The sequence below is a fragment of the Notamacropus eugenii genome, chromosome 1 (assembly GCF_028372415.1).
Source record: "Notamacropus eugenii isolate mMacEug1 chromosome 1, mMacEug1.pri_v2, whole genome shotgun sequence".
Lineage (NCBI taxonomy): Eukaryota > Metazoa > Chordata > Mammalia > Diprotodontia > Macropodidae > Notamacropus > Notamacropus eugenii.
In genome coordinates this window covers 511,557,047-511,701,225 of record NC_092872.1, presented here as the reverse complement: position 1 = coordinate 511,701,225, position 144,179 = coordinate 511,557,047, and the positions used below count along the sequence as shown (strand labels likewise).

General features: G+C 36.4%; 2 long non-coding RNA genes across 3 annotated transcripts; both read right to left on the bottom strand.

The window, feature by feature from the left end:
- Positions 1 to 28,245: 28,245 nt before the first annotated feature.
- Positions 28,246 to 44,033, bottom strand: LOC140527186 (uncharacterized). The gene is made up of 3 exons (XR_011974714.1): positions 43,947 to 44,033; positions 41,490 to 41,565; positions 28,246 to 28,329 (listed from the first exon to the last, which is right to left on the bottom strand). It is a non-coding gene; the product is annotated as an uncharacterized lncRNA (long non-coding RNA).
- Positions 44,034 to 80,630: 36,597 nt separating this feature from the next.
- On the bottom strand, positions 80,631 to 110,753 carry LOC140519950 (uncharacterized). Of its 2 annotated transcripts, none has more exons than XR_011972334.1 (3): positions 110,575 to 110,753; positions 83,086 to 83,141; positions 80,631 to 81,431 (listed from the first exon to the last, which is right to left on the bottom strand). It is a non-coding gene; the product is annotated as an uncharacterized lncRNA (long non-coding RNA). The 2 variants fall into 2 exon arrangements; XR_011972333.1 differs by lacking the exon at positions 110,575 to 110,753 and adding an exon at positions 100,505 to 103,713.
- Between the last annotated feature and the right edge of the window lie 33,426 nt (positions 110,754 to 144,179).

Here is a 144,179-nt window from a genome sequence, read left to right as displayed (position 1 = left end):
CATTGTATATGAATTGCAGTTTACACACACATTCACACAATGATGCCTTTCTCAATATATAATTTAAGGAAATTATAGAAATAATTTGTTATATAAGTTGATATTTACTAAAATATAAACTCACATGATTGTATATATGACAGCTGGGTGGTACAGTAGATAGAGCTATGAGTTTAGAGTCAGGAAGACCTGAGTTCAAATGTTGCTTCAGGAACATGTTTCTAAGCAAGTCACTTACCTTGCTTGTCTCAGCTTCCTCATCTGTAAAATGAGATGGAGAAAGAAATGGCCAACTACTCCAGCGTCTTTGCAAAGATAATTTCAAATGGGGTCACAGAGGATCGGATATGACTGAAATGACTAAGCCTCCCCCAATTATATGTGTGTGTGTGTATATATGTGTACACATATACATATATACACACACACATATATACACATATACTCTAGAGAGAGAGAGGCAGCATTGAAATAACTATAGCTAGCCTCCCAGTCAAAAAGACCTAGGTTCAAGTTTCATCTTTGACACTTTGACACTTGTCATGTGTGATCATGGACAATTCACCCAGTCTCTCAGTTTCCGCAGGAAGGTCTAGAGAAATAGAGAAAAAAAAGGTTCAGAACAAGTAGTTGCTGTTTTCACTGGTGAAGGAAGTTTCTTCTTGGGGAGTTGTACTCATTGATAAAATCATAGGCTCAAGCCTCTACCTCATGAATATGTACAAACATATTTGAATGTCTATGAAAATATATGCATCATGTATACAGAATTACACACTATATCTTTTATATGATGATATATATTTTATATCCATATATTATTTACTCTGCACACAAGAAGCTTGCAGATATACACACATATGTTTGTGTATTGCATTCACAAGTTTAGGAGGACTCTTTTAAGTATATGTCTACTTAAATAAACTTAATATAGGCATATCTAATGTGTACTTGATATTACATGAATGATACAGAATACTGGACTTGGAGTAAAATTTCCTAAATGGGAATTCTACATCCAGCACTGACTAGCTCTATTACCCTGGACAACTGTCAAAACGTTGATTTCATCATATGCAAAACTATAGGTGATATTACTTCCAGTATCTGTTACAAAGATTATCATGAAGAAAGCAGTTTATAAGTCATAAAACACTTTGAGTTATTATTATACCTTATTAACTGAATCCATTAAAAATGCAATATTCAATAAAATAATATTACAATAACAGTTCTTTTTCTTTCCCTAAGAACAATATTATTCATACTATAAATGATGTATCAAACGTTCTATGGCCTAATGGGGTTTTGAAACTTAATTTTCATATATTAATGATACTGTAAAATTTTGCACAACAATCTTTTAGAGAGCATATGCCTATAGATTTATGAAACATAAAGGAAGAAATTGATTACTTGCTTTTTCCATGAAAATTCTCCTCCAAAACCTTTCCTTGATGTGGACATAACCTCAGAACTTAAAAGTTATGATAGAGTGAAAGTTTAGGTAGGTCTTACTAAACTGTAAAGCCTTTTCATACAGGACCAGCAGCAGACTATCAACTGAGGACCAGCTCAGTGCTACAATGTACAGTTTTTAGAACTCTCTCCTGTCTGGGTTTTCATGACACCACTGTCCCTTGTTTCTTCTACCTGTCCAGCATTCCTTCATAATCTAATTTACTAGATGTACATCTATGTTAACTGTGGTGTCCCCTAAGTCTATGTTTTGTTCCCTCTTTTCTTTTATTTCTGTTACCTCACTTGGTATTCTCATTAGCTCCCATAATTTCAATGACCCTGTCTATGCTAATGATTTCCAGATCTTTATATCCAGTTCTCTTCTGAGTTCTAGCCCCACATCACCCACTCCACTGTCTATTATGCATTTCAAACCAAAATGTAGGCAAGGATATGCTGGACCCAGTTCTGACTGATTATTAAATTTCAGTAACTAAATGTTGCTTGGTTTATTATTAGTGATAAAAATCACTACAAGGGTAATGAGAATAAGTTTGACAAAATTGTGGGTTTGAGAAAATGACTTCTGTTTTGGACACATTGAGTTTAAAATACCTACAGCCAGGGTCCAACATTCTGGAGAACAATTTGGAACTATATCTAAAGGACTATAAAACTGTGTGTAATTTTTGACCCAGCAATACCACTTACTGAGTGTGCATCTCAAAGAGATGAAAGAAAAGAGAAAATGACCTATTTGTATAAAAAAAATATTTATGACAGCTCTTTGGGTGGTGACAAAGAATTGGAAAATTGAGAAGATGCCTGTCAATTGCAGAATGGTTGAACAAGTTGTAGTATATGAGTATGATGAAATACTATTGTTCTATAAGAAATAATGAGCAGGATGCTATCATAAAAAAAAAAAAAAAACCTGGGAAGTCCTATATGAACTGATGCAAAGTTAAGTGAGATCACCAAGAGAACAATGTACAGGTAATACCTATATTGTAGAAATGAACAACTGTGAAAAACATAGTCTGATCTAAACAATGATTCAAGACAATTCCAAAGGACCCATATTGAAAAATCCTATGTACCTCCACAGAGAGAACTGATGAACTCTGAGTGCAGATTAAAGCATTTTTCTTTTTCTTTCTTTTTCTTGTTTTGTGTTTCTTTCAACATGTCTAACACAGAAATGTTTTGCATGATTACACAGGTATAATCAGTATCACTTTTCTTCCCTGCTCAAAGGATAGGGAGGAGTGAGAGAAAGGTAATTAGGAACTCAATTTAAAAGAAATGAATATTTAAAAAAATTAAAATGTATTTGGGAAACATTTGATTATATATGCAAATACACACATATACATACACACACATATATTCATACACATATATTCACATACATTACATACATGTATACACGTAACACATACTGTATATAATACACAAACCGTATATAATAGAGACCTGTAATTTCATGTTTGATACTAATTTCCTGTTCTGCCATTTATATGAAAATGATTATTTTATTTAAATTGTTAAGTTAAGAATATTTCTTGTTAGAAATAAAAAGAGAGGGAACTGTCCACTCCAAAGCAGTGAATTGAAGGCAAATCATGAGCTAAAGGACAAGGACTGGCATATACTGTTAGTTTCTATGACGTCAGTCAAGCAGTGCCTAGCTAGCCATTAGGTTGTACAAGATTTCTGTTCCCAGTACTTTGCACAGTATGTGGAACAGACGAAGCATTTAATAAATGCTTGTTGATTGAATGATTGATTTATGTCGTTAGACAGACCATATAAAGCTTCTTTAAGAATTTCAAGCTTTAGCAAAAGACCCATTACAGAGTTCCTTGAGGACCTTGATTGAATCAATGGATGGATGAATAGATGACAAAAATGAAAGGATGGTCAAAACATCCTTAGTGCATTTCATGTATAATTTGATGGGGTTTTTTGTTAATGTGTTGGTTACCCTCATTGTGATGAGTAGAACCTCTCTGGGTTCTCAAAGTCTCTGCCAATAGAGCAGTAGTTATGTAAGGTTGAAGAGCTTGAGGAGACTTAGATCCTTACCCATAGGACTGAGGTTAAATGAATTGCCTGGAGTCATACAGGCAATGGAGAAATATATAATAGATCCTTTAGAATGTAAACTCCTTAAGAGTGGAGATCACTTGGAAATTAAAACTGACTTTTGAGACTAGGAATAGTTTTAATCAAATTATATTTGTATGCAAAGCTGCTAGCATAGAGTCTGGCACACAGTAGGTGGTTAATAAATGCCTGCTGATTGAACAGCAATAAATATTTGTTGATTGAATAATATCTGATTCTCTTTTTTTGTGGGTGCAGGACTTCTCAGTTTCAGCCCTTGATTTTAGTGTTAGATTAATTTTCCTCTTCACTCACTGCTGAGTTTTGATCAGGATTCCTAGATCACTAACTCTTTGAATGAAAAATTTCTAGCTACAATCAGGAATCTCTAAACCTATTTCAGTTAATGTGACTTAAGAGGTAAAAATCTGTGGCACCTTTTTTTTTTTTATAATTTAGCATATGCTTTTCTGATTCAACTTTAATTTCCCTTCTTTGCTTGGATGATAGCATATATATCTGAGAACAGAATGTTTAAACTTCATTTTTATTTCTTCATTCTTCCTGGTTGCTTCATGTTATGCATTTCTCAAATGCATACATGTCATTGTAATGAAACTAACTTAAGACTGTTCAAAAACATTTACATTTTCTTCAAAATGTTCTGCTATGTGGATAAAGGGTCCTTCAGAAACTAGTTAGTGCAGAAAACAAATTTATTTCAGAAAGTCTGTAAAAGTTGCAGGTTGCTTTTTCTCCCTCGGATAACTTGTTGGAGAGTCTGTTAATTAAATAAGCATTGTATGCAAATTAATTGGAGCAAGTCTCACTTCAGTGGATAGCTGAACAAAGAGATCTTATTCCAGTTTACATAGTACGAAATTATTTTATGGCAAGAGTTTCTTACCTGGAGTCCAGGAACCCCTAAAATTTTAGACTGTTAATGAACTTGGGTGGAGAAAAATAACATTTATTTTCACTAACCATTTGGTTTCTTTTTTAACTTCATGTATTTTATTCATTTACAAATATTATTCTGAGAAGTGCTAACAGACTTCACTAGACTGACAATGGGGCTCATGACATTAAAAGAAAAAAAAGGTGGAAAATCTCTACTTCTGAGACTCAGAAAGCCCCTTTCCAGGGTTACTCTTCTCCCTAGGTTTAGGTTGAACTGGGGGTGGGGAACATTACCTTCATTGTTTTTATATTCAGAGTGGGACTCCTATTGTTCTGCCAGTTCCCCTTGATTCCCTACTGAATTTATTTTAGGCACAGCTACAGTATTTTGCTCGACAGAAAGAGGAAAAATAAACAGGACGTGTAATGATGAAGATGATGATGATGATGATGATGATGATGATGATGATGATGACGATGATGATGATGATATTGGGGATGGTGGTGATGATAACTGAGACTGCAGTTGTTCATAAAACACTTTCCTCATGACAACCCTTTGGGGTTATGAGATGTAAGTATTATAAAATGAGAGAGTGAGTGAATAAAAAACAATCATAAATCACTTAATAATGTTACCATTTATACAGTGTTTTAAAATTTGCAAAGCACTTTGCATATAGTATCTTATTTGATCCTCATACAATTATGTGAAGCAGGTGCTCTTCTATAAGTGAGGAAACTGAGGCAGACAAGTTAAAAGTTTTGCCTAGGATAATGTAGCTACTGTCTGAGACAGAATTTGAACTCACATCTCCCCAACTTTAAATCCAGCACTTTTCTACATTGTATCACGTAGTTTAGGACTGACAAGCATTGAACTCAGTGTTATGGATATAAATAAAAATGAAGACACTTCCTGAATTCAAAAAACTTAGAGTGTAATGGAGGAAATAACACTTATAGGGGAGTAGCGTCCAGGGAAGGGAGTTATAGTCTGACAAGTCTCAAACACATTGAGCTGAATAACAGTGCAATTCCATTAAAATATATCTTCCAGAGATAATAGCAGTTGTGATTTAATCATAATTCTTGATGGGTAAGGTCAGGGAACTGGGAAAGGAGGTTTCAAATGGCAGCATTTTGTAGAATATGAAACTGAGGCTCAGATAAGGAATTCTTCAAGATCACAAAAGCTCTAATGCAGGCCTTCTGACCCTAAATGCAACACTTCCCCTCTCCTTCCACCCGTAGGTTATCAAAATAAGAAGGGAGTTTTAGAAAGGAATATTTTATTCCGTGTGTATATAAATTAAGTGTTGAAGAAATAAATAAGGGAAAGTTAATGAGAAAGCTATCTTGAAATTTTGTTTATAATCTTTTAAAAGTATCATCTTTACTTATTTAGGTAAATATTTACTCATTGTCTAAGTTTAATAGTTTTTTTTTTTTTAAGTTGTATTTTGGGAAGAAGCCCTTGTGGTAAATTTGTGGGAGTACACAGACAAAAGTTCTACAGGACAGGCAAGCATAGCTAGGTTCAATTTGCATCATAGGGCAGAATTCTCATGTCAATGAAATCAGAAATCCATTTGGGTATATATTTTTTCCTCAAGAAAAAAATCCATTCTTATGCAGAGGTATAGTATAGTGCAAAGAATACCTTGCAGAAGAACCTGGTCTTAAGTCCTTCTGTTAATTTATGTGTGCTGGGACCCCGAAAGAGCAACATGTGGGTCTTGCCTGAATGAGTTCGATCCAAGTCTTCTTTCAGTCAAAGAAAAACAAAGTTTATTAAAGATCAGTCATATTGGGTAGACAGAGATATGGGCACAGAAGGCTTACGACCTCAAGAGGATGCCAGATCAAGTGGGGAAATCCAAGGAGATTTCAAAGTGGGGTTTTCCAGGGTCCTTAGACAAATAGGAACCAAACTCTTTTGGGGTAAGGGGCAAAGGTCTCCACTTTGGCTCGTACCCTGTCACTTCCTCTGCCATTTAGCAACTTTATGACATGACCATGGCCAAGTAGCTGAAGCTTTCTTCATTTATAAAATAAGGATAACAATACTAGAGCTGATGCTAGAAAAATACTTTAGAAACCTTAAACCATTTAGAGATGAAAATCATTACTATTCTGATCATTATGGCATATTTTGATAAACAATCTTGATCCCATAGTGATATTTCATGCAATATTTCCTGCATTGGCTGGGTGAAGGGCAGGGTCGGGAGAATAAGAATTCCTACATTACAGAACCATCCTCATAATTGGAAGACTTTTTTCTGTAGGTCTCTACATTTGTCAGCTTCCATTTGCTCAAGAGGTAACTTTCTGGTCTTCTGACAGGATCTTTTGCTCAGTATGACTCATTAAATTACCATTCCAGTACAAACTAGTCTTGTATGTGTTTGGTGTGGGTGAGCCAAACTTTCCTATTTATTTATTTTTTTAATCATTAAAAATCTTTCTTCTTTCCTTTTCATCTATCTCCCAACTGAAAAAGACAAGTAAATTTACTGGTACACACGTTGTATAATTAAGCAAAATAAATCTTTGTATTGGCAGTATCCAGTGTCACACCCATCTTTCTGGATTCTCAATCCTTCCCTCTCCATCAGGAGGTAAGTAGTCCTCTGGAATGAGATTTCCTAAGTCTTTCAAAGTTTTTGTTGTTTTATTTTATTTTTTGGTCTTTTGAACATGGTTGTCATTATATAAGTATTCTGATTTTTCTCATTTCATTGTGCACCACTCCATACAAGTCTTCCCAATTTTCTCTGAAATCATCTATCCATTTCTTATACTACAACAGCATTCCATATACCATCGCACTTATATACAGTAACTTGTGCAGCCATATCCTAATTGATAGCCAGCCCTTCAGTTTTGGAGTACTAAAAGAAATATTTATCAATATATATATTTGTGAATCATTATTTAGAGAGTTTTTGTTTGTGTTTTTTTTTTTGCTTAGAAATAATCTTTTTCTTAACCTACTCATCTATTCTTTCTCTAATTGCCTAATTTTTACTCTTTCCCTCCTCTTTCTCTGCTGAGTAAAATGTATTTTTGTACTCAGCTCTGTATAAGTATATTCTTCCCTCCTTTCCCAATTAAGATAAGAGCAATTTTCAAGTGTCAGTCACTCCCCTCTACCAGAACTACTTATATAATGATAACCATGTACTCTTTTTTTTTTTTGCTTTTTATGTTTCTTTTCACTCTTGTGTTTGAACTTTAAAGTTTCTATGAAGCTCTGGTCTTTTCATCCTGAATGCTTGCAATTCTCCTGTTTCATTAAAAATCCATTTTTTTCCTCCTAAATGGGGAAATATTCAATTTTGCTGGGTAAGTTATTCTTTGCTATAAGTCTATACCCTTTGACTTTTGAAAAAACAAAAACAAAACAACATACTCTAAGCTCCCTGCTCCTCTGAAGTGGTGATTGCTAAATCATAAGAAATCTTGACTGTGGCTCCTTTTATCTTTCCTGGTTGATTGTAGAATTGACAATGTCCAATATATATCATTTGGAAACTCTAAATCTTGGCTATCCTATACTTAGGAGTTTTAATTTTGAAATTTCTCTCTGAAGGTCATGAGTGGATTCTTTCTATTTCCACTTTGTCCTATCTTTCTGAGTTCTGGGCAGTTTTCTTTTAAGATGTTTCAGAATATAATGTCTAGGCTGTATCTGATTTCCAAGTCTGTTGTTTTTGCTAAAAGATATCTTATACTTTCTTCTATTTTTATTTTAATTTTTCTTATTGCCTCATAGAGTCATTGGTTTTTATTTGGTCCATTCTAATTTCCATATGGTTTATTAGCTAAGCAAGGTTTTGTATCTTGTGTGCCAAGCTGTTAATTCTCTTTCTAATTCTTCCTTCCATAGATCTCATTTCTTTTCTAATTTTCCTTTTACTGCTCTCATTTCATTTGTGTTTTTTTTAATTAAAAGAATCATTTATTTTCAGTTTTCAACATTCACTTCCACAAAAGTTTGGATCTCAAATGTTTTCCCCATCTTCCCCCTTCCTCCAGGCCAGGACATTATGTATTCTGATTACCCTTTCCTCCAATCTGCCTTCCCTTCTATTACTGCCTCCCCCGTCCACCACCCCCATCACCTTCCCTTCTATTTTCCTGTAGGACAAGATAGATTTCTATACCCCATTGCCTATATATCTTTTCCTATTTGCAAGTAAAAGCAATTTTTAACAGTACTTTTTAAAGCTTTGAGTTTTACATTCTCTCACATCCCCCCTCCCCAACTGTCCTCATTGAGAAGGCAAGCAATTCAATAAAGGTAATAAATGTGTAGTCATGCAAAATACTTCCATAAGAGTTATGTTGTGAAAGACTAAGCATATTTTCCTCTTCCCTGTCCTGCCCTTCATTTATTCTGTTCTCTCCTTTGACCTGTCCTTCTACAGAAGGGTTTGCTTCCAATTAAACCTTCCCCCAATCTACCATCTCTTCTATTATCCCCCCTCTCTTATCCCCTTCCCCCATGCTTTGCTGTACAGTAAGATAAACTTCCATACCCAATTGAGTGTGTATGTTATTCCATCATGAAGCCAAATTCATTGAAAGGAAGGCTCATTTATTCCCTCTCACCTTCCCCATCTTTCCCTCCATTGTAAAAGCTCTTTCTTACCTTTCATGAGATGATTTACTACATTCTACTTCTCCCTTTCTCTTTCTTCTAGTACATTCTTCTCAACACTTAATTTTCTTTTTTACACATCATCGCTTCATATTCAGCTCACCCTGTGCCCTCTGTCTCTTTCTGTCTCTCTGTCCCTCTCTATATATACATACACATATACGTACACATTGTGTGTACGTATATGTGTATTCCTTTCAACTATCCTAATACTGAGACAGCTCTCATGAGTTACAAATATCATCTTTCAATGTAGGAATGTGGAAAGTTAAACTTTAATAAGTCCCTTATGGTTTCTCTTTCCTGTTTACTTTTTCATTCTATTCCTGATTTTTGTATTTGAAAGTCTAGTTTTCTATTCAGCTTTGGTATTTTCAACAAGAATGCTTGGAAGTCCTCCATTTCACTGAAGTTCCATTTTTCCCTCTGAAGTATTGTACTCAGTTTTGCTGGGTTAAGTGATTCTTGGTTTTAATCCTATGTCCCTTAACTTCTGGAATATCATATTCCAATCCCTCCTATTCTTTAAGGTAGAAACTACTAAATCTTTTGTTGTCCTGATTGCGTTTCCACAGTGCTTGAATGGTTTATCTCTGGCTGCTTGTAATATTTTCTCCTTGATTTGGCAATTCTGGAATTTGACTGTATTAATGCTAAGAGTTTTCCTTTTGGGATCTCTTTCAGCAGATGATCAGTGGACTATTTGCATTTCTATTTTAACATCTGGTTCTAGAATATCAGGGAAGTTTTCCTAGATAATTTCTTGAAAGATGGTATCTAGCCTTTTTTTTTTTTTTTTTTTTTTTTTGGATCATGGCTTTCAGGTAGTCCAATGATTTTATAAATTATCTCTGCTGGATCTATTTTCCAGGTCAGTTTGTCAGTTGTTCTTTCAATGAGATATTTCACATTGTCTGATATTTTTTCAATCCTTTTTTTAAAATATAATTTCTTGATTTTTCATAATGTCGTTAGCTTCCATCTGCTCCATTTTAATATTTAAGGAATTATTTTCTTTAGTGAGCTTTTGGACCTCTCTTTCCATCTGGTCAATTCTGATTTTTAGGGCTCTTCGTTGGCTTTTTGAATTTCTTTTGTCATTTGAGTTAGTCTATTTTTTACAGTGTTATTTTCTTCAGCATTTTTTGGGGGGGTCTCCTTTAGTAAATAGTTGACTTATTTTTCATAATTCTTTTGCATCACTTTAATTTCTCTTCCCAATTTTTGCTCTATTTCTCTTACTTAATTTTCAAAATTCTTTTTGAGCTCTTCCATGGCCTGAGACCAATTCATATTTTTCTTGAAGGTTTTAAATGGAGGAACTTTGACTTTGTTATTTTCTGTTTGCATTTTCTGGTCTTCCTTGTCAGGGTAAAATTCTACAGTCTGATTCTTTTTTTCAGTTTTTGGTCATTTCCTTAGCCATTTACTTGAGTTTTGAGCTCTTTGCTAAGATAGATCTCTGCTTCCAGTGATGGTGGGGGGTGTACTGTCAGCTGCTCAGTTCCCCCACAGTCTGTGGGCCTAGCACTCAAGAAACACTTGCTGTCTCTGTCCCTGCTGCTGCTGTGGGTTCCTCTGCCCCTTTCTTCCTCTGGTGCCCTGGGGCTGGGTCTGGACCACTCAACTCTCCCACACTCGTCCCACAGGCTTTTCCCACTTGCTTTCCAATTTGTACTTGGCATTTTGGGGTCCTGAAGTCTGGGAACTGCCAGAAATGTGAGAGATTCAGTCTCCTCAAGACCTGCTCAGGTCCTGTCTGTGCTGTTGTGGCCCATAATGCACTGCCCCCTGCCTAGTGCATGGTATGATAGACAATTCCCCAGTGAACTTCCAGGCTGTCTTAGACTGGAGATTTGCTTCACTCTGTCATTCTGTGGGTTCTTCATCTCCAGAATTTGTTTAGAGTCATTTTTACAGGTATTTGGCTGGACTTGGGGGCAGCGCTCTAGAAAGTGTATGCTGTTACTCTACCATCTAGGAATTACCTTCTTCACTGAACTTTAGGACCTCATTTTCCATTTGGCCCATTTTTCTTTTTAAGATATTCTTCTCCTCATTGACTTTTTTGTACCTCTTTTGTTATTTTAGTTAGTCTAATTTTAAAGTTTTTATTTCCTTCGGTATTTTTTTAGGTTTCCTTTAGCAAGCTGTTGACTCAGTTTTCATGATTTTCTTGCATCACTCTCATTTCTCTTCCCAATTTTTGCTCTATTTCTCTTACTTGATTTTCAAAATCCTTTTAGAACTCTTCCATGGCCTGAGACAAATTCATATTTTTCTTAGAGACTTTGTTTACAGGAACTTTGGTGTTGTCTTCTTCTGTTGTATGTTTTCATCTTCCTTGTTACCAATGACGTAAGAAAATACCTCTTCAATGAGAAAGTGTCTGTATTCTGTTTCTTTTTCCCCTATTTTCTCATTTTCCCAGCCAATTACTTGACTTTTGAGTTCTTTGTTAAGTGGAGGACTCCAGAAGCAGACTCTGATTTATTATTGTCTGCTGCTGCCCCGGAGCTGGGACCTGGGCTGGAGCTGGAGTCTGGGGCCAGACCAAGCTTCTCTCTCAGTCAAGTGAAAGACCCTTCCCACTGGCCTTTGAAGAGGTCTTTGGCCTTTTGGACTGACATTCTGGGAACCACAGCATACACCAGCGATTGAGTCTTCTAAGTCCAGCCTTAGCTCTATCTGTGCCAGCACAGCCCATGCCAAACTATGCTCCATTCCCAGGCCAGTGTGATAGACTCTTTCTGTCAATCTTCCAGATTATCTTCATATGGAAATTTGCTTCAGTCTGTCATTTTGTGCCTTCTGCTGCTCTAGAATTTGTTTAGAGTCATTTTTACAGGGTTTTTGAGGGGTTTGACTGGAGAGTTCTAGCAGGTCCCTGTTTTTAATCCTCCTTCTTGGCTCTACCCCTTCATTTGTTAAAATACATAAACAAACAAATAACTTTATCTTTTCCCAGAATTTTAATATAAGGTGGTTCTTGACTGTACATTCCTTTGAGGTTTTGCTGATGTATGTTTTGGTGCTTTTATGTTTGTTTTATGTCTTTGTGTCTCTGTCCCTCAAATAGCTTTTTTCTTGAGATTCTTATTTTGTTTGCTCATTGTTGAAATATGTACTAGTTGACGTTGGAGTGTTAGGACTGGGCTCTGTGTACTTCTGAAGGTAATGTCTGGGCTGGTCCTGTTGCTACTTTCTTTAGGAAATGAGTATTGTGTGATTTGGGGATCTTAGGAGCTCTGGTAACACTGGAGACCTGCAAGCTTCTAGTCCTCCAAAAGCGGTCTAATCCTGGGCAAATTCTAATTATTCCTCCCTTGTTCTGAGCTCAGCATGTTTCTGATACAGATTTAGGTCTGAGCAATAGACTTGTGCATTTGTCCATTTGACATTCCAGTAGACTACTGCTAGATTCAGCTACTATCAACTAACCAGAAAGTTCTACTGGTTCAGAGTGACAGAACTTCATGTTCCTTTTTGGTCTGGGATCCCAACCATCATTTTTTCTATTACATGTATCAGATTGGTTTAGAGGCAAGAAGACCCTGTTTTGCTCCTGGGGTCAGAACCATGTAGTTGCTACTTGCTATTAAACATATTCCTCTCTTACTTCACAGTTTGGGGCCTGCAATCACTATTCACTCTGGATTGTAACCCCTAGGCACAGGTCTTCTCTGTATGCCTCAGATCTGTGACCTAGAACTATGTAACGAGTCACAAACCTGTCTCTTGGCACTTGCTCTCATATTATTGTCATCTTTAAGCCCCTCTGTACTGGATCTAGGTGATTCAGTAGATAGAGTGCCAAATCTGGAGTCAAGAAGACTCATTTTCCTGAGTTCAAACCTGGTCTCAGACTCTTAGTAGCTATGTGACCCTGGGCAAGTCACTTAATCACATGTGCCTCAATTTCTTCACCTATAAAATGAGCTTGGGAAAAAAATGGCAAACCACTCCAATATCTTTGCCAAGAAAATCCCAAATGGCAAACTTCAGAGTCAGATACCAGTGAAAAATTACTGAACAACAGCACTGGATCTTGGATCTGCTCTTGCCATGATGCAAAACCTCTCTCTGCATTTGAGTGGTTCATGGGGCACTCTTCTGGCCTGACTCTGTCTCCAGTTTCTGTATGCTTCTCTGTCTGTCTTCTCATACTCATTTGGGCTTGAAAAATAAAACAGTGATTTTTTTCTTGATTTTTTTTAAAATCAGGATTTGGTCCAATGCATTTTCTATGTTTCGAATTCCTTTGTGCTGTTGATGTTGGATAAGGAGCTTACTGTATTTCTTCCTTTTCCTCTGCTATCTTGACTCTACCTTCCAATTTTTCTTATTTTTCCAAGAGTCTGATGGTTTCAGAACTGCAAAGATTGAAATGAACAGTAATATATCTAGTACCTGACATTTTCATCAATGCAGGAACTCCCCTTAATCACATACTAAATCCATCTATTATTTGTAATTTAGAGAGTTAATGAAACTCAGAGATTCATACGGTGAGATATGAACACCATTTTTCCAACACCAGGTCTAGTAATCTACGTATGCCATGCTGTCTCTTGGACATCAAACCTTGGCATAAGGAATATTAATAGTTTCAGTAATAATAGTTTATGTTTATGTAACTTTTGAAGCCTTATTGTTATGACTGAAGGTTATATGCTTGAATAGAAGGGAGATCAAACTGGAGCGTGAAGGTAGGAAATAGAAATCTTGAGTCCTTTCTTATTTAATCTATGTCCCTTAAAACTACAGTATGAATCATACATTTTATTCTCTAGTTCTTTGGGGTGATCCTTCTAATCTATTTTAAGAACATTTTTACAGGGATGAAATACATCAGCTCCCTATTCCTTTGCTTTAGGATTTATAATTTTAAACAGAGAACAAAAGTTAGTTTTACTTTGTTCTTTTTTTGTTTTTTTTTTTGTTTCTTTTTTGCCAGCAATGTTCTCAACATCCCACATGGTAGATAAACCATGAGCACTTAAGATGCAAGAAGATGAGATTAGAAAAAAAAAAGACTGAGGAAAATCTCAGGTCAAAATTCAACTCAACTAGTTAACTGCTTCCTGTTCCACAATGAAGGGAGATGAAAATTTAGAGAGAGAAGTACATGGCTTGTTACTCAATACATAACGTTGGAGAAATGTGGAACTCAGAAGCCAATGTATTTCAGCTTCTCAGCTTTGCTTCTGAGTCTGAGACTTCACCACCATTAATTACTTGCCCTTTTACCCTTAGTACCTGTGACCTTCCCTCCATATAACAGCACCATCACATACTGTCCTTCTTCCAACAATATGTTCTTTCAGGGGCTTCCATTTGGGGAAAGGCTCAAGCAAGACATGCTTCATTTCACTTCTGGCTGTGTTGACTCTATGGGCTTGACACCATTGCCCTCATCCTACCTCAAGGGTATCTTCTCTTCCCTCCAATGTTTTCCCCTTTCCCTCCTTATCTGCTTTTTAGCTGTCTTTTATATATCCTCCTCCACTACTAGACAGTAAACTCCTAGAGGGCAGGGACTGTATTTTTTTGTTTGTTTATATTTTTATCTTTAATACAATGCTTGATACATAGTGCTTAATAAATTCTTGTTGCCTACCTGACTACCTATATTGATTTCTTGAAAGTGAGAAAGTACAACCCAAGATCAAACTGTGAAAATTAACATGAATCCAGGAGCACTCAATGATATTCTTTTCCATGATTATTGCCTTAGCAATTACAGCATTGACTGAGAACTTAGCTTAATTTAGATCATTTGTACTGAAATTATTTTAATCTTTCTTCTCTGGTTTCCTTGACCAAAAAATGGCAGGATTTTTTTCTAATTTCTCTCTGTGTCTTGGAGCTTCTTGTGTATTGTGTCCACTAAATTAGTTAGAAACAGAATATCCAAATTTGAGAACCCCAAATTAATCCTGGGATTATGATTATTTTGGTGCCCATATCAAAGAGCTATTCACAAGATGTTTGTTGTCTATGTTTACCACAGAGTAGGAATCTATTTTTCGTTGAAATCAATTGAACTAAAAGGAGAATATAAATTAGGAGATACACATAGGCTACTAGCTGGAGAGTTGGCTCAGAGTCAAGATTACCTGGATCCAAGTTCCATCTCTGATAGTTGTCATTAGATTCTAAACTCCTTGAGGACAGGGACTGCCTTTTGTCTTTTTTAATATACCCAGTGCCTAGTACAGAGTCTGGCATATAGTAGGAGATTAATATATATTTACTGTCTGACTTAATGATTGACTGTGACTCTGGGAAAGCCATTTAACCATTGCCCTACGCAATTCTTTAAGAATTTGTTTCTTTTTTTAAAAAAAGTAGTTTTAGATTACAATATTCAGTTCCACAAGCTTTTGAGTATTAAACTTTCTCTCCCTCCCTCCCCTTCTCGCCTCCCCACTATGGCATGCAATCTAATACATTTATATGAGACATTTTTTTCACATTAGTCATGTTGTAAAGAAAAAAATATAGCCAATGGAATGAACCATGAGAAAGAAGAAACAAAACAAAACAAAAAAGAGAGAGCAAATAGTATGTTTTGATCTGCACTCAGACTCTGTAGTTCTTTCTCTGGATGTGAATAGCACTTTCCATCAGGATGCCCTTAGAGTTCTATCCTTGGAGTTCTATCTAATACAAGTAATACCTTGTATTACTGGGAAGAGCCAAATCTGTCCAAGTTAGTCATCACATAATATGACTGTAACTCTGTACAATGTTCTCCTGGTTCTGGTTTCCTTACTCAACATCAATTCATACAAGTCTTTTTTTATTTTATTTTTTTAATTTTTAAAAATTTTATATATATATATATATAAATGCAAACTATTTTTATTATTCATTTATTAGTCATTTTGTTGCACATGTGTGGTTATTAATTCAATAATTATTTACTGGTCTGAAGAACACAGCACTCGGATTCAGAAGACTGAGATGCCAATCATAACTATACAAAGGTGCTGCAGTGCTTGCAATGTGCTGGTCTTACCATGAGGAAAGCTTGAAGTCCAATACTGCCCAAGACACTAGCTGTATGTCTTGGGCAAGTCACTTAACCTCAACCCGCCTTAGTTTCCTCATCTATAAAATGGGGATGATACTAGCACCTACCTCCTAAGGTTTTTGTGAGGATCAAATGAGCTACAACAGGTACACAAAGCATGCTGCAAACCTCAGAGCCCTCTAAGTCATGACTTGGTAACTGTAGGATGACATTCATCTTTTCACTTCCCTAAAGGTAACTTTTCTCATCTGCAAAGTGAATAGGTTACATTATATGAGCTTCTTGGTTTCTTCCTGTTGTAAATAAAATAGATAATCCTAAATCTTAAAAATCCTAAAAAAACTGGGATCCCCAGTTTTTCTTTTGTGAAACAGGTGTGGAAAACCTAACTCCTTCCTTTTAGGACTGTTAGGAGAATCAAGCACTAAATCAGGAACGTAAAGAACTTTTTGTTTTTTTATTTATACTTTTTATTTAAAATTCCATTACAAAAGTCTTATTCCTTTGCCTCATTGTGGTGTGGAAGTGAATCTATGTTATTGAGATCCTAACCAGCAGAACTGCAAGCTTGGGCAATTTCTAATGTTTTCTAAGTTTAATAATTTCCAAATTTCTTTGAGTATGGTCCTGGACACAGACTGTGTTGATCATCTGAGAACTGTGCTAGTACAGAGAGGCACATTGCAAGTAGGTTGATAATTTGGTGAGGAAGCCGCTGTCCAACTTAACCTGTGAAACAAAGGAAAATATAGATGGATTCTCAACGCCTTTCTTTGGTTGGAGTGGTGGTAGAAATGGCACTTAAAAGAATGAAGTTGATGACACTGGGAAGAGTAACTGGATTAGACCAAGTGCACACTGAAGAAATACATTTTGGAAGCAAACCAGTCTCAAAAACATCAAGAGGCCTAAGTCCAAGTTGCAGTCTGCAAAGGGGAAAATACTGAAGGAAAAGAAAAAAAAAATCACTTGTAGTTATTATTATTAAAAAGGTGATGAGAGGAACATTGGTAACTATTGACCCTCATACCTAATTTCTCATTTTCCCAAAATCTATGTGAATTAGCAAGGATTTTATGAGAAAAAGACAGGCAGATTTTTGAAAATGACTTTATATAGCATCTTCTGTCATGTAATTTCTTAAAAGACATAGTGAATACAAGATCTTACTCTGCTGTTTGTTGATTTGAAAAAAATAGTAGAGTAAAATGTAACCTGAAAGGTTCTCCTCTAAGATGTCTTACATATGCATCTTAAGATAACACAAACTTCCTTAATAGGTACAGTCACAGAGATGATTTTGTTCATCCATCTTTTTATTAACATCAAATTGGGCATAAGATGGATAAATGCTTGCCAAAGTCCTCACCAACATCAGAGGCTGTCTTATAAAGTGTTAGAATGGAAGAGGGATTCCCTATAAATGGTGAGATCCTGTGAACTCTCCTGTTTGCAGATGATACTGTATGAAGCTCTTTTCATGCTTCTCTTGGTGCTTGTGTTTGGAAATTGAATTTTCTTTTCAATTCAGGTCTTTTCATCAAGAACACTTGAAAATCCTCTATTTCACTGAATGGCCATTTTCCGCCTGAAGTATTATACTAGTTTTGCTGGGTAAGCGATTCTTGGTTTTAATCCTACCTCCTTTGACTTCTGGAATATTATATTCCTCGTCCTTCGATTCCTTAATATAGAAGATGCTAGATATTGTGTTATCCTGATTGTATTTCCACAATACTCAAATTGTTTCTTTCTAGCTGCTTGCAATATTTTCTCTTTGACCTGGGAATTCTGAAATTTGGCCACAATATTCCTAGGAATTTCTCTTTTTGGATCTCTTTCAGGAGGTGATCAGTAGATTTTTTCAATATTTATTTTGCCCTCTGATTCTAGAATATCAGGGCAGTTTTCCTTGATAATTTCATGAAAGATGATGTCTAGGCTCTTTTTTTGATCATGGCTTTAAGGTAGTCCCATAATTTTTAATTTGTCTCTCCTGGATCTGTTTTCCAGGTCAGTTGTTTTTCTAATGAGATATTTCAGGTTATCTTCTATTTTTTCATTCTTTTGGTTTTGTTTTGTAATTTCTTGATTTTTCATCAAGTTCTTAGGTTCTGTCTGCTCCATTCTAATTTTGAAAGAACTATTTTCTTCAGTGAGCTTTTGAACCTCCTTTTCCATTTGGCTAATTCTGCTTTTTAAAGCATTCTTCTCCCCTCTGGCTTTTTGAACCTGTTTTTCCAATTGAGTTAGCCTATTTTTAAAGATGTTATTTTCTTCAGCATTTTTTTAGGTCTCCTTTAGCAAGTTGTTGACTCACTTTTGATGATTTTCTTGAATTGCTTTCATTTATCTTCCCAAGTTTTTCTCTGCCTCTCTTATTTGATTTTCAAAATCCTTTTTAAGCTCTTCTATGACCTGAGACCATTGCATATTTATTCTGGAGGCCTCTGATGGTAAGCATTGTTCTTCCTCATTCGAAAGGATGGAAGGAAATACCTGTTCACCAAGCAAGTAACCTTCTATGGTCTTATTTTATACATTTTTTGGGTATTTTCACAGCCAGTTAGTTGACATTTGAATCCTTTGCCAAGAGTAGGGTATATTCTGGGGATCTGTAAGTTCTCTTTTCTTCCAGGATGGCGCAATCAAGGGAGAAGAGTTCCACAAATGGATGCTGCTGTGCTACTGCTGCCACCATCAGTGCTGCTGCTGCTGCTGCTGCCTCCACTGCTGCCACCTTGGGGCAGGGTTAGGGGAGGACCCTCCTCCCTTCTCACCCAGTTGTAAAAGCTCTTTCACTGCCCTTTGACCTTGTCCTTGGCATTTGTGAGTTGAGGGATCTGAGAAACACTGCTGCTGCTGACGATTCTGCCCCTGAGGCCTGTTCCAGTCCTCTTCCTCCCAGTGCCCCGTGGCCAAGGCTGGACTGTGCTCTGCTCCACTCCCTGTGTGATAGACCCTTCCTGTGGGCCTTCCAGGTTACCCTGGGCTGGAAATCTCTTTCACTCTGTTGTTCTGTGGCTTCTGCTGCTCTAGATGTTGAATGTCATTTTTTACAAGTATTTTATGGTCTGTGAGGGAAGAGCTCAAATATATGCATCCTTATACTCCATTATCTTGGCTCCACCTTAATTCATATAAGTCTTTCCAGATTTCTCTGAAGTCTCCCTACTTATCATTTCTTATAGCACAATAATATTCTATTACATTTATGTACCACAACTTGTTCAGCCATTCCCCAGTTGATGGACATTCCCTCAATTTCCAATTCTTTGCTACCTCAAAAATGACCTGTTACATTTTTGTACGTGTAAGTCCTTCTCCCATTTGTATAATCTCTTTGGCATGCAGCTCTAGAAGTGGTATTGCTGGGTGAAAGGGTATGGGCATTTTTATAGCTCTTTGGGTCTAGTTCCAAATTGCTCTCCAAAATGATTGGATCAGTTCACAACTCCACCAAGAATGCATTAGTGTTCCAATTTTCCTACATCTTCTCAAGCATTTATGGTTTTCTTATTTTATCATGTTAGCCAATCTGACAGGTGTGATGTGGTAACTAAGAGATGTTTCAATGTACATTTCTCTAATCAATAGTGATTTAGAGCATTTTTTTATATCACTAGATATACCTTTAATTTCTTCCTCTGGAAACTGCCTTTTTGTATTCTTTGACCATTTATCAATTGGGGAATGATTTGTAATGAATTTAAGTTTAAATTTACAATCACATATCATAGGTTTAGTACCAATAATGAAGTTCTAATCATCTGAAATTTGGTCAGCAGGGAATCAATTGTTTTGTCCACAATAAATCATTTAGTTTATTTACTAAGGTATGCAGAAGTTATGATTTGCAATGGCAGAAGTAGTACTTAGAACATAACCTCACATGGATCTTTTGAAATTCAGTAGATTGCATCTTTGGACGTTTGAAGTATATCTCCTTCTAGAATGTAATAAGTGGAATTAGAATGTAAGTCAATTTAAAAAAAAAGTGAATCACTTTCCAACTCCAAGTCCTTGACATTTTTTCTTGTAATACTTTAAGCTGCAAAATTCTGCAGGAAAACATCATACAAGTCTTATGGCATTGTTGGGGTACAGGACTATCACTCAATTTATAATACTGTGCCTCACTGCTGACTTAGAAAGGTTCAGAATAGCAAAGTCCTATACAAAGGAGTATGAAGCCCATGATAAAACAGTAAAGTAAGGCAGATTTACTGAGGAAACATACAGTATGAAGGCCAGTAACGAAGTACGATCAAAACAGAGCAGATCAGGTATGACCTAAGTGGAACTGTGCACACCTTTCTGGCATCCCAGAGGGAATGGGGCACAGTACCACATTAAAGTATGATGGGCTTTTATAGGGTTCTTATCTGAGTCTAGAAGGATCAGGGGTTGGAGGAAGGGATTGTTGGAGTCAGGACCTGAGTAGTGATACTGATTCATACTAGTGAATGATAGAAGGAGGGAGGGAGTAGACACCCTTGAGAAATTAATGGCTAGTTGACATTCAAATTTGCAACCAGCAAGAAAAAAGAAAAGAAAAAAAAGCTTTGGGTCCTTAGTGCTGCTGTTACTCTGATAGTAACTCAAGGATTTGGGTTTTCATGGGGCTTCTTTGGTTAGCCACATGTGGACGCAGCTAAGTTCATTAAACTATGTCACATGAAGATTTATTTTTTTCTATTCTTGTCTGTTTTATGCAACTATGCTTCAGGGACATAATTTGACTTAGATTGTTTCTATGCCATACAATAAAATCGACTGATCAAATTCCGTTTTATTTAAGATTTGAAACTGAGGTCCAGGAAGTTTGAAATTTATCTACTATCAGAAGCTAGTGACACCTGTAAATATTATTGAATAGCAGAACTAGAATTTGAACACTCTTCTCTGGTTCCAAATTGAATGCTCATTCCTGTTGCTTATCCAATATGGACAGGATGAAGGCCTGGATGAGTTATGCTCTGCACTGGTAGAGAGAGGACCAATGGCAATGAGACAATAGATATTTCAAAGAGAGGATATATGCAAAGATATAATAAAGCATCATGTTATAGCTGCTCTATTAACTTTTACCTCATTAGAATGGGAAAGATGAATTTCCTCTGTTGATATCAGGTCATTCTTTCATCAAAATTTTTTTCTGTTCTCTTTTGTGCTACATAGCTACAAATAGACTGTACTTTTTCAGTCTAAAGATGACTGCCTCTGAATGGCATCAGTTTCATTTTCCATGTGAATTATTCCATGTTTTTATGAGTATAACTCAAGCATAATGTTATTTGGGCATATATATTAGCTAATCCACAAAAATCCATTTTTTCTTTAAATGGGCATTTTATAATGATTAAAGGGAGATTAGGAGTTTCTCTGTTACCTCAGTATTGGATTTTTCTTTCTCATATCAATGTGATATCTGAGAAGGAAGGTCTGGGATAATAAAAGCTTATTTTTTGCAGCTAGCTTCCAAAAATGCAGCCTTGTAAGGCTAACAAAATACAAGTAGAGAATGATATTCAGCTTGAATTGTCAGTGACACTATAGATTCCTATAGGAAGCTCTTTGTTGGAATTTATTGACAGGGCGTCACACATACTTTTTACCAAATCCAAACACATACATTGTTTACATTGGTACATATAAATGAGGGCATGATAAATTAGTTACTCATTGCCATTTATTCTTTGTCACATAGCTAGTGGTGGCTCCAAAGTCAAATGTGTTTCCATCTCTTCTTTGGAAAGGGACTGCCGTGGTGGAGAACCTGTAGCCTCAAGGTCAGATGTGGCCCTCTAGGTCCTCAAGTGTGGCCCTTTTGGTTTTTGGTAGACAATAGATCCATTATCTTGTGTTTTGGCATTTATGTGAAAAGACTCAACAAAAGCATCTTCCTTTCCTGTGGCCTCCACTTTTCTTACATGAATACAAATTTTATTTGAAAGAGAAAGTGAAAGCAGATAACACAATAAGAAGTGATTCAGAAAGATAAATGCAGTACAAATTCAGCAGTACTTCTGTTTTAGTGAATCTAATCTCTGCTCTTCTTGGGGCAAAATGTCCATATGGCAAAACATTGAAATATTTATAAGATGTAAAAAAACATAATATTAACAAATATGGTTTAAAATCATGATATTTTTATAACAGATTTCCTAATGGCATAAATTAAATTCATTCTGGGAAAATCATTTAGATTATTTGATAAGTTTTATTAGCCATTTCATGCCATTAGAGTTTCCACAGATGAATCTATTATTTCTTCAATGTGGGAACTCTATTAATAGATACAGAGAGGAACGCATCTACTATGCTTTTTACAATTATTCATGTATTCCTATACACTGTGTCCATACCATCCTATAAATATTCTATAGGGAATTTATTCAATGCTCAAGAAACACAGGAATATACCACGGCTAGAGCTACAAAGTCCATCAGAGGCTGTCTAGTATAATTGCTTTATTTAACAAATAAGGATACCGAGGCCCAAGTTAATTAAATGACTTGTCCAAAGCCACATGGGTAGGATGTAACAGTGGCACTGTATTACATTGTAGCATTGAAAATTAAGAGACAAAAGCAAAAACATCTCTTGCCCTCAAGTACCTTACACTAGAGGTGAAGGAAAAAAACATGTGCATGTATTAGTGTATTCAAAATAGGTACAAAGAGATTTTTAAAGTAAGGTATTAGCAACTGTGTGCATTAGAAAAGTCTTCATGTGAAACTTTTCCTCCGCCCCTCCCTCCCTTCCTCCCTTCCTTTCTCCATTCCTCCCATCCTCTCTCCCTCCTAGTCTCCTTCTTCCTCTCCTCCTCTTCCTCCCCTCCCTCCCTTCCTTTCCCTTCCTTTCTTTTCCTTTCCCTTCCCTTCCCTTCCTTTCCCCTCCTTTGCTTTCCTTTCCTTTCCTTTCCTTTCCTTTCCTTTCCTTTCCTTTCCTTTCCTTTCCTTTCCTTTCCTTTCCTTTCCTTTCCTTTCCTTTCCTTTCCTTTCCTTTCCTTTCCTTTCCTTTCCTTTCCTTTCCTTTCCTTTCCTTTCTTTCCTGTCCTTCCTTCCTTCCTGTCCTTCCTTCCTTCCTGTCCTTCCTTCCTTCCTTCCTTCCTTCCTTCCTTCCTTCCTTCCTTCCTTCCTTCCTTCCTTCCTTCCTTCCTTCCTTCCTCCTCAGTTTCAAGGCTTTAAGCTGAGCCTTGAAGTAGATTATGTGTTCTGAAAGATGGAGATGGGGAGGCAGTACGTTCCAGGAACTGAAGACAGCCAGTACAAAGACACAGAGGCAGGAGAAGAAAGAGCAGGTATGAGGTACAGCAAGGAAACCAGTTTGACTGCTCTGCTACACGTGAAGGACAGTGATATGCAATAAGAAAGTTAAAAAACATTAGTTTGGGGCCAGGTGATAAAGGATTTTAAATGCCATAGAGAGGAATTTATACTTGATTATTTGGATATTACAGAGCCACTGGATTTTATTGGATATGGGAGTAACCTGGTCAGATTTGTGCTGAATGAAAAATCAGTTTGACAGGTATGAAGGATGGATGAAATTCAAGTTTTCTGACTCCAGAGCTATAGGATCATAGATTTTTGAACAAGAAAGGATCTGAAGGGTTAAGTCAAAATTCCTCATCTTACAAGTAAGGAAACTAAGTGTAGGAGAGGTAAAAAAGTCCTACATAGCCAGTGTTTTGGTTTTTTTTTTTATTTTTCTATTCTACTGGTACTCCTCAATCTTTTAATATTACCCCTAATTCTATGAACAGCTCAATTCCTTTTCCAGTTGAACATGTTCTTTATGTTCCTTCTCACATGAGTTCTTTTTGGTCACATGTCACAGTCCACCTATGTCCACTATAGTTTGAATCACATTTTGATTTTTCTGTGATCAGTGTTCCATGATCCATAGTACTTCTAAGGATCATTTATTAAGGGGCACACTGAAACATAATACAAAGCCCAACTTAAAACTATCAGTGAAGTTATATCAGAGGTTATTATCCTAGGTGTTCATTAAGGGTATATAATTTTAGGTAGGGAAAAAATTGCATCTTTATTTTCACTAACATGCTACTGAAATTTAGGTTTTCCTTCAGCTATTTAAAAAGCAAGACATCAGGTTCATCATCCTCCCAAAGAGTCTATGTACAAAAGTCTAAGAACCCATGGATTAGCTAAAACCAGGGCTGTGAATATATTTGCAACAAAACAACAAAACGATGCCTTCCTTCCAACTTCTCTATCCCTTCACCACTCCTTACTTACTCAATTTTAACCATGATTTTTCATATGAAATTATTATAAGATAAATCTTTATCAAATGCTGCAAATGTTTAAATCAATGGTATTGCTTTTCTGGGCAAGAGAATTTTGGAGCCAGGCAGGGGCAGTTGGAGAAGTTGTTTCCCTTTTCACTCATTTCTTTCCTTTCACTTTTCTTTTCTGATCTCAGTCTCATCATTTGTAAAACTAGGTGTTTGGAATAATCAGGACAAGCTTTATCTTCTGCATACTTCCTTTTAGGAAGGGTCTTGAGAAGCTACAGAATGTTCAGAGGAGACTGGTCAAGAGAATGAAGACGTGACAGATCCTATTGTATGAAGGCTATTTGAAGGAAATGGATGTTCCCATTTAGAAGAAAAGATTTAGAGGAACGTGTGATCACAGTCCTCGAGTATTTGTAGAGCTGTCATACAACAGAAGGATGAACTTGACCTCAGGAAGTAGAACCAGGAGCAAGGAATAGAAATGGAAAGAAATAGATTCAGTTTGAATGCAAGGATAAGCTCCTAATTATTAGAGATAGGTAGTCACATAGGTAGCCATAGGTAGTCATCAAGGTTTCCAGATTTGTTTTAACTAGATGGTCTCTGAAGTCTTCTCAAATTTTGTAATTTTGTCTTTTATTCTTTCCACAGATGGTGCAATGCATAGAATGCTTGCAGATAGTAAGTTAAATGACACAATTTGGAGTGCTGGACCAGTAGTTAGGAATCCTCAGACATTATTTACTACTTGTGTCATCCTGGGCAAGTCTTTTAATCACAGTTTGCTCTTTGTACACATCAATTTTCTATCTATAAAATAAGAGTTTTAATAGCACATAACTCCCAGCTTGTTGTTTGGATAAAATGAGATGAGATTTGTAAAACATTTTATACACTTAAAATATAAAGTGGTATGAATTATTATTATTATTATTATTATTATTATTATTATTATTATTATTATTATTCTTTCCCCCCTCCCTTTCCTTCCTTTCTTTTCTTCCTCCCCTCCTTCTGGACTGTCTCCCATCATTCCTTCCCACTTTCCTTACTTTCCTTACTTTCGTGATGCAGTATGTAAGACACTGAGCTAAGTGAAGGAAGATTAAAAGGGCAGAAGGCATAAATACCACCATTCAAATACATTAAAATATAAGAACAGAAAGGATGTGAAAAATAAGTCACCAGAATACAACATGATGTGTAATTTTTATAGTTACTAGTTCCCTTTACTAGAACTGTTCAGGAATGATTTGGTAACCTTTTAGTTTCATTGATGCTAAAGTATCAAACATGAGAGGAAAAAACAGAGAAGGAAAAACTAGACAAAGTGGTTTAGGTATGTTTTTTTAATTTGAAAACAGAATCTACTGTTTATAGTTGATTTTAGAACACATTTTGGACACTATAAAAGTACCATGATAAAGTAAATAGAGATTTACCCTTGAAATCAGAAAGACCTGAGTTCTGCCTGCTTTTGACACATTTTGATTTCAGAATGATAGACAAGTCTTGTAACCTCTCAGTTCCTAAGACAGTTCTCTAAAAACATAAGATATAGACAAGTTGTAGATGTTCATCAGTGGCGGGAATTTGTACACTAGAAGTTGCATATATCAATGAAATGACAGGTCTGGTCAAAAACAAAACAAATGCAAAACCCCAATATTGACTCCACTTTTTCCCACCTTACTTGCTTGGATTGCAATAAATATCTGCATTTTTAAATTGTATGCTGAAATCCTTCACTAATTCCACATTTTCCAGAAAAACTGTTTTTCTTGTTATTTTTGGTTTTTGTTGTTGTTTGGGGAATTTTTAAAATTTACACTGTTATATTCATTGTGTATATTGTTTTTCTGATGCTATTTACTTCAATTTGGATCAGTTCACATCAGTCTTCTTATGCTTCTTTGAATTCACTTTATTTATTATCTCTTACAGCATAATAATATTCCATTACTTTAATGTGATTACATTTATTTGGCCATATTCCCCCATCATTGGGAACCTACATGGTTTCCCTTTCTTTGCTGACAAAAAATAGTTTTGTTAAATATAATTTGGTATATATGGGACCTTTTTTTGGCACTGTCCTACTTGCATTAAAATTATGGTTAGGGAACTCTAGGTCAAAAGATGTGGGCATTTTAATCACCTTTCAAATAATTCCAACTTACTTTTTATACTGGATAATATCCATTCACACCTCTACCAAAATGCATTAATGTACTCATTTTCCACAGTCTCCACATTGTCTGTTCTTATCTTTGTCACTTTGCCAGTCAGTTGAGTGTAAAAATGAAGCTACAGAGATATTTTAAATTTCTTTTTTCTTATTATTACTGATTTGTAGAATTGGTTCTTATGTCATATTAATATTTTGCAAGCATTTTGAAAAATATTTCCTCATGTCTTTTGATGATTTATCTATTAGGAATTGGCTTTTAGGACTTATATGTCTGTTAGATGTTTATATTTCTTGGATAACAGACCCTTATCAAATATTTTCAAGGAAGGTTTTTTTTTTCTTTCTGCCTGTTCTTCTTTCTAGTTACAATAATTTTGATGGTGTGAAAGCTTTTTCAATTCTGTATAATCAGAATGATATATTTTATAATATTTTTAATTCTTGAATTCATTAAATAATTCATCCTTTACTCAAGGCTGTCAAAAATATGGTGATCTGATTGTCTTCTAATTTTAAAAAATGGACTCTAAAATTCAGTTCACATAAGAATTTTAAATTTATTATAGTATGTTGTAAAAGATGTTGGTTTAAGATCTAATTTCTGCCCAACTGCTTTCCAGTTTTTCTAGCAGTTCTTGTCAAAGAGTGATTTTTCTTATGTAATTCGTATTTTAATACTTCTAGAATCCAATGCTATTGAGTTCAGCTACTTCTGATTTTTCCATCTGTTTCACTAATTTACTTTTCAATTTGCTATCAATACCAAGTATTTCTGATGGAAATGTTGTTCCCTTGTCATTAGTACTTTTAAAAATCATTTCCCTTGCTGGTATATTCTAGCTCCTTGAGGGTAGGGATGGTTTTTGCCTTTTTTGTAATCCCAGCATCCAGCTTAATGCCCAGGAAATAGTAAGCACTTAATGAATGCTTGTTGAGTGATTAATCAATTGATCTAAATGAATTTGATATGGTTTGTCTAACTCTGTAAACTATCCTTTTGGTAATTTGAAAATAATTCTTTAAGGTCAAAATCTTTTTCTCATCTTCATCAAACTCCAAATCATAAATTAAATGACTGAATTAAAAAAAATAAGGTAAACTGAGATGAACTTGAAACATGGATAGAATTCCCAAAATGGGACTATTCATTTGAGGTTAATTGGAACCAGATGCTCAGATCCTGAGCAAGTCTCCATATTTAGCAGTTGTAAATGCTACTTGGCTGAGAGTTGATAAGGGAACTCACTCATTAAAAGGATCCTCTACTCTGGATTCATACATACTATGAATATAAGGGGAGACCTACCCTCTAATGTGTGTGAGTCTGTGCGTGTATGTGGGGGGAATGTATGGAGGAAATAAGCATTTGTTAAGCTCCTATTATGTGCTAGGCACTGTGGTAAACACTTTGCAAACACCATCTAAGTTAACCCTTACAATAACTGGGTGGATCAATACTCTACTGTTTGTGCTATTTTGGCCTAACAATTAACACCAAGAAAACAAAGGTGCTCCATTAGCCACCACCATACCATCCGTACATGGAACCTTCAGTTACAGCAAATGGAGAAGTTTTGAATACTGTAGTTAAATTCACTTACTTTGGTAATGTGCTTTCCAGGGATGTACACATTGACAATGAGGTTGACTCATGCATTGCCAGAGCTAGTTCAATGTTTGGGAGGCTCTGAAGGAAAGTATAAGAGAGAAGATGTATTAGACTGACTACTAAACAGAAGGTCTACAAAGCCGTGTACTGACCTCATTGTATGTCTGTGAAATCTGGACGATATGCCAGTGCTATTCCAGGAAACAGAATTGCTTTCATTTGAAGCTTTAGGAAGAGTCTGAAGATCACTTGTCAGAGTAACATACCAGACACTGAGATCCTTTCTCGAACTAACCTGCCAAACATTCAAACTCTGTTTCAGACAGCACAACTCAGATAGGCTGGCCACATTTTAAAGCAAAACATGTGTTTGCCAAAAAGACTTTTATAGAAAACACACATGGGGCAAGTATTCACATGGTTGTCAGAAGAAGTAACACGAGGACCCTCTCAAGATCTCTCTCAAGAACTTTGGAATTGATTGTGTGACTTGGGAGGCACTAGCACAGGACTGCTCAGCATGGTGTGCCTACATCAGAGAAGGTGCTATAAGCAAAGCAGAGCTGAAGTAGCTCAAAGGAAATGTAGGATGTGCAAATTCAGAGAATCCACCCCAAATGTTCACACTGACAATTTGTGCCTAACCTATGGTAGAGGATTCCAAGCTTGTATTGGTTTGATTGGCCACAGTTAGACACATTGAAACTTGACTCTAGCATAGTGATATCATTTTGGTCCTCTTTGAGAAAGGACAATGATCAACCAACCAACAATTACCATGGGACATAGGTGATATAATTATTCCCATTTTACAGTTGAGGCAACTGAAGCCGACAAAAGCTAAGAGACTTTTACAGGGTCATGCTACCAGGAACTATCTGAAATGGGATTCAAGCTCAAGTCTTCTTGACTCCAATCTCAAGGTTAATTCTACTCCATCACCTAGCTGCCTGGTAACTTAGGATCCTTTTCTCACATTCTTTGACTCGTTACATATCTATCCCTGAGCCTGGTGGCAAAATTACATAACAGTTAGTTTGAGCTCTTTTGTGTATAGTGATAAAGGGTCAGTGAGTCAAATGAGGGGATTATTTCATTATATTTAAAATGCTCAGGGTTGAGCTAACACATAATCACCTAGAAGTAAGACCAAGAGCTACTCTTCATATATATGTATATAAATATGAATATAAATATATATGTATATATATGCTTCTGAACAAGTAGACTTGTCCACAAGTGGAATGTACACATGTATTTTCATGCAGCAGGAGTTCAGCCTTACTTTAAGAAGAGGTTATTTGATCTATCTATTGAGAATGCTATAGAGCAAACTTTCTTAGTTTGGGGCCCATGAACCTGTTCATTTGTTTGCATTTCATTTTTTTTTGATAACTCATTACAATTTCAACTTATTATAATTAATTATTTTTTGTTTTTTTATATATTTAATTTTACGCATTTTAAAACATTACTTTGAAAAGAGCCTCACAAGATTGTCAAGGAAGTGTATAACACACACAGAAAGCTTAAGAACCCCTGCTGTAGAAGATATTTCTGTTCAAAAGGAGATAGATTGGATATTCTTTGAAGTCCCTTTCAATTTTGAAATTCCATGATTCTCTAACCCTTTCTCGTCTTCCTATTTGTTCTCACCTCTCTTCTGTATAGTTAGGGTGGTTGGATAAATAACCTATGAGTAAGTTAGGCATCACAGTACTTGATGTTGGGTATAGTTTCCTTAAGGGAAATGAGAAGCAAATAGACATATTTTTCCCAAACTTTATTTATAAATGGACCTTATTTCAGGTTCCATTTTGGTTGGAAGAAGGCCTAGTAAATAAAAAACACTAAATTAGTAAAACTATTTCCAAATTAAAAATCCTATCCTGTAATTTCAGGAGAAATTCTCAATTCTTTCATTATTCTATATTTATATCTTCACACTTGACACAACTCTGCAGATTCTGCCCACCCCCACCAGTACTTAAACCACTTCATTTTCAGATTCATCTTAGGTTAGAGTTGTTTAAACAGAGGCTAGGCCCACACCCCTATGTTATATTCCATCCCAACCATTGCATCTAGCAGGTCACTAGGGCCTAGCCAATTTTTCCTCTGTTCTTGAAGACCATAACATTAGGAAGATGATGATATGACTTGCAATTGAATTGGATTTGAGTGAGGGAGTGCTGTGCAAGTCACCAGCCTCACTTTTACCTCCAGAGTAATCTTGGTCCAGTGGCCAGATATAGATCAGGACTACCAGAAATGGCCCAGAATGCAGTTCTCACTTTGAGTGACACAATGCCCATTCAGTGAATAGGCCTCTTTAAGAAGACCCAGTTCACTCTGGGTTGGAAAATAATAGGTCCCTGCCCAACCTTTAGCATCTTACAAACTGCCCTGTTCTCTGCTTCTCTCTGCCAGGACAAATGCGACTCTGACCTTCCTATACTGGCTAGGGTTTATATATTCAATTTGGGAAATCAGCCTGTGGTGGCTTGGCCTGAAGGAGAAGTTAAGTTAGTTAGGCTTCTGTAGCTAACTGACCCCAGACACAGACCATTTTTTCATTACAAGTGGCCATCCATTAAGACACTGCACAACTTGTAGCCAGGCTGTTTGCAGCACATCAAAGTGGGTAGGGGGTGGCCCAGAAGAGGTAGAGGCAATCCTTTGTATGTTGAGGAAATCTTTGGGCATGCAGCAAACAGCCTGAGGGCTGTAAGCTGTAGGCTACAAATTGTACAGGCCTACATTAGGGCCTAGCTAGCACAGGCATCCTGCTAACTACCTAACATTATACTTGAACCACCCCCACTTCTTGAGGGTACAATACTCAAATTAATACTTCCAGTGCTACTAGAAAAGACTTGATCATCTATTACCTTATGTCTCCATTCGTAATCTCTCTGACCAAATAGACAGATACACTTCTTTGGTCATTACTAGTCCATATATATTATATCCACATCATAGAATATAAATTCCTTGAAAGCAGAACTGTGTCATATTTAAAAAAAAATCATTCCCTAGTACTAAGCAACAATAAGTGCTTAACAAATGCTTATTAATGGATTGATTGGTATCACATACCCTTAATTTCAGTACTGTGAGTGTTATTTCTACTGGTGGAGTTGAAAGTTCTCCATGCCTTCTCATCTATGTTATTCTTGTATATTTTCTTCCCTCCATAAATCCAATATAATGGCCACACTAAACACTTTGATTCTTTCATTATCTTGAGGGTAATTATATTTTATTCTTGCTACATGGCTGACCCAAGTCCCTTTCAGACCATAAAGATCTTAAATTAAGTAAAAAGAACAAGAAAAAAAAAAACTGAAGTGACAACTGTCTAGACTGAAATGTTAGCACTGACTTATTTAGTTGGTAACAAATACTTATGATGTGACTAATAATAGTTATCAGGAAAGGAAGGGCATGGTAGGAAATACAGACTCCAGTCAGTAGGAAAAGACCCTTCCATATATTCCTGATGGACTCTAATCATAGTACCAGAACACAAAGGGACTCCTCAGTCAGACAAAGGATTAAAAGAATGTGTAATTATTTCTCATGAAAGTACAGGAAAGTTGATATTAAAGGCCTTTAGACGGATAAAACTCAGCATGTTTCACTTTTATCTATGAAAGTGATTCAAATACAGGTCTCAAGTCAGAAAAAGAAGTGAGATGTAAGGTCTGGACTTTCATGAGAAGAGGCATTAGAATCTAGTTATATATCTATTCCTTTTTTTTTCCACCTACTCCTCAAATATGATCAAGATCAGATCTGTTACCTGTTCCTCATCTACAAAAGACCAGGAAATGTTACTTTAACACAACCCATGGTCTTTAGTTACTGTGGATAAAGCATGAGAAGATCAAAGGCAGAACTGTAAGAAGCTATATTTTAATTCACAGATAAGGAAAGATATTTCATTCAAAATATACAATGACTGGGCCACTAAAAATGTATATATGTATGTATACATATATATGTACATGCATACATATGTATATATACAAATATACATGTGTATATATAGAAATATGTATGTTAATTGTAATGTACACACATGTAATACATACATTTCATACGTACGTACATATATACATGAACACACATATGTAATTCCAGGTGAGGGTAAAGAGGGGGTTAAAAGCAAGGGGAAAGTAGGCCCTTTTTATGTTCATAGCTAAGGGGTGGAAAAATGTGGAATAAAAGTGGAAAAGAAGTAGAATAAAACTCCACTTCTATTAAAAAAATAGAAACAAATTGAGAAATGGGAAAAAAGTGTAAAGTGTCAGAGATAGTGGTTGCCCTGGCGACAGTTGGTCCAGCTCCCAAACTGTGGTAATTCAAGTAAGAATAACTGAAAACAAAGACACAATATACTAGGCCCCCTATTCTAACTCAGCCATAACAAATTTGGGATGTAGAACTAAAGATCTCTTTTGGATAGCATGGAAGCCTCAACACAATTATACCTTGCTAAATTATGAGGAGATGAGAGAGTGCTTTGCTTAAATGCTTCTATGAGGAACAGGTCTTCTAAAGGAATCCCTTGCTGTTTGCAGACACAATGAGTACTTTAAAAAGAAATAACTTGAATTTCCATAAATACTTGTGTAACACTTGTCTCCCCTCTGTCCACACCTATCCCCAGTTATCATTCATGGGTCAGGGTAGGGGGTAGGGGAGCTTGATCCTAGTGCAATTTTAGAAGAGAATGCAAGCCAGAAGCCAGATTTAAGACTCTACGTGTGACTGTCCATAGTCATTTTTTGCAAGTAATTACCCATCTGTTTGAGAGGGAAGTGGTGTTTACAACATGATTTGAAAGAAATGCACCTGTCTAGGAGCAGAGTGAGCATAACCTACTTCATAGAGTGCTTCCAGCTCCCTGTAATGTCCTGTCCTTTCCTGAATCTATAATGTCCTAAAATCTTGGCTGGGTAACTCTGGGATTTCTCAGTCTGTCCTTTCACCTGTTAAATGTGATTCCTCTGAATAAGTATAGAAAGTGGTAATGTACTCTTCAAATAAATGAGGTGAGGTAGTATGGTAGGAAGTGTTGTAGTAAGAAAAATGTGCTATGATGCATTAGTTTTCTTCTCCTAACCCACCACCACAGTGACACAAGGAACAGAGCTGGAACTGGAAGACTGGTAATTAAGGTACAAATCCCAGCTCTTTTATTTGTGTCATCTTGGTGGGAAGTTAAGGGGAGAGGAGAGGGGAGAGAGAGAGAGAGACACACACACACACACACACACACACAGAGAGAGAGAGAGAGACAGACAGACAGACAGACAGAGAGACAGAGAGAGACAGAGAGAAACAAAGAAACAAAGAAGGAAAGAAAGGAAGGAAGGAAGAAAAGAAAAAAAGGAAGAAAGAAAGTAGAAAGGGGGAGAGAGACACAGAGACAGAAAGAGACAGAGAGAGACAGACAGAAAGACGGAGATTGATTTCTTAAGTGCCTACTATGTGCCTGGCACTATACTAAACACTTTACAAATATTATTTCACCTGACTTATGTCGGGTATGTCATATGCCCTATCATTTTCAGTTTTCTGAAAGCGTCAGTGTTCTCTTTTCTAAAATGAGGTTATCTCAAAGATCTTTTTCACCTCTAAATCCTAATTCCATTTCTGCCACTAATTTGAACAAGTATCTTTTCTTCTTTAGATTATTTTCTTATTCTCTAAATTAAGAGGCATTGATTAGAGGGATTCTTAGCCTTTTTGCATGTCATGGACCACTTCTGCAGACTGATGAAATCATTCAAATTTTTGAATGCAGAAAATAATGTAGAAAGAATTACAAAATAAACCAAACATTAGTGAAAAAAATCGGGGTGACAATTTAAAAACTTGGAACTCATTCAAGTTCACAGACCTATGTCATGGAAGCCAAGTTAAGAATTCCTACACTAGATGTCTTTTCTCCTAGCCTGAAATCTTATGAACTTAGCTCAGGGGTGAGTGGGCAATGAATTATATCATTTTATTTTCTGCCTGTACACGTTTTAGAGTGACTTCATCTTACATGGTTGGTGAGCAATTTTATATACACACAATGAGATGGACAAATGACCCCCACCCCAATGGTCAATAACAAGGGAAACTTAATGAACAGGTGTGATGGCTTGGTAACAACTTGCTTTTGATCTCTTCCCACACAACCCTAATGGGATCCATACACATACATAAACAGACTGTAATGCTCATTAGGCAGCATGTATAATTAGCTGGATATAAAAAGAACCCTTACCTTACTCTTCCAAGATAGCCTATCAAGGCTTTCTTTTTTTTCTTTCTCCCCCTATCTACCCCTGGCCCAAATCATCCCACCCAGCATTCTATCATTTCAGAACATTCATTTTCCCAAGCTTTGCTTAGCCCACTCCACCTCAGTGCTCTGTCATCACAGCTCTACTCCTCTTCCCAGTCCTGCCTCTTACTGAGTGCACCAGAAGTTTTGCCATTTTTGACAAGTTTGATAATACATGTGACCCATAGCGAGGAGATCAACAAAATCCTTGCATTCTGAAGAACTTGACTTCATTTTGAATTTCATAAAATGCTAAGAAAATACTGAGAATCAGCGACACAATAAGATAGAAAGGAAACCTTAGAGAGATTATAAATTGTCGAAATCATTTGGTCCCTCTTCCTTTGGATGTATTCCTTAAAGTTAGGTTAGGTCTTATGGGGAAGGTGGAAATGTACATTCTTGTTCCAGGGGGAGGAGAATTACATACACATACATATATGTGTGTATGTGTACAGCATAGGTATGTACATGTAGGTGTGTACTGTGTATACACACATATACATGGAGGTAGCTAAGTGACGCAGTGCTGAGCCTGCAGTAAGGAAGACCTGAGTTTGGTTCTGACCTCAGATACTTATTAGTTATGTGACCCTGGGCAAGTCACTTAACCTCTGTTTGCCTTAATCCATGGGAGAAAGAAATGACAGACTATTACAGTCTCTTTGCCAAGAAAGCCCCGTGGACATTATAGTCCATGGGTTCACAAAGAGTTGGAGACAACTGAAAGATTGAATAACAATGGCAACATATGTATGTATCCATATATGTTAATATATGTAGAGAGAAATATCTATATATACACATGATGCACAATTATACACATTGTATCCATATCTGTATCTATATGTATATATATATTCATACACAACAACTATGTGCCCATTTCTGTGTGCTACAAATGTCAAAGGAAAATGATTTGATCTCTTTCCCCTAATGATATATTATCTTAGAGACTGAAGAGACCTCAAAAATCATATCATATAACCCTCTCATTTTACAGATGACGAAAGTAAGGCTCAAAGAGATGATTTCATAATATGGTTAAAGTGACAATGGCTTGTATACTTATATCACTTTATCTGTAGATCTCTATTCTCCTCTAGATAATGTTTATACACACAGAGCATCTGTGTTATAAATCAGAATCAAAGAACCAATATGGTATCTTTATCAACTGACTTGGTGAGATATTCTCTAGTAAAGTAAAGTAAAAAGAAATGGAATGTGCATGTGTTTATATGGGGGCAAGAGAGGGAGGTTTTGAGGAGAGAATGTAATCTAGATATAACTTTTAACCAGAGAACAACTTCCCTGTCTGTTAGCAGAGACTTTCTCTGGTTCAGAGTAGTAACCCCCAACCCCTCTTTCAACTGACAGATGGCACTGAACTAAAAAGCCAAATTGCTTGATTAGTGGGAGAGAAACCTCAGTGACCAGCAGAGAGCTCCCCTCCTGGTTTTGTCATTGCTTATGAAAGTTTGCATAGAACTAAGCTTGAGATCACATGAAGGAGATATAAGGTGAAACAATAATATATTTTTGAAGCACTAAAATAAAAAAAATGTATTTTTGTATCCCTAGAATCTAGCACAGTTATTCACAACTTGCAGGTGCTAAATAATTGTTTGTTCTATTGCATGTTATCTGGAGAAACCAGGACAGTTATGTTAGTGTGGTATAGAAGAAATACTTGTGCACATGGTGGCAGGAGACCTGGATTTGAATGTCAACTTTGATATGGACTCCTTTCCTCAACATTTCTGATTCTCACTTTTTCCATCTGTCTAATGGGAATGCTACTAATCCCAATGCCTGCCTCATAGTATTTTATTTTAAGATAGATGTTTTGTTCATGTTAAAGCACGATAGAAATGTGAATTTTCATTGTATTCCTCCCCAAAGTTAATAATTTTCCAGTTTATGGGGGTCCTTTTCTTTCTAGGATATAAATCACTGTTTAAATCTTTAAAAATGGTTACGACATTTTGTTCCAATGATACTGATAGTAATAATAACATTCCTACTCTAAAGTTATTCTCCAATACTTCCTCATGGAATGGAAATGACTGAGTTATTGAAAACTATGCCAGTGATTTGTAAACTCTGGCCAGCCCAGCTTAGCTGGAAACTTCCAGCATTGTCTTACTGATGGATGGTCATTGGAAGACCAGGTTGGATGAGTTTAATGAAACTCATCACCAGAAGGTTTCCCACACCAGGTGTTGAAAATTATTGGCCCCTAAAACTTTTGGAGTCATTTCACACCAAGTTCTAGATGAGTTGCTATCTGCAGGGTAGAAGTAATGGCCAAGGAAATAAAAGAGATCTTGAAAAATTAAATAATCTGAACAGCTCATATTTAGAGTGATTTTTTTACAGTGACCTTCTTAGTAGGTTTACAAATATTATGGCTCTTATTTTAATGATGAGGAAACAAGAGTAGCACAGTATTATAGCATTATAACAGGGAGGGACATGAGAGGTTATCTGGTTCAATCCCCTCATAATTTTAATTATGAGATATTAAACAACTTGCCCAGAATTACACAGGTAGTGTCAGAAATAGGATTTGAACACAGATCTCTCTCACTGAGCCCTACACTCTATTTGCTATAGCAACAGAGTTTAAATAGCTTATCCATAGAAACAAATATAAATATTTTGAGAGGAGCTTGAATCCAGATCTTGTAATTCTAAAGTCATTGGCCTCTTCACAATATTATATTTTCTTTCAAAAAGAAAATCAACATTTTAATCAAGCTTTTAACTTAGCATTGTAAGGATTGCCCTACCCAATGAACTCATTTTTCAACTAATTCATGATTTCTCATCCTGTGAGAATCCTTCCCCATGCCCTTCCATAAAACTTTCACAGAAAAAGTGCCTCGAGGTTTTCCTCTAGGTCATCAGTTCTCAAAATTTTCATCGTAACAGAACTTTTCATTTAAAACAAAACTCTGGCAAAGCCCTTGAAGTATATTCTTCTGAAATATTATTATTGTTATTATGTTTTGTTTCATGGTTCCTTCAAGCACTGTTTAAGAGACATTTTCCTAGGGTTTTATTTGTTTTAATGACTTAGTAGATATAGAGTTGGCCTCAGAGCCTAGAAGATCTAGGTTCAAGGCTCATCTCTGGCGCACATTGTCTGTGACCGTGGGCAGGTTACACACGTTCCAGTGTTCTAGGCAGTGCTAGAAGATTATATGTTTAAAAGAAGCTACTGATCTGAATTTGTAAAAAGTGATTCTTCCCTGGGGTCTCTCTGACACTGAAATCCTCATCATATATTTTATTTTTTTAATACTGTCAACAAACACAACAACAAATACAGTGGGATCTTACATTCTCTATAACTCTCAGTTATTTAAATAAGATCATATTTTGCTAAAGAAAGTCATATAGAAAAGTCCATTCATATTTTATGCAACAAAGATAGTTTCACCAGGAAGATGCAAGGCACACAAATAGATGATTCCAATACAGGTGTTATAGAGACAAAAACAGGTTTGTGGGTCACTAGTTTCTGATATTACCTTCTTTTATATCAGGGCCATCTCCGTATTCTTTTTAATCTTCATCTTCTTTACGTATCTTGAAAATAGATCTCGGAGTTCATTTTTTTTTTATCTTCAACAGATTTCTTTTCTATATATCTGGTTAAGTCCCATCACTTAATGACTTTATTTTCTTGTGTGGCCTTTGATTTCTTCATGGATTATATCAAATAGAAATATTTTAAAATCCAGAAACAAAGATTCAACTGCCTCAATGAAGGAAATGGATTATTATAGCAATTCTGGCAGATCTCTCCTTTGTCGTATCTATTTGTTCTTCTCATGTGAGTGTTGTCAATAACCATAGAATGTCAACTCTAAATTATATCATCTTGCAATGAAATAATTTGATTTTCATGCTAAACTTTGTGTAATGTTTTTCTCCTACATCTTTTCCATATTTTGTGTCTTGATACTACAAATATTTTCCTATCAATTTCCCTCCTCCTTAATATTTTTAAAGCAAACTTGTATTCTAAACTATTGTTACTCTTGCCTGCCATATCTCCCCACTTGGCCAAGAGATTAAATGTTTTCTGTCTAAGCCAGTATCCGGGTTTTTTTCAGTCTCTGATGACTCTTGTTTATATCAACTAAACTTCTCTAAGGAGTCATAATAATGATTTGATCTCTTGATGTTTAGAGATTTCTTTCAGTGTAATTATCTTTGTTCCTCCGTATCTGTGCTTTGTCTCATCTATGCGGGCAGTCTAACAGTATAACCTGAAGTGTGGACAGTTTCTTTAAATATGTTGGGTTGGAACTGCTGTAATTACATTGTCTCTTTTCATCTTCATCCTTTCTTCTAATTAAATATTCATCTTGACATTTGGTCTGATCAGTTGATGACCTCACTACACATACACAAAAGGGTCTGAAATGACTCCATATTCATAAACAGAAACAAAAGGACAAATGTCAGTTACTTGAGTATATTCATGCAGAATAAGAGCTAAATGTTGCAAAGTAAGTATAAGAAAAGATGACTAAGTACAGACTATCACAATCAGTTCTATGTTCAGAGTGTGGGGAGGAAAGGATTTTAAGGACAAAGCTACTGTGTTAAGAATATAAAAATAGAACATTGGGTGGACAAGTGCAAATCTCACTGGCTCTTCTGTATTGGGTGAATGGAGAGTTGATTCTAGGGTAAGCAAGAATGTGGTTATTCCCGTGAAGAAATAGCAGTATTTTTAGATATAGCATGATATAACAAGAACATAGATTTGCTTTGTAATTGGAACTTGAAAGTTTCCACATTGGTTTTTAAGAAGGCTTTATATTCTTAAAGTTATTATTCTTTGTTATGAAACTTGACTTTGAACTCCGCCTCTGACTTTCACTAGCTGTGAGTCTGCACGTTGAGCAAGAATCATAGGATCACAGCATCACAGAATCAGCAATAACTGGGATGAATGAATGAATGAAGAATTTATTAATCACTTACTGTTTTCAAAGCACTGTTCTAAGCACTGGGCATACAAATAAAAAAGTAAAATATTTCTTGCCCTTATGGAACTCATATTCTAATGAGGGAAACAGCACATATAGAAAATCAGAAGGCAAGATCCCATGATTCTTAGGGCACAGCAGAAAAGTAGTTATTAGCATTGTATCTTTAATGTTGTTTCCACTGGAATCTTTCACATAATTTCCTCATCTAGTAAATTAAGATGACAAACCCTGTAGTACTTTTATTTCCTGGATTGTGTGAAGGATCATTGGAATGATGTGTGTGAAATGTTTTGTAATCCATGAAGTATTATATCAGTCTCAGTGATTACTGCTCTAGTTACTCGTTAATTCTCATTTTTTCTCTCTTTTCAGAATATTATTTCTACAATTTTTACTGTAGTGGAAGGTGTTAGCCATATTTTGAAATCTACGCTAAATGAGCATATCCCATAATATTCTTATTTCACTTAATGTTGTCATTAATTTGTCATACATTGATGTCTAGTGTCTAGTGTGATTTGGATACCATTTTAAAGATGAGTATGCTCTCTGTGGAAAGATAAAGAGATAACTGGTAACTTGCTGATTCTGAAATAGAGAAGAAATAGCTAACCATCCACATGGTATTATTATTGCATGATATGTTTTTCAGTGATTGTAAACAATGACATTTACTATCTGAGGTGGAACTCAATTAGTACTACCATTGCATTTTACTATTTATTTATGATTCCATTTTTGTTTTGTTTAAATACATTGTTTTGGACATTTCTATTTTAGTAGATACACTAAATAAGAATACTAACTTGGCGCCGGGAATTATTCTTGATTATATGTATGCTGATGAAGCAGCAACCTACCAACAAGGGGAGAATGTTAGCAGATTGCATATTGGAATGCTGATGAATGGCTTGCTGAGGCCATAATGATGGTTTTGAGCAGTGTTATCTGAATATTCAATCAATCCCAAGTGGATAAATAGGAACAATGGAAAAGCTTGTAGAAACAACTTCTAAAAGATGATAATGAAGCCTTTTAAAAAATATATCATTGTTTTCTGTCCCTTGAAAAGGGATGTTCCTACATGATTCGCCAGTGTCATGGTTATTACAACCTTTGGATAGTATGAGGACATGTAATATTGCATGAAATGTAATTCAGGACTCCAAAACTTTAGGCAGAAATTGACCATGATTAAAAGTAATGGCCCAGGATATAATCCACGGTTGGTTTATGATTCTCAGACTCAGACCTACCAGAACAAAATTAGCGTTGCCACAACAATATCTCACCCCCTCCCCTCCTTTCATAATAAGTTGCTATATTTTCTTATTGTCCTTATAGAATTACTGTTCTACAGTGATAATTTGTGCAGCTACTTAACTTGTACATGTGGAGATGGCAGAATTGCTTGTAAAATTAAGCTGAGCTAGAAAGAGAGATGATAATGTATCTTGGCTATTGTTACTATGAGAATCCACAGTTGTGAGAATAAAGGAATGAAAAATGGGAAAGAGCATACCGCTAATAATTTCAATTTTTTTTCCTCTTGTCCCAGAGTCTCCCTGCTTTTCATAAAACCTCAAGATGGTAGCTTTATTGAAGGGAAACTATTCCTACTGCTCTGAACCTTATGATTACTCTTATCTTTGGTCCATGGAACCTAATTCTGTATACCATGAAAAATGGAATAATCGTAATAATACCATGCCAGCAAATATATGATATTATAGCAATTAATATGCCTACTAAACAATGTGGAACTTTATAAAGGCCATTACCCAAAACTACTGTCACTATCTAGATTTGTTAAAAAAAAAGGTTATCCTCAATTTTCCATGAAGATTTTATTTCCTTCACCACAGATATGTGCTTACCTCCCTAGAAAGCTGTAACTCTGACCTCCCGAGATGCTTGCTCTCCCTTTCAGTCCATCACTTAGGAACACAAAATCTTTAGTGGAAGAAAGAGAAGTATGACATTTGAATTAAAATGCCCGTGGTTAAACAGCTCACTTTTGTTTAATGTATTTATAAATGTGTTTAATGTATTTATCAACAATATCAATGTATTTACCAATGTTTAATGTATTAATCAATTTAATGTATAATCAGTTATCAATAAAATCAACTTATCAATGCATATGGGCATAGTTGGCATAGTCATCAAATTTGCAAATGACACAAAGCAAGGAATATGAGCTAAAACGCTGGTGACAAAGTCAGGTTCACAAAAGCCCTTGACAGACTAGAAACCTGAGCTGAAAAAGATGAATTCAGTAGGGATAAATGTAAAGTCTTTTACTGGCATTCTAAAAAAAAAGATAAATACAAGGTGCATAAGGCATGTCTGAATACTAGTTTGACTGGAAACAACATCTTGAATTTTTGTTAGGCTTCAAATTGAATATGAGTGAGTAGTGTGCCTCTTCTCAAGCCCAATTCACACATCAAAAAACCCAAACCAAAAATAAACAAAACAGTAAACTAATTTGGATAGAAATCAGGCCTTGAAGCCAGAAATACTTGAAGTCAAGTTTTGTCTCTAAATAAACTGGCTGCATGACCCAGGACAACTCCAATTATTAGCCTGACCAATGCTTTAAATAAGTTGCTAATAACATGGGTTGCAGAGAAGATATCAAACTACATTTGTAGAGAAAATTTCCTCATTTGTAAATTTTATATGTTGGTGAAATCACAGGCATAGTTCTCATCCTTAACAATAATTCTTTAAAAGTAAGTTATCTATCAGAAATTTGCAGTTTCTTATACAAGCCTCTTGGTTTCCTTTTTTTACATGGCGAAAAGTTTGTGTTGTTTTATGATAAAGTTCAGAATAAAAATAACATTTTAAAGAATTCCTCATCTGTAAATATTTGTTCAAGAAGCCCCCTTTAGGATTCTTGTAAATGCTTGCTTATATAAATATTCCCTTTGACCTTAAAGATTTATAAAGTTTTTCTTTGTCTGATGCTAGCCTCCAAAGCAAAATTTGTCGTTTGTTTTGGTGAACACCTACTCTCAAATATGTGCATGATGGTGAGCTCTTTCTATAAGGTTTGTATATGTTGGTGAATATCAGTATCCTGAGAAGCTTCACTTCTATAACATTAGACATATAACATTAGAATGAATATAACATTAGACATTTTGCCAAGGTCAGGTTTGCTTAGTCCATATGCTAGTGTCATCCATTAATAATGAATTCAAATTCTAGGGATACTAAAGCAGGAGTCGTTACTCTGTGTGTGTGTGTGTGTGTGTGTGTGTGTGTGTATGTGTGTGTGTGTGTGTATGTGTGTGTGTGTGTAATGGGCCGTTTGGTTTGTAGTTGCAAAAACTAAAATAGATAGGGAATTAGTGACTTGTCCAGGGTCACACAGGTAGTAAGTACCTGAGACTGGATTTAAACTCAGGTTTTTTTGACTCCAGGAGTACTTTGCTACCTTATTGATGGGCAGATGGAATAAAGCAAGAAAAAGAGAAAGAAAGAGAGAGAAGGAACAAAGATGGAAAGAAGGAAAGAAAGAAAGAAACAAAGAAAGAAAAAAAAAGAAAGGCTAGTCTTGTGTCCCTTCTCTTGTTCCTCTCCTGTGAGAATGAAAATTTCTCTTGGAAAAAGGTGAGCAATAACGAAAGATAATTCATTCATTCCTCCCTGTGATCCACATTAGATAGCTCAGGTGAATGTACACATCATACATGGTCCACACACACACACACACACACACACACACACACACACACACACACACACATTCCCTAGATGAGTAAACTTATGCCTGACTGAGAGGTTGTCCAGGATCATATAGCTAGAAAATATTTGAAGCAGAGTTCATTCTTGGTCCTGTCTCTAAATCTAGCAATGTGCTACGCTATCAAGAGGCCTATCTAGAAATGGGAGACAAGAACAGATTCTCATCTCCTTTAGAATAAAAATTTGGAAAAGTGCAATGTAGATTGAAAAGTGAAGCTTAGAATTAGTGCCCTGAAAATGATTTAAATAACAGTGATAAACCAACTAGATCTGTGCTGCCTCTTTTCATGGATATGGGTACATATGTTGAGGGTACAACTATAGAGGCTCAGGAGACACACCCTCTGAGTAACTGAAGTATCTCATATCACAGTGCCCAACAAAGCCTTAGTTCACTCTTGCCAGGATCAGCAATCTAGAAACTATATACCCTTGCGGTATATCACTGAATATAATTGAAAATAGACATTCAATAGTGTATTGTGAAATGTAATTTCTGTACAAAGGCTAGTGCAATGTTTTGTTTTGTTTTCCTGAGCCCATCTAGATGCTGAAAGACTATTCACCCCACTCACCTTGGCAGAGGTTGATGTGTGGTGAGGCTGACACTTGCCACTCCATGGTAGATGGTAATGAGGAGGGCATCTGTACATAAGTGACCTGTGCCAATAGATGGAAGTAATCAGGAACTATATGTGCAAAAAAGGAATAGGGAAGACAGACAGAATAACAACAGCTGCTCAATCTGGAGACTATTCATTGCAAGTATGCATCTTGTAAGCCTGACTGGCAAGCCCCACCCTATTTATTGACCTTTGATACTAGCCAGAGTTGGGACAAGGCAGCCATTGAAATTCCATAAGCCCAGAATTTAAAAATGTGAAAGGACTTTGACAATCATCTAATCCAACCCAAACCTGAAAAACAATGCCCACAATAATATATTTAACAAGTCCTCATGCTAGTTCTGCTGGAATACCTCCAGTGATGGGTAACCCACTACCTCCTGAGGTAAGTCATTCCATTTTTAGATGGCAGGTCTAGTTACAAGGCATTAATTCTAGGAAATTGAAAGCAGAAGTCAAGTTCTGGTAGCAAGCTTATTCATTCACTGCAGGAGGGATTTGGGAGGGAATTCAGTGACCTTCCCACTCAGTTATAGGAATAATATGAGGTCCTGAGTAAGTAGAGGGGAAGTAAACTGAGGAACCACTAAGGATTAGCACAAATACCATTCCTGTGGTTATTTCTCAGCTTAAAACTTTGAGAATGAATCTATATGGTACACTACTAGACGAACTGGATGTAGAGCCAGAGCTTTTGACACATGTAGCCACAACATGCCTAGAAGGATGATCTCATCTTTTACTTCTTCAAAAGTAATAATAAATGTACCATGTGTCTTAAAGGAAGTAAGAAAGTGAGACAATTCACAAATGATCTGGAACTACCTCTTCTGTGATTGATAGTGGACTACCAGAGTGAACTGATGGCCTGTTGCACCACTGATGGTATCGATTGATTGCCATATAAAAACGCCATTTCCTACTGGATTTTTGATGACATCGTTCATACACCAGAGATAATGACAAACAGCAAAAATGGGGAAAGAAAATCAGGACATCTCAAAAACATGGATGCTCTATGGAGAAGACAACTGGATAGTCAAGGAAGAAAAGAAAGTCTATTTGGACAAGTAGCTCACGGAAAAAAAATCTTTGTAGCAAGATTCTCTGATAAAGGCCTTGTATACAAGATATATAAGGAACTAATTGAAGTGTGTAAGACTAAGATCCATTCCTCAATAAGTGGTCAAAGGACATGAAAGGGTAGTTTTCAAAGGAAGATAAGCACCCTTAGTATTACAAAAGACTTTAGCAGTTCTTACATGTATGGAAACTATTAGCAAATTCCCTTCCACAAAAGATTCTTTGATGCACTGTAGCTATTAAATTGGAACAAAGTCATAGGTGCTCCCCATGTACAATTTGCACAATTGTATCCACACTATCTTTACAAAATCATCAGTAAGAAGTCCCTGATTACCTAGGAAAAGTTCTATTTCCTTATTAAATGTGTGTGTTTGTGTTTGCGTGTGTATCATGTGACTGACTGCATATGTGTGTGTGAGTATTTTGATGTTTAAATGCATATTCAGGCTTTGTTCAGGTCAGGCCAGGGGCAGGTAGGTACTGTTATGGGAGTAAACATCTACAACAAGAAGAACTGGAAATTATGGCATAAAGAGCTCAGGAGCAGAGACATCACCCTCTGACTGTGCGTGAAGCTGGTCTGGTTCTTAATTGACTAATTGACACCACTTTCAGCAAGGTTAAATATTGTTCTAAATATTCTATTAATGAACTCAGTCTACCAGTATCCCCTTGGCTCTGTCTAGTATAATCCAAAATATGAAGCTGCTGAGCAGAGAGAATAACATAACCATAAATGATGTGAGAATAAAAGACATCCTCAAGCTGAAAATGAGCGTATTTTGTTTCAGCAGTGGTGCCCAGAATCAAGTCCTCAAAGCTGGTAAAAAAATCGCCTGTGCTGACCTCCTGTCCATGAACTCAACCAAGAGCCAGGACGCTATCTTGCTATCTGGTCTCTACAACAACCTCCAGATATACAGATGCTTTGGAGAAGTGCTAGACCTCCTCTGCACCCACACCCAACAGTATATGTACTCTAAGGTTTAAAACTCTTAGCAGGTCAAGGGTCCTCATGTCAGGCAACATTACAAAATCTAAGTCCTTTTCTCTTTGTTGTAGTAAAGAATTTTGGACATTTTCTTCTCCTTAAAACGAATCTAAGTTAATAAATGTTCATCAATGACTTAGAAGTTCATTTGGTTTATAATGTACTTCTCTTTCTTTAGCAAGTTGCCAAATGCAAAAAAAAGGTCTGAGGATTGGGGAACAGTACAACTTTCTAAATCTTGATGTGTCAGAAGGAAGGGGATGGATTATATTCTAAATTATATATCTGAAATTCATTGTTTTACACCTGGCCACTGTGACATGATGAGTTCCAGTACTCAAAATAAATTGTGGAGGAAGAAAAAGCTATGTAGGAAGAATTTTTGGCAAGATAGTCAAATACATGTTTCATGGTAAATCTAACCACTACCATCACAAAAATATGTGTTAAATAAAGGGAAAGAATTACAGTGAAAATAAGATTAATAAGAAAAATTGCCACATGGGAATCCTTACAGGGAGAACAGCAAAGGGTCACACTATAAGCTTCCCACTCTACTTTCTCTCTGGCTCCACTGGAGGTCTCACACATCAGACTCTGGTCACTATAGTTACAGGAAATTTAGAAGTAACTTCAGATAGGGATAGTCACCCCAGAGAGCTTAGCCAGCTATCCCAGTGTCTGGTATTGTTATTATGACTTCAGTAGCTCTTATTGATGATGTAAAGTGACAGCATTTCAAGCAACTGCAGAGCCAAATAATTTGCAAATAACTTTAGGTGAGGCAAATAATAGTCAGGCATCTTCAGAAGATAACTGTAAAAGAAGCCCTACTATGGCAATGCTTCAGTCAGAGTCTACTACTACTCAAAAGTGAGCAATTTGGGGATCAAGGCTCTACAAGAGAGTAAAGGAAAAACATAAGGAAGTTAATGAAAACAGCAAACAAAAAAGAAGGCATAATAGGATAAAGAAATGCTAGAAGACAAGAGAATCCTAGTATAAATTTCTAGATAAAGAGACTAATTCAGCAACAACTGCAATTACCCAGAAAAGGAAATGGAAATAACTACAAAGGCTCGAAGGATGATGGGAAGGCTGGAAAGAACTGAGGGAAGACATAAAGGTGAAGAAATAGCTTAGAATAAAAGGTAAGAGACTTTAGTGAAGCAGAAAACTCCCTCAAAAAAGAAAAAAAGAATGGAGGCAGAACTAAGAGGATGGAGTAAAAGCAGGGACTTGGTTGAGCTCTCCCACAGATCCCTACAAATACCTGTAAAAATAGCTCTAGGGGCATTTGCCTTCTGCTCCCAACTATCCCAGTCAGTACTCTAGCCTCAATACTGGAATCTTTGGGGGTACAGTATACACCAAAACTGACTGTATTCAGACTTAAGGAAGGCTGATGCTGAAGCCCACTCAAAGGACACATGCTTTTCTTCCCCATTAATTGTTGTTTTAAGAGGCATAATTGGGGAGATGTTGTCATAGAAGCAGAGACTTGCTATAGCTTTCCCTCCAAACCCCTAAAAAAATGACTCTAAACAAAATCTAGAGCAGTAGAAGCCACAAAAGGATAGAGTGAAGCAAATTTCAAGGGCAAAACAATTTGGAAGATTGACAGGAAGGGTCCATCACACTAGGATTAGAGCAAAGTGCAGTTTGATGTGGGCCCCACCAGGCAGGGAGAGAGCTGGAGCAGGCATTAGGGGACTGAAGTGCTGGCAGCTGCTGTGGTTTCCAGACTTCTCAACCCATAAATGCCAAAGACAGTTTTGAAGGTCAGTAGGAATGGTCTATCACCCAACTGAGAGAGGAGCACAATCCAGCCCCAGCCTTAGCCCCAACTCCAGCCCTAGCACCAACCCCAGGGCAGCAGCAGACACTGCTGAAGCAGAGGCTGCTTCTGGAACCCTACACTTAATGAAGAACTCAAAAGTCAAGTAATAGTTAGGAAAATGAGCAACTGAGGACAAACAAAACAGGCTGCTTTTTCTGTGAAGAAATATTTTCTCTTACTTTCTCTTACTTACTCTGTGAAGATATATTTTCTTATGACATCAGTGATGAAGAAGATCAAAACACACAACCAGGAGAAGAGAACAAAGTCAAAGTTTCTGCATCCAAAGTCTCCAAGAAAAATATGAGTTGATATAAGGCCATGGAAGAGTTCAAAAAGAATTTTAAAAATCAGGTAAGAAAAGTAGAGGAAAAACTGGGAAGAGAAATGAGTGATGCAAGTAAATCATGATAATGACTGAACAGTTTGCTAAAGGAAACTCCCCAAAATGCTGAAGAAAAAATTAGTTTTAAAAGCAGACTAACCCAAATGGCAAAAGTGGTCCAAAAAGCTAATGAGGAGAAGAATGCCTTAAGAAGAATGGAACAAATGTAAAAAGAAGTCCAAAAGCTCACTGAAAAAAATAATTGCTTATAAATTAGAATGTAACAAATGGAATCTAATAACTTTATGAGAAATCATGAAATTATAAAACAAAACTGAAAGAATGAAAAAATAGAAGACAATGTGAAGTATCTCATTGAAAAAACAACTGACCTGGAAAATGGATGCAGGAGAGATAATTTAAGAATTATTGGACTACCTGAAAGACATGATAAAAAAGTAACAACCTAAACGTCACCTGTCCAGAAATTATCAAGGAAAACTGCCCTGATATTCTAGAATCAGAAGGTAAAATAGGAATGGAGAAAAATCTACCATTCACCCCCTGAAAGAGAATCCAAAAGGAAAACTCCCAGTAATATTGTAGCTAAATTCCAGAGTTTCCTAGTCAAGGAGAAATATTATAAGCAGCCAGAAAGAAACAATTCAAGTACAGTGAAAATGCAATCAGGATAGCACAAGATTTAGCAACTTCTACACTAAGGGTCTGAGGAATTGGAATATGATATTCCAGTGGTCAAAGGAGATAGGATTAAAACCAAGAATCACCTACCCAGCAAAACCAAGTATAATAATTCAGGAGAAAAAAAATGAAACTTCAGTGGACAAATGGAAAAGGAGGTACAAAAGCTAACTGAAGAAAACAATTCATTGAAAATTAGAATTGGTTGAGTAGAAACTAATGACTCTATGAGGCATCAATAATCAGTCAATAAAATCTAAAGAATGAAAACACAGAAGAAAATGTAAAATATCTCATTGGAAAAATAATTGACCTGGAAAATAGATCTAGGAGAGAAAATCAAAAAATTATTGGTCTACTGGAAAGCCATTGGGAAAAAAAAGAGCCTGAACAATATCTTATAAGACATCATCAAGGAAAATTGCCCTGAGGTCCTAGATCCAGAGGGCAAAATAGTCATGGAAAGAATCTACTGATCACCTCCTGAAAAAGATCCCAAAATGAAAACACCAAGGAATATTGTTGCCAAATTCCAGAATTATCAGGTCAAGGAGAAAATACTGTAAGCAATTAGAAAGAAACAATTCAAATATCAAGGAACAACAGTCAAGATCACACAGGACCTTGCAGCTTCTATATTAAAAGATCAGAGGGTTTTCAATATGATATCCTGGAAATCAAACGAGTTTGGACTACAACCAAAGATCAATTACAAAAAAAACTAAGGATGATATTTCAGGTAAGGAGGTGAATATTCAATGAAATAAAGAATTTCCAAACCTTCATGATGAAAAGGCCAGAAATCAGTAGCAAATTTGATCTTCAACTACAAGACTCAAGAGAGGCATAAAAAGGTAAAGAGGAAAAAAAAAACTCATAACAAAATATGGGCTATTTAGGTCCCTATATGGGAGGATGATACTTGTTAATCTTGAGAAGTGTATATTTATTATGACATTTAAAAGTAATACACATAGATAGAGGGTGAGAGTATAAATTAACTGATGTCATAATAAAAACCTAATTAAGACATGTGAAGGGAGTAGAGGAGAGAAGGAGGTATAAAAGGGTAAAGTACATCACATGAACAGGCACAAAAACATACTAAAATAAAGGGAAAGAAGGGATTGAGATGAGCATTCTTTGAGCTTTGGTCTCATCAGATTTGGTTCAAGGAAGGAATAACTTATTGAGTTCAGGATAGAAATATAACTTGCCCTACAGGCAGTGGCAGGGGAATGGGGAAGAAAAGGTTGGGGATTGTTAGAAGGGAGACAAGAAATAGTAAGGGAAAAGGGAAAGAAAAAGGAGGGGATTTGAAAAAGGGAGGGAAACTTGAGGTATTCTTCTCCTCATTGGCCTTTTGGATCTCTTTGAACATTTTGGTTAGTCTATTTTTTGAAGTATTATTTTCTTCAGCATTTTTGGGTCTCCTTTAGCAAGCTGTTGACTCATTTTTCATGATTTTCTTGCATCACTCTGCCCTAAAAAGCAGAATTGCCCAGATGGAAAAGGAGGTCCAAAAGCTCACTGAAGAAAATCATTCATTAAAGATTAGAATGAAGCAGATGGAAGCTAATGACTAGAAAAATCAAGAAATTATAAAACAAAACCAAAAGAATGAAGAAATAGCAGAAAATGTGAAGTATCTCATTGGAAAACAAGTGACTTAGAAAAAATAGGACCAGGAGAGACAATTTAAAAATTATGGGACTACCTGAAAGCCATGATCAAAAAAAGAGCCTAGGCATCATCTTTCATGAAATTATCAAGGAAAACTGCTCTGATATTTTAGAACTGGAGGGTAAAATAAATATTGAAAGAATCCAATGATCACCTTCTCAAAGAGACCCCAAAAGAAAAACTCAGAATATTGTAGCCAAATTCCAGAGTTTCTAGCTCAATGAGAAAATATTTCAAGTCATCTAGTCTAATCTCTTCATTTTACAAATGAAGAAACTGAGGTCCAATGCGATTTCTACTTCTTCTTCACCTTGCTGCCTCTCCAAGGAGTAGTTTGGAGCCAAATCTCATACACATTGTATCCTCACTGGATCATTCATACTGGGTCATCTATCTAAATAAGAAGAAGAAATATTTTTTAAAAAAAAGAAGAAGGAATGATGCATTTGTCACAGTGATGAAGAGAAGGAACAATTTTATCAATCAAATAGATCAAAGAAAGGATGAAAGTAAAAATTGATGGGATTTGTTATGTAAAGATTTTCAAAAGACTGTGTGCAATACCAAGTATCACTTTTAAAACTAAAACTAAAGAAATATTTTGTAATATAATATTTGGATCAACATGTCAGATGAAAGTATGACATCTTTAACAACAGGAATATAGAAGTACATGACTCAAAAAAACAGACAATTTCAGAAGGAGGAAGGATAAACTTCTTTCCTACTTGTACCACTAGCACTTAGCATAGTTCTTGGTACAAAACAGCAGCTTAATAAATGCTTATTGACTAACTAACCAAACGAAAAGGTGTTCTAAGTTACTGATAACTAAACATAATGTAAAATCAAATGACCTTAAGATAACACATTATATCATCCCCATGGCAATATATGTATGTGCTTGGATATGTGTTGTATGGATGTTTATATATATATATATATGTGTGTGTGTGTATACACACATTATATTTACACACACACAGAGATACATATATGACATATCCATTTATATTTGTGTATATACACATATATATACATACCTCTTATATACATAGATAAGTTGACAAATATGTATATATAGTCAATCAAAAATAATTTACTAAGCATCAACTTCTTGTAGCCATTTTGCTAATTGGTTCTAACTTGAAGAAGTTTTATTTGTTGGAGCAGGATATTTTCCCCCTCTGGTTGTATGTTTACTTGGGATACTGTAATGGTAATTTAAATGAGATGATCTTTCCCATTCGTTAATATGCCCATAAGACCTGTTTAAATCACAGGAAAACCTAAGTCACATGTCATAGGAGGAGCTTGCTGAATGGTGGGACAGGAAGGGTAGAGTAGAGCTGAGAGGAAGTTGATCAGGCTAGTAAGAGCTGGGAAGGACACAGGCAAGCAGGCACAGCTAGACTTGTGAGTGTTTGTGAGAAGGCCCCAGCAAGGGGGGAGAAGGTCGGAGGATAGCTTTGGAAATGCCTTTGTCTCCTGTAGTGCTAATGTGTATTGACATCTGAACTATTATGACAGAGTTGACTTTCTGGTGTCTGAATAAATGTTTTTCTTCTGCCTTCTATAAGGAGAGTATGTTATAATTTGTGATTCAGAATTGTGTTGGCATATTCATAGTTGCCCTCAGTGCTGTGAATTTTTTTTGGGCAATGCAGATAGGGACTAGATTTGTGATTTCATTTTTCCCCATTTCTTGGATCGCCATAGCATAGTAACATGATCTGCATTAGATAGAATACTGAGTATAGAGTCAGGAAAACATGAGTTCAAATCTGGCTTCAGACAATTCCTAGCTCTTAACTTTGTTGGTATCAATTTCTTCAACTGTAAAATGGGGAAAATAACAGTATCTGCCTTCCAGGATTGTTGTGAGGATAAATTGAGATGCAATGTGTAAACATCCTAGCACAGTGCCTGACACATAGTAGATGTTTGCCTGGAACATAATAGATGTTATAGAAATGCTTATTCCCTTCCTCTGAAGTACACCTGTGCCTTCCCTATAATTTGTACCCTTTGTAAGTTGCTGAAGGCACTGAGTTGTTAAGCAGTTTGTAGAACACAGAGCCATTATGTGTCAGAGATGGAATCTGAACCCAGTTCTTCCTAGTTTCCAGGATTTTTTCCACCTACTATAGAGATTGGGTGTTTTTTTCTTAATAAAAAGAAGTACTTGGGAACACAAAGAAAGGCAAGCTCCCCCAAAACAAACAAATAGCTGAACCAAGCCTCAAGTCCCTTCTCTCAAGGAACTAGTAGTCAAATGGGGGAGACAACAGTCAGACAACTACATACAGACAAGATATATACAGGAAAAATTGGAGATGGTATCAGAAGAAAGGCACTGAGGTTAAAGTGGCCTGGGAATGGTTTCTTGCAGGAAGTGAAAAATTAGTGGAGACTTGAAGGAAAATAGGAGGCAGGAATGAAGAGTAAGAGAGCTCTAAGAATGGGGAAGTCAGTGAAAAAGCACAGAATCAGCAAATGGGTTACTGTGTGTAAGGAAGAGCTAAGAGGCCAGTGTGACTGGGTCATTAAATACATGAGGTGGGGTGGTAGTGAGGGAAAGTAAAAGTTTAAGGGGTCTGAGAAGGTAGCAAGGAGTCAGGTTCAGATATTTCCCTAATAAATAATGCTATCATAGCACTTATAATCTTCAGAGAGGATCCTAACTCCCAAGTTACATATGCAACATTGATGGCACTTCAGATACCAACAAATGTTTAAAAAATCCTTTATTCACTTAATACACATTTTTTCAGAATTGTAATGGTAAGAAAATTTGAATATAGAGATCATGAATATATAATAAACAAGCTATAAAACATGAACTATCAAAATACAAATTTTATCAATTTTATAACAATTGAGTTGAACGCATGTTGAAAGTATTTACACAGATGAAATACTCCTTTGGACATATCTCCCAACTTTAGAAAAAGAGATAAGTAATAGATTATTAGATAGATAGGGCATTGGAGCATTTACTTTGTTCCCAAAAGTGTGCTTAGTAGGTTCATGTCAGATTCCTTTATACCCTAAATTGATTCCCTTAACTCTCTTCCCCACTCCCACTCCCTTATAGAGCATACCCGTGAATCTTCATGGCATAGTTACAAAATTGTGGCTCCATTTCTCCATCAATTAATATTCATAATGGAGGCTGAATATGCCACAAAATCATCTTTATTAGTATTGTCACCTAGATGAATGTCCAATAATAGAATAAATCTAATGACATTTATAACAAATCCAGCTTCCTTCTAATTATAATTTGTAATCCACCAAATCCTGTAATAAAATTGTTCCTACACAGGGAGGAGCCAAGATGACAGAGTAGAAAGACACACATATGCTAGCTCCGAAACCCACAACCCATAAAATACCTGTAAAGAAGAATTCCCAACAAATTCAGGAGCAGCAGAAGGCACAGAACAATGGAGTGGAGGAGATTTCTGTTCCAGAGAGACCTGGAAATCTGATGTGAAAGGTCCATCATGCCCCAGCCCATAGCAGAGCCCAGCCCTGCCTTGGCGGCATGGCACCAAGAGGAGCAGATCCAAGGAGGCTTCAGGGACAGAATCTCCAGCAGCCACACAGGTCTCTCCACCCACAGGCGCCGGGGGGTGAGTGAGAGAGGCTTTTTGGCTGGCCGGGAGGGGAGTGGGGTGTCTCCATGGCTTGGGCCCCCTTGGGAGGCAGCAGCAAAGGCAGCAGAGGACAAGGGCTCCCAAAGCAGGCAGGAGCTTGGATCCATTGCTGAAGGTCTCCACATAAACCCCTGAGGGAACTGAGCCCAGTGAGGCAGCCCTGCCCCCACCTGAGCAACTAAACTTAATCTCACACTGAATAGCAGCCCCTCCCCCTCCCAAAGCCCTGGGGCTGGGAAGCAGCATTTGAATGTCAGACCCCAAGCATGAGCTGGGCAGATCTGGAGGCAAGGTGGGGGTGGAGAGGACACTCAGAAGTCAAGTCACTGGCTGGGAAAATGTCCAGAAAAGGGAAAAAAAAATAAGACCATAGTAGGCTACTTTCTTGGTGAACAGGTATCTCCTCCCTTCCTTTTTGATGAGAAAGAACAATGCTTCCCATCAGCGAAAGACACAGAAGTCAAGGCTTCTGTATCCCAAACATCCAGAATAAATATTCCATGGGCTTAGGCCATGAAAGAGCTCAAAAAGGATTTTGAAAATCAAGTTAGAGAGGTGGAGGAAAAACTGAGAAGAGAAATGAGAGAGATGCAAGAAAAGCATAAAAAGCAGGTCAACACCTTGCTAAAGGAGACCCAGAAAGATGCTGAAGAAAATAACATCTTGAAAAATAGGCTAACTCAATTGGCAAAAGAGGTTCAAAAAGCCAATGAGAATGCTTTAAAAAGCAGAATTAGCCAAATGGAAAAAGAAGTTCAAAAGCTCCATGAAGAAAATGGTTCTTTAAAAATTAGAATGGAACTGATGGAGGCTAATGACTTTATGAGAAACCAAGAAATCACAAAACAAAACCAAAAGAATGAAAAAATGGAAGATAATGTGAAATATCTCATTGGAAAAACAACTGACCTGGAAAATAGATCCAAGAGAGATAATTTAAAAATTATGGGACTACCTGAAAGCCTATGGGACTACCTGAAAGCCTGTGGGACTACCTGAAAGCCTATGGGACTACCTGATCAAAAAAAGAGCCTAGACATCATCTTTCATGAAATTATCAAGGAAAACTGCCCTGATATTTTAGAACCAGAGGGTAAAATAAATATTGAAAGAATCCACCAATCACCACCTGAAAGAGATCCAAAAAGAGAAACTCCTAGGAACATTGTGGCCAAATTCCAGAGTTCCCAGGTCAAGGAGAAAATATTGCAAGCAGCTAGAAAGAAACAATTCAAGTATTGTAGAAATACAATCAGGATAACACAAGATCTAGTAGCTTCTACCATAAGGGATTGAAGGGCGTGGAATATGATATTCCAGAAGTCAAAGGAACTAGGACTAAAACCAAGAATCACCTACCCAGCAAAACTGAGTATAATACTTCAGGGAAAAAAAACCGTCTTTGAATGAAATCAAGGACTTTCCAGCATTCTTGATGAAAAGACCAGAGCTGAAAAGAAAATTTGACTTTCAAACACAAGAATGAAGAGAAGCATGAAAAGGTGAACAGCAAAGAGAAGTCATAAGGGACTTACTAAAGCTGAACTGTTTACATTCCTACATGGAAAGACAATATTTGTAACTCTTGAAACTTTTCAGTATATGGGTAGTTGGTGAGATTACATACACACACGAGCGTGTGCACATGCACACACAGAGATAGAGAGCATGGAGTGAATGGAATAGGATGGGATCATATCTTTAAAAAAATGAACTTAAGCGGTGAGAGAGAAATATATTGGGAGGAGAAAGGGAGAAATGGAATGGGGCAAATTATCTCTCATAAAAGAGGCAGGCAAAAGACTTTTTAGTGGAGGGAAAAAGAGGGGAGGTGAGAGAAAAACATGAAGTTTACTCTCATCACACTTGACTCAAGGAAGGAATAAAATACACACTCATTTTGGTATGAAAACCTGTATTACAATACAGGAAAGTGGGGGAGAAGGGGATAAGCAGAGTGGGGGGGATGATGGAAGGGAGGGCAATGGGAGGAGGGAGCAATCTGAAGTCAACACTCTTAGGGAGGGACAGGATCAAAAGAGAGAATAGAAGCAAGGGGCGGGGCAGGATAGAATGGAGGGAAATATAGATAGTCTCATACAACACGACTATCATGTAAGTCATTTGCAAAACTACACAGACATGGCCGATATTGAATTGCTTGCCTTCCCAAAGAGAATGGGTGGGGAGGGAGGGAGGGAGGGAAGAAGGGAAGTTGAAACTCAAAGTTATAGGAACAACTGTTGAGTACTGTTCTTGCTACTAGGAAATAAGAAATACAGGTAAAGGGGTATAGAAAGTTATCTGGCCCTACAGGACAAAAGAGAAGATGGGTACAAGGGAAGGAAGGGATGATAGGAGAGAGGGCAGATTGGTGATAGGGGCAATTAGAATGCTTGGTGTTTTGGGGTGGGGGAGGGGGCAAAAGGGGAGAAAATTTGGAACCCAAAATTTTATGAAAATGAATGTTAAAAGGTAAATAAATTAATAAATTAAAATAAAATAAAATAAAATTGTACCTACCCAGTATTTATAAGAATATACCAATAAAATAAAAAAGTACAAATTAAAGGAAACCATTTAGAAAGCAAAGCGATTTTTTTGCCATATCATCTTTCCATTTGAAAGCAGAATTCAGACAACCTCTGATCTGTGTGTGGAAGGAAATTATTTACACAGAAGGATTCACTCCTATCCACAAATTCATCAGCTAATTTGAAGCATCATCCCATGGTAGCCAGATGTGAGGAGATGAGACAGATTGATAAACTATAATAAAAAAGCTTTGTAATCTATGAAACAACTCTTCAAAGTTAGGGGATCAAATTCAGATAATTCATAAATCCCAAACCAGGTATGTGAAGATATATTCTTTCCCTTTTCTCTTTGTTTAACTTTTTTCTATTTTACCCCCAATCTATTGGGGGTCTTATAACTCTTTCCTTTCTTTCTGAGTTTGTTAGCTCCCCACGTTCCGCTCACCTCCCAATCACAGCATAGAATGAGGGGCTGATAAATGATCTCAGACTTCCCTTGTTATCTTGGCTTTGCAGATGCTACGGAAAGCTGTTATAGAAAGTTGCTATGGGAAGACTCAGGATTTCCACCCAAATAACTACTGTATTTCAACAGACAAAAACCTCTCATCTGCACAGATTTTAAAATGAACAGACTACAATATAAATATTCATATGCCTGTGGCATGGTGATATGCTAGATTTTTTAGTCATACATATACTCACAAACATATACATAAATTTATATGCATATTATTATTATTACACATACATATGGGTGTGTGTGTGTGTGTGTGTGTGTGTGTGTACACACCAAAGTTTTGCTAATTTGTTGGATTCATGGCAAGCCTAGTACACTGTCCTCAATACTGAGTAAGGTTAGGGAAAGATCATTATCTCTTAATTTCCTCCCCTTTTCAGTTGTTTAAATCAAACCTGCTTTATTTCTCTCCCCTGGATAACTTTGACTGTCTCTCTTTAGCCCAGCAATATTTCTTTTGTTCACACAACAGTTCTTTTGTTACACTGGTAAGTAATAGTCAACCCACTAAATGTCACCTCCTTGTATTTCCCGTAGTGGCACATACTAGTATCCATAGCCCTTCATTGTTCTCCACCATCTGTGAGACATTATTCCTTCTTCAACAAAAAAACTGAAGGAAGTCAGCTAAGCTGCTTCAGCCTCAGCAAGGTCCTATGACCTTGAAAAGTAAGCATCCAGCTTTTCCCCCTCTGCCTGCCTTTAGCCATGTTTCCATATCTTATATTCCCCTTTGGATGCTTACATGTTCAACTCATTTCGAAAATGGGTGCTCCATTTCTGCTCAAAAGCCCATCCTTCCTAATGCCATGGTGCAAAAATCCAGATCCTTCTCTCATGAGTTGTCTTCTTAGGTAGATATTCACTTCTCACTTTTACATTTCTCCTCTAAATCCCCCACATCCAATCATCACTAGCATGAGAGCAAAATGTGTCCCTAAAGTAGTGAGTTTTTCAGTAGGACTTCATAGCCCTTAGCAATTCTTTATAGTTTTTTCTTTGTTTATTTTGCCCTCTGGCAAATCATCAGTATTAGGAAGTGGACATCAGGTTTGACAGGTCTCAGGAGGCACTCTGTCAAGCAGATCATGTCAGCAAATCATAGCAGATGTCTATTGTTAGCCACTTGACAAATAGCTATCTCAGTATTCTTGGAGCAGAGAGTCACCAACTATTTATGTTTGCTTCCTTTGTGTCTTTCTCATCAGAGTGCAGACCTTTCTACTTTTTCTGTCAGATCAACAAATAGTTTCCTTCATGCAACTCAGCAAGAAACTACTCGTCACAACTATTCCTGCCTTCTTCCTCTGACCATTACTGAGTGTATTACTTGGGACCTCAGAGCACAAATAGCTACCTTCTCTTGAAAGGGTCCAGGTCCTTCCTCTCTGGAAAGAACTTCAAATCTGTTACTTAGTTCCAACTATTATGTGATCTTTCTTGTTCCATTTCTTCTCTGTGTCTTACCTTTCACTTTCAACCTCCTGACACAGTTTATGATCCCTTCTGTTACTTTTTTTTTTCCTGAAGTTCATAGACTTGGAGGTTGACAGCTTCAAGGGACATTTTCTTCTTTGCTTTCTCCTTGAAGCAATTCCCCCTTTCCTTAAGGACTTTCAGTTCTATGTAATAACTGGAAGAATGAGGTAATATTCCTCTAGCCTTTGATCTTTGTCTCTAGGGCAGGGATGAGTTTATATTTCATAAATACATAAGTGTTACTTGGTACTTGCAGAAATGCAAACATATAAAGCAGTATGCAGATCATTTCAAAATTGTTGCTCTACTACTAGAATCAAAATTTTCATTCATTTTAAAATTATTCTTGTTGGTAGCTCTCTTGGCAAAAGCTTATGGATAACTATAGCAAGCTTCTTGTTTGTTATATCTGCCCTGTTTGATGGGCTGGGGAATAGTGAGAATCGATTAATTTATTTATGGTGCTTATTTGTGCCTATTTTTGCCATGGAATTAGTCTATTTGCTCAGTTGCTTTAATTGCCAGTTAGCACATTTCTGCCAAGTTTTAATATAAACAGAAACCATTCTACAATCAAAAAACTAATTACCTAATTAAAGTAGCTTGTTTGCTTTCCTGAGCATCAAAATGGCCATGGGAAAGTGACCTAGGGAGAGCTGGGTCTAGAATATACCAATTTGATGAGGGTGCTCAATGTCGCTAAATACATTTTAAAATTACATTTTAGGAATGAATTTTCAAAGTCTTAATATTTTTAAAGATTAAACAATAATAGGAATATAATGGAGCTTCTTTAAAGTCTGGCTCTTCTCCAGTACCTGAATCTTAAGACCTCTGGCTTCACTTTGCCCCATTAACTCTCTAAAAAGATTTAACAATATGTACCAAGAAGAGTTCAAAGAGAGAAAGATCTCACATATACCATATATTCCTAGCAACTCTTTTATTGTAGCAAACAATTGGAAACAAAATAAGGGCTTATTCTTTGGGAATATGACTTGGGGGTGGTATATGAACATTATGAAATATTAATACAAAATAAATGATGATTATTGGTAATTTGGAGAAAAATAAAAAGTACAATATGAGTGAATGCAGAATGAAGCAATTAGTATTAAGAAAAAGATATGTTGGCTAAGATTATATAAATTTTAAAAAATATAAATGGAAACTGGATTCCAAATGACTTCATTGACTAATATTGGTCTCATAGAACAAATAGTAATTGCATATACTTGTTCTCTCAGCAAGGAGGAGGACAATGACAAAAGGGACAGAATGTCACATACCCTATCAGATGGACCCTTTCATTGGTTGACTCTTTTTGGTTGTTGTTATAAGAGAGTGTACAATTCCCTGACTAGATTCCTGGGTGGCTGTTTTGTAAAAACAACAGCAAAAAAAGACAAATTAAACTTATTTTTTAAATCATTGTTTCCAGATCTAAAGGTGTTTTTATTTTTCCCCTTTAATAGCATTTTATTTTCCCCCAAATGTACTTCAAGACAATGGTTTAGCAGTCAGTTTTACAAGACTTTGAGTTCCAAATTTTTATACCTCCCTCCCTTACCGCCCATATTTTTGGCAATTTGATATAAGTTATACATGTACTGTCATGTAAAACACATTTCCATATTAGTCACAATCATGGAAAAAGAAACAAATCAAAAGTAAAAAAAAAAAGAATAAAGTAAATTTAAAAAAAATATTCTTCAATCTTCATTCAGAGTCTATCAGTTCTTTAACTGGATGTGGATAGCATTGTCCTTCCTGAGTCCTTTGTACTTATTTTGAATCATTGTTTTGTTGAGAAGAGCTGAATCATTCACAGTTGGTCAGAATACAATGTTGCTGATACTGTGTTTTCCTTTTTCTGCACACTTCCTTTTGCATCAGTTCATACAAGTTTTCCAGGTTTGTTTGAAATGTGCCTATTCATAATTTCTAAAGGAAAAATAGAATTCCACTATATTCATATACCATAGCTTGTTCAGCCATTCCCCAATTGATGGGCATTCCCTTAATTTCTAATATTTTGTCACCACACAAAAGGTTGCTATAAAAATTTTTTCAGATGTTATATTCTTTTCCCTTTTTCTGTGATCTCTTTGGGATACAGACTTAATAGTGTAATTACTGGATTAAAGGGCACACATAATTTAGTTCACCTTTGGACATAGTTCCAAATTGCTCTCGAGAATTGTTGGATCAGTTCACAACTCCACCAACAATGCATCAGTGTCCCAATTTTCCCACATCTTCTCCAACATTTGCCATTTTCCGTTTTTGTCATGTTAGCCAATCTAATAGGTGTGAAGTGGTACCTCAGAGTTGTTTGAATTTGAATTCACAGTATAAATCCCACCTGGTCAGAGTGTAAAATTCTTGTGATATATCACTGTAGTGGTCTTGCTAGTATTTTGTTCAAAGTTTTTGCATCAATATTTATCAGGAAAGTTGGTCTATAATTTTCAGCTCTTTCTGGTTTAGGTATCAGTACAATATTTGCATCATAAAAGGATAGAATTCCACCTATTTTTCCAAATAGTTTATATAGTATTAAAATTAATTGGATTTTTTAATGTTAGGAAGAATTCACTTGTGAACCCATCTGGACCTGGGGATTTTTTGCTTAGTGGATTCATTAATAGCTTGTTCAATTTCTCTTTCTAAAATGGAATTATTTAGACATTCTATTTCCTGATCCATTAATCTGGGTAATTCATATTCTTGTAAAATTGAGTTCTTTCAGGCTATCAGATTTATTGGCATATAATTGAACAAAATATTTCTTAATGATTAATCTCTTCTTCATTGATGGTGATTTCACCCTTTTCTTTTTTGATATGGGATATTTAGTCTTTTTTTAAAAAAATCAAATTTTTAAAATCAAATTAACTAGTGGTTTATCTATCTTATTGGATTTTTTCCCATAAAAGCGACTCCTAGATTATTTATTAGTTCAATAGTTTTCAGGGTATTTTTTTACTTCCAATCTTATTAATCTCATCTTTCATTTTTAGAATTTCTAACTTCATGCTTAATTGGGGATTTTTAATTTGTTCTTTTTCTAGTTTTTTAGTTGCATGCCCAATTCATTGATCTGTTCTTTTTATATTTTGTTAATGTAAGAATTTAGAAAAGTAAATTTTCCTCTAATTACTGCTTTGCTTGCATCCCATAAATTTTGGCATGTTGTCTCATTGTGGGATTTTCTGGTAACTTGCTGGGATGCATTCTATCCTGGACTGTGCTTCCCTTTCCCCTGAGTTAGATAAATCTTTCCTACCAATCTTCCAAGTTTCTTAGGCTCAAAGATTGTTTCACCCTATCTTTTGACTGATTCTACTTTTCTAGGATTTGTCTGGGGCCATTATTTTATAATTGTTTGGAGGTAAATATGGGAGAGTTATGGAGATTTAGTGCTTACTCCACCATCTTGGCTCCCAGAAGTTCTAAAATTGTTTTTAATAAACAAGTGAAGTTTCAATCACAACAGAAATAGATTTCATGTGCTATATCTTGGGGCCATAATGTTCAATTAATAATAATAATTATATATATATATATATATATATATATATATGAAGAGTAGGGGAAAGATTAAATGAATTCCATATACCGTTTTCACTTTTATTCTTTTTTTGGGTTTTAAACAAATTTCCATCTTTGCTCCAATAAGTTGACATTCTACTATATAAGATGATTGATTCAATAATGACTCACATCAGCAATTAATCAGTTAAGATTAATCACTTTAATTTTTATGATGTAATTTGATGCATTTCATGTCCATTGTCTTCTGATTTTTTTCGAAAAGGAATGTAACCCTACTGAACATGTACAGAGCTTCTCTGATTCTATAAGCCTTTGACTTCTCTTATTCCTTATTCCCAAATCAAATTTTCAGCCCCTCTTTTTGCTATCCTTCCCTATATTCTCTTTTGGTTTGCATTTACCAAAAATGGAAGCAAATAGAGATTTTGTCACTTTATCACACAATTTCTCTTCTCTTTACTTCTCTATGTGAGAGATGATCTCTGAGGATCTCTCTCAGGAGTCAAGCCTTTTCAAGTGATTGTTTCCTGTCTGGTTGAAACATTTGTAGCAGGTTGACCTTGTAGAAGAAATGTTTGAACATATTCTATACTTTCCCAGACTACTCCTTAATTTTTCCCAAGACTACCGCCTTTAATTTCCCAGACTGCCCTCTGTATTTTCCCAGTCTTCCCCCCACCCTTATTTTTAGACACATAGCATGGAGGAATAACACCCTTCCCCCTTTTTTTTTTTTTTAGGGCTAATGTGTGAAACTGTCAGTTATTTTGTTCTCTGTTGCTGGGATAGATTGCCTTGAATAGATTGTACCATCGGGGTTTGCACCAATGAGCCCTGAGGAAGGGGTTTAGGGAGGGAGGATTGTGGTTAGAGCCTAAATAATCTGCTAAGTTAAATACAGCTGCTCTCTGTTCGGGTTGGAGCCATCTTTCCAGCATTCTGAGGGAGCCCTTTCTCAAGAAAGTCAATAAACGAATTATTCTTTTGGCTAATATCTCTGAGTCTCTGATTCATTGATAAATGTCTCTGTACCCCACATATCTGCAACAGATGCAGTATATAAGCTGTAATTATATTCATCAAGGTCTTTTTAAAAACACTCATCATGAGCATTGCCATAGGAAATTATTGAACATCCTATGCAATTGTGTTTCTCCTTGCCTTTGGAAAAATGATAAAAACCAACTGTGTCAATGTCTTCATTTGGCTTTTCAATGAAAACACAAGTCATCTGTAAAATGGGGATAATAATTTCCTATATCAAGATTGTTGTGATAAGATAAAACATCAATGTCAAAACATCTGGTAAAATGAACTGTGCAATATAAATGTAAATTATAAGATCTGATTATCCAAGTATCATGCACTAGTGATCTAATTTTAATTCTACATTTATTGCTTTTTCCTTCTCCCTCCTCTTTCACTTTTTAAATGCCAATAATCTTCCAACTTATGGCACTGAGAACTATCAGCAAGCCTGTGTTCTGGATGCTGAAATGTTCAATAAACACTGTGAGATCTTATTTCTTCCCACTTGGCCTCTTTAAAATTTGAAGAGTAAACAATCAGAGATGCTTTGTGTATCTGTTTGCAACTGATAGGACAGGAGCCTTGGCATTGGTACAAGAGAGTGACAAGATTTATGTAATAGATATAATTTCTTTTTGCACCTTGATGATTTTTAATGATCTTCTGAAAATAATTGCTGTTGATAGAGATCCAAAATCAAGAATAAGGGAATTCCTTTTTCATCTGATCTATCATTTTGGGTCAATAAAATGAACACAGACATATTCAGGATAGCTGGGTTCAAATTCCATGTTTTATACTTCCAGCTACATGACCTTAGTCAAGTCACTTCAAAATGTTCATACTATCTCACAACTTTGTTCTTCTTTTTTAAAAACAGTATTATAAACTTTAAAATGTCAGACAATAGTGTCATTGTTATTTTAAAGGTCTCATATTTTCAGTGAAATTTAGATAGAAATAGTCTTCAGACCAGTCAATATCCTGTTATTATTGTTTTACACTTAATGTTCTGTTGACTATTCCATAGTGAATACAATAACTTTTTTTGTATTTGAATAAAAAAATCAGCCTATAAACTTATTTTAAAAAGCTTTACTGAAAACATCCTTGGTCCAGCGCACATGGAATAACAAAGAAATATATAACTCATCTAGTTCCTGTATGAATTTAATTTCATCTGTTAGATCTTTATATTTTGTAAGCTCTTCATTTGACATATTAGGAGATTATGTGTATTTAGTATGGTGTTTTTATTAAATCATTGTTCTTAATTTTTATGGATAAGTATTTTATATGGTCAATTACAGATAATAGTTCACTATGTGCTGATGATCTTATTCAAATCTAGTTTATTGGTTGAATTATCCAGGATGTTTTGAGGTCAATAGCAGTAATAAATGGATTTGTCATCTGGCCCTTCAGGAAAGCCTTCATATGTATAATTACAGTCATCAAATTATAGAGAAGGGGATAAATTGTAAGGAAATGGTATGAATTCTGCTTTGGAGTTAGTCAGCAAGCATTTATTAAGTGCTTTTTATGTGCCAGGAACTATGGTAAGGATTAGAGATACAAAGAAAGGCAAAAACTTTATCCTTGAACTCAAGGAGCTCACAAGGGAATCATAAGTTGTAAATGTATACATAAAATGTGTGCGTGTGTGTGTGTGTGTGTGTGAACTAGATGGCACAGTGGATAGAAGGCTCTGCCTGGATTCAGGAAGACTTGTCTTCATGAGTTCAAATCTGTCCTCAGACACTAGCTGTGTGAGGGTGGGCAAGTCAGTTAACCCTGTTTGCCTCTGTGTCTGTAAAAGGAACTGAAGAAGGAAATGGCAAACCACTCCTGCATCTCTGCCAAGAAAACTCCAAATGGTATCATAGAGAATCAAGTGCAAATGAAAAATGACTTAACAGCAAGACTATATATGCAAGTATATTTTACACACAGATACATACATACATGTGTGTATATATTTATGCATCTTTATGCATGTATATACACATATACATGAGTACCCACACCCATATACATACACACATACAGTTGAGAGATATACAGACTGGTGTATAAAATGGTTGTAATGGTTGATGTACAAGTTGTTGCCACTGATGGCCACAGTGTACTTGATAATGACATCACTGTGATTTGTAAAGGAATATAGGTAGCTCTGGCTCCTAGGTTTGGTGATTTAGACTTTTTCAGATAGAAGGGCCCTTGGAACAACCTTATTGCTTCAGGGCCTTTTCTGGACATGTTGAGTCTGAGATTTGAATGGAACAACTATTAGAAAATATCTAAAAGGCAGGAAGGAGTCTAGGGCTGAATATAAATATGGGACTAATCTACATAGAGATACTAATTGGGCCCATGGGACTTTATGAACTCATTGAGAAAGGATTTAGAAAAACGAGTGAAGAGGAATTATTATAAAACCTTGGGATATACCTATAGTTAGAGGATAAGGCAGAGGGCAATGATACAGCAAAAGTGACTAAGGGGTGGTCAGATATATAGAGGGAATTCTAAGAACAATTTCAAGAAAATCTACCAGGAAGCTTAAAGGGCTCAAAACGATAATTTAATGAAACACCTTCCTTTTCTAGAGATTAAATCACTTGCTCAAAGTCAGTGGGGTAGGAAGTAATAGGGGCAAGGTGCACTGACTCCACATCCAACACTCTCACTATGTTATAGTATTCAATGGAGTACTCTTCCATAGATGCAATTTTTCAGAATTTCCCCCACCCCCTCCAGTTTCCTTTTATATATAGTCTGCCTCCATTAGAATAAAAGAACCTGGAGGATAATAATTATCTTTCTTTTTTATTCTATTTGTATCCCCTAGGTTTAAAGCAGTGCTGGACACATACATAACAAGAACTCCACAAATGTTTCTTGAATTGATTTGGACTAGATGTTTTTCTATTTAGTTGCTACTTCCACTTCCTTTGCTCTTTTTTTTAAACTATCCTAAAGTGAGGCTTCTGACCCCATCATTCAACCAAAGTTACTCTCTCCAAATTTACCAGTGATTTTTTAATTGCCAAATCTAATAGCTTTTTTTCTTAGAATGATCATTCTTGATCTCTCTTCAGCTTTTAACACTGTTGGTCATCCTTTTCTCTTTACTCTCTTCTTTCTAGGTTTATGTGATACTACTGTATCCTAATTCTCCTCCTATCTGTCTGACCACTTCTTTGTTTCCATTGCTAGATCCTTGTGCAAGTCACAATTGATAAAGGTAAGTATCCCTTTAGGCTCTGTCCTGGGCCTTCTTCTATGCTATTTCGCATGATGACCTCATTAGCTCCCTTGGCTTCAATTATCATTTCTATGCTAATGACTCTCAAATCTTCTATTCTTGCTGTAACCTCTCTCCTGACCTCCAGATTCACATCTCCAAATGCTTATTATGGAACATCCCAATTGGATGTCACATAGACTTTTTAAATACATGTCTAAAAGTTATCCTACTATTTTCTCCCCAAATCCTTCACAGTTCCAGACTTCCCTATTACTGTCCAGGGCACCATCATTTTCCCAGTCACACAGGCTAGTAACCTAGGAATCACCCTTGATTCCTCACTTTTTCTTATACCTGTAGCCAATCTGTTGTCAAGGCCTCTCAATTTACTTTTTTCACATTTCCTTTATATATCCCTTCTACCTTAAGGACTGACACCTTTCCAATGCAGACCTATTCACCATAGCCTGCTGCAATATACTATTGCAATAACCTGCTGGTTAGTCTCTCTATCTCAAATTTCTCCCCATTTCAGCCCATGCACAAGTAAGTTGTCAAATTGATTTTCCTAAAGTTTAGCCACAATAATCATTCCTCTCTCTTTTATTCAATAAACTCCAGAGGATTCCTATAACATTCAGGATCAAGTATAAAATATTATTTTTGGTATTCAAAGACCTATAAAACGACCTGTTTCTGCCTTTCTAGTCTTATACCTTACTTTCCTTCATGTACTCTGTAATGCGGTAATAGAGGACTCCTTACTCTTCACGCAAAAGACTCTAACTCCACACTCTGAACATTTTTCCTTACTGTTTCCCTTGCCTGTAATACTTTACTTCCTCATCTTTTTTCTCTTAGATTCCCTGGTATCCCTCAGGTCCAAGATAAAATTCTATCTTGTATTGGAAGCCTTTCCTTATCTACTTTAATGCCAATATTTTCCTTCTATTGATTATCTGCAATTCATGCTATATACATATATATATCTTGTTTGTACATAGTTGTTTCATGTTGTGAGCTCCTAGAGAATATGGACTTTCTTTCACCTGTCTTTGTATGCCTAGAATTTAGCATTGTGTCTGCACATAATAAATGCTTATTGACTGACTAACTAACTGACATTTTGGCTTAGAATCAATGCAATAAATTCTCTAAATGCTATCTATCATCTCATAATGGTGGGTTAGTCAACCAAAATGTGATTTTATAACCTGTTTATCCATATCCTCGAAAAAAACCTTTAATATTGCTTTTCTCAGTTCACTATAAAACCCAAAGCTAAAAGAGTAGATTCTAGTCTACTGTTCTACAGCCAAACGTGGTCCATTTGATTTCTATTTCCAGTTACTCAACAGATAATTTCCTGGATGTCTGGATGAAGACATTGTCTTATTGGAGAACTCAATATAATACCTCAGGTTTTTTGAAATTTAGAATTTGAGAGAAATGGATATCCACTCTGTGAACTAATGGGATGAAAAGAAGTGATAAATCATGGGCATAGAAGAAATGCTTGCTCAATGTAATCAGAAAAGAAAGTGATTTTGGCCTATTAGGGCCACATAGTTAGCTCAGGAGATATCCTACAGGAAATAACTTGTCAGTTGGTTGCTCTAAGAATTCTCAATCATGTCTAAATGTGTCCTGATTGTCGGTATTTAGGATTGATTGATACATACTGCCACTCTCTTGTTTAGTCCTTCGAGAAAGAAATACAAGCAAGCCTCATGTAAAAACCTAGAACATTCATCAGTTGAAAATTGTTCATCAAATGCATTGTTGATCTGATGAATTTATGAGAAAGGATGTGCTCTGCAGAAAGAGAGACTATAATCTGAAAAGGAGAGTGGAGGTGCTTTTGTTAACAAACCCAGTAGCAAAGATCAGGCTTATCCTTAAAGTGAAAGAGAAGTGACTATAAAGCCAAACACCTTACAAAAAGCCTGAAGATCCACCCTTTAATAAGAATTCGAAAAGTTCATAAAAAACCTGTTTCTAGTTTGCTTCTAAATATCTTCAAGCCTGATGTCATCATATTCATTTTAGCCATACACACACATAATAATTTATTAATCATCTACTATGTTCTTAGTGCTCAAGATGTAAATGCTAAAGTAAAGGCAATCACTGCCCTAAGGACCTTACTAACAGGAGGAGGGAGTGTGTAAAACAGATTCATAAATGAGTGGTATATAGGGAGGGACACTTTGGTCTGGAAAATTATGGAGTAGGGACACTGGGGAGTAGACTGACACATTCCATTCAAGAACAGTGGTAATATTGGTTTGAGCATGGTTCCTGATTCCAAAAATGGGGAGAAGAAAAGTAAAAAGGGCTTATGTGTAACCACAGCATGGCTGATAGTGCTATGGAAAGCAAAGAATGGTTGTGGCTTTCCTGACATAGTTGTCAGGGAGAGAAGGTCATCAATCAGGAGAATAGGATAGTGGAGTAGAAGTGTGAAAACACTGGGTAGGACTTTAATCGAAATCTTCTTCTTTGCCTTGATGTAGGCTGCAGGAGGGTGTCTTGTGTAGGTAGGGAAAAGGAGAGACAGGAATAAGAGAATTATCTTATGCTTATGGCTTATGCTTGCTGCACCCACACTGCTCTGAAGAAATAATATACTCAAAGGCCCAATCCACCGTTTCTATTCTGTTCTATTCTACAAAAAAATACTAAGCATTATGTGAAGGACATTATATTAGGTGTTCAAGATGCAAAGAACAAATCACACATACACACATACACACACAGTCTCCTGGTAGATGGTGTTTAAAATAAATGCATAAATTAGTAGACATTAATTTGAATAGAGAACAATAGACAGTATGGTGAGATCATATCTGAACTGAACTTTGAATGAAACCAAGGATTCTAAGAGTTTGAGAGTTGAAGGAAACGCATTCAACCTTAGGAAAAAAGCAAGACATGGAAACAGGAGGTGGAATATAGAGTTCTTAGAATAATTACAGGCTATTTGGAAATAACTAGTTCATACTGTAACTTAGAAATGTGTGAGCTTTTCTGAACTTGATTTTGTCAGGGATTCTGTGGACTTGGAAAAGAAAAAAAATTAAGATTCTTTGTTTTAACATTTAATAGTATTTTATTTTTTTCCAATTATACATATAGTTTTCAATACCCATTTTTGTGAGATTTTGAGTTCCAACTTTTTCTCCCTCCCTAAGACATCAAGTAATCTGTTTTTAAGTTATATAGGTTTTACATGTACAATCATGTTAAACATATTTAGTTCAACATATTAGTCATATGGTGAAAGAAGAACTTGAACAAAAGGGAAAACCATGAGAAAGAAAAAGAAAAAAAGTGAAAACAGTATGTTTCAACCTGCATTCAGACTCCATAGTTCTTTCTTTGGATGTGGACAGCATTTTCCATCACATTTGAACTGTCTTGGATCATTGTATTGCTAAGAAGAGCTAAATCTATCATAGCTGATCATCATACAATGTTGCAATGACTGTGTACAATGTTCTCCTGGTTCTGCTCACTTCCCTTGATCAGTTCATGTAACTCTTTCCAGAATTTTCTAAAATCTGCCTGTTCATCATTTCTTATAGAACAACAGTATTGCATTACATTCCTATGCCACAGCTTGTTCAGACATTTCCCAATTGATAGACATCCCCTCAATTTCCAATTCTTTGCCTCCACAAAAAGAGCTACTATAAATATTTTTTGTACATGTGGGCCCTTTTCCCTTTTTTATGATTTCTTTGGGATACAGACATAGTGGTGTTATTGCTGGATCAAAGGGTAGGCACAGTTTTATAGCCTTTGGGCATATTTCCAAATTGTTCTCCAGAATGGTTGGATCAGTTCACAACACTGAAAACAGTGCATTAATGTTCCAATTTTCCCACATCCCCTCCAAAATTTGCCATTTTTCTTTTCTGTCATATTAGCCAACTTATGAATTTTAATTTGGATTTCTTTGCTTCATAGTGATTTAGAACATTTTTTTTTCATATTGCTGTAGATAGCTTTGATTACTTTGTCTGAAAACTTCCTGTTCATATCCTTTTATCATTTATTGATCAAGGAATAACTCTTCTTTCTAAAACTTTGATTCAGTTTTCTATATATTTGATAAATGAAGTCTTTATCAGAGAAACCTGGTGTAATTTTTTTCACAGTAATGATTCCCAACTATGTGTTTCCCTCCATCCTGTCTTCCCCTTTTATCCTGTTCTTTCTCTTTTCTCACCATTTATATTTTACCTATATTCTCAAAAGTGTTTTGCTTTCAATTTTTTTCTCCAAGAATCAGCTTTCCCTTCTATCAGCTCTACTCCGTTTCTCTTATCCTCTCCCCCACTTTTCTGTATGGTGAGGTGGATTTCTACATGCAACTGAGTGTTTGTTTTTCCCTCTTTGAGTCAGTTTTAATGAAAGTAAGTTTCACTTTCTCCCCCTCCTCTTCCCCTATCTTCTCTTCTATTGAAAAATCTCTTTTGAGCCCCTTTTATGTCACATAATTTACCATATTCTACATTTTCCTTTTCCTTTTAGTGCATTTTTCCTTCCCAACTTTCAATTTAATTTATTTTTTAGTTAATTGCCCCATCATATTGAACTCACACCTGTACTTTCTATGTATACTCCTCTTAACTGCCCTAATAATGAGGAAAGTATTTTAGTAGTCAAAAGTATAATTTTCCCATTTAGGAATGCAAATAGTTTAACCTTATTGAATTCCATATGATTTCTCATTCTTATTTACCTTTTTTATGCTTCTTTTCAGTCTTGTGTTTCAAAGTCAAATTTTCTATTCAGCTTTGTTCTTTTAATCAAGAATGTTTGAAAGTCCTCCATTTCATTGAATATCCATTTTTCCTCTAAAAGATTAAACTCAGTTTTGCTAGGTAAGTGATTCTGGGTTGTAATCCTAGCTCTTTTGCCCTCTGGAATATTATATTCTAACTCCTCTAATCCCTTAACGTAGAAACTGCTAAATCTCATGTTGTCTTGACTATATCTTCATGGGTTGTATTGTACTGTATTCTTTTTGGATGCTTGCAATATTTTCTCCTTGACCTGAGAGTTCTGGAATTTGGCTATAATATTCCTGGAGATTCATTTTCAGACTTCTTTCAGGAGCTGGCCAGTGGATTCTTTCAATTTCTATTTCACCCTCCAGTTCTAGAATATCAGGGAAGTATTTCATGACAATTTCTTGAAAGATGATGTCTAGACTCTTTTTGTTTTTAGCATGGCTTTAAGGTAGTCAAATAATTCTTAAACTATCTCTTTCATGTCTATTTTATAGATCAGTTGTTTTGTTCCAATGAGGTATTTTGCATTTTCTTCTATTTTTTCCATTCATTGGATTTTTTTATTGTTTCTTGATTTCTCATAAAGTCATTAGTTTTCACTTGCTTGATTCCAGTTTTTAAGGAATTATTTTCTTCAATTAGCTTTTGAACCTCCCTTTCCATTTGGCACTTTTCGAGGAATTTTTTCCTTTAGTTAATTTAGTGGTACTTTTCCACTTTTTAAGGAACTCTCTTTAGTGAATTTTTGTACCTCTTTTTTTTCCATTTGGCTGATTCTGCTTTTCAAGATATTCTTCTGTTCATTGGATTTGTATGCCTCTTTTGTCATTTGGCCTCTTCTGTTTTTTAAGGTGTAGTTTTCTTCGGTACTTTTTGTACCTCCTTTACCAAGCTGTTAACACTTGTTTTCATGATTCTCTTACATCCCTCTCATTTCTTTTCCCAAATTTTTGCTCTGTGTCTCTTGATTTTTAAAATTCTTTTTGAGTTTTCCCATGGCTTAAAGCCAATTTCTACTTTTATTTAAGGCTTTAGATGTAGGAATTTTCACATTGTTGTCTTCTTCAGACTTTGTGTTTTGAAATTCCCTGTCACTAGAGTAGCTTTCTAAAGTTAGGATTTTTTTCTGCTGTTTGCTCATTTTCCATGCTATTTCTGGAATTTTAACTCAATTTTACTTTACCCCAAGTTTCAGTTCTTTTGTGCAGCTGTTTTCAGAGGTAATTCTGTGGACCTAAAAGTTTTTATTGTTCCAAGTTGATATGATCTAGGAAGAGTGGTTTTTACTTCTCTTCTGTATTGTGCACTGATCTGTGAATGACCACAAGCACTCTTTTCAACTCTGTTACCATTTGTGGGCTAAGAAATCTGGCAACTACTACTGACCCTACTGATTCATTCACCTCCAAGGCCTGCTCCTGGTTTGCTGAGGTCTGATTTGTGCTGGCATGGCCTGTGCTAGACTTTGTTCCACTCTCATTCTGGTGCAATGGACCTTTCCTGCTAACTTTTTATTTTATTTTATTTGCTAATTTATTTTAGATTCCAACATGCATTTCCACAAAATTTTGAGTTCCAATTTTTCTCCCCATCTCTCCCTTCCCCCCTCCCCATAATACCTTGCATTCTGATTACTCCTTCCCTCAATGTACCCTCCATTCTATCACAACCCACCCTTCCCTTAGCTCCATCTTTTCTTCTTTCTTGTGGGACAAGATAGATTTCTATGCCCTATTATCTGTATTTCTTTTTTCCCTGTTATATGCAATAATATTTCTGAACATTTGTTTCTAATACTTTGAGTTCCAACTTTTCTCCCTTCCTCCCTCCCTTCCCATCCCCACTGAGAAGGCAAGCAATTCAATACAGACTATATATGTGTTGTTTTGCAAAAGACTTCCATAATAATCATGTTGTATAATACTAACTATATTGCTCTCTATCTTACCCTGTCTCCCCCATTTTTTATTCTCTCATTTGACCTTGTCCCTTCCCAAAAGTGATTACTTCTAGTTACTCCTTTCCCATTTGCCCTCCCTTCTATCATCCCCTTCACCTCACTTGTCCCCTCCTCCTCTACTTTCCTGTAGTATAAAATAGATTTTCATACCAAATTTAGTGAACATGCTATTCCCTCCTTAAGCCATATGTGAAGAGAGTAAGTTTCACTTTTCCCCTCTCATCTTATCCCTTTTCTCCTCTGTTGAACAGGATTTTTCTTATCTCTTTTATGAGGTATAGCCTGCCCCATTCCATTTCTCCCTTTCTCCTCCAAGTATTTTCCTCCCTCACCCCGTAATTTTTATTTTTTTATGAATATCATCTCTTCTGATTCAACTCAACCTGTACTACTCTTTGTGTGTGTGTGTGTGTGTGTGTGTGTGTGTGTGTAATCCCTCCACCTACCCAAATACTGAGAAAAGTCACAAGAGTTACAAATATTCTCTTTCCATGTAGGAATGTAAACAGTTCAGCTTTATAAAGTCTTTTAAGATTGCTGTTTATCCATGCTTCTCTTGATTCTTGTGTTTGAAAGTCAAATTTTCTATTCAGTTCTGGTCTTTTCATCATGAATGCTTGAAAGTCCTCTGTATCACTGAATGACCATTTATTCCCTTGAAGTATTATACTCAGTTTTGCTGGGTAAGTGATTCTTGGTTTTAATCCCAGTTCTTTTGACTTCAGGAATATCCTATTCCAGGTCCTCCAATCCCTTAATGTAGAAGTTGCCAGATCCTGTGTTATCCTGATTGTATTTCTACAATACTCAAATTGTTTCTTTCTAGCTGCTTGCAGTATTTTCTCCTTGACCTAGGAACTCTGAAATTTGACCACAATATTCGTAGGAGTTTCTCTTTTTGGATCTCTTTCAGGAGGTGATTGGTGGATTCTTTCCATATTTATTTTGCCTTCTGGTTCTAGAATATCAGGGCAGCTTTCCTTGATAATTTCATGGGAGATATTGTCTAGGCTCTTTTTTTGATCATAGCTTTCAGGTAGTCCCAAGATCTTTAAATTGTCTCTCCTGGATCTATTTTCCAGGTCAGTTGTTTTTCCTATGAGATGTTTCACATTATCTTCTATTTTTACAAACTTTTGGTTTTACTTTCTAACTGCTTGGTTTATGTCATAGTCATTAGCTTCCCTGAACTTGATTCTCTTTTTTAAGGGATTATTTTGTTCAGTGAGCTTCTTCTTTTGGCTAATTCTGCTTTCTAAAGCCTTCTTTTCCTCGTTGGCTTTTTGGACCTCTTTTTCTAATTGAGTTAGCCTCTTTTTAAAGGTGTTATTTTCCTCAGCAGTTTTTTGGTTCTCCTTGAGCAGGCTACTGACTCTCTTTTCAAGCTCTTCTATGGCCTTAGCCCACTTCATACCCATTTTAGGGGTGCTGGAGGCAGAGGAATTGGCTTCCTCTGATAGTATGCCTTGTTCTTTCTCATCTGAAAGGATGGAAGGAGGCACCTGTTCAACAAGAAAGTAGCCTTCCATGATCTAATTTTTTCCCCTTTTTTGGGCATTTTCCCAACCAGTTACTTGACTTCTGAATTCTTTGTCAAGAGGAGGGTCCTAGTGCTTCTCCTCTCCTCAGTAAAAGGCTGAAATTCAAATCAGCTGCTCAGTTCTCCAGGGCTTTGGGTGGAGGCAGGGCCACCACTGAGGGCTGAGGTTCAGATCAACTGCTCAATTCCACCAAGACTTTAAGCTGAGCTGCCTGGACAATGGATCCAGGCTGCTTCCTTGACCACTGCAGCTGCCCACCTCCTGCTGCTGCTGCACCTCTACCATTGTCTGGGGCCAGTGTTGTGGGAACCCTGCTCCCTTCTTGCCCAGCTGGGAAAGCCCTCCCACACTGACCTTTGGAGCGTTCTTTGTCACTTGTGGATTGAGGGATCTTGGACCCTCAATGCTGGGAATTCTGCCCTGAAAGCCTCTTCAGGTCTTGTTCCTCCCAGTGCCACACAGCCGGGGCTGGGCTCCTCTCTGCTCAGCATCCCATGAGATGCTTTCCTGTCAGCCTTCCAGGTTACCCTTGGCTGAAAACCTCTTTCACTCTGTTGTTCTGTTGCTCCTTATACTCTAGAATTCGTTGAAAGTCATAATTTGCAGCTATTTTGTGTGTTGGGGGGAAGCCCTAGAGTATATGCATCTTTCTACTCCACCATCTTGGCTCTGCCTCCCTCCTGCTAACTTTCTAAGTTGTTTTGGACTGGAAAATTGTTTCACTTCATTCTTTTATGGGTTCTGCCATTCCAGAATGTGTTTTAAGACATTATTGAAAGGTGTTCGGAAGAGTTTGAGGGAAAGCTCAAAACAGTTCCTGTCTTTTCTCTGCCATCTTGGCTCCTGATGATCAATTGTTTGAGGGTTACCTATATCTTTTGGGATAGTAAGAATGTAACCTTATTAAGTTCCTCATGTTTCTCACTCGTGTTTACTTCTTATGCCTCTCTCACATCTTATATTTGAATAACAAATTCTGTTACAGAATTTGTTACAGAATTACAGCCCTGGTCTTTTTATCAAGAATGCCTACGAGTCCTTTATTTCATTAAATATCTATTTAGCCCATTTGGTTATATTCAATTTTGTCATATATGTTATTTGTAGTTGTTATCCTAGCTGCTTTGCTTTCTAGAATATCATATTTCAAGACCTCTGCTCCTTTATAATGACACGTGATGAAACTTGTGTGATGTGATTTGATGATATTTCTGGCTGCTTTTTTTTTTCCCTCCTTGACCTGTGAGTTCTGGAATTTGGCTGTAATATTCCTGGGAGATTTCATTTTGGGGTCTCTTTCAGAAGGTGGCTGGTAGATTCTTTTTAATTTCTATTTTACCCTCAGGTTCAAAGATATTTATAATTTTTAAAAATATGTATAGAGTCTCTCTCTCTCTCTCTCTCTCTCTCTCTCTCTCTCTCTCTCCCTCCCTCCCTCCCTCTCTCTCTCTCTCTCTGTCTTTCTTTCTCTTCCCTTGTCTTCATTGTGGATTTCAGATAGTCTAATATTTTTAAATTTGTGTTTCCTAGATCTATTTTCTAGGTCATGAAATTATTAGTTTCCAACTGACCAATTCTAATTTTTAAGGAATAGTGTTTAGTGAGATTTTGTAATCTCTCTCTTTGAAATTTAGCCACTTCTGTTTTTTTAAGGAGTTTTTAAAAATATTTTTGTGCATCTTTTAATAGACTTATAGTACTTTTCACATGTATATATACACATATATGTATACATACCATATATACACATATGTGTATATATGTGTGTATATATACTTACATATATACATATATGTATGTATTATATATGTATGTGTGTATACACATATATGTGTGTATATATACATATGTATGTACATACATATGTGTGTGTATATTTATGTTGGTTTGCTTTCAGTTTCCCCCAACTTTTCCTTTACTGCTCTTCTTTGATTTTTAAAATAACTATTTTATTCTTTTTTATTTCTCTCCTTGTAGCTCTTCTAGGAGTCCTTGTTGGACTTTTGCCCAATCTGCATTTTTTTTAGACTTTTCTTATAGATATTTTCATATCACTGTCTCCTTCTGAGTTTGGGCCTTGAGCTTCTCTGTCACCATTGTAGCTTTTCTGCTTTTCTTGTTGCTGTTGTTAATCTTCTTTTTTCCAGCATATTTCTTGACTTTAGACTTTATGTTAGGTTTTGGCTCCCCTTACTTCAGATAAGGGTGAGAGTTCGCTTTCCTAAGCTTTAGGGTTTTTCACCTTGCTCTTTTGACAGTTGCTTCTGGACGCCTGCAAATTTTTGATGTTTCTAAAGTGGTGTCATCCAGAGAGATGTGTGATTACTTCTCTCCTGATCTGAGTTCAAGTACGTATAGAGTTAGAGCCCCTCCTGTCTTTTGTAACTGTGAGCCAAAAGTAAGACCCTTTCTTCCTTGAGATTCTAGCCATTCCCTTTCCATCCTGGTGCTGTGACATAGAACTGCCTCATGGACAGTTAAGTTGCCGAATAGCATTCTGTTCTGTCTCCACTGCTAGTATAAGTGTCCCAAGGCAACACTTTCTGATTTTTACTGTCTTTGTGATGTGATTGCTCCCGATACAAGGGGCCATCTCCAGTCCTCCTGATATATATCTTGCCACTGGACTCCCATGGTTATGGAGGAGAAAAAGAGGTTGGTGACTTTTCACAGGCCTCCCTCAATTAACTCCAATTTATTTGCAAGCATGATGTAACCTTCCTGGTGTCATGATATTCTTTGAGAATAAAAGGATAAACAACAATCTGCGATTAATCCAAGCTGCCTCACTGGGGACCCAACAGACCAATTTCAGCTGAACAATGCAGCTCCTTCTTTTCTTCCTTCCTTCCTTCCTTCCTTCCTTCCTTCCTTCCTTCCTTCCTTCCTTCCTTCCTTCCTCCCTCCCTCCCTTACTCCCTGCCTTTCTACTTGTCTCCTTTCCCTTCCCCCCTTTCCCTCCCCTCCCCTCATTTCCACTGAATGGGCATTGATTCAGTTAAACTCAGACTTGGGAAGGATTTTACCTTAAAAAGGTGAAGGTCTTCCATTGCATCCTGGGATATCTCCAATTGTCCTGATTTTTCTATATTGCCAATGGACCCAGATGGCTCTGGAGAAGAAAGTGAGGCTGATGACTTTATGCAGCTCTCCCTCACCTAAATCTAAACCACTTGTAAGTGATGGCATCATGGTATTCTTTGAGTATGAAGGACATATAACAGTGGTAGAAGCTCCCAGTGCAGCCACTATTGCTGCTACTGCTATTGCTGTTACTGCCACAGTCTTCAAGGCTTATTTCAAGGCCTACTGCTGATGTCACTGCCATGATGTATTTCTAGTGAACCACTACTCCAGTACCAGGAATCTGTCCTTTTATCCTCGTAAGTTGTCTTGAGCTGAAAAAAATATCTCACCCTGACTTTTGTTGATTATGCCACTTTAAAATACAATTGACATATTATGTTAAAGTTATTTAGAGAGGGTTATTGACCTCATCTAGATTATTTCCTTTACCCTACTATCTTGGCTCTGTTTCTTGTACTAGAAGAATTGATAGTGACAGGACCTAGATTTTTCATTTTACTTGTGTAGGAAATTCTTGGATGAGGAAACTCCATAAACACATATACACTAGCACATCTTCTGCAACTTACAGTCTTAGATAGTTACGTAGAGCAATGTGATCATAAGTGACTTGCCCAGAATCATACAGCTGGTATGTTTCAAAGGAATGACAATCTCATATCTCTATTATGTAGATATTACTTTCCCCTGTAATGGGGAAGCAACATCATTTTTGGTTTTCTTGCCATAGATTAAAACACAAAAATATTGCAACATGAAAGGGTGGCTTGCAGTTTCTCCTTAGTCAGCTGATCAAAGAAGTTGGTGAAGTGGATTTCATTGTACTCCCAAAGCCAATATGAATTATTTTTTTTAAGGGAATAGACTTGTCCATATCACGTTCAGGAGCTCATGGTAAACTTAAAAGAGGATATGAAAACTATTGTGGCAAAATACAGTTTGGGATGAAGATATGAAAATTTTCCAAAGGCTTGTAGATTGTTTAGGTTGTAGGCCTTGTAGAAGTATGTATCCAGTCCTGATACTTTCTCCCCTGAGTTTTTCATCGCTAATTACCTAAGGAACTTTTCAAATGCATGTCTCATAGGCATCTCAAACTCAATATGTACAGAACACATCTCATCTTTTATCATCTATTTCTCCCCATCACACACACACACACACACACACACACACACACACACACATACTTCTTAACATTCCTGTTTCTGTTGAGATCACCATCATTCTTCCTATCACCTAGGTTCTCAAATTTAGAGTCATTCTTGTCTCTTCCTTCTTTATTCTATCTCATTCTATTTCCATTATCTCTCTCACATTTGCCTTTTTTCTTCATTAAAATATCACCCTCCAAGTTCAGACTTTTAAAGGTCTTCCCTTTTCAATCAATTAACCACACAGCTAACATAGTAATATTCATAAACTACAAACTGACTGTGTTAATTCTCTATGCCCAAAGCCCTTCTTGATTGAAATGTACCTTCTCCCCACTTATTTTATAAATCTCCCTTTTTCAAGTAACATCTACTATGAGAGTTTCCTTGACTTTCACTAGTTACTACTAGTGTCCTCCAAATTACTTTGTATTTGCTTACTTTTATTATTATTCACTTGTATCTGTGTATGTTGTTTCACTCCGTAGAATTTAGGATCCTTGAGAACAGATTATTATTTAATTTAATTTTTTCTTTGTATCTGTTGTAAAAGCAGAGTGTTTGGCCTATAATAAACAATTAAAAAGTCTTATTGAACTGAATCATGAATGCTTTATTCAAGAAAAGAATAACAGGTTTTGGCTATGGTGAGCACTGAATCACTTGACAATAAAAGAAATTGACTGTATCAAAAAATAAAAGGACACTACCTTGGAAATAATTTTAGATACTTCTGTCTGTGTGTACTCTATTATCTTCTTTCTTTTTTTAAGTGGAAATTGCTTCTTATTTTATCAGGTATCAAAGCATTCAAATATTGAAACAGATACAGGACAGAATAATGAGCTTTGATTGTTCATTTTTTAAATGCATATATTGAAGGAAATTTAATAGGAAATGATATGAGACCACTTGTGGTTTGACACATTAGACTATAAACAAAAGCAAATTCTTAATCATTTGGATGTCACCAAGAGACCTTATTGTCAGTTCTTCATTTTCTCTCATCTTTACCTCAAGGCATCAGGAATCTCCCTAGGATTGTTCCACATCAAATTGTCAGAACTGAAAATCAGTAACTGCAGACTAGCCAACCCTATTCTTCATGAAAAAGGCATGGCTTTTAAGGGTGTTAGAACTGATTCCACAGAGAGAGACAGTTCCATTCACCCACAGTGCCACTGTCCTGGACACAATTACATACTTCCAAGATGGAACTGCCAACCAACTCCATTCAAAACCATTGTTAGAGTTACATTTGAGGCTCTTTACAAAAACTCTAACTGGTATAAGTGCAATAAAGATAAGGGTATGGATCACATCTTCATCCCCTCCTGTGTATTGCCCTGGCAGTATTCACTGCATCAAGGGCAACTATGAATATGGCAGTGTAACTCTGAATAACAAAGCATAACAGACTCTCCATACAGAAGGCAGAAGAAAAACATTTATTCAGACACCAGAAGACAAATTCATCATAGTAACCAAGAAGTCAATACACATTAGCACTGCGGGGGACAAAGCCATTCCCAAGCCTTCCTCCAAACTCTCTCCTGCTTGTGCCTTCCCACAAACAAACCCTCAGAAGCCTAGATATTCCTGCTTTCCTGTGTCCTCCCCAGCTCTGACTAATCTGACCAATTTCCTCTTAGCTCTGTTCTACTCTTCCTGTACTACCAGTTCAGCAAACTCTTCCCACCACATACAACTTGGGGTTGCATGTGATTTAAGCAGGCATAATGAACCTATTAATGAATAGGAAAAATCTTCTCATTTAAATTATTGTTACATCCTGTTGGAGAGGTACGGTGACCTTTGTGCCAAACTCACAAACCGCTGAAGAGTTGAACACCATCCTTTTGCTAAAAGTCCCTCTTCAACATAGAGATACCCATACATATACTGATATAATACAAAGTTTCTTAGTAACTTATATAGAGGAAAAAAAAAATTGTTCAAAAATCTTCTAGTTTTCAATACAAAGCAAGTCACAAAACAAGATGCCATATCATTTCCAAAAGTGTTTCTGAATGACATGGAGGATGTCCTTATGTCAGGACCATTTTTCCCCTTTTTTGTATCTCCTGCATTTATCATAGTGCTTCAAACATAGTAGGTACTTAAATAATTTTTCACTCAATAATGTCTCAATATAAGATGATTTCGATGTTGTGAAGTTCTGCAGGTTCTTCTTTTTATGGGTTGCATTACACTGATTGCACTGAGCCCTGGAAGAGTACAGGATTTCTTCAGTCAGATCTATGTACATGCAAAAAGTTTAATATAATAAATTATCTCCACAGAAGAGATAACAAGAAGTAGATAAAGACTAGATATGGGCAAAGTTGAAAGTAGCTGGAGGGGTAGACCCTTACTCTTTGTGCAAATGTCATTGATACACATTAGAGATCAATAGTAAAATTGATAAATATAATCATACTCAATGAGATGACTGAGTGGACTATTTCATTTTATGTCAGGCTGCTTTGTGGCATAAAATTTTATATTATTCTTGTTGTTTTTGTTGTTACTAGTGTTATTTCTAATAATAAAAATAATTAATTTTATGGTGTTACTTTATGACTTTGAATCATACTCTACACACGATCATTTTTTTAAGTGATTTAAAGATCAAGTGTTCTGTGCATAGCTAGGGTTATAGCATATTACAAACAATGATTTACAAAAGTCATAAAAAATGTATAACTTAAAAAGGAGTTGTTTCCAACATAAAATCTGATAGAAGGACAATACATGGACAACTCAGCTGCTGAAGTGTTAACTATGAAATAACATGACACCCAGAAGCTATGTAGTACATCTGGTAATAATTCTGTGGGGACATAGAGAAGAAAGTGGGTAAAATTTACAAAGACTATGAAGGTATTGTTGGGTTACTATCAACACCATTGAAAGCAGTGCCCACAGTGATGAAATCCTGGACTCATGAAAGTACTGAAAGAAAATCATAACCTTGGGTTAATTGGTATTCACTTAATTTGTGACCCAACTACAGTTGCAGGAATCCCATTTGGCCTACATTTGAGTATATTGGAGCTGTGGTCACCAAACAATTCAGTTGTTCTTTTCCTTAAAGAGAAATACAGATGATTATTTTAGATTGTGACTCCTAGTTCTGAAATAGGTCAGTTTGTTGATCACCAGGTGTTCTTGTGATGCTTTCCAGATTGGAAGCAAACCCTAGACAAGTACATCTGTTTTCCATGGCATGTATATGCACATATGTCATGCACTGCCAATGGTTTTTCTTCCCCCCAAATTATCTTGCACCGATCATAATGTGCATTTTCCTTTGATGTGAATGGAACTAGAAAATCTGGCCCCTGGGTGCCACCTTGAATATTTAGCAGCTTCTGTTCACAAAAAGGACAGTATATCTTCAAGTTGAAAGTTGGGTGATGGCCAGCAATATGCTTAAGCTTAATTATCATGAAACAGCGCATCATAAGACAGAGCCAAATGATTCATTGTCCTCTAGCAGGAACTGGGGCTAGACTGCCAACTGTGGTTGAATTGAATTCAATTCAACAAGCACTCATAAAACAATTAGAGAGGGAGAAATCCGCATGGTAATTTTTTTTCATTTTTAAATGCATCTGTATTTTCAGTCAAAATGGCATCTACAAATATTGAAAATACTAGTATTACTATTTTATATCAATATGAAACTTTTATATAGACCTCAGAAGCAATATTTACTTATTTATGAAATTACATCTTGACTTACAGATTTTTGGAAATATTTTGTAGATCTTGGGTTGATATCCACTTTCTTGGAGAACATAAAGTTAGGACTGGATATGACCTCAGAAAACATTTAGTCTGACCTTTTCAAAAAATAATACTATATATAGTTTTTACCTTACATACTTTTTCTAATGTATTGGTCCTCTTCTATTTTTACACAGAGTATTTGCCTGTAATAAAGAATAGAAATAAAAGGGATAAAGTTCAACAAGACTCACTACTATATGAAACTTAAGGAGATGCCTTTCTTTAACCCTCACTTCTTTAATACCAAGCTTGAAAGACAATTTAAAAAATATATGTTTATTTATAACTTTTTTAAAAAAACAAAAGAAAATCAACTTGAAAGAAAGAAAACAACTTGAGCTGCAATTTCTCTTTTTCCTTCTTACCACTTTTCCAACTACTGAAAAGGAAGGTAATATGATATCAATGATTCATGTGAAATCATGGAAAACATATTTCCAAATTAGTCTCTCTCTCTCTCTCTCTCTCTCTCTCTCTCTCTCTCTCTCTCTGTATATGTATATGTATGTATATATCTATCAGACAAATATGAGCTCAAGATGCTCTACCACAGACTGGGTACATGTAGTCCACATGAACCTTTTTGATGATTATTCCAAATTTGTACATCTTATTTTTCTCTTTGTGCTATTTCAATTCTGCTTTGCTTATAGAGACAGGACCTTTTATTTTTTTTAATATTTACATTTTTTTATTTTTAATGTTCTATGTTTTCTTCTATGTTTTTAATCACTACCATAAAACTTAGATTTTCCCCCCTTACCTACCTCCCACAATCCCCCTCCCTCCCCAAGAAAGCATACAATTCTTTATAGGATCTATACATGCTTTCCTATTGAATACATTTTCACTACAGTCATGCTGTGTAGATGAACTAAAATAAATGGAAAAAATCACATAACAAATCAAAACACAATACACACACACACACACACACACACACAATGATCTGCTACATTCTGCAAATGAATTCCATAGTTCTTTCTCTGAATGTGGAAGGCATTTTGCCTTAGAAGATCATTGGGAATTTTTTTTTAAGTTCTTGTGCTGTTAGGAAGTTCCAAGTCTACCAGAAAAAACTCTCTCACACTGTGGTCATTGCTATGCACACAGTTCTCCTGGTTCTGCTCTTTTCACTCAGCATCAGATAATATAAGTCCTTCCAGGCCTCTCTGAAGTCTTCTTGTTCATCATTTCTTATGGTGCAATAGTACTCCATTATATTCATATACCATAATTTATTCAGTCATTCCCCAATTGATGGGCATCCCCTGGATTTCCAGTTTTAGCAACTCAAAAGAGTGTTGTTATAAATATTTTTGTACATGTGGGACCCTTTCCCATTTTTATGATCTCTTGGGGATACAGCCCTAGTAGTGATATTGCTGGGTCAAAGGGTATGCATATTTTTGTAGCACTTTGGGTATAGTTCCAAACCACTCTCCATAATGGTTGGATGAGCTCACAGCTCCACCAACAATGAATTAGTGTTCCAGCTCTCCCACATACTCTCCAACATTTACCATTTTCCTGTTCTGTCATGTTTGCCAATGTAATAGGTGCGATGTGGTACCTCAGGGTTGTTTTGATTTGCATCTCTCTAATCAAAAGTGATTTAGAGCATTGTTTCATGTGATTATGGATATCTTTAATTTCTTCCTCTGAAAATTGCCTGTTCATACCCTTTGACCATTTATCAATTGGAGAATGACTTGTATTGTTGTACATTTGAGTCAGTTCTCTATATATTCTACAAATGAGGCCTTATCCCCGAGATTAGCTGTAAAAATTCTGTCCCAATTTACTACATCCCTCCGAATTTTGGTTGCATTGGGTTCAGTTGTGCAAAAACTTTTCAGTTTGATGTAATCAAAATTATCCATCTCTCATTTCATAATGCTTTCTGTCTCTTCATTAGTCAAAAATTCTTTGCTTCTCCATAAATCTGATAAATATACTCCTTGTTCCTCCAGTTTGTCCATGGAATCAGTATTTATACCTTGATGGTGTACCCATTTGGACTTTATTCTTGTGTATGCTATCAGGCATGGGTCTATGCCTAGTTTCCGCCACACTGTTATCCACTTTTCCCAGCAATTTTTGTCAAACAGTGAGTTCTTGTCCCAGAAGCTGGGGTCCTTGGGTTTATCAAACAGGAGGTTGCTATATTCCTTATCTACTGTGTCTTGAGTGCCTAGTATATTTCACTTGCCTACCCTTCTATTTCTTAGCCTGTACCAAGTGGTTTTGATAATTGCTGCTTTAAAATACAATTTGGGATCTGGTAGCACTAGACCACCTTCCCTAGCATTTCTTTTCATTAGTCCCTTTGATATTCTGGACCTTTTGTTCTTCCAGATGAATTTTGATATTATTTTATCCAGCTCTAGAAAATAATTATCTGATAATTTAATTGGTATGACACAAAATAATTAAATTAATTTAGGTAGAATTGTCATTTTTATTATATTGGCTCGGCCTACCTGTGAGCAATTGATGTTTTTCCATTTACTTAGATCTGACTTTATTGGTGCAAAAAGTGTCTTGTAATTTTGTTCATATAGTCCCTGGGTTTGTTTTGACAAGTAAACTCCCTAATATTTTATAGTGTCTACCCTAGCTTTAAATGAGATTTCTCTTTCTATCTCTTGCTGTTGGACTTTGTTACTAATATATAGGAATACTGAAGATTTGTGCGGGTTTATTTTGTAACCTGTAACTTTGCCAGAGTTGTTTATTATTTCAAGTACTTTTTTACTTGAATATCCTGAATTCTCTAAGTACATCATCATATCATCTGCAAAGAGTGATAACTTAGTTTCTTCTTTGCCTGTTCTTATTCCTTCAATTTCTTTATGTTGTCTAATTGCTACAGCTAACATTTCTAGTACCATAGTGAATAATAGTGGTGATAACAGACTATTTAACAGGAGTTTCACCCCTGATCTTATTGGAAATGCATCTAGCTTATCCCATCACATATAATGCTTGCTGAAAGTTTTAGTTAGATACTGTTTATTATTTTATGGAAAGTTCCTTTATTCCTATGCTCTCCAGCGTTTTTAATAGGAATGGAAGTTGTGTTTTGTCAAAAGCTTTTTCTGCACCTACTGAGATAATCATGTGTTTTTTGTTAGTTTTGCTGTTGGTATGATCGATAATACTAATAGTTTTCCTAATATTGAACCAGATCTGCATTCCTAGTATGAATCCTACCTGATCATAGTGTATTATTCTCGTGATAAGATACCATATTCGTTTTGCTAAAATCTTATTAAAATTTTTGCATCTATACTCATTAGAGAAATTGGTCTATAATTTTCTTTCTCAGTTTTGTCTCTTCCTGGTTTAGGTATCAAAACCATATTTGTATCATAAAAAGAATTTGGGAGGACTCTTTCTTCCCCAATTTTCAAAAATAATCTATATAGTATTGGAATTAACTATTCTTTAAATGTTTGGTAGAGTTCACTTTAAATCCATCTGACCTTGGAAATTTTTTCCTCAGGAGTTCATTGATAGTTTGTTCAATTTCTTTTTCTGAGATGGGGTTGTCTAAGTATTCTACTTCTTCTGTTAAGCTGGTCTATTTGTATTTTTTAAAATACTCATCCATCTCATTTAGATTATCAAATTTGAGGGCATAAAGTTGGGCAAAGTAATTTCTAATTACTGTTTCAATTTCCTCTTCATTGGAGGTGAGTTCACTCCTTTCATTTTTGGTATTAGTAATTTGATTTTCTTCTTTCTTTTTTAAAATCAAATTAACCAAGGGTTTATCAATTTTATTAGTTTTTTCATAAAACCAACTATTGGTTTTATTTATTAATTCAATAGTTTTCTTAATTTCAATTTTATTAATCTCTCCTTTGCTTTTCAACATTTGTAATTGAGTATTTACTTGGAGATTTTCAATTTGTTCTTTTTCTAGCTTTTTCAGCTGCATGTCTAAGTTGTTGATCTCCTCTTTCTCTATTTTATTTGTGTAGGCATTCAAAGTTATAAAATTTCCCCTAAGAACTGCTTTTGCAGTATCCCATAAGATTTAATATGTTGTCTCATTATTGTCAGTCTCTTGAAGTTGTTGATTGTTTCTATTATTTGTTGCTTAACCCATCCTTTCTTTAAGATTAGATTATTTAGTTTCCAACTGATTTTTGGTTTATCTTTCCATGATCTTTTATTACATATAGTTTTTATTGCATTATGATGTGAGAAGGATGCATTGATTATCTCTGCCTTTCTGCACTGGATTGTGAGGTTTTAATGTCCAAGTACATGGTCAATTTTTATATATGTGTCCTGTACTGCTGAGAAAAAGGTATATTTCTTTCTATTCCTTTTCAATTTTCTCCAGAGATCTATCATATCCACCTTATCCAGAGTTTTATTTATTTCCTTAACCTCTTTCTTGTTTCTTTTGTGGTTAAATTTACAAAGTTCAGAGAGGGTGAGGTTGAGGTCCCCCATTAATATACTTTTGCTGTCAGTTTCCTCCTTCAACTCCCCAACCTCTCTTCTAATAATATGGATGCTATACCACTTGGAGAATACATGTTTAGTAATGATATTGCTTCATTGTCTATAGTGCCTTTCAGCAAGATATGTTTTCCTTCCTTATCTCTTTTGATTAGATCTATTTCTGCTTTTGCTGTGTCTGAGATTAGGATTGCTATTCCTGCTTTTCTTACATCAGCTGAAGCACAATATATTCTGCTCCAACCTTTGACCTTTACCCTGCATATATCCCCCCATTTCAAATGTGTTTCTTTTAAACAACACATTGTTGGATTATGGCTTTTTATCCCTTCTGCTATCTGTCTCCATTTTATGGGAGAGTTCATTCCATTCACATTCACAATTATGATTACAATCTGTGTATTTCCCTCCATCTTCTTTCTCATCATTTGTGCTTTTAGTTCTCCTGTAGGACCTTTTCTGATATGGGCATGACATGCAAAGATGTCCTGAGCCAATATCTCCCATGTCCCATAATCAAATCCAAAGTTCTTGAGAGAGACCCTGAGAGTGACCTTGTATTGCTTCTCCTGACCACCATGTGATCACCCACCCTTTGTGAGTTCTCCATAAGACAGTCTTTTTGGCTAGTGTACATTTTGCACTTGAACAGCATGGCCAGCCTGTCAGAGTTCTACTCTCTGAAGCAGGATTTGCATGATTGGGAGTTTACTTCGAAATCTGTATATATATTTGCTCTCCCTTCTATCACCCCCCACACTACTTATCCCCTTCTCCCTACTTTCCCATAGTGTAAGATGGATTTTCATAGCAAATTGAGCCAGCATGTTAATACCTCCTTAAGTCAAATGTGATGAGAGTAAGTTTCATTTCTTCCGTCTCACCTCCCCCCTTTTCCCCTCCATTGCAAAAGTTTTTTCTTGCCTGTTTTATGAGAGATAGTTTGCTCCATTCCATTTCTCCCTTTCTCCTCACAACATATTTCTCTCTCCTTAATTTTATTTTTTTAGATGCCATCCCTTCCTATTCAACTCACCCTGTGTCCTCTGTCTATTTATGTGTGTGTGTGTGTGTGTGTGTGTATAATGCCTCCAACTACCCAAATACTGAGAAAAGTTTTAATAGTTACAAATATTTTCTTTCTATGTAGGAATATAAACAGTTCAACTTTAGTAAGTCACTTATGATTTCTCTTTCCTGTTTACCCTTTCATGTTTCTCTTGATTCTTGTGTTTGAAAGTCAGATTTTGTATTCAGCTCTGATCTTTTCATCAAGAATGCTTGAAAGTTCTCTATTTCATTGAATTACCATTTTCTCCCCTAAAGTGTTATACTCAGTTTTTCTGGGTAGGTGTTTCTTGGTTTTAATCCTAGTTCCTTTGACTTCTGGAATATCATATTCCTAGCCCTTTGATCCCTTAATGCAGTAACTGCTAGATCTTGTGTTATCCTCATTGTATTTCTACAGTACTCGAATTGGTTCTGTCTAGCTGCTTACAATATTTTCTCCTTGACCTGGGAACTCTGAAATTTGGCTACAACATTCCTAGGAATTTTTCTTTGGGGATATCTTTCTGAAGGCGATCTGTGGATTCTTTTTTTTTTTAAAATCATTTTATTTGTTTTCAGTGTTATCCGATAACTTCCATATACTTACATTGTTCCCCTCCTGCCACTTCATTCCCCCGTACCTTCCCACTCCCTCCATGAGATGGCATGCAATTTTATATAGGTTCTACACATACATTCCTATAAAATACATTTTCATCTTAGTAATATTGCATGGAAGAATTGAAATAAATGAGAGAAATCATAAAACAAAACAAAGCATAATACAAAAGAAAATGGTCTGCTTCATTCTATGATTGAATTCCATAGTTCTTTCTCTGAATGTGGAAGACATTTTGCCTCAACAGGCCATTGGGAATTTTCTAAGTCCTTGCATTGCAATTAAGTACTAAGTGTATCAGAAAAATTCCTTGCATGCTGTGATTGTTGCTGTGTACAAAGCTCTCTTGCTTCTGCTCCTTTCACTCAGCATCAGTTCATATAAGTCTTTCCAGGCCTCTCTGAAGTCTTCTTGTTCATCATTTCTTATAGCACAATAGTGTTTCATTACATTCATATACAATATTTATTTAACCATTCCCCAATTGATGGGCATCCCCTTGATTTCCAGTTTGTGGCCACCACAAAGAGAGCTGCTACAAATATTTTTGTACATGTGGGACCCTTTCCCATTTTTGTGATCTCTTGGGGACAGTCCTAGAAGTAGTACTGCTGGGTCAATTGGTATGTACATTTTTGTAGCCCTTTGGGTGTAGTTCCAAATTGCTCTCCAGAATGGTTGGATCAACTCACAGTTCCACCAACAATGAGTTAGTCTTCCAACTCTCTCACATCCTCTCCAACATTTATCATCTATCTGTTTTGTCATGTTAGCCACTCTGACAGGTGTGATGTGGTAAGTCAGAGTTGTTTTGATTTGAAACTCTCAAAACAATAGTGATTTAGAAGATTTTAAAAAAATTATCTATTTTTAATGTTCCACAATCACTACCATGCATCCTATATTTCGGGGTACAGTTTTGCTGTCTACTTCTTCCTGTAACTCCTTCAACTTCTCCTCTAAGAATTTAGATGCTATGCTACTTGAAGCATATATGTTTAGTAATGATATTTCTTCGTTGTCCATGGTGTCTTTTAGCAGGGTATAGTTTCCTTCCTTATCTGTTTTGATTAGATCTATTTCTGCTTTTGCTTTGTTGAGATAGGATTGCAACTGCTGCTCTTTTTACATCTGATGAAGCACAATATATTCTGCTCCAACCTTTTACCTTTACCCTGTGTGTATCCCCCCATTTCAAATGTGTTTCTTGTAAACCACATATTGCTAGATTATAATTTCTAATCCATACTGCTATCTGTCCCTGTTTCATGGGAGAGTTCATCCCATTCACATTCACAGTTATGATTACTATCTGTGTCTTTCCCTCCATCCTCTTTCCCTCCATTTGTGCTTTTAGTTCTTCCTTCTCCCTTCCTCTCCAAAACAGAGTTTAAATTTTAAATTTTTGAACCCCACCTCCCTCAGTCTTCCCATCCTTTTCTCAGCCCCATCCCTTTTAATCCCCTTTATCCTTACTACCTCCCTCCATTTTATCCTCCCTTTCCTTTTCTTTCCCTCTTCCCCTCCTACTGCTTATAGAACAAGTTAGATTTATATACTTATTTAAGTGTGTTGTTCCCTCCTTGAATGAAATCAGATGAAAGTAAATATCAAACAATGCTCATCTCCCTCCCCTCTTTCCCTCTAGCGTAATATAATTTTGTGTCTCTTCCTGTGATGCAGTTTATCATTTTCAGCCTCTTCCTTTTCACATCTCCTGTTACAATCCCTTAGATCACATTTTTACCATCACATCATTTACTTTACAACTGCTTCCTCTGTCTATGTGTATCCCTTTTAGAAATCATAAAAAATATACATTTCTCAAGATTAGCAAATACCATATTCTTTTTAGGCATGTAAATAGTATGCCCATATTGAGTAACAAGATTGTTTGTTTTTTCCCCTGTTTACCTTTTTATACCTCTCTTAAGATATGTATTTGAAGTTCAGATTTTCTAGTCAGTTCTCTCCTTTTCATCAGGAAGTTCTGAAAATCCCTTATTTCATTGAATGTCCATCTCCTTGTCTGAAATATAATGCTCAACTTTACTGGGTAGTTGATCCTTGGTTGTAATCCTAGCTCCTTTGCCTTACAGAATATCATATTCCAATCCCTTCGATTTTTAATGTAGAACTGCAAAGACTTGTGTGATCCTGACTGTTGCTCCTCAATATTTAAATGGTTTCTTTCTGGCTGCCTGTAGTATTTTTCTCCTTCACTTTATAATTCTGTAATTTGGAAACCATATTTCTTGGTGTTTTTAGTTTTGAATCCTTTTTGGGAGGCAAATGGTGGATTCTTTCAATTACTATTTCACCCTCTGGATCTGGGACTTCTGGGAAGTTTTCCTTGATGATTTCTTGGAAGATATTGTCTAGGATCTTTTTTTTCATCATGGCTTTCTGGTAAAATTCTTCGATTTTCTCTCCTGGATCTTTTCTCTAGGTCAGTTGTTTTTCCAGTTAGATATTTTACATTTTCTTCTAAATTTATTTTTAATTCTTTAGATTCTGTTTGACTGATTCTTGATGTCTCATAGAGTCATTGGCTTCTACTTGCCCAATCCTAATCTTTATCAAATTGTTTTCTTCAGTTAATTTTGCATCTCCTTTTCCATCTGTCTAATTATTGCTTTTTATGAGTTATTCTCCAGTTAGTTTTTGTACTTTTCCATATGTCCAATTTTCCCAGTTAGGTTTTGTGCTTCCTTTTCCATTTGTCCAATTTTCTTTTTTAAGGAGCTGTTCTCTTCAGTGCATTCTTTTTTTATATTTTTAAAATCATTGGCCAGTTTTTCTTCTATTTCTCTAATTTCACTTTTAACATCCTTCTTCATCTCTTTCAAGAGTGCTCTTTGTGCTTGCAATCAGTTCATATTCCCTTCTGAAGTTTCAGATGGCAGTACAGTGTCAATGCTAACATCACTGGTATTTATGTTTTGGTCCTTGTCCCCATAGAAAGATTATATAGTCTTTTCTTTCTTGCTTTGCTTTTTACTCATGATGATGTTGATGATCACCCTTTTCCTGGATTTTAAGGTATATCTCTGCCTCTAGGGCACAAGTGGCTCTGTCCTACAGTTCTTATGCCTTGAGGCTTTGTATGTTGTGGCCTCTGGTTCTTTCAGCTAGAAGCTAAAATACTGCAGCTTACCTGGTGCTGACCTGGCTGCTGTGAGAAAGCAGAGGCCAAGTGAAGTCTTTCTTTGTTTCCCAGGAGATATCCTGGAGCTAGCTGTGTTAAGAGTGGGGTAGGAGTGGTCTGGCTACAGCAGGTCTCCTCTGCTGAGCTAGACCATAGACACCCACAGCAGTTGGTGATCCTGTCTGCTATAGGGTCTTCCTGATTCCCCTGGGGTGCTGAGGAACACCTGGGGCCCTAGTGTTGGTGCTTGCAGGCTCTAGCTCTCTGGGGCTCAGGACCTCTTCCCAGTTTGCTGAGGTGAGACTGTATGAGACAGCTCTAGTTTTGCACTGGTTTTCTTCTGCCACCGCAAGAGAGACTCTCCTTCATGATTTTCCTAGCCTCACACGCTAAGAGACTTTTTGCCCCTTCTGCTGATCCAATTATTCCAGGATTTTTCTGGGGAAATATTTTATGTGTCTTTCAAGGTCAACAAGGGGAGAGGGAAAGAGCATTTTCCAATCAGTCTCTCATCTTGGCTCCTAGAAGTTCAAGTAGGTGACTGACAGACATTTAATCTGTGGGCTGATAGTCTCAGTAGCAGCCACTGCAGATACCTAGGGCTCTGCAGCTCTCACTTGCTCACTTCCCCTGGACTTCCATCCTGGACTGATATGCTTGAGGTTACACAGTTCGGCCACTGCTTCAGAGCGTCTGCCATGGTGGGGACACATTGGTCCAGCCTGTGCACTGTGCACTGTGTGCTGTGTACTCCTCCAGCCACACAGAACAGATCCTTCCTGTTGACCTTATAGTCTCTCCTGGGCTGTGAATCTGCCACAGTCTGTCTGCTATTGGATTCTACCCCTCCAAAATCCATTCAGCTTCTCTTTTTAGAGGTATCTGAAGGAGTTTGTCTAAGAGCTTAGGTGAGTAGTTGCTCTCACTCCACTGTCTTGGCTCCACATCCCAATTGGTGGATTCTTTCAATATTTATTTTACCCTTTGGTTCTAGAATACCAGGTAGTTTTCTTTGATAATTTCATGAAAGATGATATCTAGGCTCTGTTTTTAATCAAGGCTTTCCAGTAGTGCCATAATTTTTAAATTGTCTCTCCTGGATCTGTTTTCCAGGTCAGTTGTTTTTCCAATGAGATATTTCACATTGTCTTCTTTTTTTTTTCATTCTTTTGGTTTTGTTTTGTAATTTTTTGGTTTCTCATAAAGTCATTATCTTCCATCTGTTCCATTCTAATTTTTAAAGAACTATTTTCTTCAGTGAACTTTTGAACCTCCTTTTCTATTTGGGTAATTCTGGTTTTTAAAGCATTCTTCTCCTCATTAGCTTTTTGGTCCTCCTTTTCCATTTGAGTTAGACTATTTTTATTTTCTTCAGTGAGCTTTTCAATCTCCTTTTCCATTTGGCTAATTCTGCTTTTCAAATCATTCTTCTCCTCATTGGCTTTTTTGAGCCTCTTTTGCCAATTGAGTTAGGCTAGTTTTCAAGGTGTTAATTTCTTCAACATTTTTTTTGGGTCTCCTTTAGCAGGGAGCTGATCTGTTTTTCATGCTTTTCTTTCATCTCTCTCATTTCTCTTCCCAGTTTTTCCTCCACCTCTCTAACTTGATTTTCAAAATTCTTTTTGAGCTCTTCCATGGCCTGAGCCCATTGGGTGGGCTGGGACACAGAATCCTTGATTTCTGTGTCTTTGCCTGATGGTAAGCATTGTTCTTCCTCATCAGAAAGGAAGGGAGGAAATGCCTGTTCTCCAAGAAAGTAGCCTTCAGTAGTCTTATTTCTTTTCCCTTTTCTGGGCATTTTCCCAGCCAGTGACTTGACCTCTGAATATTCTCCTCACACCCACCTCGCCTCCTGGTCCTCCCAGCCAGCGTTTGGGGACTGAGATTCAAATGCTGCTTCCAGCCTTAAGGCTTTTGGCAGGGGCAGGGCTGCTATTCAGTATGAGATTATGTTCAGGTGCTGAGGTCGGGGCAGGGTCGCCTCTCAGCCTCAGTTCCCTCAGGGGGTTTATGCATAGACCTTCCACAATGGATTCAGGCTCCCGCCTGCTTGGGGAGCCCCTGTCTGCAGCCGCCTCTCAGCTTCTACCTCCCAGGGGGGCCCGAATCATGGGGGCACCCCACTCCCTTCTCAACCCTCCAAAGAGACTCTCTCACAGACCTCTGTCACCTGTGGGTGGAGGGACTTGTGCGGCCGCTGGAGATCCCATCCCTGAAGCCTGCTCAGGTCTGTTTCTCTTGGTGCCGTGGCTGCAGCAGGTCTGGGCTGGGCTGGGCTCCGCGTCTGCAGCGCGACGGACCTTTTGCGAGAGGTTTGCAGGTCCCTCTGTGGGTGGAGGGACCCGCATGGCTGCTGGAGATCCCGTCACCGAAGCCCACTCGGATCTTTTCCTCTTGGTGCTGCGGCCGCGGCAGGGCTGCCCTCAGCTCCCAGTCCCGGCGCCCAGTCCGCAGCACGAAGGACCCCCCGCGAGAGGTTTGCAGATCCCTCCGGAACAGAAATCTCCCTCGCTCCAATATTTCGTGGCCTCTGGGTGCAGAATTCGCCGTGAGTTACTCCCCTGTAGCCATTCTGTGGGTTGCGGGTTCGGAGCTATGTGTATGTGCGTCTTTCTACTCCGCCATCTTGGCTCCGCCCCCCTAACTTTGTTGTTTTGTGGCTTCTGCTGCTCTAGAATTTATTTAGAGTCTTTTTTACAAGTATTTAATGTGCTATGGGGGAGAACGTCTACACGTCTGTCCTTCTATTCTGCCATCTTGGCTCCACGCCCCCCTTGTTATTTCTTATAAAAGAATACTACTCCATCCCAATCATATACCATATCTTTTTTAGCCATTCCTCAATTTATTAGTTTCTCCTCAATTTTCAAGTCTTTAACACCACAAAAAGAACTGCCATAAATATTTTTGTAGACGTAGGTCCTTTTCCTTTTTCATTGATCTCTTTGTGGTATAGACTTAGTAAGGCTAGCGCTGGCTCCAAGGATATGCCCAGTTCTACAGCCTTTTAAGTATAATTTCAAATGATTTTTCAGACTAGCTGGGTCAGTTCACAACTCTACCAATATTTATTAGTGTACACGTTTCCCCTCATTCCTTCTAATATTTGTCGTTTCTGATAGGTGTGAGGTAATACCTTAGAGCTGCTTTAGCTTGTATTTCTCTAATTATTAGTGATTTAGTGTATTTTTTCATATCAATATAGATAGATTTTATTTCTTTTTTTTGGAAAATGGTCTATTGATATCTTTTGATCATTTATCAGTTAGGGAATAGCTCTTATTTTTTGTAAGTTTGACTCAATTTCCTACATATTTGAGAAATGAAGTCTTTATCAGAGAAATTTGTTGTAATTTTTTGATATTGCATAATAATGGTTTTGATTAATCTGTGTGTCTCTCTATTCTATTTTATTCTGTTTATTCCTCTCTCTTTTCTTAATCTTATTCCTCCTCAAAGTTTATTTTATGTCTCAACACTGCTCTACTCTTGTCAGACCTCATCTAGGATATTATTTTCAGTTCTGAGTATCACTTTTTACAAAATTGACAGGCTGGATTATGTCCAGGACAGACAAGTAAAATAGTGAAGGAGAAGAGAAAACTTCAAAGATATATGGTAGCTCTTTTCACATACTTAAAGGATTTTCAAGACTGTCCTCAAAGGGTAGAATTAGAAGCAAGGAGGCAAAAGTTCAGATTTAGACTCCAGTTAAGTGTGTTGGAAGTAGGAGAGAATGCATTAAGTTAGAACTGTCTTAAGGCAAAAAGGAGAAGTGAACTCAGTATTTTAAAATGAAAATGAAATTTTCATTAAAAATGAAAGAAAATATCTCCAGAGAGTGTAGGAAACAGTAGATTTAGAAAGGGATATTGGGTGGGGGGGTACTTTGTTGAGACATATGGGAATAAGGGAGCTGGCAGAGGGAGATGAAGAACAGAATTTGAATAATGGCAGGATGTCTGGAAGTAGTGGGTTCTTCTACATTAGAAGTTTTGAAGAAAAGGGTGAAAGACTTATTTTTTAACTTGCTATCATATAGAAAGGATCCTTGGTCACATACAGTTTAGACTAAATGGTTCTTGATGCCTTTTCCTACGCTGCCCATTCTGTGGTACCAGGAATGCTTGACTCTCTAAATTAAAGGACTTTATTTTTAGGGTTTTTGTAGGAATTTCTATGTTTCATACAACTTATTGAGTGTGGCTGTTGGTTTGAATTTCTATCTGCTGTACAGGTTTTGAAAACATTTGCTCATTGTTGTTAGTCATTTGCAGATACTAAGGCCTATTGACTTTCATTTAAAAGATTTTCTGTCCTCAAAACCTTTAACGCTTGGCTGAGTTGCCTTTGAAATTCATTTTTAGCAACCTATCTAGCATGCAGGTTTACCTTATATGGCCTTGTTTCTTTATATTGCACTGGTCTGAATCAAAACTTGCTTTTCCATGGCTCATTAAAACTGGGCAGTGATCATTTCTTACTAACAATTCTTTGAGTTTTAGTTTATTAGATATGGCAGTTATTACATGTATGTGTGTGTATGAGTGAGGGAAGAATTGTTTGCCCTTTCCTGAAAAGTGGCTCTGAATCTTGAATTTTATTGAAGTCAAGTGAACAAGACTATGAAGGTTCATGAAGGCAAGAATTTTCACCAGCTTGCTGCTACAATGAGAAGAGGAAGTGATTTAAAAATCTTTATTTAGGAAATGAGTCGCTACTGATAATTGTATTGTACTTTGAAATTTGCAAAGCAATTTTTTTTCTTTACATCTACAAGCTGGAAGCTAAGAAGATCTGAGTTCAAACTTTGTTTCCAATATATGCTTACTGTAAGTCTAGGGGAGTTACTTATTTTTTCAGTGCTTTGGACAACTATCTAAGTTTCTGATTTGTAAAGAAGATGCCAACTTGTGTTTATAAAGAAAGTTTCTTCACCTGGGAGTTGCTTGAACCAATTAAAGCATTAGAACAATGCTTTCTAAACCTTTATAGACTATAAAACATATAGTTTATCCTTTATTATAAAAAGTAGAAAGTGAAAAGACCAAGTGCATCTTTATTGTGGCATGTCACCAAAAATATTCAGAAAACCTAACTAGAAATAAATTATTGAGAGAGATTTAAAGAGAATCTAAGATCCCTGTGCAATACTGACACAAAGAAGGCAGAGAATGGATGATGAAAATGAAAAGAAGATAAGAAAGAACAGTCAAACAGATAAGAGATGAGTCAGAAGAGGACATTTCCATAGAAACCCATAGAGGATAGATTTTTTTTTCATTCATTCTGCATATCTGTATGAACAAGTGAGATAAGATTTGCTAGGGTATAAATTCCTGTTACACCTTATCATAGAGGTAGGTGACTTGAGGTCCTCAAAAATAAGATGCTGAAATACAAATTCAAGCAGATCTTTTCATCCGTGAAGTCACTTCCTCCAAGTCTCCTTTCCTTATGTGATCACATAAAAAATGTTCTCTTTTTTCAAATATTCCTAGTGCACTGTGAGTTACTTTTCCCCTGTCATATATGAATTTGTATTATATTTATTTGTGCATATGCCATATTCCTCCTAGTAAATTAGAAACTTGTTGAGAGCAAGGATTACATTGCTTTATTTTAATAATTTTATACCCATATCTAATAGTGCTTTGATGATTTAAAAATCTTTGTTGAACTTTTCATACACATAAAGTCAAATCTAAACAATTAGGAAAAAATATCAATTGCTCATGGGTAAAGCAAGTCAGCATAATAAAAATGACAATTAAAAAATGTTTGTTGAATTGAATGAGCTAGCAAAACTTTCAAATAGAATTTTAATGATCATAACATCTAAACTGAAATTAGCCTTAGAGACTCTTCATAATGCGGTGGAAGGTTTAAGTTTAGTCTTTGATACTAACTCGAGCAAGTCATATTAACCCTCTGAACCTATACTTCTGAAGAAGAAGAAGAAGAAGAAGAAGAAGAAGAAGAAGAAGAAGAAGAAGAAGAAGAAGAAGAAGAAGAAGAAGAAGGAGGAGGGAGGAGGAGGAGGAGGAGGAGGAGGAGGAGGAGGAGGAGGAGGAGAAGGAAGAGGAGGAGGAGGAGGAGAAGGAGGAGGAGGAGGAGGAGGAGGAGGAGGAGGAGGAGGAGGAGGAGGAGGAGGAGGAGGAGGAGAAAAAGAAGGGGAACAAGAAGGAGAACAGGAAAAACAAGAACAAGAGGAATGAGAAAAACAAGAACAAGAGCAAGAATAACAAGAAGTATAAGAAGAAGAACAGAAATGAGAACAAGAACAAGAAAAAGAAGAACAAGAACAAGAAGACCAGAAATGAGAAGAACAACAAGAAGAACAACAAGAAGAACAGAAATGAGAAGAAGAGGAAGAAGAAGAACAAGAACAAGAAAAAGAAGTACAAGAACAACAAGAGGAGGAACAACCATCACCACCACAACAACAATAACAATGAGGAGCAGGAGGAGGAAGAGAAAAAGATGAAGAAGAGAAGAAAAACATGAAGAGGAGGAGAATAGAGAAAGAACAGAAGATAAAAAGGACAAGAACAAAAGACAAAGAATACTTTTGCTATTTAGTGCTTCATTTTGTTGTGACTAAGACTATATTAATGTGAAACGTTATTCACATTATTATTTTTATCATTGCTTTCAATGACACAAACATGTTATGGTGGAAATGGTGCTAGATTCAGATTCAGAGGACATTAATTCATTTCCTTACTCTGAGACAAATTACCTACATAAACTTAGATGCTTTGATAGCCTGTTATGTGTGAAGGATGAAGGTTGGATTAGACCATGTTAATAGCTCTTGTTTCTATAGTACTTAAAGTTTTACAAAGTACTTTCCTCATAAAAACTCTGTGACATGAATAGTACAAACATATTGTTATTCTTCAGATAAAGAAATTGAGGCCCAGAGAACTTAAGTGACTTGTTCAAGGTCACACAACTGATACTTGTTTTTCTCCTATACCACCCAATGGTCAATAATTCCAAATCTAGAAGATATATAATCATGGATAAACAATTTTTTTTTTCAAAATCTGAGTTTCCTTACCTATAAAATCAGAGGACTGGACTAGATGGGTTTAAGGATCTTTACAGCTCTAAAATTCTTTGAGCTAATGGTGCTGTACCACAGAAATAGCTTTATAACTATATGCCTTTAACCTTTAAGTGTAAGATGAATGGAGATTGTTTTGATAATACTCTGATGTTTGGTCTCAGGATGTGTCATTGTTAAGATATGCCATTGGAGGCAACGAGATGCAGCACAGTGCTAATGAGTAGATCAATATGGTTCCAGGTATACTGTTTCAGTGATTTTCCAAATAAGTCTGTTAGGAGAAGTTTGAAATCCTTCCAAGCTGTGTAGGTCACAGAAAACAACACAAGGACTTCCTCAAGGCTGTTATGTACCTATATCTTGGATAGGTTCCTCAAATAATTCAATTCCTGGTTTATAGTCATTTTCTCCACCACAATTTCTTCCCTCAGTCTAGGGGACTTCAATATATGTATTGATATGCCCTTAAACACGCTAACTTTTCAGTTCTTCATATTACTCACTTCCCATGACCTATTTTCCATTCCATATTTATAATCCCATACATAGGATAGTCATACAGTTGATCTTGCTGTCACCCACAAGTGTACTTCAATATTCATGAACTTCCTACTTCATTTATCTGATTATAATCATTAATCATTTCCTCTTACCTCTGTATCCTGCATCTCATGCTCCTATGATTTCTGATCCTCCCACCCCAATTCTTTCCCAGGTCTTCACATCTACACAGGTTATGCACCCTCTTACACTACTTATCTCAAAGACTTGGTCAAGCATATCAACTCAGTGCTATATAATATTCTCAAATCTCTTGCTTCCTTTTCCTTACTGGTCATGTCTTGCCAAACTCCAACCATGTATAATTCTCCCCATCTACAGACTTAGTTCTTTTTACATCTGTTGCTGATCAAACTGTATAAAATTGCAAAACTATGTGAACTGTGTGAATTACAAATTATTTGGGGTAATCTCAATGAGGCCATTTCTGCAGCAAGGCAACATTACACTAATGAGTCTGTCATTCCAGTTACAACATTGGCTACTGTAAACATTTTGGTTTCTCCTCAAGCCTTCTTACAACATTATTTCACCCTACCTTCTCAGTCAAAAACTGCCTCATACCTTCACATACCTTGAAAAGAGAAGCCATATTCAAAGAACTCCATTTGTTACACTCTTCTGTATCTTAAATAATTAATATGTCTTCCCGGTTATTTCCTGCTTTGCTCTTGTCTCACATGAAGAGTTAACCCTTCTCCTTGTCGAGGCATAATCCTACATAGGCATGCTTGATTTCATTACATCTTAACTTTTCCAGCAGATTTCTCTTCCTATCATCCCCACATTTTCTTCAGTCTTTGACTGTATGTTGCCCTTTTCCCTGCTGTCTAAAACATCCCAGCAGGATTAGAATCCTATATTTCTCCTCCACCTCTTGACTATGGTCCTTGAGAAAGTTGTCTACAATTTTTGCTTCTAATTTTTTTCCCCTTACTTGTTCTTAAACTCTGTGCAAACTGCCTTCCCAGTGTAAACTGGCTTCCCACTTCATCATTCAACTGAAATTGCTGTCTCCAAAGTTTTGAATGTTCTTTCAACTGCTAAATCTAACGGTCCTTTCTCAGGCTTTAGTCCACACTCCCTCAGGCCTTTGACCTTTTTTCTAGATACTCTCTCTTTCCTAGGTTTTTGTGACTGTTTTCTCTTGGTTCTCCTTCCTTTCTGACTGTTCCTCAGTCTCCATTGCTGGATCTTCCTTTAGGTCATACCACATAGCCATGAATATGCCTGAAGGCTCTCTCCAAGGCCCTTTGCTCTTCTCTCTCTCTCTCTCTCTCTCTCTCTCTCTCTCTCTCTGTCTCTTTCTGTGTGTGTGTGTGTGTGTGTGTGTTTGTGCATGTGTTTTCATTCTGGTGATTTTATTAGTTGCCATGGTTATAATTATAATCTCTATGAAAATGACTCTTAAGTTCTATTCATCCAGCCCTAACCTCTCTCTCAATTTGTGTTCTCATAACTCCAACTGCTTTTAGACTTCTTAAACTCATAATGTCCAAAACTAAATTCATGATCTTTTCCCCTAAAATCCTCCCTTCTTCCCCAAATCCCTATTACTGTCAAGGGTACCACTATCTCCCCAGTCATCCAAGGTTGCAACTTTGGGATCATCCTTGACTCAACATTCTCTCATCCTTACCCCCATATCCCATCAATGGTCAAGTCTTGTTGTTTCAATCTTCAAAAATCTTCACAAAAACACCTTTTGTCAGGCACTGCCACTACCCTGGTGCAGACCCTTGTCACCTAACTCCTGGACTGTTGTAGCTGTTTTGTGGTTGGTCTACCTGCCTCAATTCTCACCCTACTTTAGTCCATTCTTCACTGTACTATCACACTGATCTTTCTAAATACAGATCTGACCTTGCCATACACACAAATAACCCATTCAGTAAACTACAGGGGCTTCCTATCACCTCCAAAATAAAATATAAAATCCTCTGTTTGGCTCTTAAATCCCTTCATAGCCTGACATCTTCCTACTTTCCAGGCTTCTTCTATCTTTTATTTTCTTTAATATACTTTGTTCTCCAGTGACATTGGCCTCCTTAAATTCCATAATAAAAGACATCCTATCACCTAACTGAACAGTTTTCTTGTCTGTCCCTAATACCTGAATTGTTTTTCCTCCTCATATCTGCCTCCTGGCTTCAAAGTCTTCCTTCATGTCTCATCTGAAGTCCCCGTTTAAAGTCCTCCCTATTCCTTCTTTTTTCTTAGTTTCTTCCCTAAACTCCCCTCCCATCCCATCCTCTTTCCTCTCCTCTGGTGTTCTACCTAGGGGATGGTACACTCCATGGCTAAAAACTGCCTATTTTCCTTTGGGTTTGCTGGCTACATTTCTTGCTCAAAGATCAAGTCTTAAACTCAATTCACTCTGGAGCTCATAGACTGGACAACAAGTTCCCATTCACCTAGCACAGACTGAATGCAGTTACTAAACAGTAATTGTTTGTCTTTTGAGGATCTCCCCCTCCCAGTTTGATTTTTTTTGTAAAAGGGGACATCTCTTAAGTAACTACTTAAAGAAGCCTATTCATTGAATGGGTGTATCTCACTCAAAAGGAGAATGTGTTAAGACCTTAGCCTGAAAGGGCCAAGGTCTCACACTGCATCCTGGACCATCTCCAATCATCCTGATGAATATCAGGCCACCGGACCCAGATGACTCAGGAGGAGAAAATGAATCTGGTGACCTTGCACAGCCCTCCCTCACTCAAATCAAAGTCAAGTTATGTCAATCATATTGATGTCATGGTCCTCTTCAAGAACAAAAGACAAACACAACCACCAATTTATCCTGCCTATCTCTTGTTTGTACATAGTTGTTTTGATCTTGTCTCCACCACTAGACTTTGAATGTTTGCCTTTAGAATAGGGGGGTTCATTTTCTTGCTGTTTGTTTTAGTTTTATTTTCTTAATATCTTTAACACAGCATAGAAACTGGAGCATAGTTCCATTTGATTGCTAGTTGATTGATTTATCAGTGTAATATTGGCATTGAAAAGTTGGGCCTTTGTTTTAGGGAGATGCATGAAGGCTTGTAATTCACCAAAGGTATTCGAGCCCATTCTCTACCTCCAATTCAATTTAGGGCCCAAATCATGGGTGTATAAAGATATTTGTCATTTAAAGCTCTCCAAGCACCTTTTCCCACATCACTCCCCTTTATATATGCTACAATCCATCCCTATTTACCTGTTCCTCACACATGACACTCCATCTCCAGTATTTATAGTGGTTACCCCCACCCCACTGCTGGAATTTTCCCCTTCTCACCTCTGCCTCTTAGAATTCCTGGCTCCCTAAAAGATTCAGCTTAAATGCCATCTTCTGCAAAAAGACCTTTCTTGATCTCTAGCTGCTAATGTCCCTCCTTCTAAGTTTACCTTCCATCTATTCTGTATGTATCAATAGGAACCTATTAAAAATGTTTCCCCTATTAAAAGATGAGATCCTTAAGGACAGAGACCTTTTTTTTTTTCCTTTTTCTTTTAATACCCAGTACTTAGTGCAGTATTCGACATCCAATAAATGCTTAGTAAATTCTGATAATTTTTTGATGTTCTAATAGGCACTTATTTTTTTCAGTATTTAATGAGGTTCAAGATTTTAATTTTGTAACTTCCTCTCATTCAGATATCTTGTTACTCAATTCTAAACAGTCTGACAATTGTACTGCTTTTAGAATAGGTCTTCCCTGTATAGCTTTGTTGGAAGTTGGTGACTTTTTAACATCTTTGTTCTCTTTTATGCCATTACTATGTCCTCTAGAAGTGGCTATAATGTTACAATCCTTAGGTGTTGTATTTATACAATATTACATTACATGTAATACATTTGTTAAAAAAAAAAAGTTTGTTATAAAATTCTTTGTAAATCTTTTTCACTTTTTTGTCTTTCTCATTCTTTGCTTTCTGTATTTAAATGCCCTCAGGATGACTGCTAAGTAGGATCTTTCATTAAACTTCCTTTCTGAGGATCAAACCTTCTTCTTCAACTTTTATGAGCCAATATTGCTTAGAATATTCAACCATCCTTTAGGAAACTGCATAAACATGTTAATTTGGCCTCCAAATCCCTCTGCTAGGCAAGTAAATGAAGTGTTTGCTGACTAGTCCCTTTTTAGGCTCATTTGGACGTTGTTATATGGCAGTAATTTGCATCAGTTAACATTTCATATTGAATTTCTATTAATCTGTATCAGTGTCCTTTTTCTACCTAAATCCTGTTTTTGTCATCAATAACTTCATAGAATAAGTCATGATTGAGTCATTTTGATTGTGTTCCATGTCCTTCCTTCATTTTAAACTTTTCTCAAATTTTATTAATTTTTATCTCTATTCCCACAAATTGGTGATGTAATTATATACAGATAAACTAGAAATGACAACAATTCATTAATAAGATATTTCCAATCTCTTAAAATACAATTTGTTATATTTTTGTGTGCTTTTGTATGTCTGTGTGTGTGTGTGTGTGTGTGTGTGTGTGTGTGTAGCCCAGCCCATCAGCTACCAAACTAATTTTCCTAAAGTGCAGGTAAGACTGTATAAACCACCACTACCACAACCATTTACTCAATCAGTTCAGATCACTCCCTACTACATCCAAGATCAGAAACAAAAATCCTGTATTTAACATTTAAAATCCTTAATAGCATAGTCCTCCTGTTTCATTCCTTTTGCATCTCATACCTCCTCCATACTTCAAGTACTATGCAATATAGTAACACTGCTCTCCTTGATGTTGTACAAACAGGACATTCCACCTCTTGGTTCCAGAAATTTTCTCTAGTTTTTCCCCTTGTTTGTAGTGCTCTCATCATCTCCAATGCAGCAGTGAAAGTGGGCTGAATAACTAGGAAGTCTGATTTTTATTTTCCTTTGATTCATGGATTGCCATGACCAAAGAAACTAGTACCAAATGTCCACCCTACTGGTGATGAATCTGTCTACACTTAGGTAGGTCAGACCTTAAAAAACAGATTGTCTTTTTTCAGGACGTGAGGCCTTTCAAAAATGTAGAATGAGACAAGGCTCATGCTCCAATCATGTGGGTTTCAAAAAAGTGATGAGAAATAGAGCTTTGTTGCTGGAGAAAGAAAACCAAAGAAAGGTGGATAATTCTCTGTCCTCAAGATTACTTTCTTCTCTGAAAACAAGACATATCTATAGAAGAGTCGACAGAATAATTTGTAGGGAAAAGATCAATAACAACTAAGGTGCTTGATAATAATATTGAAGTACAATAATGCACGTTTGTTGTTAGGAGAGAACTTTCTAAGTCTCGTAGTGCTATAAACTTTAAGTTAGTCTAATAATTAGGACTAGAATCCACATCTTTGGCCCCTAGCATTTTCACCTTTCCTCTAGAAAATGAAATTAGCAAAGTCAGTCTACATCACTGCATAAGGAGTAGAGACATCATGAAGGGCAACGTCTTCTGAAAATATGGATTTCTTAGCAGAATGTAGAAGAAGAAAAAGAGAAATATCTGCCTCTCTGTCTCTGTGTGTCTCTCTCTGTCTCTCTCTCCTCTCTCTCTATGTGTGTTTGTGTTTTGTAGTAGTAGTAGTAGTAGTAGTAGTAGTAGTAGTAGTAGTAGTAGTAGTAGTAGTAGTAGTAGTAGTAGTTGTTGTATGTTTCTAGCTTCATCCCTGGGAATGGGTAGTGTTTAGCAACAGGTATGCATAGTCAAATTAATTTGCAAGGTATAATTCAGACTGTGAATTTACAAATTGACTTTTAGGTTTTTTAATTAAGTTGATCTCTTAGGATTTGGGTGATCATAGACACATTTTGTGGAAAAACACTGAAGTTTCAAGTTGATAATAAGGACATCTGGGTTATTGAATGAAGGATATTATTGACTACCATTCTTTGGTAGGGACTCTTTCCTCACTGAGTATTCCATTTAGCCAGCTAGATGATACTGTGGATACAGTGCTGGGCCTAGAATCAGGAAGACTCATCTTCCTGAGTTCAAATTTTACTTAATTGTGTGAACCTGGGCAAGTCATTTAACCCTGTTTGCCTCAGTTCCTCATTTGTAAAGTAAGTTGGAAAAGGAAATGTCAAACCACCCAAGTATCTTTGTCAAGAAAATCCCAAAGGAGATCATGGAGAATTGTATGTAACTGGGAAAAAACATTCCATTTTGGGTGTTGTTTTGTAGCTTTCCTAACTTGGTGAGGCTAAGGATATATCCCTGCATACCATTAGGGATAGTATCATCTAGAGATCTGGCGAGAGAAGTTACATCCATCTTACTACGACTAGGGAAATGATCTGTAGTGTGATAACAGGCTTTTATAAGCTTTTTCTTGCTTTTATTTTTTAAAATATTATTTAATTCTAGTATTCACTTTAAAGATCCAACCCATTCATTTTACAGATGAATAATCTGAGGTACTGAGATTAGAAGTTTTTAGCCAGAGGTCATGCAGATATTAAATTAACTGAACTGGCATTTGGACTCAGGTCTTCTGATGCCAAATCTACTTTTCAAATAATATATTCCCTCTCAAGGGCCATAAGAATCAATAGCCCACAACTAGCCCACTAACTTTTGCCCAGAATCTCATATAAGTGTGACTATAGGGAATGTAGTGGGAATGGAAGAAAACTATTTTTAGAGTTTGACAATATGGGTTCAAATCCTGGCTCTGCTTGAACAAGTCACTCCTCTTTTCTCAGCCTCAGTTTATTACCCTGTAAAATGAAGGGTTGAGATGCTATGACCTCTAAGATCCCTTTTATCTCTAAATTGTAAGAACCTTAGTTGTCTTCAACCATCTGGCAGTAGCCACAGCAGGGAAGAAATGAAGAATTTAGCATTTAGTATAATGAGGCAGCTCAGCCAATAGTCTTGCTGTGTGGACAGAATTTGTGAAAGATTTTAGCTGAACATTTATCTGGCAGCTCCTGGCATTAACAGGTAGAGTTTTACATATTCAGCTTCTCTCTCTCTCTCTCTGAAACAAGATATCTTTCCTTTGCCTAAGAGGAGAATAGAAACTTCATTTTTCCTTTGGACCAAACTAAAGATTCAACTTCATACTTGTATCTGTGAATAAAATTGTGATGATTTTACAGTGGTTGCTAGACTAGTTGTTTCTTTTTGTAAGTGAACTAATAAAACTGTCTATCTAGAGGGTTTTAATATCGATATATCAACCAAATAAGTATTTACTAAGTAGCCACTGTGCCATCTTGGACTCTGTGCTGAGCCCAGAACTGAGATCTCATACTTCTACAGCACTTTCATTAATTGTTTTCTTTGTACTAACCCTATGTTGTAAGCAGGGAAAGTATAATTTCCCCAATTTTATAGAAAGGGAGGGTGAAAAGTGTTTGTTTTTTTTTTTTCTTTAATCTTGGATCTTCCTATATCACTTAGGCTGGAAGTACAGCAGCCACTCATATGCACGACCTCTCTGATGATTGACACAAAAGCTTGAACCTGTTCCATTTCTGAACATGCAACATTTTGCCCCTCCTTAGGTAGTCTGGTAACCCTCCACTCCCAAGAGGATTCACTAAAACATTGTCAGACAGTATCCATACTTTTTCTGCCATAGCCCTACTACAACTAAAAACTCTGAATTTGTGATCCACCAGTTTTCTTTCTCTCTCCCTCCCTCCCTCTCTCCCTTCCTTCCTTCCTCCCTTCCTTCCTTCCTTCCTTCCTTCCTTCCTTCCTTCCTTCCTTCCTTCCTTCCTTCCTTCCTTCCTTCCTTCTAGGGAAGTAGAATGATTCATTTGCCCATGATATCCTAGTTAGTAAGTGGCAGAACGGGAAAATGAACCTTAGCCTTCTGATTCCAAAATCCTTCCACTATCCCACAATGTCTCATTGATGTTATCAGAGAAAAATAAGGTAAAGCCCTTGTCCCTGAGGAATTTACAACATTTTTTGGGGGAAAGACTAACATGGATGAATAAGGGAAGGAAATAAGCATTTATATGGTACCTATAATACATAAAACCTTGAGATAAACATTTTAAAAATATATCACTTGATCCTTACAATAACTTGTGAGGTAGGTGTTGTTATTACCTTCATTTTACAGTTTAGAAGATTGAGGCAAAGAGAAATTAGGTGACCTATCCTAGATCACATAATTAGTATCTGACACTGGATTTTAATTCAGGAGTTCCTGACTCCAGAACAAATGCTCCATTCACTGTATCACTTAGATGCCAAAGACAACAATATTACAGAATACATTAAAGGGCTAAACTCTATGGTACAGTCTCTAAGTATAATAGTAGTTTATAAAAGAGAGTGGACAAACATATGATAGTCTTTAAAATGAAAGGTTTTCCAGAAGAAGTGAGATGTGAACTGGGCTTGAAAGATGAGTAGGATTTGCATCAACAAACATTTATTAAGTACCTATTTTGTGCTAGGAACTGTACTAGTAGATGGGAATGCAAGGACAAAAATGAAATAGTCCTTGTTCTCAAAGATCTTATATTCTAAACCCATGATACTCCATATCCTGTGTCCATGCCTTTGCAATGGCTGCCTCTCATTCCTGGACTATGCTTCCTCCTAATTTCCACCTCTTGTAATTGTTGATTTTCTTCAAGATATACAACTACAAGCTTAGGCATTAGGGCTTTTATTGTCCTCTTAGTTACTAGTGTACTCCCCAGCCTCTAGATTTGCCTCATATTTCTTTTATTTTTTATACATATGCATATATGTATATATGTATGCATGTATGTATATGTGTACATGCATACATATAGGATTTGTTTCACTTTTGTCTTTATCCATATTATTTATTATGACATCTGGCATATAGATGGCACAGATGCTTGTTGCTTGATTTTATCAGAGAAAATGAAATGTACATACAGAGTTGTTTATAAAAGTCAGACAAAGTAGATCGAAAGTTAGGGAGATGGAAGATTTTTAAAAATTTTTTTAAAATGAAAATCTACTTTCTCCTCAACTCCTCACTCTTAACAGAGAAAGAAAAAAAAATAAAACTGCTGTTACAAACGTATAATTAATGAAAACAAATTCCGTATTGACCATATCCAATAAAAATAAGTGTTAGATACTTTTGGGAACCAAGGTGGGGGAGTAAGCATTAAATTGCAGTAACTCTCCTATATACACCTCCAAACTACCATTAAATAGTACTCTACAACAAATCCTGGAACAGCAAAACATGCAAAAAGAGGGATGAAACCATCTTTTACTCCAAGAAACTTGGAAGATCTACAAGAAAGGTCTGTCTCCCTTTGATAAAAGTGGGGCACATTCCAGGACAGGAAGCATCCCAGCAGAATAATCAGGTCAATATACTGTAATATTACAAGTGTCCAAAAAAGAAACAATTCAGATATCAGGGAGTCACAATCAGGATTATATAGCTCTTACCAGCTGCAGTATTAAAGGAATGGAAGCCATGGAATAAGAGAGCTAGGACTGAAATCAGGAAAAATTAGGTATACCCAGCAAAATTAAGTATAATACATGAAGGGGAAAAATGATCACTCAATGAAATAGAAGAATTTCAAGCTTTCAAAAGGAAAAGATGAGAAACAAACCATAAATTTGACCTCACATATAAAGACCCAAGAGAAGCATAGACAGATAAAAAGGGAAAAGAAACAAGGGATTCAATAAGGCTAACCTATTTATATCCCTCATTGGAATATGATATTTATAATTCTTAAAAAATTATATAACTAATAATACAGCTAGGAAGAACACACACATATACATACATATATAATCCATATGTACACACATATATACATACTACACACATACATTTACATATACATGTATATACGTATGTGTATATACGGAGAGAGAGACAGAGAGAAACAGAGACAGAAAGAGACATAGAAAAAAAAGAGACAGAGATGGAGAGAACAGAGAGACAGAGAGAGAGAGACAGACAGACAGACAGAGAGGGAGCATGGGCTGACTGAAGGGAGGGTAAATAAGGGGAGGCAGTAGACTGAAGCAAAACACTGATGAGATGGTGATGGACTCTCCCATGAAACTGAAGCAGATAGCAGAGTGAATCAAAAGCAAGAAAGAAACTGAGGAGATGAATAGAATATTAGAAAAGTTAGATGACAGGCCTTTGGATAAAACTGAATGGGAATAAAAAGGAATTTACACCATAAGCAAATTAGAAGACAAAGGAATAGTCTACCTGTCAGATCTATGGGCAGGGTGGGGAAGGATTCGTGAGCAAACAAGAGATAGAGAACAATATGAAATGTAAAATATATAATTTTATTATATGAAATTAAAAAGAGTTTGTACAAACAAAACCAATGCAACCAAAATTAGAAGGAAAGGGAGGGAAGGAAGAAAAATTTGGACATCCAAATCTTGCAAAAATGAATGCTTAAAATTGTGTTGACAAGTAACTTGGGGAAAAAATAAAATACTATTAAAAATAATTTTTTTTTGAAAAGATGTCTCAGTGTGCACCTGCACATATGTCTCGAGAGCATTTTTCATTATGAGTCATCCAGAACTGTGATTGGTTACTGTATTAATTAGAATTTTTAAATCTTTGAATTTTATTTGCCTTTTTTAATATTTCATTTTTTCACCAATTGCTGCTCAGGGCCTTCCCTGAGCTGTCGCCTGGAGCTTACCTCTCCAACTGCTCCAACTGCTTTATGGGTCTTCCAACGGTTCCGGCCCCCTCCTGTGGGGGAGGGGAATGACCAAACAGTGCACTCGAGGAGCTGCTAACTGCACTTTATTGCTTACCCCAAATCCTCCCGACCTTCCCGTGTTCCCCCTTATATACCCTGCCGTAGCTCCTCCCATGTTCTACCCTGGAGGCAGAGCTCAGCTCCAGAAGGGGCATTCCCAGCACCCGAAGGCAGGTTCTCACCCCCGGGCATCTCCGGGCTCACCAGGGGGCCATGGTCCAGAGCTCGGCCCTCTACATGTCATCCAGAACTGTGATTGGTTACTGTATTAATTAGAATTTTTAAATCTTTGAATTTTATTTGCCTTTTTTAATATTTCATTTTTTCACCAATTACATGGAAAACAATTTTTGACATTCATTTTTAAACTTTGAGTTCCAAATTCTCTCCCTTCCTCCCTCCCCATTGCACAATCTCATTGAGGATGCAAGCAATTCAATATAGGTTATACATACAGTTATGCAAATCCATAACAGTCATGTTTTGAAAGAAAACAGAAAAATACTCAAGACAAATAAAAAAGTAGAAAAACATGTGCTAGTCTGAATTCAGATACTGCCAGTTCTTTGGAGATGGATAGCATTTTTCATCATAAGTCCTTCAGAGTTGTCTTAGATCATTCTAAGACAATGGTTTAGTTGAGAATAGCTAAACCATTCACAGCTGATCATCCTACAATATTGCTATTAATTTACACACAGTGCATTTCAGTTCAAATAAGTCTTTGCAGATTTTTCTGAAAATATCCTGCTCATCATTTCCCATAGTACAATCATATTCCATCATAATAGTATATGAAAATTGTTCAATCACTCCCCAACTGAGAAGCATCCCCTCAATGTTCAATTCTTTGTTCTCAGAAAAGAGCTACTAAAAATACTTTTGTACATATAGGTCCTATTCTTTTTTTAATAGCTTTTGGGATATAGCATTAGTAGTGGTATTGTTCAATGGATGTGCATGGTTTTATCACTCTTTGGTCACAGTTCCAAGCTACTTTAGTCTAAGAATGGCTGAATCAGTTCACAGCTCCACCAACAGTACGTTAATGTCTCATTTTTCTCACATCCCTTCCATCATTTCCTATTTCACTTTGTTGTTCTATTAGCCAATCTAAGTATGAAGTAGCACCTCAGAGTTGTTTTAATTTGCATTTATCTACTCAATAGTGTGTTAGAATATTTGTTTTTTTGACATGGCTATAGATACCTTTGATTACTTCATCTGAAAACTTATGTACTTTGATCCGTTATCAATTGGGGAATGATACTCATTTTTATAAATTTGGCTCATTTCTCTATATGTTTGAGAAATGAGATCTTTGTCAGAGAAACTTGCATCAGTTTTTTTCACAGTTACTATTTCTAACTGTATTTCCCTCCAGCCCATTCCCTACCTATTTATTGGATTCTCTCTCTCCTTTCACCCTGTGTATCCTCAAAATGTTTTGCTTCTGACTACCCCTCCCCCAGTCTTTCCTCCTTTCTATAACTGCTTTTTCTTATCTGTCCCATACCCACTTCCTATAAGGTAAGAGAGATTTCTATACCAATGGAGTGTATATATTATTCCTTTTTTGAGTCAATTCTAATGAGAATAAGGTTCACTCACTTCCCCTCACCCGCTCCATTACAAAAGCTTTTGCTTGTGTCTTTTATATGAGATAATTTACTCCATTCTGCCTCTCTCTTTTTCTTTCTTCAGTACCTTCCTCTCTCACCCTTTAATTTTATTTTTAGATATTATCCCTCCATAATCAACTCATAACTGTACCCTTTCTATATATATTTCTTCTAACTACACTAGTAATAAGAAAGGTCTTATGATTTTCAAATATAATTTTCCCATGAAGGAATGTAAACAATTTAAAATAATTAACTCCCTTATGGTATCCTCTTCCTATTTACCATTTTATATTTCTCTTGAGTCTTGTATTTCAAATTCAAATTTTGTATTCAGCTCCAGTCTTTTCATCAAGAATGCTTGAAAGTCCTCTACCTAACTGAATTTTCATTTTTTCCACTGAAGGATTGTACTCAGTTTTTCTGGGGAGTTGATTCTTGGTTGTAGTGCTAGTTCCTATGCCCTCCAGAACATGATATTCCAAGCACTCCTATTCTTTAAGGTGGAAGCTGCTAAATAGTTTGTCATCCTGACTATGGCTTCACCAGTGTTGCTTTGTTTCTTGCTGGCTGCTAAAAATATTTTCCCCTTAACTTGGGAATTCTGGAATTTGATTTGAATATTAATGGCAGTTTTCATTTTGAGATCTTTTTCAGGAAGTGGTTGGTGGATTCTTTCAATTTCAATTTTACCCTCTGTTTCTAGAATATCTGGGTAGTTTTCCTTGACAGTTTCTTGAAAGATGATGTTTAGGTTCTTTTTTTATCATGACCTTCAGATACTCCAGTACTTTTTTAAAAATTATCTCTCCCAGGTCTATTTTAAGGTCAGCTGTTTTTCCAGTGAGATATTTCACTGGAATTTTTTTCTATTTTTTTCATTCTTTTGATATTATTCTCTTGCTTCTTGACTTTTCATAAGTTTCCATTTGCTCCATTCTAATTTTTAAGAAATTATTTTCTTAGAAGAGAGCTGAATATAAGATAAGACTTTCAAATACAAGCTTCAAGAGAAGCATGGAAAGGAAATTAGGGAAGAGAAATCATAAGGGACTTATTAAAGTTGGGGGTTAGAGGGAATGAGTGAACTTTACTTCCATCAGATTTGACTGAAGGAGGTAATAACAAACACATTTATTTGGATATGGAAATCTCTCTTATCCTACAAGAAAGTAGGGAGGTAGAAAATAAGAAGGGGAGAGGTGAAAGAAAAGAAGGAAAATTGGAGAGGGGTAATCAGAAGCAAACACTTTTGATGTGGGATAGGGTAAAAGGAGAAGACAGAATAAATGGGAAGCAAGATATGATTGAGGGAAATATAGTTAGTTTTTCACAAGATGGATATTTTGGAAGTGTGTACGTGTATAACCTACTTCAGATTGCTTGCCTTCTCAATGAGGGTGGGTGGGAAGGGAGGATGGGTGAGAATGTGGAACTCAAAGTTTTAAAAACAAATGTAAAAAATTGTTTTTACATGCAACAATGGATAATGAGGTATAGAAATCTACCTTGCCATACAGAAAAATGTAAGAGAAGTGGCCAAGGTGGGGATGATAGAAGGGAGGGCAGACTGAGGGAAAGGATAATCAGAATTAATGCTGTTTTGGGATGATGGGTGGGAGAGATGGGGAGAAAATTTGAAACTCAAAATATTTTGGAAGTGAATGTTAATAAGTAAAAATAAACTAATTGATTAAAAAATAGGGGGTGGAGCCAAAATGGCAGAGTAAAAGCAGGGTCCTCCTAGAGCTTTCCCCCCAAACCCTTCAAAAAACCTGTAAAATTATTGTAAATAAATTCTAGAGCATCAGAAGCCACACAACAGCAGACTGAAGCAAATTTCCAGCCCAAGAGAATCTGGATAGTTGACAGGAAGGGTCTATTGCACTAGCTTGGAAGCAGAGTATAGTTTGGCATTGGTCACTCTGATGTGGAGAGAACTGAAGAAGGTCTTAGGGGACTAAATCACAGGTGGCAGCTGGTGTTTCCAGACTTCTCAGCCCACAACTACATCAAGGAAAAAATATTACAAACAGCCAGAAAGAAGCAATTCAAGTATTGTGAAAACATAATCAGGATAACAAAAGATTTAGCAGCTTCTACTTTAAGGGATCAGAGAGCTTGGAATATGATGTTGCAGAATTCAAAGGAGTTAGGATTAAAAAGAAAAATCACCTACCCTGCAAAACTGAGTATAATACTTCAGGGGAACTTCAATGAAAGAGAAGACTTCCAAGCATTCTTGTTGAAAAGATCAGAGCTGAATAGAGCATTTGTCTTTCAAATACAAGAATCAATAGAAGCGTGAAAAGAAAAGAAACCATAAGGGACTAAATAAAGTTGAACTATTTACAATCCTATATGAAAAGATGATATTTGCAATTCATGAGACCTTTTACAGCATCAGAATGTTTGGAGGGAATATATACATATATGTATAAATGTGTGTATACATACGTATGTGTGTGTATCTGTATGTATATAGATATGTGTATGCATGCATATATATATAGAGAGAGAGACAGAGTACAGGGTAAGATGAATATGAAGAGAAGATATCAGAAAAAGAAAATTAAATATTAAGAGGGATGTGCTAGGAGAAAGAGAAAAAGAGAGGTAGAATGTAATAACGTCTTTCACATAAAAGAGGCAATAAAGAGCTTTTATAATGCAGGGAACTAAGGGGAAGACAAGATTGAATAACGCAGCATTTCATTCATTGAATCTGGCTTCAGAAGGGAATGATATACACAGTCAATTGGGTATGGAAGGTTATCTTACCATAAATGAAAGCAGGGAGGAAGGAGATAAGAGAGGCGGGATGATAGAAGGGACTGCACATTGGGGGAAGGGGTAATCAGAACAAACACTTTGGTAGAGTAACAGGTCAAAGGAGAGAACAGTATAAATAGAGAGCAGGAGAATGTAGAGGGAAATATATTTAGTCTTTCATGACATGACTGTTATTGCCATGAATACACATGTATAACCTGCATTTAATTGCTTGCCATCTTAATAAAGATGGGTGGAAAGTGGGAAGAGAGAATGTGGGACGAAAACTTTAAAAATTTATGTTAAAATCGTTCTTACATTTAACTAGAAAATAAGATATATGGGAACTGGAGTATAGAAATCTTTCTTGCTCTACAGGAAAATAGCAGGGAAGGGGATAAAAGGCATGGGGCAGAAGGGAATGTAGATTGAGGGAAAGGGTAATCCAAATGCAAGTTTTCCTGTGATGGGGGTGGGGGGAATGAGGAGAATATTTTAAATTCAAAATTATGTGGAAGTGAATGTTGAAAAATGAATTTTAAAAATTCTTTTTATGTTTTTTTCCCAATATTATCAATTTCTTTGTCTTTAGTTCTCAAAAATCACTTCTATAAATTCCAAATTTTCTGTCTTTCCCTCTCCCATCCCTCCACAAGACTGTATTCAACTTTATATGGGCTCTATACATGTATTTCTATTAAACACATTTTCAGATTAATCACGTTGAATAGAAGAATTAAAACAAATGAGAGAAACCATGAGAAAAACAAATAAATTAACAAACACATAACAAAAGAGAAAATAGTCTGCTTCATTCTGCATTCTGACTCCATATTCTTTCCCTGAATATGAATGACAGTGCATCATGAGTCCTTTGGAAATATTTTAGGTCTTTGCATTGCAATGAAGAAATAAGTCTATCAAAACTCATTCTCATGTACTGTGTCTGTTAATGTTTATAATGTTCTCTTGGTTCTTCCCACTTCATTCAGCATGAGTTCATATGTCTTTTCAGGTTTTTTTGAAGTCTGTATGTTTGTCATCTCTTGTAGCACAATAGTATTCCATTACATTCATATACCACAATTTATTCAGTTATTCCCCAACTGATGGACATCCTTTCAATTTCAAGTTCTCAGCTATCACAAAAGGGGCTGTTATAGATATTTTGGCACATGTGTGTCCTTTTCCCATTTTTATAATCTCTTTGGAAACAACATAAGAAGCATTATTGCTGTGTAAATAGGTATGCCCATTTTTATAGCATTTGAGCATAGTTTCAAGTTGCTTTTCAGATTGACTGGATCAGCTGATAGCTCCACCAACAATGAGTTAGTGTTCCAACTCTCCCATATGTTCTCCAGAATTTATTATTTTCCTGTTTTGTCATGTTAGCCAATCTGATAGGTGTGATGTGGTACCTCAGAGCGTTTTTGATTTGCATCTCTCGAATCAATAGTGATTTAGAGCATTTTTATTCATATGACTATAGATAGCTTTAATTTCTTGCTCTGACTAATGCCTGTTCATATCCTGTGTTTAAATTTTTATTTCTCCAGTCCCCCTTTCCCTCCTCAAAAGAGTTTTATTTTTGTCCACAGGCTTCTTCAGTCTTCCCTATCTTCTATCAGCCCCCCTCCCTTTTCTTTCCATTTTCCCTTACCATTTCTTTCCTCCCTTCTGTCCACCACCTCCCTTTTCTTTCCTCTTTCCCCTTTCTCCTTGTACTGCCTATAGGACACGGAAGATTTCTATGCTTAACTGAGTATGCTATTCCCTCCTAGAACCAAATACAATGAGAGTAAAATTCAAACAATGCTCATCTCCCTCCATTCTTTCCCTCTACTATAGCATGTTTTTGTGCCTCTTCATGTGATATTACTTACCCTTCTCTGCCTCCTCCTTTCCTGCTTTCCGATTACCATCTCTTTGCACCCTTTAATTAGGTTTTTCATTATCACACAAGTTGATTTACACCCGCACCCTCTATCTATGAATATCTCTTTTGAATGTCATAATGAATATACAATTCCCAAGATTAACATCCTCCCATGTAGGGATGAAAACTGTTAGCCCACATTAAATAGTAAGTTTTTTCTTTTTTTCTCTTTACCTTTATACCTCTCTTGAGCCTTGTATTTGAAGACCAGATTTTCTATTAAGCCCTGGTCTTGTCAGCAGGAAAGTGTGGAAATTCATTATTTCATTGAATGTCCATCTTCTTGCCTGAAAGATTATACTCAATTTTGCTGTAAAATTGATCCTTGGTTGTAGTCCAAGCTCCTTTGCTTTATAGAGTATCACATTCCAATATCTCTGATCTTTTCATATAGGAGCGGCAAGGTCCTGTGTTATACTGACTGTAGTTCCTCGATATTTGAATTGTTTCTTTCTGGCTACTTGAAATATTTTCTCCTCGATCTGATAATTCTGGAATTTTGCATCTATATTCCTGGGTGTTTTCAACTTGGGATCTCATTCAGGAGGTGATAGGTGGATTCTATCAGTCACTGTTTTGTCTTCTAGGACCCCAGGGTAGTTTTTCTTGATAATTTCTTGGCAGATACCATTCAGACTTTTTTTTTTGTCATGTCTTTCTGGTAAACAAATAAATCTTTGATTTTCTCTCCTGGATCTGTTTTTTAGATCAGATGTTTGTCCAATGAGATATTTTATGTTTTCTTCTATCTTATCATACTTTAGATTTTATTTGACTGGTACTTGATGCCTCATAGAGTCATAAGGTTCTACTTGCCCAATTTTTATTTTTTTTATTAATTTTAATTTATTTTTAGTATTCTACAATCATTACCATATAACTTAGATTTTTTTCTCCCTCCCTCCCCCCCATATTTCCCCTCCCTCCTCCAGATGGCATACAATTTTATATAGGTTCTACACATACATTCTTAAAAAATGTATTTTCCCTATACTCATGCTGTGTAGAAAAATTAAAATGAATGGGAGAAATTATATAACAAACCAAAACATTATAAAAAAGAAAGTTATCTGTTATATTCTGTGATTGAATTTCATAGTTCTTTCTCTGGATGTGGAAGGTATTTTGCCTTAAAAGACCAATGGGGATTTTTTTAAGTCCTTGCACTGCAATGAAGTTCCAAGTCTATCGAAAAAACTCTCACACACTGTGGTCGTTGCTGTGCACAAAGTTCTCCTAGTTCTGCTCCTTTTGCTCAGCATAAGATCATAGAAGTCTTTCCAGGCCTCTCTGAAGTCTACCTGTTCATCGTTACTTATAGTACAACAATATTTCATTACATTCATATTCCATAATATATTCAACTATTTCCCAATTGATGGGTATCCCCTTAATTTCCAGATTTTGGCTACCACAAAGAGTATGGCTATAAACATTTTTGTACATGTGGGACCCTTTCCCATTTTTATGTTCTCCTGGGGTTACAGTCCTAGAAGTGATATTGCTGGGTCAAAGGGTATGCATATTTTTGTAGCGGTTTGGGCATAGTTCCAAATTGCTCTCCAGAATGGTTGAATCAGCTCACGGCTCCACCAACAATGAATCAGTGTTCCAACTCTTCCACATCTTCTCCAGTATTTATCATCTAACTGTTCTCCCATGTTAGCCAACCTGATAGGTGTGATGTGGTACCTCAGAGTTGTTTTGATTTGCATCTCTCTAAACAATAGTGATTTAGAGTATTTTTTCATATGACTATAGATACCTTTAATTTCTTCCTCTGAAAACTGCCTGTTCATATCCTTTGACCATTTATCAATTGGGGAATGACTTGCATTTTTGTATGTTTGACTCATTTCTCCATATATTTTAGAAATGAGACCTTTATCACAGACACTAGCTACAAAAATTCTTCCCTGGTTTTCTGCTTCCCTCTGAATCTTGGTTGCATTGGGTTTAGTTGTGCAAAAACTTTTCGGTTTAATGGAATCAAAATTACCCATCTTGCACTTCATAATGCTTTCTATCTCTTCTTTAGTCAAAAATTCTTCCCTTTTCCATAAATCTGATAAATATGCTATTCTTTGCTCCTCCAATTTGTCCATAGTATCAATCTTTGAGTTTCCACAGGGTTAGACTGAAGCTCATAGAATGGGATATGGAGGAGCCAATGAAGATCTTCTCCTCTCCTACGCCTGAACTAGAGCATGGGCAGGCTCAGCAACTGGTGAAGCCTGTCTGTGCTCATGTCTTCCCCATTCCCCTGGCTGTGATAAGGCGTGCCTGGGATCCTGTTGCTGGTGCTTACTTTCTCCACCCTCCTGGGACTCAGGATCTCCAGCTGTTCCACTGAGGTGGAAGTTGCTGGGACACTTCCAGTCCTGCAGTGGCCCCCATCAGCCACAGCAAAAGGGACCCTTCCCATCAGCCTTCCTAACTAAAAGACTGCTGTACCCTTTCTGGTGCTTCCACTATTCCTTGATATTTCCTGGGGCAATATTCTCTGAGTTTTTCAAGGTCAACAAGGGAAGATGAGACCATTTACATTTTGCTCCAACATCTTGGCTCCTAGAAGTTCAAGTAGGTGGCTTTCCAACATTCAGTATTCATCTGATAGCCACAGAAGCAGCTGCTGTTACTTCTGCAGGGTTCCAGGCTTCTCTCTCACCTAGTTCCACCCAACTCCCCTCCTGTGCTGAGAGATTTGGGAATGGGCGCTACCACTGGTGACTCAGACTACCCGGTGCCATTCCTTCTCTGCTATGGCTGAGTCTGTGCTGGTGCAGACTGTGTGCTCCGTGCTTCCCCAGTCAGATGTACCAGATCTGTCCATCAACCTTCCAGGCTGTCTTGGGCTGGAAATCTGCCATACTCTGTCTTCTTTTGGATTCATATTTCCCTTCAGTGAGCTTATAGACCTCCTTTTCCATTTGCCTAATTCTGCTTTTTAAAGCATTTTTATTCTTATTGGCTTTTTGGACCTCTTTTGCCAATTGACTTAGCGTATTTTTAAAGGTATTTCTTTCTTCAACATTTTTTTTTTTGGTCTACTTTAGCAAGCTGTTGACTCGCTTTTCATGATTTTCTTTCATCACTCTCATTTCTCTTCCCAATTTTTCCTCCACCTCTCTTACTTGATTTTCAAAGTCGTTTTTGAGCTCTTCTATGGCCTGAAACCATTGCATATTTATTTTGGAGGTTTTGGACACAGAAGCCTTAACTTCCTCTGATGGTATGCTTTGTTCTTCCTTATCTGAAAGGATGGAAGAAAATACCTATTCATCAAAAAGTAACCTTCTATAGTCTTATTTTTTTCTCCCTTTTTTGGGCATTTTCCCAGCCATTTACTTGACTTTTGAGACCTTTGCTGATAGGAGGGTATATTCTGGGGATCTGCAAATTCGCACTTTCTCCAAGATGACACAATCAAGGGAGAGGTGTTTACTCTTCTACTCACCTGCACACTGATCTGGGAGCAACCAAAACTTTTCTGCCCAGAATCTGCAATTGAATTCCCTTATCACAACAGCCTCCAGCTCTACCATGCCAGTGCTTCTCCTCATCCCTGCGTAAAGCTCAGAGGTGAAAATCACATCAGTGGCTCAATTCCCCCAGGGACTTTAGACAGAGGTCTCCCATGGCTGCCACTCAGGGCTGAGATTTGATCAGCCCTTCAATTCCCCCAGGGGCTCTAGGTGGAAGGCTCTGAAAATGGCAGCTGCAGCTGCAGTGCCTGCTGCTGGAGGTCCAGACTCACTCCCCTCTGCTGGGTGAAGGAGCCCTCCCACTGACCTTTGAAGCTATCTGTGGCATTTGTGGTTTGAGCAATCTGGGAACTGCTACTGGTGGTGCCCTGAAACCTGTTCTGGATCCTGTTCTTGCTGCTCTGGTCTAGTCTGCACTCCCTGTGCTGTACTTGTCTGTACTCCTTGCACTGATCTGCTCTGCACTCCTCATGCTGGTCTGTAATTTATATTTTTCTTGGAGGCTTTGGATGTAGATTTTTTTGACTTTGTTATCTTCTTCTGAGTGTGTGTTTTGAGCTTCCTTATCAGCACAGGAGCTTTCTATAGTCAGAGTTTTTGTTTCCCCCATTGATATATCATCTCTCTTTTTTCTTTCTCATGGTTTGTTTGTTTTTTTCCTTTATGTTCTGATTCTTCTTTCACAACATGGTTAATGTGGATACATGGTTAATATGATTGTGCATGGATAGCATATATCAGATTTCATGCCACCTTGAGGAGGTGGAAAAAGGGGGAGGGAGAAATAATTTGGAACTGAAAATGTTATAAAAATGAATGATTAAAATGATCTTTATATCTAATTAAAAATAATATATCATTAAGAAAAAATATCATTGTAAAAAATACAAAAAATATTTTGATAATTTAAAATATTTTTACGTTATTGGAGGAAAATAAAATAATAAATCATTGTCAGAGAAGAATTATTTCTCAAAGGGACACTTGTACTCCCCTCTCCCCCTAATTGTTGATTTTGGTTTTTAAGGATTTCTTTTCTTTAGGTAATTTTTTTTGTTCCTCCTTTTTCATTTGGTCTTTCATGCTTTTAACAAGCCTCTTTTATTCAGTGATATTTTTTTTGCATCCCTTACCACTATTCGATTCTGTTTTTAAAGGTGTTATTTTCTTCAGTATTTTTGTGCCACTTTCACTAAGTTGTTAATTCTCATTTTATAATTTTCTTGCTTCACTTTCATTTCCCCTCAGTTTTTCCTTTTTCATTCTCATCTCTATCTATAATTTTTCCCAGAATTTTTGGGTGGCTTGGATACAATCAGCATTTTTTTCTTCATTGCTTTTTTAATTGTTCTTTCACATTGTTGTCTTCTGTGTTAATTTTCTCTACCACCATAGTATCTTTTAATGGTCAATTTATTTTTTTATGTTATTTTCAAAGTTTTACAAAATTTTTCTTTATTTTGAATTTTTTATAGTTGGGCTCTGCTCACCTGGGATGGGAAGACAATGCACCATGCTTTTGGCAATTTTGTTCTGCTGTTTTTAGAGCTAATTCTGGGGATCTGCAAATTATCAGTACTTTTAAGGTTGTGTGATTTTGGAAGAGGTGTGGTCACTCCTCTCCTTGGATGTGCTCTGGTCTTTACCCAGGCTAAAGCCATAAACACTAGCATTTCACTTGGCCCTGAAACTGTGACCAGGTCACCAACTCTTCTGTAGATTAAGTGCTAGTGCTTCTTTCTACCTTACAACTCTGATCATGACTTCTGCTGATTTATTACTGACTACAATAACTCTTGTTCACCCTGGAACTGTGACCCAGCAGTATCTATGGAAATAGAGTTGCCCTTCAGTGCCAAGTGTACCCTGTGACAGCAAAGGTTTTCCTGTAATCTTTTCCTGACCAGTATTCTGAACCCATTATGCTCTATAATTAAGAGCTCACAAAACTTCTACTGCTGCTTTCTCAGCTGCCCCAGAGATCCATTGGTGGTGCTCCTTCTGTGCTCCTGGCCTGCTTCTAGACATCTCTTGCTAATCTCCTAAATTTTCTTTGATTGAACAAAATGTCTCAATCTGACCTTTTAGATTTTTGCCACTACAAATTTTGATGAGAGGAGTTATTTTAAAGTTGTTTGGAGGGGAATGTTGCACAAGTTTGTCTGGGTAACTTCCTGTATTCTGTCATCTTGGCTGTACTCTCATTAATAATATTCTTGAAATATGGCACTTAGACTTTTTATTTAATCATGGCTTTGCAAAATTGTTAACTTATCTCTCCTCAATCTATTTTCTGGGTCAGTTCTTTTCCAATGAGATAATTTCACATTTTTTTTTCTATTTGTACCATTATTTTGACTTTGTTTTATAGTTTCTTTGTTGTCTCATGAAGTCGTTAACTTACACTCGCCCAATTCTAATTTAAGGAAATTTTCCTTTCATGAGCTTTTGCACCATATTTTCCCTTTAGTCAATTCTGCATTTTAATTCGATCTTTTCTTTTTTTTTATTATGATTTATTTATTTTCAGTTTTCAACATTCACTCCACAAAATTTTGAATTTCAAATTTTCTCCCAATCTCCCCCCTACCCCCACCCCAGGACAGCATGTATTTGGAATACTATTTCCCCCAATCTGTCCTCTCTTCTATCATCCCCCTGCCCTTATCCCCATTCCCTTTAATTTTCCTGTAGGGTAAGATAGATTTCTATACTTCATTATCTATATATCTTATTTCCTAGTTGCATGTAAAAAATATTTTTAACATCCATTTTTAAAGCTTTGAGTCCAACATTCTCTTCACCCCTCCCCATGCACCATAATTGAGAAGGCAAGCAATTCAATATAGGTTATACATGTATAGTCATGGTAAACACTTCCATAACAGTCATGTTGTGAAAGACTAACTATATTCTCCTCTATCCTGTTCCACCCTCCACTTATTCTGTCCTCTCCTTTTACCTGTCCCTCTACAAACATGTTTGCTTCCAATTACACCTTCCCCCAATCTGCTGTTCCTTCTATTATCCCCTCTCTCCTATCCCATTCTCCCTTGCTTTCATGTAGGGTAAGATATACTTCCATACCCAATGGAGTCTGTATGTTATTACCTCTTGAAGCCAAATCCAGTGAAAGAAAGGCTCCCTTTTTCCCTCTTATCTTCCCTTCCATTGTAAAAACTCTTTCTTACCTATTTTATGTGAGATGATTCACTACATTTTACCTTTCTCTTTCTCTTTTTTCTAGTACATTCCTCTGAGCACTTAATTTTCTTTATTAGATATCTTCCCTTTATATTTAGCTCTCCCTGTGCCCTCTGTCTCTTTGTCTTCTTGTATCATTCTTATTTGATTTTAAAAGTACTTTTTTAAAAGCTATTTTAAAAATTCTTGTTGAACTTACATTAGATTCACAATTTTCTTTAAATTTTTATTTGTAGATATTTTTACTCGAGTTTTTCCTTTATGTTCCCTATCACCATAGTGCTTGTTGTGTTCACTTTCTTTTTTATTTGTTCTTTGCTCATTTCCCCAGATTATTTCTTGATTTTGAACTCGATGTTAATTTTTGACTCTGTTCCCAGTGTGGTTGTGAAAGGTTATTGTGCCAAGTTTCAGAGGTTTTTTGTACTGTTTTTTTCTAATCTAATTCTTGTACATTGGAAGTTTTTGGTGCTTCCAAAGTGGTATGGTCTGGGGGAGGGGGAGTATTGTCACTGCTCTTAAAGTGTAGTCACTTTCCTCTTAAAACCTCCTCTTCATGTCCTTTGATCATTTATCACTTGGAAGAGGGCAGAGAGAATGCATTTCCAAACACAGAGAGGCAATAGTTGGCATTTCTGTATAAAGTAGTTACTAAATTTCATAAGACATACAAGAAAGTCAGTCTCCTTCCTTTATGACAAAAACCATAAAAGAATATATTACAATTCTAAATTTAAAAAAAAAAATGAAATCTTATCCCCATAAAAGCCTATGATCTAGGCAGTCTTATTATTATTTTCTCTTTTTTGCATATGAGAAAATTAACTATGAGAGACATTAAGTGATTTGCCCAAGGTCACAGTATTAGTATTAGAGGTAGGAAAGCAATATTGTATAGTCAAAAAAAATCTAAGAATTGCAGTCCAGAGTTCTGTGTTTGAATAACATAGCTGTCTCTGATTCCCTAAATGACCATGGGCAAGACACAATTTATCTGAGCATCAGCATACAGTATTCCTATACTAACTTGTTGGAAGCAAAAGCACTTTGAAAACCTTAAAAAAACTATAGTAATTAATTATTATTTCAACTTTATGGTCACACCATGAATAATAAAAGTACAGAGGTGAAAATTATTATGAATCCATAAGTTACATGGTTTTAGGGTTACTACTGATATACAAGAGAGCTAAATTAGCCCACCAAGAGATGAGTAAAGGAAAAAGTCAGCCACCCAAGGAAGATGCCTCTAAAAGATCTCAGCTGGGAGCTAGTTAAAACAGTTATTAATATCAGAACCAGTAGTGCTTGAAAAATAACATGCATTTTCATTTCCGTGTGTAAGGCCTTGGCCTTTTAAGACTCTTCCTGAAAACTGCTTTGACCAAACAGCTTCCAAAGCCCAGACCATAAAAGAATAAGAAATGGAGGAAAGTGGCTAAATGATTGTTCTTGTTACGAAGATCTTAGGAAGAGAGTAGAAAATAGACTGAAAGATCAATATAAGCCAATAGTGTGACATGGGCAAATAAAAAAAGGTAATGTAGGCTTAAGATGGCTAAAAAGAGGTCCAGAGAAATGGAGAGTTCATACTATTTACATAGGGCTTTGAAGTTGGCAAAATGTTTTTAAAATTCTTATTTTGGTTTGTTCTCCCAACAATCCTGAGAGGTAGGTGCTGTTATCATTTCCATTTTATGAATGAAAAAAAAAAATTGAGCCACACAGATTTGCTCAATCTTAAAGAATTAGTAAGATGGATTTAAACCCAGGCCTTCCTGACTCCAATTCCAGTGTTCTATGTACCTCCTAGCTGTGTCTGCACCTGCTATGCACATGCAACTGCTGTATGGTGTCCTAGTTTGATTACCACTGGGGTATGTCTATAAGGGCACCATATTTTAGGAAGGTCTTTGATAAACTAAGCAGCATTCATTGGGGAATGACAAGACGTGGAGAGGAAATGAAGTCTGCTCCATACAAGGATTGCCTACCCGGCATATTTAACTTTGAGGAGAGAAGACACAGACAAGAAATAATAGCTTCAATTCAATCAATTTCAATATAAACATATTAAGCACCTATTGTATGTATATATATATATATATATGTGTGTGTGTGTGTGTTTGTGTATATCTATATCTATATCTATACACATATAAATACACACACATATATCAGACACTGTACAATGGGCTTGAAATAAAAACAAAATGATCTCCAGTAGTTTAAATTCTGCTTAAGACTGAGGGAAGCAAACAATGGGGAGTTCCAAGAGTAAGAGTGAGGAATAAGAGCATTCCAGGCAAAGGAAATAGCTTCTCCAAAGGCATGGAACCAGGAGATGGATTGTTGTTATGTAGCACTGTGAGGCAGCCATTCTGCCTGGAATGTAGCATGTATGAATGGTAGTGAGATGCAACCAGCCTGGAAAAATGGACTGGGATACATTGAGAAGGACTTTCAATGCCAAGAAAAAGTTTGTGTTTTATCTTAGAGTCACTGAAGCTTCCTGAGCAGGAGGCTGACATGGTCTGACCTGAGTATTTTATGAATACAAATGTGGCAAGTCTGTGGGTGATAGATGGAAGAGCAGAAAAGTTGTAAGCCAGGGGACCAATTAGGAAACTATTGCAGTAGTCCAGGTGAGAGGTGATGAGGGGCTGAACTAGATTGTTTTAAGTGTGAATAGAGGGAGAAACATGTACAAGAGATATGAGAAAGGGAGAATTGGTAAGTCATGGCAACTGATTAGATAAAAGGGGAAGTGAAAATGAAGGAGAGAGGAATGCAAACATTTATTAAAGCACTTACTATGTTAACTATGTATTGGGCACAATGCTAAGTGCTTTTGCAAATATAATCTAATTTTATCTTCACAATCACCTTTGTAGGTAGTACTATTATAATTCCCATTTACAGTTGAGGAAATAGGTAGAAAGAGGTCAAGTGACTTTCCAGGGTCACATAGGTCGTAAATATCTGAGGCTGGATTTGAACTTAGGTCTTCATGCCTCCAAGCCCAACACTCTATCAATTGCACCTCCTAGCTCCTTCCTTATATTTTCTCTTCTCTAGATTCAATGTGGTCAGTTTTATATTAGTCCTCATATGACTCTAGTAAGAAATCAAGAAGGATTTCTAAATTGAGAAACTGGTTGACTGGAAGGAAGATGGCTACTTGACAGGAAAAAAAGAACTTTGGAAGAAGAGGGCATATGAGAGGAATGATAATGAGTTCAGTGTGGAATAGGTGAGTTTGAGATCCCAATGGGATAGCAAGGTATAGATATAGAGCAAGCAATCAATTATGGACACAAGTTTAAAGTTGAGGACAGAGATGAGTATTGGATATAATATTTGGAAGATAACTGCATAAAGGTGATAGCTGAACCCATGGAAGCTGATGAGATCACCTAGAAAGAGTAAAGAAAGAATAAAAGAGAGACTAGAATGGTGATATGGAATGTACTCATGCATACCGGAGAAGAGTTTGAATGATCTGACTAAAGAAAATGAGAAACAGTGGAGATAAAGGGAAAGAGAGAATGACAAAAGAGTGCCATTAAAACCTAGGGAAGAAAGGAGGTAGTCATGAAGATGAGCACTGGGTTAAAAAAAGTCCTTTTTAAATCTTGCATGTACATAATTGCTTGCATATAGTACTAAGCTCCTTGAGAGTAGAGACTGGTTTTGCATTTCATTTTATTGCCAACTCTTAGCACAGTGCTTGGTAATAAGCACTTAGTAAAAGCTAAGAAGCCCTTTGATTTAGTAATAGATTATTGATGACTACTTCTTGAAGAAGGCCTATTAACTCAATGGGAATTACCTCCCTCTAAGTGAGTACCTTAAAAGGCCAACCTAAGAGGACCAAGGTCTCCCCTTGCATCCTGGGCCATCTGCAGTCATCCTGACGAATATCTGGTCACTGGATATTCTGCATATCCAGAGGAGGAGGCAAACGTGGAGCTGGTGACCCACACAGCCCTCCCTCACTCAAAACAAAGTTAAGTGCAAGTCATGTCATCATTTCCCTGATGTCATGGTCTTCTTCAAAAACAACAGACAAACACAGAAACAACCACATGATTATTGGTGGCTTTGGAGAGAACGATTTCAGTTCAGAGGTAGGAATGATGATAGGTAATCTGAGAGGGTAAGTAGGAGGTTAGAAGGGAGATACAATAAATATAGGTCACTTCCCTAAAATTTTGTCTACAAAAGAGAGGAGCAATACAGAATAACAGCTTGTAAGGAGTAAATATCATTTAAATATGGAGTGAGGGAGATGTTGTCATATTTGGATGTAGCAGAGAAGCAATCAACAGATAAGAAGAGATTGAAAATTAAGGGGAGACAGCTGTCTTAATGCATTTGACTGTCACATAGAAATTTTACATATTCTAGAGTGCAGAAGAAGGACAATATGTAGAAGTTAAAGAGAGGCAGATTTAATCTTCATGTAAAGAAACAAAAATCATAAGAATTGAGGCTGACCAAAAGTGAGATAGGCTGCTTCAGACCCCAGTGATTTTTCCCATTGCCAGAGGTCTTCAAGCAGAGACTGAATGAACACTTGTTAGGGATGGAGTAGAGAGGATACTATAGAGGTTGAAGCTGGACTTAATAACCTTTCTATCTCAAATATACTACTAATATATAAAGTCATTCAGTTCCCCTGAGAGACATGAGAGGGAAAGACTGCTGCTCACATTTCAACAAGTCACATAGAAAAACACCAGTGACAAGTGCAAATGGGGGACAGAGCTCCTGCCAAGTTAATGGTCTGAACTTTCTTCTGTGCTAGTTCAAGCTTCAGCAGCATCCAGAGGTGTGAACAAAACAAAAGACCAATAAACTCAGGGGGTTGCAAGGGATAATTATGATTTCGAATGAGACAGGAAAACATAACCACCTTTTTATTTTGCCCTCTGCCATTCGAGCTGGGTTGTTTTCTTTTCTCAAGTACCTCCCCTCCCATACTTTCTTTCCCATGGTAGGCAGCACATTCAGTCACTATGTGCCCCACTTCTATCAGCTTAACATGCACTATGAAAATTTAGCAGTTCATTAAATCAGCCTGGCAACGGTTGGAGATTAGAAATCATTGCAAAATCACCGAAACTCAAGTGGTTAGAACTGCCTATCAAAATAGGTCTAGTCAGGGAAAGATAAGTTTAAATCCTAAGGAAACAAGAGAACCACAGGTGGGATAGCCTAGTGGCAAGGTCATTGAATTAAAGACAGAACACTGTATGACCTTTCAGCAAGATACTTTCTCTCTCTGGATTACAATTTTCTTTTATCTAAAATGAGAGGTTTGAATTACATAATCTCTCAGATCTTTCCCACTTCTAATTCCTATGAAATATTACACTTCCTCCAGAGACTGTACTTGGTAACTATCAGATAATGGATGCCAAGATCTGATTTGCTTGAACAGTCAGGAAGATTTTGAATATCACTGCCTACCAGACAACATTGTTTGAAAAGTTAAAGGGAGGGTAGAGGGAAAAAAATAGATTTGTGGAAAACCTTCTTCACCAAATCCTTTGCCACAGGGTTAAATTCTCTAGTGTGAAAGTTGGACATCAATTATAGTATTACTCATTTCATAAAAGTAAAGGAGATAACAGATCCAGCTGAAAGACCCCTAGAAGTCATCTCCAATAGTCTAAGCCTCTTGTTTTGTCATTGAGAAAGGTGAATTCCACATTAAGTGACTTGCCCAAGATCACTCAAAGTTGTAATAAAGTTAAGATTTGTCTCCAGTTTCTTTTAAGTTCAATGTTTATTCTACTTCACCCCCATTCAGGTTACTGAAACAGAACTAGAATAGACTTTACAGGTCATTAACATTATATAGATATGGGCTAGTAAAATAAATTATCTTTCACCAAATTTTTTTTTTCAATACTCATGGTGACATGGGGGATCCTGATTTCCCAAAGGCTCTTCCAGAAGAGGGACAGCTAGGTAGTGCAGTGTATGCAGTGCTGGGCCTCCTGAATTCACATCTGACCTCAGACACTTACTAGTTATATGACCCTGAGCAAGTCACTTAATCCTGTTTGACTCAGTTCCTTATCTTTTTTAAAAAATGAGCTGCAGAAGGAAATGGAAAACTATTTCAGTATCCATCAACAAAACCCCAAATGGGGTCACAAAGACTTGGACATTACTGAAACTACCGAACTATTTCCAGAGAAAAATAAGCTCTGGTTTCTTCTACTGAACTGGAAAAGTTCCAAGTGCAGTCCCTGTGAAAGACTAAGTCTACTTGTTTTTCAAGGACCAATTTGTCTAAACATGAAAGTGCTCTTTGCCAGTAAGTGAAACACAAGCTGATGTGAATTCATTGTCCATGGTAATCTATGAAACAGGCCAAGATAATAATAATAAATAGCACTTATAAAGTGTTTTAAGATTTCAAAACCTTTTACAAATATCTTGCTTCATAAATAACCCTGTGAAGTGGGTACTATGGATGAGGAAAATGAGGCAGACAGAGGTTAAGTGACTTGCCTCGAGTCACACAGTCAATCAGTGTCTAAGGCCAGATTTGTGCTCAGGTCTTCTTTACTCCAGGCCCAGTGCTGTATCCATTATGCTCCCTCACATCCTTGTATAAACAGTTCCTCAGAATTTATTCTCTTGCAGGAATGATGATAGAGTGGCAGAAAGTGGGGAAGTGAGGAAGGATTCTAAGAATCATATGGCTTTTAGACTGTGCAAACATTTATTTACCTGTAGATAAACTAAATATTGAATTTGTTTCCAAGACAGAGTGATGCAGTGGCTAAAGACATTTAACTTAGGACTAAGACATCCCAAGTTCAATCCTGCCTCAAATATTCACTTCCTTGTGACTCCAAGCAAGTCATTTGACCTCTCTGCACCTCAGTTTCCTCACCTGTAAAAGGAAGCAGTTGTATTTGCTAAGATCCATTTCACCTCTAAATCTATAATGATTTGATAATAACAAATGAATAGACTATTTGAGAAAATGAACTGGATCCTATTCATCCTAATAGCATGGTGCTGAATCAAATTGGAGAAAATCACCAAAATGTACTGACTGAGTCCATTACATTGTCACATAACCTCAAGTGAGTCCTCAATATTTTTACCTCCCTAATTAATTTACTGTCTCACTCTCTACAGTGGCTGTTCCAAACCTTTTCATCCCTTCTCAAATCAGCCATAATGTCCCCTCTTCCTACCCTCTCAGCTGAGAATCTTGCCTCATACTTCATTGAAAGTAATCAAGGTTATTTGCTGAGAGCTCTATGTTCTCCCTTTATCTTCATCTCACATCACTCAAATGCCTTCTGGAACTATTTCATCCTTTACCCCTGCTCCAAATAAAGCGATGTCCTTCCTTGCCAAGGCAAACCCTTACATGTGCCCAAGCGATTCTATTCCACCTCATCTTTTCCACAAGATTGCCCTTCTAACATCCCCCCACTCTTACCTCCAAGATCAAATACAAATTCCTCCATTTACCATTCAAAAACTTTCATAGCCTGTACTTCCTTCTCTACTTTTCTAGTCTTCTTAAATCTTACACACAATCCACTCTCCATCTGCTGTGCTTCATGGTTTCAACTCTATTGAAAAAGATGCGCCCATACTGAGTACCCCCTGGTATGTTGTCCCATCCTACTTCTCTGGTTTCTTTTGTTAGTTGCGTCCCCCACTTTAAATTGTAAGCTCCTTGAGGGAAGCAACCATCTTTGTTTTATTAATTATATCTCCAATTCTTAGCAAGGGCCTGGCACATAGTAGGTACTTAATAAATGTTTATTGGATTGCATTGCATTGAATTGAATTAGACTGTACCTACACATAATTTATGATCCAGTTTCTCTGGCCCTCCTTCTGTTTCTCACCTAAAAATTCCATTTCTCCCCTCCATCCATTTTTACTGGCTGTTTCTCATAACAGAAATTAATTATCTCCCCTCATTTAAAGAACTATTGACATTGAAATATGAGAAAAGGATGAAAGTGAAAATATTAATGTTGTCATTTCCTAAAGATGTTTGACAGATGGAAATCAATCACCATGGGTCCAAAAGATCCAGAAAATGTCTCAGACAGCAAATATTTTTTCTTTGCAAAAAATATAACAAGTTAAAATAATACAAGTTTATAATACAAGTTGATTTGAAACATATTCATGTCAAATCAGGACAAATGGTTAAAGACTATAAGCAGTGTAATTTGATGAGTACTAAATTTTTTTTCCCACCATTATGCTGAGTGTCCTGTTCAAACCAGCTCCAAATGGACAGATTCCCTCTAGATGACTTGTTACTTGAAAGTGCACTGTGTTTCAAAAGCCTACAACATTATAACACTTTGAGGTGATTCAGAACCACCCAAGAGAGATTAGCCCAGTTTGGACATTATTTTGGATTATGAGTACATTCATGAGCATATGTATATTGGGAAAAAAAAAACACTGTGAATGGACAGTGAGTTGAACTTATAATTGAAGAAAAGGGAAATGAACTTGAGCCATATTTGTGTGGCTGTGAATTGCTTTTAGTGATCCCAAGCACATCCTTGATATCAAAAGCCAACCTTGTAATAACAATATTCTTCCTGTGGTGTAATATGATATTGAATCATGGAATTCCAGTAGTTTCCTATAACTACACACAAACATGCACACACACATAACTCAATAAGATGTCCATTTATCAACAGCTCATAGTTTGGCCAGTAGATCAACATTCATGCTTTGTTCATCTTGTAACCAGTATTCATGGTTAGAACAAACTTAATTAGGCTCTGCAATGTTCCAAGACATTAAGCATTTATTAAAATATCTAGGAAATCACAAATCAACAAGACCATTCTTGTTTTTGAACTCTTCATGTTCATCTTCAAAACATTAGCAAATGTCTTAAGTGAACAAGTTTTCTACCTCAGTTGATTAATGTATCCTTTTGAAAATAAATTGGATCATAAAATTTATAGCCCTATATGGAATTTATATTAATTGTCTCATTTTTTTAAATGAGGGAAAGTTTCATTTAAAAATAGGCATGATAAAAGAGAAAAATAGTGAGCTTTAACAGAATCAGAAGAGATTAAGAAATAACAAGAGTACACAAAAGAACTCTATAAGAAATATCTTAATGTCACTGAAAACTACAATGGTATGGTTGCTCATCTAGAAACAGACATCCTGGAGAATTAAATCAAATGAGCCTTAGGAAGCATTGCTAACAATAAGACTAACAATAAGATGGAATTCCAGCCAAACTATTTAAAACTATAAAAGTTTATTTTGTTAAAATACTGCACACAATATGTCCAGAAATATAGAAAAGATCAATTTATGTACCCATCTTAAAGAAGGGCAACACCAAACAGTGTTCAGATTATCAAACAATTGTGTTTGTTTTGCATGCCAGCAAGGTTATTCTTAAGATTATGCAAACTTGCTTTCAGCAATATGTAAATCAAGAATTAGCAGAAGAACAGGCCATTTTTTATTATATGAAATGGCTGGCTGGATGAATCAAAAGCTGAAATTAAAGTTGTTGAGAGCAATATCAGCAATCCCAGATATACAAATGATTCCACTCTAGTGGCAGAAAATGAAGAATAAATAAGAAGCCTCTTGATATGTGAAAGAAGTGAGCGTAAAACTGGCTTGAAACTTAACATAAAAATAAAACAAACAAAAAACACTAAGATCTTGCTCCTTAGATGAAAAAAGTATGTCAAATCTGGACAGTGTGCTAAAAAAGAGAGATACCACTTTGCTGATAAAGACACCTATAGTCAAAATTCTGTTCTCCTCTCCCCCCTTTGCCCCACCCCCCTCCAGGGGCTATGTATGACTGTGAGCCATTGAACTATGTGGAAAGCTGAATTCTGCATAATCATTGCCTGCTCCCAGAATATTAGTCCTATTTCTAGCCTACCAGCCATTATCTGGGGAAGTAGCTCTTGTAAAGAAGAGCCCAGTCATCCCCACCAACTCTCATTAATGTCATCCAGCCTAGCTGAAGCATCAAGGCACCATTAAAGGAGAGGCAGTAGACAGCATGTGTGAGGCAGGTCAAACCAGCATCACTTCCTTGATCACCATGTCCCCTTCAATGAGATGATATTCGTAAAAAGTGCTTAGCACAGTGTCTGGTGCATAGCAGGCTCTATATAATTGCTTGGTCCTGCATTTTTCTCCCCACCCAGACTCTGATTGAGGTAGCCTAGGACCCTGAACAAAAGAGTCTTTGGAATAACAATGCTCCAATGGTTCAACATCTGAAACCAATAAGATTTTATTAGTGCAAATAATATTAAAGAAGATGTACAAACATTTATATTGTTGTTGCACTCAAGGACCATGGGACTATTTTATCTGACTTTCAGCTGAAGTTTTTCATATGTATTATCTCCCCTATTAGAAAATGAGTCCCTTGAGAGGATGGACTGTTTTACTTACTATGTGTTTTGTGCACAATAAGTACTTAATAAATGCTTTATTTAACATTCCCTAAGGGAATAAGCACCTGAGGAGATATTGAAACCCAGATTTTCCATATTATGAGTGTAATATTTTATTCATTACTCCACAGTTGTTTCTGGATAGATAGATTATAATCTTAATACAGTAATTTCAGCACTCAACATAGTACATGGCACATATTAGACTCTTAATAAATATTTCTCATATTATATCATATTATAGGGCTTTCCCATACCAACTAGATCTCAAATCTATCTGACAAAGTCATTTCCCTCACCAGAATGTAACCCTAAAATAACTACTGAACCTATGTTACATAAATGTTTTATCTCCCACAGTGCCTAGCAATGCACCATGTACACAATAAGTGTTTAATAAATGATTTCAATAATTTTCTTTTTTCTTCCTTGGAAATGATGGCATTTCAAAGCTAAAATGAGTTTTCTGCCATAGAAAATAGGATTTGCATCTCTAATCGAAACAGCTTAATAATGGAAATGATAATGCACAAACCTTTCTCTACTTCTGGGTTGCTAGCTACCTTGCTCCTGAACTTTTGCCAGCATATTGCACCTGCATCACTTCCCCACTAATATTTCAAAGTGTCAGCTCAAGTGGTCTGAGAACCGCCTGTAGAACTGCAGTAATTGCTGAGGTACGCTCAGTCCAACTGCGATAATAAGCCACCAAGAAGGAATGACAGCAGCTGGGATTTATGGTCTCTCATTTTTTCTTCAAGTAAACTTTATAGGTGATAAAATGGAGACATACTCCCTTCAAGCACCTCCTATTTGCTCAGTCTTGTGCTTGGCATCTTGGGCGTAAAGGACAGAAATATAGGCCTGTATCTAAGACAAGTCATGCCATGACCTGACAGATGGGACCTGACATGACCTAAGAAAGTTTACAGTGTCTCACTGTTAGGAAAAGTCAATGCTCTACTGATTGTGTTTAAGTAGAAAAGCTTAGCAAACTCCATATAACTCCATATTTTCAATGCATGTATCTTTGCAAAAAATAATTCCTGAGAGAGCGTACATAATCATCCATATCACTTCTTAAGAGTACATGGATACATTTTCCTCTGGTTATTTTAAAAATGCATTCTATTAGAACTCCGTCATTGGGGACAAGTAGGTAGCTTCCCCAAGGAAAATGGCAACGTGTCCCAGGAAAAGCTTAAGAAAAATTCAGGCATCTAAGGAAAGGAAAGATACTCTGGTGAGTGATATTTAAAATGATATTTAAAATGCTTTGATGAGGATATTTAAAGTGCCAAGGAAGGAGTGAAGAAATAAGAAAGAAATAAAAGTAAATGATCAGAAACAGATGTGCATAGCAGTGTGGATTTGTACTATAAGGCAGTTAATATCATAAGTTACTTTCCACATAATGTCAAAGGTACATTTTATGGCTATGCATTGAGCCTTCCATGAGGTGATTGAACTGTTAACCTTGTATAGGACAAAAGAAAAAGAAGTCTTGAAAGCTTTTTATCCAAATATCATTGTAGGATAAATGTATTAAATGTAGCAGAAATAGTCCTTAGAATCATTCTTTTAGCTATATAGAATATGCTATGGGCAGCTAAGTGGTGCAGTGGATAAAGTACTGGGGCTGTAATTTGGAAGACCTGACTTCAGATCTTGCCTCAGATACATAATAACTGTATAAACCTTAGCAAGTCACTCCTCTCTGCTTTAGTTGCCTCATCTATAAATTATAGATGGTAATAGTGCCTACCTCACAAGGTTGTTGTGAGAATCAAATGACATAATATACGTAAGGCACTTTGGAAACTTAAAGGAGATAGTGTTGTTATTATTATTATCATTATTTATAATTAAATTGATCAATATAGGGAGCTTCCTCTAGAAAAAGACATTTCTAAATCCCTTCTATGACCTAGCAATTTAGTTTGGGCAATGAATTGTCCAAAACTTGTTGTGGGGTGATGTCGTTTGATATGAACTCAGGACTTGTCAAAACCAAATCCTCCCCATCTTTTCACTATGTCTTGGAGTCAAGAAGACCCAGGTCTGAGTCCTCTTTTGACACATACTATGGAAGTTGTATGAAAACTGGCAGGTCTTTTTACCTTTTTATGTTCCAGGTAACCTTTTAAAACTAAACTACTGAGGAACTATTGATATCTGCAATAAGAAAGGAAAGTTACAAAGCAAGAATTTCTCATACTAATAAAATCAAAAGTCTGGACCAAAATCAAACTGCATTTATGCCTTCATATGCTTCTGTGGATGTCAATATCATAGTACAGGCACAAATAGTAAACATACTTTCCCTTTCATAATTGAACTGGAAGATCAAATGTCCAAATTATGTAGAAAATGGGCCAAATAGTGATCACTTAAAATATTTAAGGATCTGCTTCAACCTTGACTTAAATATGAAGAAATGATGATTAATAACTATGAGGAAAAAACTAACCGTTCTCATTCTCAGAAAAACCAGAAGATAAAAAGACTCCAAGATTGATTTTTTTTAAATAGTGCTGTTCCATGATTTTTTTAATTGACAAGGATATCTTGTCAATTGACAAGTTATATCTTACCAAGTAGATTTTTCACATTTCAATTGACCTCATAAATTAAGTCATTAAATCATAAAAAGTCAATAAATTTAATTACTGTATAAAATATTTTCATTATTACTCTCTGGTAGAACTTATATTTAAATATTGATACCTTCCTAAATTAAAGTCCACCTTGTATGCCTCCTTATAATACGGTAATGGCCTTGGATTCTTAAAGACTATGGCATCAGAACACAAGTTCTGTTAGGTTTAGGGTCTGTTAGTTTGGCTGAAGCATAAAGTATACAAAAGGGAGTAAGGTATAATGACTTGAAAAAGTAGATGTGATGCTATGTTGGGAAGGGCTTTACATACTGAAAGGGAGTTTGCACTTGTTCTTAAAATTAATAGGGAGTCATTGGATTTTCTTGAATGTAAGAATGTTGTAGTCAGACCTATGCTTTAGGAATTCCATTTAAGTAGTTTTGTTGGTTGAATAAGAGAGTAAGAAACTTGAAGCAGAAAATTCAACGAGACTATTTCGATGGTCCTTGGCAGAGGTGCTAAGGTAAAGTAAACTAGAGAAGGTGTGTTAGGGTAGAGAAAGACATAGATATGAGAAATGCCGAATTTGAGAGATCATAAATGTTTCCTGCATAGCAGCCAAGAAATTGTGCAAGAAATTTTATACTCAATCTGAATTGAATAGAGATGAAATAGTAGATTTAAGTATTGAAATAGATAGATAAATGTTGAAATATTTTTTAAAATTTCCTCATACTGATAGAATGTGTTAAAAACATTTATTATGATATAATTACAGGAAGCAAATGAAAGGAAATGTGGCAGAGTTGACAGATAGCTGGTCTTAAAGCCAGAAAAAAATGGAGTTAAAATTCTACCTCTGACCCTTACTGACTTTGTGACATGTGCCAAATCACTTGTTCAATGCTTGAGGTCTTACTCTAGGATGCATTAGATAAATGGATAGACAGACAGACAGACAGACAGACAGACAGATAGATAGATAGATAAACTATATGTCCAATATAAATTCCTTTGTAATTCAATGTATTACTGTTTCATGTAGTTCAAACATATTTCATCACAGTAATAAAGGGTTTTATGAAGAAAAAAAATGTTAAGAACTCTTGCTCTAGGCAATTCTCTAAGCCTGTAAGTTTCAGAGAAGGTGCTGACCTGCACTGCTAGGAGATTTCCTCCCCTAGGATTTCCTTACACCAATGAAAGAGCAGATCTTATCCTTATCCATCCCTTCTCCCTATACCTATAGGAAGCCAAAGAAACATGTATTATTGGAATCATATCCTAGATGATCAAGGCAATATAATTTCTTCCTCTTTGGGGTCTGAAAGTAGAGATGGGTGATGGGGCAGCTCCAAATTTCAAATTCGTTCTTTGTAGAATTTCTTGACAGACTTAACAACTTGGCAAATTCTAGTCAAACCCCTTCACCCCCCCCCCCACTCTGACTTCTATAAAATTCCTTGTCCCATTCTTAGTTAACTGAAATGTAAGCTAGAAAAGAAAGGTATTAATGGGTTTGCCAAGTCCCTTTTGTAGAACTCTTTTATTCTAAAGGGTTTAGATAGCACATTATTTCTCAAGCTAGACAGTTGTCTCTCCAATTTAATAGGTGCTGGGCAAACACCACATATTCATCTTCTGGAGCCAAAGGAGGAATCAAACACTTTCCAATTGCTCAGAGAAAGAAAAATGTACATTCCACTCATGCCTTGCCTTTAAATCTATAACCCTGGCTATAAAAGCCTGAGTGCCTCATCCATTTGGGCTTGCAATCATTTCCTTTCTCCAATTATTTAATATGTATCATCCCCTAATTGGTCTGCTAGTACTTCCATTGCTTGTTTCAGCTAGCAAGAGAAAGAATGTGCTTTTTCCTTCCGTTTGTAGTTAATGAAAAATCAATAACTTCAACAAAGTTTTCTGGGTTAAATTGAAAATCCACCAAGGAAATTTGACACAAAGTATGCTTAATGTAGTTAAAATTAATTAACTATTATAAGGCATATTTCTAAATAAATTAAGATCCAGTTTTAGCCAGTGTACATATTGTTATTAATTACCCAGCAGAGCTTCCACCACTGGTTGTCTTTTAGTGGTAATTGAAATTTTTAACATGCTAAGAACACAAAGCAGCTTCTTCTGAAAGAATGCGCCAACAATTCTACTTAGTGAAGGCGAAGAAGTAGGCAGGCGGATTTAGGAGTAAAAACATGAACAGCTATGGAGATTGGGCCCTGCAAGTTAAGCACCACAATGAGAATAGAGACCAGGACCATAGGACACTATCCTAAATGTAAAGGAATAAAAAACAAACATGTTACCCCTTTCACTGAGAGTGGAATAAGGGCTTTGAATACCAGTGAGGAGATTTTGAATTGGATTTCTAGGAGAAATTCTTTGATATGGTTGTATTTTACATGCAAGATCACAAAGTTCAATCAATGAAAGAATACAGTCAAATTTCTCTTTTGATAGTGACTAGACACATTTTAAGCAATTTTTGTGCCTTCATGAGGACACATCTTCAATCAAAATTATTGAGCTGTGCATGTGCTTGGATGTGTGTATGTGTGTGTGTGTGTGTGTGTGTATGTGTGTTTAACACACTGAACCATGCTATTAGCTTTTCTGTAGATTTAAAGTCTGGGTTAAAAAAAGGTCTTCAATGGCTGCCTGTCACCTACAAAGGAAAACACATACTCCTTAGGCTGTCATTTAATCCTCTTCAAAGCTTTGTGCCTACCACCCTGTTTTGTCAACCTTATTCCCAATTACACTCTAGCCATATTAGACTTATTTGTGCTTTAAGGATTCCATATTTATCCTCATGCTGGACATTGTGTCTTGAATGGCCTCCCCTTGGACTCTTTCCTTGAAACTGTAGTCATTCTTTAAAGCTGAATTAAAATGTCATCTCTTTTATGAAAACTCCCCTGATGTCTGGCTACAGATTTCACATGACATATCCTCTTTCATTTCTCTAATGTATTATATAATCATACCATGTCACAAGGTTGGTTGGCTGTTGTCTTTCGTTCTCAGAGAGGACCAAAATAACATCACTATGATAAAGTCAAATTTCGATGTGTCTGGCTGTGGCTGACTAGACCAAAATGAGCTCAGAATACTCTACCAAAGATTAGACACAGATAGTCTGCATGAACACTTGGGATGGATACTCTAAATTTGTGCATCCTACATTTCTTTTGAGTTGTTTCAGTTCTGCTTTGCGCATAGAGCATAGCACGTTCTCTGATTTGGGCACACTATTGGTACCTGGGAAAGGCACAAGAGCATTGTCCATTATTCAAAGCCCAGACAATCATACCATGATGAAATTGACATACAATGCTGATGAACTTCTCTAGGCGACCAAATTTGGACATAATTTTCCATAAGCCCTCACAACCAGCAGTATCAAAGGCCTTGTTCAGATCTACAAATGTTGTGTACAGACCTCTGTTCTGCTCCTCTCATTTCTCCTGGAGTTGTCAGGCCAAAAAGACCATAGTAACTGTTCCTTAGCCCTTTCTGAAGCCACACTGGCACTCAAGTAGATGACCATCTTGCTGGTGAAGGATCAGCCTATTAAGGAGCACTCTAGCAAGAATCATGCCAGCAATAACTAAGAGAGAGACCCCCGCCCCCTATTAATGCTGCAGGACTATCTATTTCCTTTGCCATTATAGAAATGGACAATAGAGACATCCTTGAATTCCTGGGGTATAGCCTCCTCTTTCCATATAACCTGAAAAATTTAAGTCAGCTTTTGTATGAGCAATGGACTCCCTACCTTGTAAATCTCAACGTTATGTATTAGAGGAGTCTATAAATCTATCTTTTTCCCCTGTTAAACTATGAGGTGCATGAGGACAGGGATGATTTTAGAACTAATCTTTGTGTCTCTCCAGCATGTAGAATGAGCTTAGGAAATAACTAATAACTGTAGCTCCGCTGAATTTTTTGAAATCAGACTGCTGATGTTTAATTGATATCAAATTGGAAAAAATCTCAGAAGTCATTGTGAGTTAAAGTCAACATGCATTTATTAAGTCTCTATTCTTCACAAGGTCACTGAGAATCATGACTGTTGAGCTTGTCAAATTATGTCTTTCTTTCTTAGAATCATGAGTCTGAGAGCAGACAGGGCCCTTAGGAGTTCTCCAATCCAACTTTTGCTCAAGTTGTGAGTTCCTTTTTCAATACCACTGACTAGCAGACTATCTTTGTCTGAATTACTACCAGGGGCAGGAATATCATTTAAAAATACATTTTGTACATTTAGGAAATCGTTCCTTATGTTAAGCTGAGATATATCTGGTCTACAGATTTTCCCCAGTGCAGCTACTTCAGTCCTCTGGGACCAAGCAGAACTAATTATTCTTTCCTGTAGTAACCCATTAATATAGGAAATGTATTATCATATCTTTCCTAAATCTTCAAATTAAACATCTTGAGATCCTTGTGTGCGTGCATGTGTGTGTGTTTGTGTGTGTGTGTGAAATATTTCACCTTTCTTCACCATCTTGGCCACTTTTCTCCATGTTTTTTCTTAAATATGAAGGTCAGAACTGAATATAGCACCCAAGGTGTAGTCTGATCAAGGTAGAAGAGGAGAGAAGAAAGAAAAGAAGCATATATTAAGCACCTACTGTGTGCCAGGCACCGTGTGAAACATTTTTCAGATGTTATCTTATTTGATTCTCGCAACTATCATGGGAGAGAGATGCTATTATTTTCCCCACTTTACAGTTTAGGAAACTGAGGCATAGAGAGGTTAGGCAAGTTGTTCAACATCAATGGCTAGTAAGTATCTTAAGTCGTATATCACCTTTGGTCTTTCTCTCTCCAGACACAGCACTTCATCCAGTCTTAGCAGCCAGAGGACATCTAGATTAACACTTTCCTCAATCCAGATAATGTAATTCTATTAAGACAATATCAGTCTTTTGCCTGTCACATTGCATTGTTTTCTAATTACTGAATTAGCAATCCACTGAATAAAAATAAAAACCAAGTTCAAGGTTATTTTGTGTTGATATCTTTGTAACCTTCTCTCATACTACAAGTACAATATGAATAACTAAATCTCTGAACCTTTAGGAGTTTATGATAACTAGAAAGTAATGCTCTGGGTTTGATTCCCTATACCTATTTCAAATTAATTTTTTTCCATTATAAAAATACATTTTCCCTCTCTCCTATATCTGCCATAAAGAAAAAGTGCAATAAATATGTATAGTAAAGTAAAACAAATTCTTGTATTAGTCATATCCAAAGGTAAGTAATGTGCTTCATGGTTAGTACTCTAAAATAGTGGTTGAATATTGTATTAATACATTCTAAAGTCCTTCAAATCTTTGTTTTTACAATATTTTTACGTAAGTTGTTCATCTGGTTCTTTTCACTTTGCTTTGCATCAGTTCATATAAGACTTCCTAGGTTTCTTAAAAGCATATTTCTTTCCTCATTTCCTTTTTATTTTATTTTTAATTTAGGGATTTCCAAGTTTCACACTAGAAGCTAGCATTTCCAAACTACTGAACAATAAAAAATGATTGTACAAAAACTGCAAATCTACTGTGAACAACTTGCAATTCCTTTCAAATATACAGCAAAATTCTTATGTACATTTCTTTTTCTTATCCTTTTTTCTCTCCCACTTCCCACCATCCCTCCACCCCAGTCCTAGAGATGGCTACCATTAGACACAAAATTTCTTATGGCACAATGCTATTCCATATGCCATAATTCAATCAGGTATTCTCCAATTAATGGTTAACCCATCAGTTTCTAATCTTTGAATATATATGTATGTATATATATATATATATATGTATATATATATATATGCATGTGCATGTATATATATATGCGCATGTGTATGTATGTATATATACACATAAATGTATATACATATATGTGTATGTACACACACATTTTCTATCCAAAAATAATGCATGTATATGCAAACATATATGCATGCATACATACATGCATACATACCTATATGGCTTATCTACATACAAAATCAAAAGAAGTGATATATATTGAAATATGTTTCTAGCAGAACCTTATAGTGCTTCAAAATGCTAGTTAATATTAATTACTATTATTATTCATTAAACTGTGTCTTAGTTGCTCATATTATTTTATAAAGTGGTACAGTCCCAAAATTGCTTCAAGAATTTCTACACAGTTAAAAATAAGGATTATCAGGAAAGGGGAGGGATGAAAATATTCTTTAATACATATTTAGCACTGATGTCACTTGATCCGGAGATTGAATGTTCAGAATGAGAGAGGTGTTGTTTCACCTATGCTCTGCCTATCTCAGACCACATATGAGATATGAACTGAATACCACACTTTGGTAAGGATATTGGAAAGCCTATCACATAAGGTAGAAAGAAAGTTAGTAAAATGAAAAATGCTACATGAAAATTAATTAAATAAATTGAATGTTGAACTTGGAGAAAGGAAGATTTGAAGGGGAAATGATGACTATCTTCATGTATTTGAAACACTCTCTAGATGAGAGATTAGACTTGTCCTACTTGGCCTCATAAGGCAAAGCTTTGAAATACTAAAGACTGTGAGTCAAGAACTATGTAGACATTATAAAAGGCATCACAGAAGCATTTTCCAAACAAGGTAAAGGAAGAGGGGGAAGAATAAGATTGTTTGCTAACCTACACAGAGAATAGGACAAGGAGCTTGAAGAGCAGGGAGAAGCTTTTAAATTATTTGTTGATATGTAGTAGTTCTTGGTTGTAATTGTTTGTATAGATAAGAACAAAAAATTAGTGTCAACTCAGCCATTACAGTGAAAGAGAATAGCCAAAATTCATGTTTGATTTTGTATAGATATTTCCTTATTTTTCTTTTGAACTCACCCAGTTGGAACAGAAACACTGAAGTCTGCTTTGCTCACAATTCTCTCCTTATACTAGCCTCTCTTTTAACTGCCCTTCTCCTTATTTTTAACTGTGTAGAAATTCTTGAAGCAATTTTGGGACATTCATGAAGACAAATTTTCAATTAAAGGTATTGAACCAGTTGTGGTGTGTGTGTGTGTGTGTGTGTGTGTGTGTGTGTGTGTGTGTGTGTGTGTGTGTGTGTGTGTGTGTGTGTGTACAACACATAAGAATTTCATAAAAGGTGATTTCTGCTTTATGGAAGGAAAATATACCCTGACAATTAGAAGTGCCTTAGGAAGTGCTGAATTCACCTTCATTAGAAATCTTCAGACAGAAACTTCAGGATTAATGGGCAGTGAATATAGTGGAAATTCTGGCTCAGGTATAGGCTGGCATGGGATTTTAGGATTAAACTTTTAGGACTGGGCCTAGGGAAGTAATTAATCCGGAGGTTCTATATTTCTCAGTCCTTCTTCTTAAGTGATAATTACATAGTTTAAATTTCTGTCTTAAATAATGGTATGC